Consider the following 144,071-nt stretch of genomic DNA (forward strand, 5'->3'; position numbering starts at 1 on the left):
AGGAAAAAAAATTATGTAATATACATATATATATATATATATAATATATACACATGTCTACTAAAAACTATTTTAGTTGACGTTATTTTATTGAAAATATAAATTATAAATTGAGTTGCCAGATGTTCAGCATCTGTGAACCACCTGTTTGACAGCATAGAGCAGGCGACTGTAGCAATACACCATGATGAGGACGGGGAGCCCAAGGCAGAACACAAACAGACAGATAATGTATGAATGTGAGCGAGGTGACTCCTCAGTCCACGACACCGAGCAGCTCGTCCCCGCCCCCTCCAGGCCATAACTACTCCAGCCCAATAGGGGGGGCACTGTCCATATCACCGAATACAGCCACGACCCCCCCACTGCCAGCAGGGGTTTTCTGTAGTCCGCCGACCGCTTGTTGTACACCATCAGAGTGCTGTAGCGGTCGTAGGACAGGATGGACAAAGAGATCAGGGAGACAATGCCTAAGAACAAAGACAGGAAGTGATCAGATTAACTTAAAAAAAAGGACTCATCTACAGTTTGGAAATAAAGAAAATACATCCGTTAACATGCAGAAAAATTAATGGACTCCAGCTCAAGTTTAATCCAGCAGCCATGAGCAGATTAAAAAACAGAATAACTACAGGGCTACAGTAACCTTAGTAAAAACAAAGAATAAGAATGATAATTCCACAGAGAGCAGCATTTCAAAAACATATACTGCATAAAAACTGTGATCTTCAGCAGTAACCATATTGGTACGTTGCCTTGGAACTGGAAATGACTGACTCTTGTCAGAAATTTAAAGGCAACATAAATAAAGGAATTACCCTGGAAGTCCACTTACCTGCCGCTCAGTCTAGAGGGGCAGGTAAGTGCAAATCATGATAGTGTGGAGGGGTCACCACTACTTCAGCTTTCACATCTTCAGTACTGACTCCATTTGAGCTCTGTGCAGTAACTAAATCATGTTTAGCATCAAAAATTGTAATTTGAATAGATTTGCCTTAATTCTGCTGAGACTATTTACAGTGGTCAATGTAAAAAAAAAACAGTCATAAAATTTGATATTTATTTTTCTTTCTTTCTTTGTAGTAAAAATCTGTAATGTGAGACATAATATTTGGCATCTTCCTGTTTGGTGCCTGTTCCTACCCCAGGTCAGCCTGTTATTTTTTACCTTCTTTACCTGAGCTGGTAAAATTAGTTGTCTCAGTGAAAGTAGGCTCCTGCTCTCTTAACATTATACCAGCATACTTGTTCAAAAAATGTCTTTCAGCCTAACAGCTACTGTGGTCACTAAAATCAACACGTCACTGGTCTTTGGTTAAGTTTCTGTTTATTTTAAGAATGTTCTTATCCACCCACTTACAAAATAAGCTGACCCTTCTTTTCTTAGCAGCTACATACTCTTCTCTAAATTACTGTTTACTGCTAAGATTTTGGACAGCTGTTCTGGACAAATACAGCATTCTGGATAGTTTTCAATCCAGCTGTTGAAGAGCTCATTCCACTGCAACATGTTTTCGTAGAGTGTGCTGCGATGCATGAGAATGTTCTGGTCTGTTGATTTTGGACGTGACCTCTGCCTGTTATACTGTTGACATCACATTATGCACGATAGCCTAAGAAGCTGGGTGGGTGGATCAGGATCTGTTTTGAAATGGTTTTCTTCATATCTGTCTGAATGAAGCTTTTCTGTGGCTGCTTGTAGGTTAGGGTCCTCTTCCACTTCTCATTGTGCCAAAAGGTTCTGTTTGGGGGCTTTTACTTTTTCTGTTATATCTGCTCCCATCTCAGCACATGTTGGGCACTTTTAAGAGCATTACTGATCAATGATATGTCGATGACATTGAGTTTTATATCTCTCTTAAGGCCCAAATGTTTCTAAGCTACAGAGTTTGCAGAGGTGCTCGGCTTTACCAAAGGTTGGATACTGACATACTGACAATTTTCTCCATCTAAATGAAGAGAAAACAGAAGTTCATGTAGCAGATTTGTCTCTGCATGAGCAAGCACCAGCGTATATGGGTGAACTTTTATATCCATACATCTCCCATAGGGCCCTGAGGTCATGTGATCTGAGCCTACTGTCTGTGCACCATACAAGGCTAAGAACTTAAGAGCTTTTTCCAACAATGGCCCCAGACTGCAGCACTCTTCCTCCTGAGCTTTTTAAAAAAGCAGCTGAAAGCTTATCTTTTTAAATATGCTTCTGGATAACTGTTTGTCTTTATATTTTCAGCTCTTTTGCTGTGGAGCACTTGAAAGGAAAATCACATTACCACAATAATAACGTTTTATGTCCTTACTTGACTTGATGCACCTGATCTGCTGTTTGGTAGACAACCTGTCACTTTTTTTTTTACTGTAACCCTCAGCATCATTTGAAACTATATTGATCTACTGGAAGTATAAATTGAGCCTCCAGCTGCTATATTGTCCAGGCTCTTTAGAGGGGATGTCACCATGGCGACCGGTAAATTGGAGCTTTATCAAAAGAAAAGTTGGAAATAGAAAAAAAACAATCTTTTTCTCACTATACCCAAGAAGTCTTTAATACCTCAACAGTTTATCAGTAATTAATAATTTATTTAAACGAAAAAGTGGCTGCTGTTGTGATTTGGTGCCATAACTGACCCCCCGCATTGCACTGATAACAACTTTCAGGACTGTCATTGCACTCTGCACAATCATTCCCTCAGGTGTGTATTTATTATTGTTGTTATTGTCTGTTTACTGTTTTTAACTATTTCTTTTTTTCTGATGGGCGTGGTTTAGATGCCAATCTAAATTTGTTGGACTTGTTAACAACAACCAAGGTTACTAACCAGCCAGACTGGACTTAATCCATGTCTGTGAAACTGAGCCTATACAAGTCTTGAAGCTGCAGCTCCATGTAGCTCAAACTGAACCCAGGTGAGAACAGAGCAGGTAACAGTCCACTTCCTGTGGTCTGATTATTTTCTGTTGTGTGCTACATTTAATAAAACCACCCAGAGCTGATTCTGATCACATTACCAGAGCTCATGTGTGGGTCCCCTGAGGTCCCGTGTTCGGGCAGAGGTTTGTTATCTGCAGCAGGCAGCTGCACTTTATCTGCATCTCCACCCACTTCACGAAACATGGCCCACGTGACCCCTGAGAACTCAACAGGTGGGAGAAGAAAACACCAGGATCAAACCTGTGCACTGCTCAAATGTAAAGCGAATAAAGTGCAGCTGGATCCACAGAAAATATGAAATAAATACAGCTGTAAAGTAAGTAAACACTGAATAAAATCAGCATCATGAAAAACTAGAGGACCGCTTCTTAAACCTCTGAAAGCTGCATGGAGTCTGGATGGAGACTTTTCAAAATAAAGCGCAGAAACATTGACATAATCTTTTCACTTTTGCTGTTTATAAATAAAGTTTAAAATTAAGTTCAACTGTTTGTTTCAACAGAAAAACTTTTTTTTAAGTTGCTCTTAAATGAAGCCAGTGATTGGTCAGCTAAGACCGGTAACCTGACAGAGCCTCTCGGGCTCTGAGGCTCCAGGTGTACAGACACTTACCGAAGCACGAGTTGACGAAGCCGTACCACATGCAGCCGCGGCGGCCGTACAGCCAGCGGCGCTGCAGGCTGGAGGCGAAGCTGAGGGTGGTGCCGCACGCGCACACCAGCATGTCGCTGACGCTGATGTTGAGCAGCATCATGTTGACGGGCGTCCGCAGGCTCTTGAAGCGGCAGAACAGCACCAGCACCAGCAGGTTGTTGAGGAAGCCGAACACCATGATGGAGCCGAGGCACACCGACACCACCACGTGACCTCCGCGCGACAGCCGCTCCAGCGGCGCGTCTCTCCACTCCTCGTCACCTTCCTGACCCGGAGCGGAGGAAGGCTCGCTGAGGTTAGAGGTCAGGTTGAAGCCGCTCAGCTCCGAGAACATGTCCTTGTGCTCCTCCTGCTCTCCTCCGAGTGGATCCAAGTCAGCTCAGCTTCTCATGGCGCCTCCGCGCTGCGCTCTGCGCCATCCTCCTGCTGGAGACCCCCGCTCGGATCAGGCTGTCTGATAATCCCCGGGCAGGGAGGAGTCCGAGGACCCGCTGAGGAAGAGCAGAAATACTCCTCAGCGCTCCGAGCACAGCGAAACACACTTTAAATACAGAGGGGAGAGAGAGGAGTGACGACACAGAGAGGGAGAGTGAGGAAACTGTGTTTAACATGACAGGAGGCAGAACACCTGAGAACAGCTGCCTCAGAGCAGGCGTTGTGCCAAAAATTCATTTTTGCCCTTATTTAAACATTGTAAATGACTCGTTGGTCTGTAATCTATTAAACACATGTCAGACATTTCTCTCATGAGTGATATCAGCTCATTTTGAGAGAGGACATGTCAGGGTAGAAACTGTGATCTGTTTTTGGCAGAGCGACTGTTGAATATCCTTCTTTTATGAAGGATAAAAAGGAAAAAAGCAACAAAAACAAAATTTAACAAAAGTAAAAATGTCTTTATCAAGAGAAAGCTGACCAACAGGAAACACATGTGATATCACAGCTCTAACAGGATCATTTAAGTAACCAAAAAGGACTGGACTGATTATAATGTAGGTACAAAATAGGTCTGAATGACTTTAATTTTTTAGATTCACCGCACAGTTCAACTACTGCAGTAATGAATACCAAATAAAACTTTATGCTCGGTGTATGTGCCGTGTTACAGGGTCTAAAAATATCAACCAGAACACAAAATTGACAAAAGAAAAAAATATTAAAGCACAGAATTAAAAATAGAGTAAAATAAACTATAAAGTGTTTGCAGATATAAAGATGCAGCAGTGTTTTCCTGCAAGTATGGCAGGGCCACAGCTCAGTGAGAGTGTCAGACTGAGTCCCAGTCCCAGTGTCATACATGAAAATAAAAACAATACTTAGTTTTACTGATGAAGATTTTATGGTCCAACTAGTGAAGACAGCAGCATTTCATAATCTGCTGCATGATTTAAGTGACTTTGATGTTTGTAAGTAACCAGTTTGACATTAGTATTCACCCCGATGTTCGGCAGGTTTGGCTTCCCAACTTCTTTCAGCTTAAATTAAAACTTAAGTTTGTTTTTTGGTGTTACGTGTCAGTTTTTATTTAGCTGTAAATCCCTCCTTTTTTGTTCTGAGAAATAAAAGTTAAGACTGTAAACAGATCTCTCCTCTCTCGCTCTGGAGTTCAACAGCATGCTGTCTCTAAAACACTTCTCTTGTAAAATGTGTTAGTTTTCATAGAACAACAGTTAAACTTGCTGTACATTAAACACTTTTTAACTCTCACACTCTGACAGGTGCATCAGCGGAAGTTTGAGGTTCCCTTTGAGATTCTTGTGCTCTTTGACATGCAGACTTGCAGTTAAAAAAAATCATATGAAAACCCTTTTCAATCAACTTCTCTACTGTCAGGTATAAAAGCTGACACTTCAGTCATTTAAAAAGGAATCTTCTGGTTGGCTTTCTTTTCTTCAGAGTAAACAGCTATTTTGAATTTTCAAATGTCTAATGTGGCTTTATAGAAATAAATAAATAATAATACTAAGGGTGTATGTGCTAGTTTTGGTATTGCAATAAACTGGAGAAACATGTGATTGATGACATTCTTCTGCCATCACCCAGGATGAAAAGGAAAGCGTGTCAGGTCCATCAGAACTCACCTGGTCTCTGAAGAAGACAAGCTGATGATGAAGGGGAAATCTCCTTCTTCAGTTTTATCCTAAAATCTTATTTTCCATGTTTTTAAAATGGTTCAGTTCAGATTTCTGAAATCAGAACTCGTCCACTTTGTGTGATGCGTTGGTAGGCGAGCCGATGTTTAACTCACCTGAAAATTGACAGAGGGTCCAGAGGAGTGTACTATGAAGCCAGGTTCATGGATTAGCGAGCCATGTCAGGCTTAAAGTCAAGTTTCTGTGTCACCAAACTGGCTCTCTTTTTACCTGGATAAATCACCATGGTAACCTATGCTGGTCACATAACATGGGCAGGAGCAGACCTGAAGTCAGCGTGTGCCTGACCTCTGTATCCAAAAGCAAAACTGAACTCTTGTTCATTTTTAAAGATTGGCAGACATGAGTCACTATGTAAAAGCTGCTTATTTAGAAATACAACTGACTGTGTAAAAACCATTACATTGGAATCTTTCACAATAAAAGTAAAATAACAACACAAACTGTAAAATTGTGTTAAAAAAATTAAAAAAAAACTGGTTGTCTTTTAATAAGCATTTCAAAAGATATAAACTGAGATAAACTTGTGAAACTTGAGATAAACATGCAGTTGCCCCCCCCCCCCCCCAAAAAAAAAGCTTAAAAGAACCAACTCCAGACTGACTCAGTCTTTAAACACTGTAATGCATTGAACTTGGTTTTTAGTGACTGTCAATCTAATTTTACTCAGATGAGGTGGATCACAAAAGCAGGAAGTCCAAATACCCATCATTTTCTTTAAAAATATAACCAAGGATGTTGGCCTTGGCAGAGGATGTTTGTGTCAGGTCTGAGGAATCCACAACTGCAGAACTGCAGAGAAGTAACTCAAATGCCCAACTGAGCCTCATTTCCCTGAAGTATCCATCCCGTTTCTGAGAATTCAATGAAGGAGAAAACAACATGGCCGACCTCCCCAAGCAGTTCCATCTGGGGAGCACAGCTGTCAGCACCTCCAGCATCCAATCTTCCAACCTGATGAAGGCTGATAGCTGGAAGACATTCGGATTGGAAACGCTGATAGAAAGAGGCGGTCCGCTGAGGAGCTGCAGAGCAAGGCATCAAACTCTCAGCTGAATCACACAGAGAGTGAAAGAGCAGAAATAGATGACGGTCACTGTAGACTCCATTATATTCATCTCTCCTAAATCATGATTCAAACAAGTAGAGAAGGAGAAGGACAAGGCGGGAAGGGGAGAGTCCACAGCTGCCAGCCATCAAACACTGACATTTATTTTCACACCAACTCGACTAATCAGGTTAATTTTATGTTGTGCCTGCAAGTCAGATCAGCTGGAGGGAAAAGGACAGGAACTCTCGTTTGTCTTCATTCTCACCTGAAATCGAGCTGCTGCTTCTTCTGTGTGGCTCCTGATGAAGCTGTCTGATGGCGACATGAGAAAATGCCTGGTGAAGCAACAAGCAGTATCAAACAATATGAAAACACCATCAATAATTAAAAACAAAAGAGCTTTAAAAAAAAAGGGTTAACCTTGCGGGACACCACTTGAACTTTCAAGAATTAATGGTTCTCCTTTAAGTCTTGAACAGTATTTCTTTGCAGTCGGGCTGACTGCATCAAATGTCTTTTTCATGTGTACAAACACAACTCCTGCAACCCCTCATTTACTACTACTGACTTTTTATTTGGTTCTTTTAAAAATTGACCAGAGGCTAAGGAAGAATTAGAGTGCATTTGATTTTTTAACCAGATCCTCCTGCAAACTGACCAGCTGTAAAGAAGCTTGAAGTCTTGTTCCATCTCTAAATGCTGATATTAGCTATGAAGTAGCTGGGTGAAATGTAAGGTTTTCTGATCAGTATGAAGAGAGAAAAAATCGATTCAACCTGCCAATCAACACAGTTTAAACAGTTTCATGTTTCCACTGAGGTGGACTTACCCTGAGAAGACCATTGTTCTGATCCTTTATGAAACACAAAAAGCAGGACACAAGTACTGGTAGCAGGCCAAGTCCACACAGCAAATCTCTGGAGTTAAATATTCTGGAGTTAGGCATAAAAGTGCACAAGAGTTACATTCCGGGAGTTTATTTTTCACCTTATACTACAGTCAGTGTTGGGGAGTACTCTAAAGTGGTGTAATATTTAGGTGTTTATTCACTGGGTGCTAAGGAATCAAATTCAACACATTGCCGGTGTTGTTTGTCTGTTGACCGTTACTGCGCCTATCTGTGTTTCTTTCTTGGACTCCGACATGTAGGAGGTAAAAATATTTTATTTACTTTGGAATTTTCTGTGAGTGTAGTGATGTTATTTATATATATATTCAGTTACATGGATGCACAAGTAAAATATAAAGTTAACTAACTGGCACTACATGTGTTTTCTGTATGTTATGCTGATTTGGAGATAGCAGCTAGGCTAATGCTAGTCAAAAGTTAGCTAACTAACTTATCTTACTGTGTTTTAAGATACACTGTAAAATCTAATTAGTTCCCAGAACTCAAAAAAAAATGAGGAAACTCGTTGCCTCAAAAAAATTGAGTAAAGCTTAGCTAAAAATGACTAAATTAGGACAACTTATTTATTTTGAGTACTCTGTACAAGCTCATTTGTTCCCAGAACTCAAAAAAATTGGATCAAGTTTACGTAAGATGAAGATGAAGAAGTTAGGGCAACTTGCTCATTTTGAGTACACTGTACAACCTTGTTAGTTCCCAGAACTCAAAAAAATTAAGGAAACTCGTTGCCTCAAAAAAACTAAGTAAAGCTTACTTAAGATGACTGTTAGGACAACAGCCATCATTGCAAGTCTGCAGTATTAAGAATAATTTGATATTTCTGACTGTACAATACTAATTGTTTACCTACTGACAAACATTTCAAGTTCAACTAAATGAAAAAACAATTTGTGGTAACCTGAATATGATTAAAAATAATTAACAACACTTTTTGTAATGATGTTAAAATGAGCCCAACTTTTATTTTCAAACACAACAAAGTATAACAGCCAACATACTGGACACTGTTCTGCTGAACAACAAACAATTATATTGCCATCACTGTTATAATCTTACAATGAAACAAAGTCTCAGATGTAATTATTCTGAAAATAAGTTTAGGCCTACCACAAGTTTGTTTTGTACTTACATTACTTATATAATCAAAATAAAATATCTGTTGTTCTGTCACAAATGCAGTCTCTGATTTAAACAACACATTTGTTTTGCATTCCAACACATGAGCTGGAATGTTGTTACTGCCTGAATGACTATCATGGATCAAGGTGATCCAAATGTAGGTGCAAAAGAAAGTCTTTAACTTCCCTTAAGTACAGTGGCAGTGGATGTGGGTTGGAGATGCAATGAGCTTGAACCTGCAGGTGACCATCTTCACTGACCACACCATCTGTGACGGAGGACTCATCTCTCCTGTTGTCCTGCAAGCAAACAATCATATTTTTTGGAACATGAACTTAATTGCTTTTTTAAAACATTTTTTTCTGCATTTGGTATAAAATAGACTCCAATTTGGACAATCTCAGGCTCCCTTCCCACCGGAGAGGTGACATTCAATGTCCCAATTGTCAGTCTGGATAGCCGTGACCACCACCCAACATACAATAATGTCATGAGAGCATCATTTTAAAAAGGGCTATGCAAACATGGCCAATAACCTTCATTCTAATGATGTGCAAAATGATTTGGGCACAAAACAAAAGAAAACTTGCAGACTTCACTATTTACAGTGTAGACCCTCTAAACTAAGTTTGGGGGATGTGATCTTTCAAGAAATGCAGACCAAACTGTTGTTGTTTGTTTACTTACACAGCATGTCTTGTAGAATTAACTGGAGTCACCAGCAACAGCATAGTGCAGTCATATCTCAAGTCTAATAACAGAAGACAGGAAAAGATGAGTAAAGAACTTCCCCAAACCAAAGCACAAAAACAATAAGTAAAACAGGCTGATCTAAAGTATGATTAAAGTCCAGCCTGATTAATATAAATGTCACTGACAGTTGCTAATATATTGGAAAACCAAAATACTTACCACTGAGTTGATGTCTTTCTGTCCAACAACAGGAGTGCTGGTCCGGGGCCTCAAAGACAGTAAGAAGCAAGCAGAGGGAGAAAAAGCAGAACATTTTTCAGAAACTGATTTGATCCTTAATGGCTGTGCAATCATTGTAACATAGAGTTTGCTTATGTTGTTAAATAAAGGCTAGATTTGACACGTCTCTGAAAACTTCGGTGCATTTTTGCAAATATGTGATGTCTTAATAAATTGAGCAGATACTTGAACTTTACACAGCTACATTCTCGCCTGAAAATATCTTAAAAGTTTATTTTGTGACCCAGAAAAAGTAATAAGTTTTTAAGCCGCGCTCCTCCACCATTGCCACGCATACAAGTACGCACAGGCTCCGACAACCGTGGCCGACAAATGCGATCCTCCTTTTCCCCAGACCCTTTCTGGGTCACAAAATAACCTTTTAAGATACTTTCAGCCAAGAATGTAGCCGTGTAATGCTCAAATATCTACTTAATTTATCAAAATATCACATATTTGCAAAAGTGCTTCCATGTTTTCAGAGAGCTCCGTTATCCACCAGCACAATAGCTGACCGGGAGGTCAAGGCTTGATAGAGTCCGCAAGCACAGCTAACTCCTGGCTTATTGTTTTCAACCCCTGCGGTCTTTTGCTACTCAGGTTAAACATGATATATATATATATATATATATATATATATATATATATATAAAATTAGTTAGTTAGTTAGTTAGTTATGGCTATGTTAGTTAGTTATACCCCACCCCTAACAGCTGCACCTCCCAAAGAATTTTGTCTGGGCTCTTATCTCACTTTTTTATTTCAAACAATCAACAGTCAACAATTTCACAGACATATTTTTATCTAAGGTTTTTAAGGCTGTGGTGTTAATTTTTAAGTAACATGAGCCCAGCGGCAGCAGCAACGCTAGGCTAACACTAACTAGCTAGCAAGATTATAAACCTGGTGCTAAACTAAGAGAAGCCACAAAATCAGTTTGAATAAGAGTAAACATTTACTCACCAAGTCAGTGTATCAGATAAAGATTCACAGCAATGAAAACAATAATCTGGCACCACGAGCATGCGGACTGATCCGAGAGGGAGGAGGACGGTACACAGCAAATCCAGCATGTCCAAATTAACACTGTCAGATTTGATTTCAACACTATTGAAGTGTCTATATGGGTCCACACCAGAGAGTGTTAATTTAACTCTTTTTGGAGAGTTGGTACGTTAACTCTGATTTAGTGTTAAACACCAAATCTGTCTGGAGTTGATAATTTAACACTTACTAATGCTAACTAGGTGTTAAGAGTTTATATATTAACTCTCAAAGAGTATTTTAGTTTAACTACGTAAGAGTTATCTTCTAATTAATTCTAAAAAGCGGGAATTTTCCTGTTCTGAACTTCTAGAAATTTCTCTTGGAAATAAACATTTACTAAAAAGACGCAATGGTTTTTGAAAAACATTTATTCTGAACTGTGCACCACAATTTCAAAACATTTTCTGAAAGATGTAACAGTGTACATGTTCTCACTTTCATTAGAATTTTGTTTATCAAAAGGTCTGACATAGGTGAGCTGGTAAATACAAATAACAGCATTCTCATCACTTATTTCAATAAATACAAAATACAATATACATGTCCTTCATTCGTCACTTTATGGAACTGCAACGCACTTCTGCTCTCCCCCATATTCCATCTTCACAAGCATATCCTATGTGGAGATTGAATAAAAATTAGTTGACACTAATTAATGGCATAAACAATTGCAGCACAGTAAAAAAAAAAAAAAAGGAATCCTTTTTGAGCCATTACTTGTGTAAAGTATTTTCCCAAAAGACAAGGACACAGGCAACAGGTAATACTGAACTAAATGTAAAACCTCAACCTTTTTTATTTTTACCTAAACCGTGTGCACAAAACTCTGGAGGGATCTAAATGCTAATGTAGAACCCAGTCAGGACATCTGCTACTGCTGTTTGCTTGTTTTTTTTGTTTTGGTTTTTTTTTTATGGGAGATCGTTTCAGGCTTCAAGTAGCACCATTATACCAACATTTCACATTCTAGGCATTGTTTTAGGTGTATTTGACTGAAAATTCACATGCAAGCTTTTTTTCAAGGCTGTGGTATTTGCCCGCAAACAATACCTTTTAGTTAGCTAAAACAGAATATTATGCTATCACCGAGCAACTTGATCACACAGCTTTATCTCAACTCCAAAGAGCCACAGAAGTAAAAGCTAATAATAATAATTGAAACAATCTTTGAAAAAATGACTTACCAAGCATGGCAAACAATTCAAATATGTAGAGCAAAATGTTCTGAAACGGCTTCACTTCAGCTTCAATGGGAACCTATGGTGCTGGGGGCGGAGTCTGTGAATTTACTCTATTGGTGTCATAGCCCCTGTAGGAGTTCAGAGTTAAGAGGTCAAGAGGTTAATGTTTCCATTGTAACACCTCCAGAATTTGACATAGAAACACAAATTTTTAACACTCGATTTTAACTACTATCATTTTACACCTCAGAGTTACATTAAAAGAATGTGACTCTACTTAGAGTAAAATTAACTCTTACTTTTGCAAGAAGACTACTAACACCAAAACATTTAAACACTTTTGATTTGCTGTGTAGTGATGGGGCATTTTCAAAACACATCTTTCATCCTTCCACACCGAGAAGCAAAACTTCCATCTTACTTAGTTTTTCTAAGTTAAAGACAACTCAAATAAATTGAGTTTATCAGCGTTTTGCATAAAATGTACTGGTAACTTATTGAAATTGAGTTCTAATAACAAAGTGATAAAAACTCAGTTCAGCCTATTTAATATTTTTAATTAAACACAATATTACATTTTACAGTGTACACATTTCACGTTGTCAATGAAAACGTTTATTTCTATTTCTTAATTTTAACACTAACGTTTAATTTAACATTAGCTAACTACAGTAATATTCTGTTTAGACTCATGGTAATGGCCGTATTTAACCAAAGAGAGGTGCAGCCTGCACTGGTGAGATGTTGAGGTACCATTAACATCAGTTAGTTAGTCCTGCTGTACACTGAGATATGCACACAACCCTGTCTCCAGAACTGTAAAGACAAGGACACAGCAAACATGCGGTCACATTGTCTGCTAAACCTAGCCTAGCTAAATAGATTTTAAGCAATATTTAGTGTGGACAGGCTAACTCAATGTAAGAAAGTGTTTATTGATTAAGTTATACACAGTTTACATAAAGTTACCATAAACAACCTCTTCTTCTTGTGTTGTGTTTCATAGTAGTAAAGGTATTTTTTTCCATAGGTGGCCAAGATGTTGATGAAAGTAAAACACAGAGAGACAAAGAAATATGCAAAATTGGAAGAAGTCAGCTTCACAGATTTTGTGAGAGCAGGTAAGTTATGGTTTGTACTAAGTCATTAAAGAGGAAATGATAATGTTAGTAACTGAGTGATGATTTTACTTCAGTGCAGCAGAAGTTTCTCATACCAGAAAATGCAGCACTGAAAGTCACGGATGAGCAGGGTATAGAGGTGGATGAGGATGTCTTTTTAATGGCTCAACAGTAAGTTGGATTTATCACATGCATTTCAGACATCCAGGAAACACAATCATCCAAGAAGTTGCGTGACTGCTCAGACCTAACACACTATGTGATATGTAAATTGTGGTATGTAAATTGTATATTACCATAATAAAATTACAAAAATAAACCATCTGTTCTCCTGGGAGAAAGTATAATTTAATCAAAGTGTGCAACTTACTGGCCCTGTGTGCATAAATGGTATCTTTGTTGTGTTGTGTTTTTGATTGTATATACCTTATATTCTAATATTTTTATTTGTCGCCCTCAGATTTGACTGTCCTGAAGCAACATGTGAAAGAACCCTCCTCTCCAAGTCAGATTGTCTGTCTCAACCACCAGCAGTGACACAAGTGATGCCGGATTTCAAATGGTTCTGTCAGGCTCAGAAGAGACTCGGAGGCAGACCGTCACTTAAGTTCACAATTTATTACACACAGACACCAGGTGCGGATATATACAGGTGAGGGGGCACAGGAAGAGGGTCTCCGGGAAACACAGGCATGGGAAGGGGACGGGCTATGTACGCAATCCTTCACTGAAGCTCAGGTAGCTCGGACTCCGGCTTTTAGCTCACCAAACGGTGGTCCTCAGGCTGGCGAGAATCTGGCACAGGGAGGAAGAACAGGTAAGCAGCGGCACGAAAGAAACTCGGGAAAAAGCTCAGACTAGAAATGACACTGACGAGTGTTACACAATAATCCAGCGAGGAAGCACTCTCAGCAGCCGCCTTAAGAAGTGAATGAGATGAGATGATTGTTTGCAGGTGTCCGAGCCAGGGGCTGGAGCCGTCATGACTCCGCCCCGGTAGAGCGCAGTGCGCGGGAGGGGAGAGAGAGATGCAGCACAACAAAAACACTTGTAGCCATACAGAGTCAGCCGAGAAGGCACAGGGTCATGACAGGTTCAGCCTCTATTGGACAGCATACATGAAAGAAATGTAGATACAGTACTTAATTGACTTATACTTGACTCTTTAGTTGCCATTACTTGAAAAAGCTTAAACACGAAGATAAAACAGATTAGAGAAAAATAATTTAATATAGTATTTCATGTAGTTTGCTCTGCAACTGTAGTGTGTAATAAGACTTGCTCTCTCTCTCTCTCTACAAATATATAGCTGTTTTTGTTATGTATGTTAACCATGAAACGTGTTTCCATGATCAGTGTCCTGCTTTTCAGGTAAATGAAACCATTTCTAAGAAGATACTGGTCCTAGAAAGGGAGAAAGTAAGACATTTCAAATGTTTTGATGCCCAAATGTCATATGGGTGTGATTCACAATTTTATGTTCTATGAGAGAGTTGCATTACTTAATTTGTTGGCTTGATGGAGACTTTACAGAGTCTTCCTCACGTTAACACTGCATTACAAGAAGTGCTTATTCTGTAGTCATTTTTTTCCCTTTAATTCTGTTTTTTTTCTTTTCGCCCAATGTTTGGCCTATCTGACCTCAACTGTTTAGCTGCCAATAATGGTGGATGTTATGCTATTACAGTACTGTTACACAGAATGTATGTTAATCCATGCAGCATTCATATTTGAATATGTTATTTTTGATAAATAAAATTCATACATTCATAATAATCAGTATTGTTTTTGTAGTACTTTGCACCTAAAACCTAAAACTTTTTAAAACCTAAAACACTATAAAAGAGTTAATATCAAACTTAACTCTAGTTATGAGTTAAATTTTACTCTATATGGTAGTAGAAATTTTACTCCATGAGAGTTTAGTTTTAACTCCTATAAAGAGTTGAAAAATTAACTCCCGGAAAAGAGTTACTCTAACTCTGCACTAGAGTTCATTCGATGGTCACGCATGTACACTCAAATGTAGTTAATCTGAACTCCCAGAGAGTTTATTCCAAAGACCAGAATTTGCAGAAGCAGAACCAAACCAGTGGGCACATATTGAACCCATTTTCATGTTTGCAGGGAACATTAAAATCCTGAAGTCAAGTTGAGGAATGTTAGACTCAGTCTGTGGTGGTGCACAGAGATGTATAGGCTAAGTAATCTAAATATCCGAGATGGTGATGAAGGAGGTGGGTAGAGATTCGGTGATGAACGAGTAGAAGTGTAGAAGTGCAGCATCATTGACTTCAGCGGATGAAATTTCTTCAGCTGCTGCAGAAAGTACATGCTCTGCAGATGCTTCTTCATGAAGGAGCTTGTGTTTAGTTGCTGCTTTAGGTCTCTGGAGATGATGATTACCAGGAATTGGAAAGACTTTACAGAGTCCACTAGGCAAGGCTGCAAAAAGACTGGATCTGGTGGGGCTGGTTTCACCCTGAACTCTACAATTGTTAACACTGTTTTAACAGTCAAAACCACTCTAAAGGTCTGATATGGAGCTGTGGATCCAACGTGTCCACCTGCTTGTTTTAAAGAGATGCTCTATAGTTTTAGTGCTAAGGGTTATGGAGAATTGTCCTTCCAACACAAATGTCCTTCTTGAGTGGGAGTATTCTTCTTCCTGCATAATAATAGCAGAGTGTTGGGTTTCAGGAGGCTACTGAATCTCTCTGTGATATCACAATGACAGAAAAACATCCTGAAGATCAGCTTCCCTCTGATATCGTCTCCTGAAGGTCAAACCACAGGGTCATGTGACCCACAGCGGCATTTCCTTCGGGAAGCTGTCAGCTGAATTCTTAATTTTTCATCTTTTTTCCCTGAAGACAAACTGAGAACATAACGTTTGCAGCTGTGATTTGATCCAGATGTTGGAGAGGACACAAATGTTTGTGCCTTGGGAGATTCAGACATCCGGAGCCATGAGAGTGCTGCAGGGCTACTGTTAATGACATTTAAGAAGCAAAGAGTCACAGAGAGCAGCCATGCAGAAGTTTCTAATCCTGACCTCGTAAAATGTTTGGATAATAAAGTAGGTTTCTAAAGTTGCAGGATTATTTTCCAGGCTCAAGGCTGTTTTCTTAAAATCTTCCTAGGATTCAGTCAATAACCGATCCACAACTGTGAGGCTTAAATAAACACTTGGGAGTGTTGCGCTGTACAGTCCTGCAAATCAGAGGGTGTAAAAGATTCTCAGCTGCATGATTCTGAGAAATTAAGAACAATACAGCATCTATTTTAACCTTGTTATCCACAAAAAAGTTTCTAAAATTATCAGGATGATACTGAGACCTGTAGAACAGAAAACAAAAGGATCTCAAATTTATGTCCTGCCTCCTCACTGCTGACTGACTTTGTTTTAGTCATGAAATAATGACACCAACATTACAAAGTGAATTATTGTTATTACTTCGGTGTTAGTGTGCATTTTAATGCTTGTGAAGTTTACCGTACTGCTTGATGTGTTTGAAGCCCCTAACCAGTCCCAGAAGATGGCCACCCCTCCCTGAGCCTGGTTCTGCTGGAGGTTTCTTCCTGTTAAAAAGGGAGTTTTTCCTTCCCAATGTCGCCAAAGTGCTTGCGCATAAAGGGTCATATGATGGGGTTTTCTGGCAACTGTTGTTTTGATTTAGCACTATATACATAAAATGGAATTGAAATCAAAGACATGTCCTGATTGTAAAATAGCCCGCAACTTTTCTGATTGGTCTGTTCAGCACCACTGTTTCCTCCTGTGCATTTCAGGCTACTTTTTGCTGAAGTTTTTTTTAAGTTGTCAGTGAGAGAATAACATTCATCGTCTCAATATAAGAAATAATAATCACAGCAATATCAGGACTCCCAAATGGCGGACACCTCATCGCCGTATAAGCTGATTGGTTCTTCAGCCTGATGTGCTAGAACCTCACTCCCCTTCTGTTGTTAGGATGAGGGGAAACTAGTGGTTTTAACATGTGAGACTATGGGGACTGACTCACTTTGGGAGTCTCAAGTGGACATTAGAGGAAGTGCACGGTTTTGGAGTTTTAGTGAAGACTGGTGGTAGTTCTTTTTCTTAGCATGTGAAATGTGCTTATTTACTGTTTTCTCAAACACAAATTGATCATTTACTTAATAGTATTGTTCTAAAGAGCTGGGTTGGTAGGACTAGTGATAAATTCACAGATGTGTATTCTGCCATCTCCTTTCGATGCTACTCAGGTCAAGGAAAACAAGTTCTCATCAGAGTTATTAGGTTTTTCCATCAGGTTCAGATGAACCATCTGTTAGTGAACATAACATGCCCTAATAAAATAGCTTATTTCAGCAGTAATGCTTGTAACTGATGAATAATATTGGTGGCTGATGTTGGCATGTTCTCAGAAGAATACCTGTGATACCGATTTTTTTTGGTGACCCATTTAAAATTAAAGATGTAAATAATAAATCTAACTCTTCATTAAAACTCAGTGTCTCAGAGGAGGATGACGTTCAGCCATGAAAACACTCTGATCTAATTAAAAAGGGACAAAAAAGGCACAAATGAATAAATGAATAAGTCTGAATTATAAACAGATAAATTATTTTTGTCTGCTTTACACAATAAGAGTCGCAGTAAGAGTTGGTGTGAAGGTCAGGAGGACAGCAGCTTCCGCAAGGGCTTCATCATCATCATCATCAGCAGCAGCAGCAGCAGCAGCAGCAGCTGTGGATCTAAATACAGATGTTTTGTTTGTCCGGCAGCTGAGGCACTGCTCGTCACCGTCACTCCCAAACAGGAAGTGTGAAAACGTCCACAGCGGCATGATGTTCCTGCGGGCTGCAGACGTGTCGACTTTCACTCGACTTTGTTTCTTCAGTTTGAAAAAATAAGAAAATCCTGCTGCAGAAGAAACATGACCAAATATTTAAACAACACAGAGAGCTTCTTATTTTTTACATTACGTTTGTATGGAGTTGTATTTCACATATTCTCTGACAGTTATTTCATATTTTAGATGTTAGTGATACCCATAGAATACATTTTATTATTTAGAACTTTGACTTAAATCAACATTTGATTAACAGATTCTTTTAAATATATTTTATTAAGAATTTTTTAACAATTGTCAAGAATTTTTTTTTTTTTAATTCTAAAATATTTTGGATGACTTACCAATATTTTCACAACTTTTTTAAAATATTTTTTTTTACATCAGTTTCATAGCACTTCAAAAAAATTAAAAGAATATTATATATTTAATATTAATATTCAAATATTTACTGAGCATTAAAAAACATTATTGTGTTGTTTCTAAAGTACATTTAGCAAAATCCTTTAACCAATTTGAATATTATTAGTTTCTTTTTTTAATATGTTTTATTTGTATTCTATAAATAAACATTTCAGGTATATTGTATTAATAGTTTTCTAATTTATTGTATTAAAATAAATTGGTCAGGATTTTTTCATTTTATTTTATGTTTTTCTCAAAACTAAAGGCATTTCTCTTGTTTGATATTTAAGTTCTGCTGCTTATACATTATTTCCATTCGTGTTTTTATTTGGTGTCATTTATTGACTTTATTTTTTTAATGGATGCTGTTTTTTAACTGCTTTTACAAATGTAATATTTTTCCTCAGATCTTCAGTACGGACAACTAAAAACAGACTGAGTTTGTAAAACCACTGCATGTCCTGAAAAAGGGGTCGTGTATGGAGGTCAGCTGCTGTTTTATTAATAATCAGCTGGACATCAGCTGTTTGTCAGCAGGACATTTTTATTCCTCTCTGGTGTGAAAAGTTTCCCTGCAGACAATCAAGTCTCCTTCACCCTCTACCTCTGTTGCTCTTCCTCCAGATTACATACATATTTCTTACATACAGAACTGTTGTTGAAGGAAAGCTCATTTCCACCCTTAAAATTTATAATAAGAATTTTAAAAAAATTGTCAAGGAAAACCAAGTTGGAATTTCAAGCTATATCATTATTTTAACTTACAAACTATTTAGATATTTCCATTTTTTCTCAGTCCAAATTTTGAGATACCCAAAACTGACTTACGGACAATAAAAGAAAAAAAAAGTCTTCAGTTCCAGAAACAAGCTTCCATAACTTCTAACGTCCAACTTTTTTTGGGGGGGTTTGTTTTGTTTTGTTTTTTTAGGCTAAAACAACTTTTTTTAAAATCTATGAATAGATTGAAAATATTCTAAAATTTCAATGTCTAACAGTCAAAGTCTAACATCTGTTTCTGTTGAAGACATGTTGTGCCAGAAAAAAAACCCAAAAACCCCCCAAAACAAATGCATAATTACCTAAAATCTGTTTAGCATCAACACACTTAGAAGAAGAATTTCAAGGTCAAGGGCAGCATTCTGAGTGCAAAAGTGAGAGACACAACACAGCTCTACATCCAGGATCTCCACCGTGGATATTAGTGAAGGACCCTGGACCCTGAAACATATTGCCCCCATCGCGTCGAGAATTGACCTGCAGGGTCCTCTCATTGAATACTATAGAGCTCCCTAAACGTTGCTTATTGACGACAAGAGATTGCCGCGGAAGAGCCTGTTGTCCGTATATTTATATATTTCCAAAATCACATTGTAGTGACGTATACAGAACACAATAAATTATATAATGTAAACAACTACCTAAGAAACAGCAGATACAGCAGATAAATTAATTATAGGCTATTACTTTTGTATCGTTTATTGCATTTATGGAGGGAGTGGTGTATGCTGGGTAATGGCACAGCTAGCGACTGGGTGACTTTATTCACCCGCTTCGGCTGTTATCAGTCCATACAATGGGCGTTATTAGCACAAATCAGTCCCATAGATATGGGCCATCTCCTGCTAGATTGTTCAGAAGGTTGTTATCATCCATCCAGATGGAGGATCACTAACAGGAGCGTGGGAAGACTCCAGAATCCACTCTGGCTGGAATCCGGTGGATACAGCAGTGATTACAGGTAAGACCATTTAAACGGACAGCATTTATAGAATGACTATTAAAAGTCAGCGAGTGTCAATAATGTTAATGTGGTTATGTTAGTAATACACCGAGTATAAAATAAAATCCTAGCTGCGTGAACAAAGCCTGGCTCCTTTAATCCTGCATGACAAACCTCAGGATGCAGGTTATTATTACTCTTTCCTGCTGGCACACCTGTCACACCTGAGAGTCAGCTAGAAACTTACAGTGACGTAGACATCATGCAAAGACTGCCAGACTCTGTAATACTGCAAATGATCAGTGACTCAGGTTAACACTAAACTTTAAATGGTAACTCTGTGTGTCTGTGTGTGCTGAACATTTAGGATTGAGTCAGGCTGCATCAGCTGAAGCTGTTATTTGTATATATCAGTATTTTTTAATTCAGGTGTGGGGAAAATACGTAAGACTGCAGTGAAGCGATGTACCAGATTAATCCCTGGCCAAAGGTATCGTACTTAAATCAGACTACTCATCCAGCCACATCAGCCTTTTGTGAGGTCTGTTTAAAGTAGACTTAAAATGAACTGCAGGTTCCTGAGAGGTGGACTGTGAGCACAGAAACACATGTTCATACATACAGCTGCAGCAAACTTACATTAATTTTAAATAGATTTGTTACTCTGATGTCTGTCTCTGTGTTAGTCCTCTGACAGACTGGTGACCTGTCCAGGTGTGCTCTACCTATGACTACTGGGACAGGCTCTAGCTCCTGTAATAGAAATGTTCTGTTATTCTCATTTAAAGTATTTAAGTGCTTATGCATATGCTTAGTTGTGACACTGTTATAGACTGATCAGTGAAAGTTTCTAAAACTAGATGAACTTACTTCAGCAGTTTGAGAAAACAAATCCCTTTACAGGTGCTGATAAGACCAAGGGCACAAAACAGCATAACCATTGATCCGTTAGGTTTCATAGCAAGACACGTGAAGTGTGGTAGGATCAGTTTGTAACTTCCTCCCTCTTCCTTGGAATGCATAAAGGAGTAGGAGCACGACTTCTGTGGCAGAGCTGAAATGACTGAACTGTGATGTTTGATGTGTGTTGGCTCTCCTGTGCGCAGTAATAAATAGCTTGATCAAAACTCTTTCTGTGTTGCAGAGTTTATTAAAAAAATTCCACAACACCCCCCACCCTCCCACTGTGAACATGAATTGAATATTCAGAAGACATTTGTTTAAATAGTTCTAGAAATCTGAGATGTTGGTGTGTCCTTGGATTGTGTGGTAATAATATTAGAGCTAGCAATCTTTCTTACTGAATCTCTACTATGAGTCATGTTACCTGAGATTAATTCTATGTTTACCTGTCAGCCTGGACAAATGTGCTGTGTGAAGGAAATTAAATTAAATCAGATCTGAACTGCGTACATTTAAGGAACCTGTTCATATTTAATTGAAATATGAACCAGTGATTTTCTGATTGCTGATTCCAAGATAGTCTTTGTGGAAATCCTGTTTGGCTTTAATTTATTTTAATTCTCTTTTCTGTTTTCCAGAACAGTTCTCCACAGTCACTGTCCACATTGGTCAGGGGGACCAAGAAGCACTCTGCTAATGTGGGACTCTGACCAGCAACATCCAGCAAGACCCAGACAGCGTTTTCTATCTCCCAGCTGGAGTTTTTTGTTTGTCTGTGACTGGAGAGTCAGATTTTTGTTGAGCTTCACACTTGCAGAGGTAGGTCAGTTTGCAGAGATCCCTCCCACCCTGTCTTTTATGTCCTAGATTTCTTATCTGAAACAGTAATATTTCAGTGACTGCTGCTTAGACCACAGGTTAATACACTCTACTGATCCCTGATAGGAGAATCATCACCTCTGCCAACAAAGAAGCCTGGTGGATGTTTGTTTACAGTCTGATGTTGGGACATCATGCTCTGCATCTTCAAAGTTTACCTCCTCATTATTATTCATACCCAGTAATGTGAAGTATGCTTATATCTACTATAACTGAACCAACCTGGTGCTCTTCATTTATGGAAGCTGTTGAGTCTGAATGTTGGATGTTGTGTATCTCGTGTTCTCTGGGCTTTGTTGTCCTCAGTCTTTTTGCAGGATCAGAAAACAAAACCAGGAGGTGCGTAAATGTTTCTTCTCCATGATGTTTCTTCAAATGTTTCTTCTGGATGATGATAAGACCGTGACACGGGATGCCACCTTTGGTCTTGTGATGAAGCAAAGCTCAGGAAGAAGTGTGATTAAATGATACCCACATGTGTGCTGCTGAGAAGGATGTACAGGGACACCTGCAGCCAAATCCAAGCCTCAGGTTAGTTGTAGTTGCAGAACGCTATAGGACTGAGACAGCTGAGGCATCAAATGTTTGATTAAATGGATGAAAAAAGAGAAGTTTCTTCCCTATAATTATCACTTCTTAAAATCTGTAGCAACTTCAAATCTGTCAGCATGCTGAACATGCTCAGAATGTGACAATATATTTTTGTTCAATATTTAATTTTTTTCAGTTGCAATTGTTAAATGAAAAAAAAAAAAAATTCTTATAATTTAGCAAACTAATTTATCAAAAAAAAATATATACGTATATCTGTATTAGTTTTAATAAATTAATTTGACACCTGTATTGAAAATACCATACTGTATTCATACAGAATCAGTATGGTATCATCATTTGTCTGTTCACTGATTGCTGAAACCAAGAGCTACTTTGATCTGTTTAGATCTAAAGTATCCAAAGTTGAGCTCTAATGTTTCTTCACCCCTGTGTGTGTGATATGTGATTTCCTACATGCTGGCAGAACAGCAGTTTGTGCTCTCAGATGGTGACGGTGTGGAGAGACGGTGGTGTTTCCTCAGAAGAACCAGCAGAGTCACAAAGGACACCAGTCCATCTCACCACCTTGACTTGCTGACTGATGTTCGTCTGCACTGCACAGAGGAAATCAACTGACCGAGGTTTGTCCAGTGACGTGTTATGAAATGTATATTTGTTTTATGCTTACAGATATGTTTTTCTTGACAGAGGCTCTGCAGAGGTTAGACAAAGCAGAGAAAATATGTGCTTTACATTTTACTGTGATTTACTGGGATATTTGTTTCCTGATGTTCAGCAGGAATGGAGAAATGGAATCAAAGGGAGATGTTTTTGCTGTTTTTGTAATGATGTAAGTAAATCTTCAATATTATTTATTTGCTTGGTTATATTAGGAGTGTTTCTGAGTGAGGGGGAGAGGAGTCATCATCCAGGTAAAGTGACGTGGATCAGTGGATACACTTGTCTCCCCTTTAAAGGAGACGATCCAAGTCATCCTTAAATGTCAGTGCTTTCAAATACACAAACATTTTTAAAGGACAAAAATGAACATCCAACTTTGACTGTAATACAAAATAAATCTTTGCATGTGTGTTTTCAAACTCTCAGATGGGCAGGATATCAGTATTGGACTGTCTAACCTGCCGGAGCAGCACTAAATGACCACCACACATGAGCATGTTCCTGCAGCATTCAGCATCTGATCCTTCATCTGTGTGCTTCTGCTTTTGGTAAGTAGAGTTACCCAACTACAGTAACTCTAAACACATGCCATCCATTTCTAACGGCCTGGTTACTTCCTGTCAGTTATTTTAGAAACCATGTGGTCACCTGACCTAACACTGTTTCTTCTTCTTCCCCTTAATGTTGAAGTGTCAAATGTCAAACAGCTGGAGAGGAAACTACACCAGTGTACTGGGATGTTTCAGCAACATGTGCCAGACGCTGTTCCTTCATGGTGACATCACCAGAGACAGCCCCACCCACCTCGGGACCCATTGATCATGATGATTATAATGATGACAGCGAGCGGAACTAAGACTGTAAAACTCCATGACCAGAATGTTTAGATGCTTTCTAATTATTAATGAATACTGAGTTTTTGTCTCTTATTTTTTTACCTCATTTGTTTCTAACAAAGTTCACCAAACTCACACAGTTTACATTCTGTATGTTTCCATCAAGGTTTATTTTCTTAGAAATCATTGTTTTTCTCCTTTTCTCTTTTTCTCTTTTGTAATTGATGCTTCCTTTTATTGCGTCACACATTGCTTTAAGTTTTTCAGTGTCCAGTTATTTTTTTACTGCTGTTTGAATTCTCTGTATGTTTGACCCTGTAGACTGTTTGATGGACTGCTTGTCTTCCTGTTTGTAACTACCGCCTGTTTTTGACTAAAGATTTGGATTCCTGACTTTAACACAGCCTCTGCGTGTCCTCCCTTTGTGTCCTCTTCCTCTGTGAATGTGCTGCATGTGACACAGATTCATTTTATTAACACCTTTCCCACAGTGAGTTGTATCAGCATTCACTCACAGCACATTTCAGAAGGATTCAGATTAATACAGTGATCTTATAGTCAGAATTATCCTGACAGACTGCCACTTTCATCAGGTAAATTTTAAAGTTCAGTATTTCAAAGCAGGCATTATGAAGAATCATGCTGGCATTAGGACTGTAACAATATGCACTTACAAAGTCAAAGTTTTTTAATTATGCTAGAATATTGGAAGACAATCAACTTTTAGTTTTTTCCGCATATTAATTATTCTGAAATAGAGACAGTGACCCTAACTGTACAGAAACATACTAAACAGCTGACAATCTAACAGACATCATTGGCCTGAGCCGTCATGAACAGTGAGTCTGATCCTTTGCTGTGAGAGTATGACAAGCATGTTTCCGGTCAGTTTGGAAGAAATAATATCACAATGTTGATTTTCTTTTCAATATTCCTTCTCTTTTACAACATAAACTGTGATCAAAGCTACTTATGTTCACAGCATGTAATAATACTGACAGTCCAGGGCATTGTGGTCTGTTGAGCTAGGGTTAGGGTTAGCAATTCAGACATATGTAATCAATATTAAACATCTCTGATGTGGGCCACTGTCCGCAGTGTTGGGAAATCCATACCAGGCTGGAACGAGTCAAGGTAGGTGAGCATCCACGAGAAGACACAGCAGATGCATCCTACTAATACTGACAGGACCAGGAGAGTCCAGAAACCGAGCATCTTCTCTTCAGTGCCATCCTCTCCTGTCACCCTCTCTGCCCGCAGCTCTTTGAGTATGGGGTAGATAAGGGCACAGAGAAACCCTTATTACTAATTTGTATTATAATTCAATTTTCATGAAATATTCATATTCAGTATCGGTCCTTTTATATTATAAACACGTATCCACCCAGGCTCATGGTGGGGCAGGGCTCTGTCCTGGGATGCTTGAGTGAAAGGTAATGTACACCCTGACCAGGTATCCAATCTGTCAGAATTGTTTTCAATATTTGGTTCAAAAATATGAGTGAAAACAAAAATCCAACTAGGATTCTTGCATATGATGAATGAAGTCTGTCTTTGACTGTATTGTCCAGCTGATCCATCAAACCCCCAGCAGGTGAACCTTATTCATGACATAACACGGCAACAATGTAAAAAATTAAACAGCAACAGTCTAAATGTAAAGTGCATTCTAAACTCCTCTTCAATAAATTATATGCAAAGAGTCATTCAGGACTGTAAAATGTGAACTACAGAACCCAGAGTCTTCATCATTAAATCTCTGGTTGCTTCATTTTTCTATCCTATATCAGATACTTTAAAGGTTAGGTAAAGTTGCACTGTCATTGTGAGGTAAAGTGTTTTATGTGTGTGTATGTGTGCGTGTCATGAACGGCTATAAAAGGCCTATAATTAAAGAACAAAGCGGGGTTTGAGTTTGAGTTGCGACAGACTGTCACTACTTGTAAATGGAACGCAGCCTTCCTACGGCGGACAGCTAATAACAGGAATCGGACACGGTCCACCCAAGTCCACAGCAACCACCATAGCAGCCGCCTAGCATGACCTTAAAAACATATTCTGTCTTCATAACTATCAAAAACGTGAAATGATTTGCAAAGCGTTAAAGTGTTACAGCTGCAGAGAACTATGGCGGTATCTTTGGAAGCTGTTTACATAGCTAATAATTAGGGGTGCAACGATACACAAAATTCATGGTTCGGTTCAGTTCGATACTTTGGTGTCACGGTTCGATATTTTTTCGATACAAAAAAAAAAAGTTCATGCCTTTTTAATTTGTCATTTATTAAATTTTCACGGCACATTCTGCACCATATCTCTGTGCGTTCATCATTTGTTTGAAGCCAGCTCACCTCCTGCAACCACTTTTCCGAGAATACGCGCTTCTTTTGTGGTTCGGACTCCTTCTGACATTTCTTTGGAGGCGGAGGTACATCACAGTAATTGCTTAAAGGAGCTTCTTCGACATCTTTAAGAGTTCTAAACAAATGTCTGTCCTCCTCCAGAAAATCTTATGTACGCAAACACGAGTTGCAACTTCTTATCTTGTGCACGTTTTTTATTTTGACAGCGAATGCGCACCTGCGGACCACTTATGTGCAGCCCTGGTTATTTAGCTCGTCATATTGCAGCCACAGAAATTCTTTTGTCCATGAAACCATAAAGCTGCACTTTCTTTTTGCCTTATAGTCTGATTTGTCATAACTTTTCCGTTTTGTGGTAAGCTTTTCTTTGGCTGTCACTTCTTCACCCTGACCTGTCTTATTTGGCTCAGCAGAACTAAAATATATATCCTGCTGCTTTGACACACGCACTCACTTAATGCTCAGCGATTCTCTGCGCGATCAACCTCTCACATGTTTAAGCTTGCTGCGGGAGATTTCACTTGTCATGTTTGCATAGTAAGCTAATGATTGATAAGACGATGTCAGAGGAATTGGTGCGCAAATTATCATCACTCACCAATCAGTACTGTCGCTCTCTATACACAGTTTTGCCGCGTATTGCAAAGTGAAAGCAAAAAACAAGCGCAAATTCAAACGCGATTTCAATATGTCACATATTGACAGTGGCTCACCGATGCCAATGACATAATTACCCAGCTACATTTCTGAAAGAATGCAAAAGCATTGACATAGATTTTTCCTTCCTACGATAGGCCGACGGGCAGGGCAGAGATAGATTTTGGTAGCCCGACTGGAAAATCGCTAGCGATTTTGCGAGCCCTGTATCTGATTGAGGAATCACTCATCTTTGGAAAAGAGAGTTTATTACAGAGAAATGGCTCTTTCCAAATAAAAGCCTATACTATACGCTTCTTCTGGGCTATATTCTCAGCAGCATATCTAAACATATCAGGTCCCCCATAAGAGAATCCATGTGCTAACGGCTGTCTAAATGACTCGGTAAAGTTTGCAGCATGCCTGCTTGTTGTTTTTCTCTGCTTCCACTTGTCTTTGCACTAGGATGATGTCAGCATAAATATGCAGTCATATTCGTTGTGTTCCCACTAGTGCTGTCAGCGTAAATCTCATTGAAATGACGTTAACGCCACAACACGGCAAATCTCCGTTAACGAGCTACCACGGATCGCCCCATGCGTGGGGCTGGACGGCCAACACGTTAACGAGCTAACTGCGCTAACACACTAGTTCCCACCCATGTAATTGAGCATTGCGTGGCACATCCAACATACTGTTTTACTTTAGTCCATGACACGCTTACCTTCAGGGTCATACTTTACATGAAAACCAAAAGAGTTCCAAACGCCAGATCTGAATGAGGGTGGGGGAGGTTCAATTCGCCATGTTGCAAGGAGAGCTTAATTTCTGTCTGCTAGCTTGCGCTGTGCTCAGTGAATCTGCGTTCGACTACTCCGCCTAGGCTGCACTGTCGAGCGCAGATCCACTGAGCGCTCAACACAGACAGCACCGTCAGAAGGAAAGTTGATAAAATAAATTAAAAATTTTGTAATGTTCGATACATATGCATACCGAACCGAAAGCACTGTATCGAACGGTTCAATATCGATACGAGTATCGTTGCACCCCTACTAATAATATACGATGTAACCATGGAGACAATCACGTTCTAGCGGTGCACGTTTACTACAGTGAATAAGGTGATTGTGTACACAGCGTCCACACACGCTGCAGAGGGTAAAGACATTACTTCAATATTGTTTTATATTTATGTATATTTGCCTTCTGTTGACCATCACCTCAGGTTCACCATTACAGTTTCAGCATACAGATGCACACTGTCTAAATATGAACACATTCAAAAACTCATGTTTTAGAAATAAGCACAGCTGTTTCATGGTTTGTCATATAGTTTTATTTGTAAGAAAATTATGAACTTCATATTGTGTATCAAATAAAAGAACATTTCACAACTCTGAGTCAACAGAAACAGAAATGTCTCTAATGTAGACGTGTACAGTGTAGTGTAAGCATTAAAAGATCATAAAGGAAAAACTACCATTTATGTAAAACTAATTGTAATAAAAATGAACAGGTGCTTTATAGATTTAAAAGAAAGAATCTGAAAACAACACTTTTTTGGTCTAAGTGGTCAAAGTAGAAAACAGAACTGATGTTCAAGAACAAACTGTAGCTGCACTAATATTACACATCTCGATTGTTGTGGTGAACAGACATGTTGCTTTTAAAACCACATGCAGTGTGTGACCATGACTGTTCACTGAGACCATGAACGCCACTTCGCTGAAGCATTCTTCTTCTTCTTGCCATTAAAATGGAATCAGAAGGAGCACGAGCTGCTTTGATCTACTGAAAGGAAAAAGCAGAACATCTGAGCTGAAACCAGTCAGCTGAAACCATTAAGACTGGAACAATCATTCAATGCAGTGTCTCGGGTAGCTTAGCCTGTTACAACTGTTGACACAAGCTAAATATGGTTAACACACAGTGTCAGGGAGCTCCAGTGTGGTAACTAGTGGCTTTACGTTTGTAGTCATTTAACTTTCATCCATTCATTCATTTAATTCAGGAGGAAGAAATGTCAGGTTAGTGCAGGCTGGTTACATGCATTTGGTCCCATGCTGTCTTTAACTAAATGACTTGGTTCATTTTATGGCTGGGCTGTATGTTGGGTTATATCATGTTATTTGGGCAGGAGTGCCTGTCTCCTGTTAGACTTAGAAAGTTTCTCCATAAGTAGAGTTTCTAACTCTTATAGCACATCTGTGGCTGATAGCTTTTTGGTGGCTCTTTTTACCCCACACTGGTTGTGAGTGTGTAAATAGCCCCACTAGTTCTTTTGGGTTGCAGTTAACTTGGGAGGAAGGGGTGGGTCTGCCAGGACTAGATGAATAACAATTATCTGGGATACATAAATTTCATAATGCATGCATATATCTCTATAAACCTGGCCTGAGGGCTGCCATTTTTTACATTCAGTTATTTCTCTGTTGGACCTAAATAATGAATGTGTTACAGTTAAAGTGAAACACTGGTCAGTGTAAATGGCTCATAGGGACATAGAAACCGTTAAATTAAACCCTATCACCTGATATTGAGTGTCAAACAATATCAAAGCTGTTTACAGTCAGAATTTATAAAAAACTATGATTGTAAATAAATTCAAACTAGTGAGCTTTTCTCTTTGTGCTGAATATCAACACTGTGGCTTCTTAGACTGTAAGCTTTACATCAGCACAACCAGTTGTAGAAGACGTCACTCCAAATGTCTTTTGATAACAAGAAAAAAATACCTTTTCAGTACACGGCCTGAGGTTCTTCTCCAAACATCTTCTGCCATCGGCTTTGTCTGCTGGTTTGAAGACAATAAACCACAAAAAAGATGATTTAGTCACTTTGTCTGCATCATGCAGCTCGAATGTGTCGTGTAACAATGTTGGAATAAGCCGTCGTTATCCCTTCTGCTGTGTCAGTAGGATTGTACTGTGCAGCATCTCATTGATATGTGAGGAATGCTAATGTAACACGATAACAGACGTCTGGTCTTACATCATTAAAATATAAAGGGCAGGAGATATTTAGATATTTTTATATTTATATTACATTTTATATCTGACAGATATTACTAAATAGATAGAATTTACTAAATGGTTGATGTACATGAAAAATATGTCCATAATCACAAATGACCATGAGAGCCAGTAGAATTAATTCAACTGGACAATCAAAAGACGTCCTTAAATGTCCTTTAAGTGGCAGAACAAATGAACAAACAGTTAATCGCTTACTTGAGATGAAATCTGCTCAGCTACTTTGAAAACAGCTTCTAACTGGTTCCTCCTTTAACTGCTCAGGGGTAAGGCCATCATGCAGTCCAGCAACCTTTAAGCTTCTATATGGTTCTGCGTTGATTCACCAGGAACTATTAGGGAAACCTTCCAGCGCCTCCTGTGAAAGACACAGGGATAAACACAAACATTTATTAACATGTTCCACAGTCTTCCAGTTTGATTTTCTCATGCTGTGGACAACAACGTACAGGGATGCAGGTTTATTGTTAACTTTTGTAAGGTTTCTTTACTGAACATATCCAGCTGCAGCTCCACTGTGATCCTGAACTGGATAAGCACTTAAGAAAATGTGTCAATAAATGCCCATACATCAGCTTATTATATTTATCCAAACAGACTGGACCAATAATGCTTCACTGAGTTAGAGACTTCAACAGTCTCTTCTATATAAGAATGTCTCGTGCTGATATACCTGCAAACTTGACAACAAAGGTTTTTCAGACTGCATGTAGCTGTCCTCTATGTCAGCTAACACATTTACATTTATGTCATACTTATTTCTGCTTTCCCATTTTATAATTATTACTTACCTTTTGATTAGATACCTTGAGTTTGTAAATGATCAGATTACATAATTGGAATACAATGTAACCAATTCAGGGTTGCGGGAGGATGAAGCCTATCCCAGCTGAGACAGGACAAAGAAAGGCTGCCAGTTTATCGCAGGGCTAACACAATATGTGTAACAGAAAATCCACTTAAATGTTTGATATTTCTTATAATAATCATAATTATGACTATTATTTAAAGGTTTCTTTATAAATACATTTTGATTTTTTATAACCCCTAAAATATAAACCTGGGCTGTTTCAGATTCTGACCTCTGACCTCAGTGACCAGGCTGTGTCCTCACTGCAGCTCCCTCTTGGAAGTACGTCTGCTTCTTGTCTTCCCCCAGTGATGGCCGCCTACCCTTAATATCATGCACTGTACCTGAGGAACAAAAAAGGACAAACACTTGCCTTCATTTAAGAAATACATTCATACAGAGATAATCTATGGAAACACACTAGTTCACCCTTTGGGAGGAATCAGTTCCTGTGAAACATTTCTGTAAATGAACATCATGTGGAGAATGAATGAGTTCTTCAGGTGACTCAGCAGACCCACACTGACAAATGAAACTTCTGTGGAAGAAGAATCTGGATTTTTTTGATTTCCAATCTAGTTAAACTATTAATCATCTTTGCTCTTCTGAAATCTGTGTTAGACAACAACAAACATAAATTAGTAACAAAAATACCGCTGAGTAGAGGCTTTACAAACCACCAGCAGCCATAATGCTAAATTTTAATCTTCAAATGTTTCTGAGCCGTCTTCAACCTGCTTTTAAATGTTCAGCACACACAGAGACACATAGAGGTACCGTTTAAAGTTAGTGTTAACCTGAGTCACTGATCATTTGCAGTATTACAGAGTCTGGCAGTCTTTGCATGATGTCCACGTCACTGTAAGTTTCTAGCTGACTCTCAGGTGTGACAGGTGTGCCAGCAAGAAAGAGTAATAATAACCTGCATCCTGAGGTTTGTCATGCAGGATTAAAGGAGCCAGGCTTTGTTCACCCAGCTAGGATTGTATTTTACACTGACCCTGGGTCAGTATAAGTATCATACAGTTTAAACGAAGAACTGAAACTTGCACATATTTATTACAGATGCACTGAGCTAATCGAGATATTTGCTGTCAATCTGTGGCTGCGATTAAACACTTTACTGGAAACTTTATTAACTAGTAACTTCATCAGCAGTGTTGGTCAAGTTACTTGAAAAAAGTAATCAGTAACTAATTACTGATTACTTCCCAAAAAAGTAATCCGTTACTTTACTGATTACTTATTTTCAAAAGTAATAATTACTTAGTTACTTAGTTACTTTTTTAACAACACGATTTACAACCTGAATAGGTGATAAAGCGATAGATCTTCAGCCCAATTCTACTTTTCTACATAATCCATCATTCAAATGGAACAAGTCTCTTTTTTAAAACTTGTTTATTAGTTTTGATCTTTTAACTTTATGCATCAACCCAAAAATTTAATTATATGCAACATTCTCTGACTGGAAGAAATTTTGTTCAATATTTAAACCTATTTTCTGCACATTCCAGCACATAAAATAAAATATGTTTTGTGTTTACACTCACTCTTTCAAATAGATGCAAGTAAAACACAGCAGAAAATAAATAACATCAAAGACTAGCGGTCCTTTTGCTCTATTTTCACCTGTAAAGCAGGAGTGGGTGGGCGGAGGTTTACCCTGGTGCAGGTCTGTGCGCAGCGGTCAGTGGAAGAATCCGCGGAGTTTCTCTGTGAGTTTCCCATTACCGTCGTTTGCGCACTCGGTGCTTGCTTGGAAGTTTAGGGGGGTTTTTCTTCGCTGCTAAAAAGAAGTTTTCTTCCCACGCACACACGAACACTAATGTTTTTGTCACTTTTTATGGAATCAAACTTAAAGTAAGGTCAGTACTTCCACACTTTAAACGCTGCTCGCTCATGCTCTCTCCGCACTCGATATATTATCCATTGTTGATCTGCACACAGCTGTTGCGACGTCACTGTCATGAGACATTCTCGCAAAAAATCACGTTTTTAGTAATGCAGCGTTCCTACGGAAAAGTAACGGTAATCTAATTACCGTTTTTGCAATAGTAATCCCTTACTTTACTCGTTACTTGAAAAAAGTAATCGGATTACAGTAACGCGTTACAAGTAACATGTTACTGCCATCTCTGTTCATCAGTCATGACAGAAGCTAATATTTCTGTGCTAACATCGTTTTAAACAGTAACAGCTTTACTACAATATAAGCTAACGTTTACACCGTAACTTTAAGCTAGCACCATAAAGACGGTAAAACACGTAATAATATCTACAAATGCATCTTAAAGCTGTTATATTAGCACTCGGTGTATTACTAACATAACCACATTAACATTACACGTGCTGACTTTTAATAGTCATTCTATAAATGCTGTCCGTTTAAACGGTCTTACCTGTAATCACTGCTGTATCCACCAGATTCCAGCCAGAGTGGATTCTGGAGTCTTCCCACGCTCCTGTTAGTGATCCTCCATCTGGATGGATGATAACAACCTTCTGAACAATCTAGCAGGAGATGGCCCATATCTACGGGACTGATTTGTGCTAATAACGCCCATTGTATGGGACTTGATAACAGCCGAAGCGGGTGAATAAAGTCACCCAGTCGCTAGCTGTGCCATTACCCAGCATACACCACTCCCTCCATAAATGCAATAAACAATACAAAAGTAATAGCCTATAATTAATTTATCTGCTGTTTCTCAGGTAGTTGTTTACATTATATAATTTACTGTGTTCTGTATACGTCACTACAATGTGATTATATAATATATAAATATACGGACAACAGGCTCTTCCGTGGCAATCTCTTGTCGTCAATAAGCAACGTTTAGGGAGCTCTATAGTATTCAATGAGAGGACCCTGCACGTCAATTCTCGACGTGAGGGGGGTACCCTGCAGAGGGAGCAGAGGGAGCCTGACCATGCATCATACATTTGACGAGTTGGGAGTGAGAACGTGTTGTCCAAGGTCAGGGGCCATAACAACCTTTTGAACAAGTATGAAAATATTACAATCGTTTGTCCAATGCCAATTTCATGAACTTTAACTTTTAACATGCTGAGATGTAGCTCTTCAGTGTTTTGCAGTTTCTTAGGTTTGCACAGTCTGACCTTTTTCTAGTGAATTTTCAGGGATTCTTTTAACTAGAATGCTCCATACCTGCTTTTATAGAGGAAGTCACCATTACTGATGATCATTGAATCAGGTGCATATGATTTACATTCTTAGGTGTGCTTAGTTTTTTTATTTTTTATTAATTTATTTATTACACAATGCTTTGGCTTATTTTTTGTTGAATAATAATGACAGATGTAAAATGTAAATGTTCAGTTTTTCATGTTGGATTTACTAATTTGAAGAACTACTAAGGGCCAGAATATTTATTTTCAAGTCCTGATAGGTAAAATTGTAGAACTGAAAGAGGGTCTACTTTAGTTTAAAAATATATATATATATATATATATATATATAACAGTTTGACTGGGTGTATCCCACAATACATTACATTTTTTGTCCTTACTAGCCAGCAGTGTACAGCAGAGCACCTTTTCATGAATGAAATATAAGAACCTCAGTCAAGATTTTGTTTTCCTGAAGGTTTTTATTCATCTTCTGGCATGGAAAAAACAATGCAACTGCAATATTGTATATGAACTTATTTTTCATGGAATTGCAAACATGTCCAAAAGAAAATAACAGAAAGTTATATATTGCGTGGAAATTGCAAAATAAAAATAAAAAAAAAGTTTTGATGCTGTAAATCTGATGTTTTCTCACATTTTAACTTATTCTAATACTCTTCAGAGAAATGAACCAGCTCCTGACCTGTGACATGTTGACTTTCTAGGATGAAGACCTGCCTGTGATGACCAGCACATTCTTGATCATGGATGTCTGACATGTGACTTGACCATATCCCAGGAAAATTTTAAGTTCTTCTGTTTTCTGGTTTAGTTTTTCTTCTCCATTTTGGAATGTATACAGGTTTCTGGCAGTCCTTCATCAGCACTGACTCACTTGACTCAGATTGTAAATGCTCCACTATCCTGAAGGTCATCACAATCTAAAGCAGAGTTGCTGTTCTCTGTAGGAACCCCTAATCATGACAGGGTTAAATAAAACAAAATCAACAGCATTTAAGTATCTGATTGCGTTTCATGATGTCCAGTAATCTGGGCTTTGTTGTTGCCACAAGTTTTTATGCTCTTCATCCAACCTCCTCCCCGCAGGGCTCTTCCACACTTGTTCCCAGTCCTTCTTGGTCTAAACACAGACAAAAAATAAATAAATACAAAAACCAAAGACAAGAAAGTTTAAAGAGTAATGCGGATAATCAACCATAAAAGCTTGTTTATTGCCAGCAAAGAAATGTAATTTCTCACCATATTTTTAAAAGCCTCCCTCTTGTAGTAGGTTTTGGATGCTGGATACTCCATTCCCTCATCGAATAGCTGTTTGAAGCTTGAAGCCACCAGATGAAGCTCCTCTTCATCACAGGCGTACACCTGTTGGTCCTCAAAGGTCATCAGAATGAGCTGGTCACATGGACATGAGATGCCCTACACCACGGCAACAACTTGCATGTTTACAGTCTTTGGAAGGTAGAAGTTATCCCAGCCATTCACATCAGCAGTGTAATCTTTGTAAACCGTGTCCTCAAGCACTGCTTTCCTCAAAATTGCACCAGCTAGCTTCTTTAAGGGGAAATGCTTGGCTTTATTTGCAGATTCAAAATGTGAAACATCTCCCAGGGAGTCCTCATCTGCAAAACAAGGCAAACATTTGAAAGGTGTTTGAAAGACGAAAAATGCATTATGACTTGTGTAACGCAAAGTTATTTAAGGGCTAGTTTTATTGCAATGGGCAAGTTTACTGACTGACACGCAGAAGAAATAGTTCTTTATAGAGCCTAGATGGTGTGAATGATGAGACCAAAGACTGCAAAATCTTGTACCAAAAATATATTGAATAAATGGGGGAAAGGGGAAATGGGACAAAATAATTAATACAACACACAACATAAATAAATGCCCACAATTAATTAAAAAAAATTAATTACTGTGATTTTCTGTGCAAGAGTCCTCATAATGTCCTCCCGATTTCCATACACCTGTGGTGTTCAGGGGTCAAAAATGTCCTATTTTCATTTGAGTCTTTTTTAAAGTATAAAGTATAAATTGTCAATCAATTCAGTGTTACATCTTAGTTTAACTTAAGACCAACACATTATGACAGAATTTGCCTTTCATTTTGCAATTTAAGGCACCAGACCTTGTTTACATAAAGTATGCTCTGTATTTTTGAGCGAAAATAATACGAGACAATAAAATATTTAAATGTTTGGATTATTTTGACTATCTGACTAACTACAGAGTGCTGTATGTTGAACTTTAGTGTGAATTGTTTTTTTGAATCATTTGAATTTTTTAAATGGCAGCACATAATCACACCTGTGGTCCTCAGGGGTCAAAAATGTCCTATTTTCATTTGAGTGTTTTTTAAAGTATAAAGTGTCAATCAATTCAGTGTTACATCTTAGTTTAACTTAAGACCAACACATTATGACAGAATTTGCCTTTCATTTTGCAATTTAAGGCCACCAGACCTTGTTTACATAAAGTATGCTCTGTTTTTGAGCGAAAATAATACGAGACAATAAAATAGTTAAATGTTTGGATTATTTTGACTATCTGACTAACTACAGAGTGCTGTATGTTGAACTTTAGTGTGAATTGTTTTTTTTTAATCATTTGAATTTTTTTTTAACTGGCAGCACATAATCACACCTGTGGTCCTCAGGGGTCAAAAATGTCCCCATCTGGTTCAACTTTGTATAAGGCATAAAGTATCACCCACCTCTCTGTTGCAATTTATATATTCAACTTTATTTGAACTCATTACCTGACATATAAAACATCCCCAACATCATTTACAAAACATTTAAACTTTTCAAAAGTAACTTTTCATAATACAGTAGTCTGAATGTGCCCTCAGTTGCATGCAAGGCACACAGTTATGGTGTGAGTTTTACAGATGTACGCATTGCATTTTTGGCAGATTTTTGATGCTTTGCGACTAGTCTTGCCGGGGCAGAACTTGCACCTTTTTCTTTTGGGTGATGGGCCAGTAGGGGCAGCTGGGTGAGGAAGTTCTGCTGCAGAGGTAGAGCTGGAGCAGAACTGCTGGTTCTCCCTAACGAATCTAGCAGCTGCTGGTGTGCGGGGAATAACCTGTCAAGTCAAGTCAAACTTTATTATAACAAATCATAGTACAATTACAAATAGTTCAAATTCTGAGATCACTGTAGAATAAAGAGTAGCAGAAATGCAGCTTAGTGCTAACCTTCCGTCGCTGGATGTAAGGTATCACCAGTTGCTGCCCAAGCTCCTCCAGAAAGAGTCTCCTCTTGTTGTACTTCCCCTGATTCCAGGCTGGATTGATCTCTGACCACAAGACAAACGAGTTGTATACAGACACGTCGAGAATGTTGTAGAAAACAACGAGGGGCCAACGGGCTGTCTTTCTTTTGCATGTGTACACACTCGTAGCCTGAAAAAAAAAAAAAGAAACAAACCAAAAACTATTCAGATATGTAAGTTTATTTTCCTACACCCAAATTCAGTGCATTATCCTTTCCATCTATGATATGACAAATGTTATAAATAGTAAATGTGCAATACCTTGTCAAGGTTATCGACACCCCCCTTGTTGCGATTGTAATCTTCGATGATTTTTGGCCTTTTGTCATCCCTGGTGCTCAAAACAGCATCCCGATGCAGAGTGCTCATCAGAAGAACATTTTTCTGTTTTCTGGGGTGGTAGGACACCAAAGCATGGGTCTCGGTGAAGGCAAACTTTGATGAGAACCGAGCCCTGTTCCTTTTTGACACCAGTGCAGGGGGGAGTTCGGGCTTATTCCTCCGTACTGTTCCCACCATGTACAGCTTTCTTCTCAGTAGTTGCAGGCCAAGGTCATATGACGTGAAGAAGTTGTCACAGGTTATTGTTTTCCCCTGGAGACCTTCTATCATGTCAAGAACAACTCGCATGCCCTGATGTTTTTCTGACTGTGCACCAGCAGGTTTGCCAGTGTATACTTGCATGTTCCATGCATAGCTAGACCTGGCATCACATGCTGCCCATATTTTTATGCCATACTTTCCTGGTTTGCATGGAATGTACTGTTTAAATGGACAGCGACCTCTGAAGGGCACTAGGTGCTCATCCACAGTGACATCAGTGCCTGGATTATACATCATTGGCAGAAGAGACACCCACTTGTTCCATACATCTCGAATCGGAGCAAGTTTGTCTCGTGCACGCCGATCTTCTCTTGTGTCTTTATCATCAAAACGAATAACTCTTGAGATTTTATGAAACACCTTCAGTGTCATGGTAGCACGAAAAATTGTCCTACCAGACTCAGCATGCCATAAACTAGCTGTAGCTTCCTTATTGGAGCGGTACACACCAGCGAGAATCAACATACCTACATATGCCTGCAGGTCGATTGGATCCATCTTCCTCCACTTGTTGCCATACACACGACGCCCCTCCTTGTTTGTCATGTTCAGTATCACCTCTTCAATAGACTTGGGCAGAAACAGGGCAAAAGTAGATTTGATGTCATCAATACGAGAAATTGCATATGTGGTTGGACCACAGTGGCTTTTGTCTCTCTCTACTTTCATCATGCGTCGTTTGTCACTGGGAGGAACCGAACACCAGATCAGTTTTTCGTCCTTTGACTGGAAATATTCCTCTGTCTCAGCTGGGTCCTCTTCCACAGATTCTTCCTCATCGGTTGATTCTTTCTCTTCATCAGAAGTGTAGTCTTCCACAGCTGATACTTCTTCCATTTCAGGTTCAGATTCTTCCTCATCATATTCATCGTTTTCCATTACTTCATACTCTTCTTCAGTTTCCGCAGCGGGTGATGTGGGGAATTCTTCAGAGAAAGAACTAGCATGTGGTCCATATGCTTGATCTTCATCATTATTTTCCTCCTCGTCTGAAGATGAATCATCCTCATCCTGGTCGTTCTTTTCAACAGCTTGGTTAAAAATTAGCTCACAAGCCTCTTGTGCAGTAAAGAGCTTCTGCCTCTTCATTTTGCTGCTTCTCTCTCCCAGAGTAAAACAAGAAATGCCCAAAACCTGTGGCAAAAGAGCTTTTTCCCGCCTTTTTTTTGTTTTATTTTATTGTGTCTGTGTCTTGGTGTGTGTGTGTGTGTGTGTCCCCATACATCAAAGATCAAAGATGTTTTGGAAAGGAGTATGGTGTTTACCCTAATGCACCACTTTGTACTGAGGGGTCATTTTTGTCCACGAGGACAGCAGGTGTTATAAAATCCAATAAAAACAAGATAAATCAAATTACTTAAAACTTATTACAATCATGCATAGCATAATACTGAATGACTTCTGTTATTTTCAGCCCATTTGATGAATAAAAAACACATTTTTGATAGCAAAAGATTTCTTTAGAGGACAAAAATGACCCATGGACAACACAAGGGTTCCTTTTGTTAAGAGTCCTTTTGTTAAGAGTCCTTTTGTTAAGAGTCCTTTTCTTTTTAAAGTTCACTTTTAAGGCATTCCTCCTTAAAGTCCAGCTCCATACGATGGGGAAATATGTCCATAATCCAAAGAGGGCAAAGTGGGGGAAAACAAAGAATGGTCCTACCGGCTTGCCACTTCAATATGAAGACGATCAATTCAAGGGGGGGGGGGACCTGACCTGTAGGCCAGAAAAATGTCCATTAGCACATCAAGTTCAATTCATTTTACCAGTAATCAAATACATTTTTCTGCAGTTCTATGCAACAATGCAAATCATGAATTATCATCATCAGTCACAAATGTTCAACAGTTAAATTATTAATCATCTGGGCTACGTAGCTTAATCCACACATTCCAGTAGCGTTCACTACAAACAAATACGAAAACAACAATAAAGAAAAACAATTGTCTAACAGACAGCATAGCCGAATTTAAGGTAACACATAACAATAATCATTCAATTGCACTTTGTTTCAAAGTAAGCCCATTTAAGTGCTTAAGTAAATAAAAGTGTTCAAAAACAGCTGTTTTTGAACCGGAGTTCTGCTCGCGGTGGGAACGCCGCCGAACAAAATCATTTTTTAATCGCGGAAACGATCGACTCATTACTGAGAACTAAAAGGTTGTTATTGGCAGATATTAAGGACACTTACCGCTGAGGTGATACGATTTTATAGATGAATTGAGGGGAGAAAACGCTTTGTTTTCCAACGCCGTTCTTAACGCCATAAGCTTACAGCCACAGCAGGAGTCGAACCCGCAAGTATCCCTCCACAGCCGGTTTTCATACTTGCCGCGAAGTGGAAGGAGCAAATCAGGAGAAGGGGATCAAATCAGCTGACATGGGTCTTGTGACAGTGCGTAGTTGATATGGGTTACACTTGTTTTTAATGAAACTAAGATGATTGTAGCATACCTTTCCTTCTTTTGGGTGGAGGGAAATGAGACGCATTAGACTGTCCCAAACTAAGACAGAAAAGATAATGATTTTAACAGAGTTTATGACAACAGCTTTCCCTTTACCACAGTCCTCAGTAAGTCTGTGAGCCTCACTATACAGAGCCTAATGCCAAAGTAATGACATTTCATGCACTGAAAAAAAATTGGAGTGACATTTACTTAAAAAAAGCTAGGTAACTTTTTCCACACAGAAAGTGCTTGTAATCTTTACTCGGGCTATTTCTAAGTAATATTTACTTACTAGAACCATCTATTTTTTATGTGAAATACACAAGTAAATTGCACTGGCAATACTCATCTATAGATTGTAACTTTTACTCAGAATACCATTGCATCCAATTATAAAACCCAAGTGAACATTGCTGATATTTCTTTGGGTTTCTTACTCATCTTTTCTTTGTTATATTCTATGTAATTATTAAGTAATATTTATTATGAATGTACTAGTTAATATTAATCGAACAGAATAAATATTCTTATTATTCTATTAAATAATAAATCAATATTTTCCAAAACAAATATTTGCAGCTTAAGGGACACTTTTATTTCACAGTTGAAATGCCATAGATATATTTAAAATATCTACATAACATTATAACCACAAAAAACATGGCCATAGAACTTCTTGCTCACAAATTTCAAACAGAGCATATACACATATACAAAAAATAACATGCTATTCAAAACTCAGTGTGCACTGTCCCCTTTCTTCTAATCAACTTTCAGAACACATACATCAACTCTGTCCATTAACAGTTGCAATCACTACCTTTGCAGACATTCTCAGAACGTTCAGGACAGAAAGAACTTGTATAAAACTGAGCAACACTTGAAATTACTTTCAGAAAACAGACAAAATGCAAACAAATTAATTGTGCTGGACAAAAGCACAAATAACACTGGAACCCTCACGCTAAAAGTTTCTTGTGGAGAGACTGGACCTTTGGTGACATTTTAAGGATGTCAAGCTCAAGAAACAGCTTCTGAAATACCTCAAACGTATATTTCAGTTTCAGTGGGTAACTTAAGTTGACAGCATAGATGACACCCATGAGCAGGAGGCAAGCGTTTGTCACACTTCCGCAGTCCTCCAGAATTTCTGTCCCCTCAATGATGACCGACACGTTCACAGGATCTTGGTTTTCCTGTGCCACATTGGGATGGATTACGATGTTCTTCATCATGTGATTACTGCAGTCCTCTTTCAATGCTTCTTGGCTGACATCCTGTGAAAACAAACAAACCACAATTAGCAATAACTAGAATAGATTCCAAGTAAAAGAAAAGGTTAAGAGAAAAAAATGTAAAAATAAAAAAGAGGTATACTCAATTTAGTATACTCAAATCAAACAATATTCATATGGCACTTTTCATACGTAAAGTTACAGAACGTGCTTCACAGAGGCTGACCCTGAGACAAAGAAAATCACTTTTGCGGGCCATCCAGCCTGGAGCTGTCCATGGGACGGCACGCGTGTTGGTAGACCAGAACCATTAAATCATTAAAATAGGTTATAAAGGTATAATCAAATTAAATACTCTTTTGCTCATAAAATAAAGTTAATAAGTGATCGTTAAATAGTCAGAAAAAAAATCAGACAAAAGGCAAGTTAAAGTTTAAGGCAGATAAGATGAAGATTAAATATGATTTAAAAAATAAAGGGTAAGAGCATAAAGATTTAAGAAATTAGTTAAAAGCCTGATTAAAAATATTAATCTTGAGTCTTTTTTAAAAAACATCACGAGTGTAGAGAATCTTTGACCTTCAATATATCATCACAAGTGAAGACCAGATTATAAGGTTAGACAATGATTTTAATACAGTCATTATGATCATCAGATACCTGATGGTCTTTGATCAGCTCCTCTCCACTCTCTCCAAGATACTCAACTAAGCAACAAATGATAATGTCCCTTCTGCCATCGACATGATGCTATTAAACCTAAAAAGAAAATTTATTGCAGAAAATACACAACATAACATATGTAACATACATACATAACAGCACATACAGATGTAAACAGAAAGTTACCCATGGAGAATGTAAGCCTGCAGCTACATTCTAACGTTGTGAAGTGTGCAACTTAACATGAATTTCTCAACGATGTGTGTTAAGACAAGAGTCCAGTGCATGTCATAATCTGTGGGTCCAGAAACTGTCTCTGCCCAGTGAGGAAAGTTTTCTGCCTCATCACTGGACATGCAAATGAATTTTTCGCAACATATCAGTACCTCCTATCACAATATTAACCAGTCAAAAACAGGAATTCCCACACACAAGAGTAATATTTTGGGAAATAATTGTATTGGAGTCTATGGGCAGCAGGAAGGGATCTCGCTGCACTCAGAGGGTCACTTTGAAAATTCTGTAAATTTCTCTGCTTTTGAGCGCATATTAAGGGAGAGATGACAGGTTTGTATACACTTGTAGAGACAATCATGTGCATAAATTGTTAATTGTGGCCACAGTGTCAGGATCAGGAGAACATTTTCAGTTTATGATGAAATCGAACGATTTTGATTGAAATTTGGACACATGCTGCTGGCCCGAGCTTTTTTGGTTTCTGTGGTAGCACACCCCCACCTCCACAATGGCTTCATAGGTGCACTGGAACAATCCTTCCTAAAACGCATAAAACTGTCGTTTACAAAGACGTGAAACTCACCGAGTGGTCAGGAGTGTTCACTGATATGTTCACACAAAAATCGCTGCAAAAGATACTTTCCAACTGGTTTTTATTGTAGTTTTTGTCCAACTCCATTGACTTGTATTAGATGTGCTGTGATGTACGGTATTAGTCTGCCGCTATTCTATTCTATTATTCAAGCTCTCGGCGGAAGAATGTACAGGTGTGCGTTTGAAAAAAATAGGTCCACAGTTTTACAACAAATGGTAAAACACCTGTTGGAAAGCATTTTTTGCAGCGATTTGTGTGTGAACATATCAGTGAACACCCCTGACCACTCGGCGAGTTTCACGTCTTTGTGTGAAGCCATTGTGGAGGTGGGGGTGTGCTACCACAGAAACCAAAAAAGCTTGGGCCAGCAGCATGTGTCCAAATTTCAATCAAAATCGTTCGATTTCATCATAAACAATCTGAAAACAAAGCTTTAAGTGTAAAATAACAAACTTGTCCTTTAAATAAGAGTGATACATTCTCAGTGTGTATGACCTCATCTTTTCCATTAGATTATGTAATTAAAATAATTTAAAATTTTACCTTATTCAGTGAGTCCAACATTGGTTTTATTTTGGTCCCTGCAGTCCCGCCCTTCCTTCGAAATATCTCCAGGAGTTTGGTGGTGTACCTGTCCAATCTGGACAAAAACGTTCGCTCCAGATGAATTGTGGTTATTCGCTTAAACTCCTCTTTGATCTGAAATGAGAGAATTCAAAATTAAACCAAACTGCCACACAAAGAAATTATGTGACAAGTTAAACCTAATCGTTACTAATTTGATCTTACCTTGTGGAGTTCAAATTAGCAGTCAGAAGGTCCTATGTTCTGGCTCTGGTGGAAAAAAGGTTATCTATATGCTTTTCAACTAATTTCTACTAACTCAAGGATGCACACTGATATAATTTATTATTTTTTTTTTTACATATGTCAGCTCGGTGTCAAATTTAAAACAGGTCAATATAAAGACTTGAGTGAAATAGAGTGCGTACATATTTTTTTATTTTTTTTTTCTCAAAATACACCTCATGGCAGCGGTGCAGCAATTATTTTAAACTGGACCGTGGTCGTTTTATTCACAAAGACGTTAGTTAAGGCAGCAGGCGTGTGTTCTTTAGGTGGCCATCTAAGCTGTAAAGTGCTGTGGGAAATTCTGGACATACCTCCTGCCAGGAAAGTTAGTCAGCAAATCTAGCAGTAAAAATACACTATTTGCTAGCGCAGCTGCTTTCAGTGCGGAGAAACTGACTTAAGTAGGTGAGCCAACAGGAACGTACAAAGTTTGTTCCGCTTAAAACTTACATTCATGGTTCCACTTCTTCCCGTTTCCGTCAAGTCTGCCAACCGTCGAAATGTGGACCATGGTATGTCTGAAGAAAGACCGCTCAAATGTGGGGAGGGGCTTTGACGTCATGCTCCGAATGCAGAGAAGGTGGCCATATTCACTGATGTCACTCCATTACATTTTACTTGGAAATATCAACCAATTAAGCCAATGAATTGGTTTAGTGAATATTACTTGGCTCGAATGATTCAATTTACATACAAAACTGAGGACACATAATTACAAACAATCCTCAAGTAATGCACTACAAGAAAAACTGCTATTTTAAAGTAATAGCACTGAATTTGTATTTTTTTGTAAAATTTATATAGCTAATTGAAATAATAATTACAGGGCCAAAAAAACATTTTTTTCAGTGTGTCTGTCCTCCTGAAGTCATGGCACAACAGTAATTTGGTATGTGTTCAACAGCTTTGAGCTTGGGTGTAGAAGCTGCTGCCTCTGCACTGAAACATCATCCTGTGTGGCAGTTTGGTTTAAGGCTTCAGTCTGCAGTCATTCACACATCTGAGTCGGTTGCTTATCCTCGGCCACACCATGTTTGTTACTGTGTGTAAATATTATTGCGTTATACAGATGTGATGTTGAGAATTACTCATTTCATTCTACCTCTTTAGCCCACTTCATCTCTGCTTGCTCCTTTGGATTTTCTTCCTGTGGACACGTGGGCTGTCTTCAACTCCTTCCAGCTCTTCGTGGTATACAAGAGGTTTTATTGTCCAAATCCAACAAGTCCCTGGCAGCTCCTGAAAACTGCTCAGCTTCTTCTTTGATTTATGTCCTTCAAATCCAAAACCTTGACCTCTGTCTAAAACTTTCTTATCATCTTTTCTTTATTTAACCAGTTAGTGCCAAATCTTCTTTTAACAAGTGTTTAAGAAGAGTTTTTCATAACTCTGATCTCTCATGTTACTCAGATTTTAAACCCCAACATTTCTAATCTGTAATTTATCAAAATAAAAGCCTAAAAAATGTTTACACTTCCAGCAGCAGAGACAAATAAAAAACTGTGCTGGGCGGTGCCGAACTGAGGTGTAAAACTATTTACACGACTCACTAGAACAAAACTTAGTAAGAATAAAGAGTGGGAAAACTGGTTATTACGTGCTGTCAAGCAATTTGTTTGTTGCCATTCTAATTCTCCCTCACCTACAAAATGAAATTTGAATCATTAGAATGAACTTTCGATTAATATTTCAAACTAGGGATGCACCGATACCGATACTGGTATCGGGTATCGGGGCTGATACTGTAAAATGTGTGCGTACTCATACTCGTAAAAGTTAACCGATACCATGAACATGAAATAATACTAACTTATTTCATTAATCAGAGGGTGGCATGTCATTTCTGTTGTAGTTTTTTAGATTGGCCACTAGGGGGACATCCCGCGCTAAACAGGCACAGGGTTAGGCAAGTGAGACTGGCGGCTCCAGATAAAAAAGAGAAACTGGAGGCTGCTGAAGCTAGGCTAAGCAAAATGTCAGCAGTGTGGACCGGAACAGCCAACTTTAACTCAGGTTTTGGAAAAGCGATGAAAAATGTCAAGAGAAAATCCACGGGCAGTTTAAATAACAGAGGCTCTGACTCATTTTATCGCTCTGGATGACAAGCCAATGCCGGTCGTGGAAAACATAGGATTGCACCGTCTTCTCAGCATACTCGAGCTGCGATATGAAATTCCCAACCGCCCATACATCAGGGAGATAATGGTGCCAAAACTTTCTGAAGAGGTAAAGACAAGCAGTGTGTGCGCGATGTCAGTCCTTGGTTTAACGGCACAGTGGACTGATAATCCACGGGCAGATGAGGAGTTCATCAATGCCAAATACTTTCGTTATTTTGTTTGTTTGTTTGTTTACAATATGGACACTCTGCAATAATTTAAAAGTTTATTTTATTCTCAAACCTAATTTGTATTTATTTTATTCCAAACAGAAGTGTTTATTTATTATTCTGCTAGCTCGAGACAGTGCCAATAGTTCAGTGATATTTTGTTAAATTACAATGTGGAGACTCTGCAATAATTTAACAGAAGTGCTTATTTTTCACTTGAAATTTTTTTGTGGTCATTTTTATTAAGATTTATTTTTTATCGGCAGAGAATAAAATAAAACCTGTCTTCCAATTCATTGCATTTGTGTGTGTGTGTGGTAGAAGTATCGGTTTTTGTACTCTGTATCGGCAAGTACTCAGATCCAAGTATCGGTATCATATCGGTTTGTAAAAATTGGTATCGTTGCATCCCTATTTCAAACCTTTATTTATTCACTGACACATGAATAAAATACAATAGGATAAAATAATTTTTCACATTTTTCTCACAGCAATGAAAATAGCAGCCAGTAAACTGGAGCTCGTTACTTTTTTTGTGAGTGTGACTGCACCGCACTGGCACAAAGCCTTCAGATTAAAAAAAAAACTCAAACAAACAGTAAACTGAGTTTAATAGTGGAAACAGCAAAAATCCTACATTAATAATAATCAAGTCATGTTTTCTGAGAACATTAGCGAAGCATAGACACCCTTTTTTGTTATTGTTACTTTTAATAATAAAACTTTGATAAAGCTGGATAATTTGTTCCATTTTTTTTGTCTGTCCTTTGTTCACATCACTCACATCAAGCATGCTGTGCAACAATGAGAAACGAGGCATGCGTCAAACAAAGGGGGTGTGTCCAAATGAAGCCCGCGTCGTTCTTCAGAGCACCAAACAAGCTGTTGAACGGGCCTTCGTGTGATCTGCGTTTAATAAAGTAACTGGCCGGAAATATTCAACACATTCACGCAGCTTCATCACGCCATCATCACTAAATACGAAGTGATGACGGCGTGGCATGGGTAAGCTGGGAGTTTTAATCATCTCTCTGGTTTTTTAGAACTGTTACTTAATATTTTTGACACAAACGGCCACCATCAACGTGAAATAAATATGTAACCACATAAAACCCCTGTTCACCAGTGTTTAACAAAACAAAGGCAAATACTTACCACAGCCAAACAACTGCACTCTGTGCCATCTCCACGGAAAATAACACTTCCGTCTATCGTCTGTGAAGGTTCCCAGTCATCCAGGTCATCGTAGTCAAAGGAGCTTGCAAAGAAAAGCGTCTGGACTTCTTTAAGTTACTTGAAGACGTTTCACCTCTCATCCGAGACTCTCCACCATTTGACCTTAGAACTGAAGAAGCTTCTCGGATGAGAGGTGAAACGTCTTCAAGTAACTTAAAGAAGTCCAGACGCTTTTCTTTGCAAGCTCCTTTGACTTCCGTCTATCATAAAAATATGTTTGCCTAAGAAAACTAAATAGTGCCTGATAACTTTTACTCCTTAAATTAAGTGAATCACTTTATTCTATTTAATATATTTATTCATTTATTTCATTTATTTATAAAGCATATTTAATAACAAGAGTTGAGCAAAGTGCTTTACAACATAATAAATAAACAATAAAATTAACATCAATAAGAAAACAAGAAAAATCGAGAAAAAAAAAAAGGTAGCTCTCATGCAGTATAGAAAGCCAAAGAGAAAAATATGTTTTAAGATGGGATTTAAAAAGAGTGACAGTTGGGGGCTTTCTAATATGAGAGGTAAATCGTTCCACATTTTCAGTGCCACAACCGCAAATGCCCGATCCCCATCTATGAACCATTCTAGACTTGTGTAAGGTAAGGCGCAAATGATCACTTGATCGAAGGGCTCTAGAGGGCATATAAAGCTGCAAAAGGTCAAACAAATAGTCTGGTGCTGGCCATTTAGCACTTTGTAAGTCAAAAGTAAGATTTTAAATTTAATTCTAAAACACACTGGAAGCCAATGAAGAGAGGCAAGCACCGGGGTAAGATGTCGGTGTCTCTTCACACGGGTCAAAAGGTGGGCAGCAGTGTTTTGTACAAGTTGGAGCCGTGCCAGACTGGACTGACTGACACCAACATATAGCCAATTACAGTAGTCCAGTTGCGAAAGGATGAACACATAGATTGCTCGTTCCAAGTTTTTAAGGGATAAAAACAATCTCACCTTAGATAGGAGCCTTATTTTAAAAACAGACCGCTGAACAATTAAATTAACTTGTTTCTTAAATGTGAGTTTGTTATTCAAGAAAACCCCCAGGTTTTTTACATGTGTTTTAACAACAGATGCTAAGTTATATAAATCTAAATCTGGGGCATTAGAGTTATAGCTTGGTCCAGAAATAATTATTTTAGTGTTGTTCTCATTAAAGGTAAGAAAATTTGAGACCATCCAGGTTTTAACTTCATCAAGGCATTTGAATAATGATTCCATGGGAGTGGAGGTGTTTCTATTAAGCCAAAGATAGATCTGGGTGTCGTCAGCATAAGAGTGAAAACAGATGTTATGTTTCTTAAAAATTAGGCCTAAGGGTAGCAAATAGATTGAAAAGAGAATTGGGCCTAATACAGAACCCTACGGGACACCACAAGTAAATGGAGCTGTGGATGAAGTAAAATCATCAAGGCTCACAGAAAAAGTCCTCTCGGAGAGGTAGGACCTAAGCCATTCCAAAAGGGATACCTTTGATACCACATTGCTCCAATCGCGAGATCATAATGCTGTGGTCGACGGTATCAAAGGCTGCAGTTAAGTCTAAAAGCAGGAGCACAGCTGAGTCACCTGAATCGGTGATTAATAAAATATCAGTAAGAATTTTTAGCAGTTTCTGTACTGTGGTAGGATTCGAAGCCCCACTGGAATTTCTCTAGAATATTATGACTATTTAGAAAGGATTGTAACTGCTCAAATACAATTCTTTCCAAAACCTTTGACAGAAACAGAAGCTTGGAAATAGGTCTGAAATTAGCAAGAACAGAGGAGTCAAGGTTAGGTTTTTAAAGTTTACTGGCTGTGCTACGGCATGTTTGAAACCAGTTGGTACCACTCCAGAGCTAAGACTACTATTAAAAATAGTTACCATTTCGGAGTCGACCACCTTAATAATCTTTTTTAGAAAATGTGTTGGGACTCCATCTGTGGGGCAGGATGATATCTTTATACTATTACAAAGATCTTCCACTTGGTTAAAACATACAGGCTCAAACTGGTCAAAAGCAGTAGCGCAGGTATATGTTGTTAAGACATCGTACAGGGACAGAATAGGCACGGGTCGGAGTATTTCTATCCTATTAATAAAAAACTGCAAGAATCTCTTGCAGGTTTCAGCAGAGCTATACATATGAGAGGCGGGAGAGGTTTTCAGGGCCAAATCAATAATTGAAAAGAGAGTTCGGGGATTATTAGAGTTGTTCTCAATAGTGTTTGCGAGTTAGATTTTTCAGCTTTCACAATGTCCTTATATCTATATAGACTCTCTCTCAGCAGCAGAAAATAAACATAACCTTAAACGTAACCTGTCTTTTTTTCCATTTTCGTTCAGCCTTCCTGCACTGTCATCTAGCTGATCGGGTCGTCTCGTTTATCTGCGGGTCAGATTTAGTTGTTGGTCGCGCTAGTTTAAACGGGGCAATCTCATCAAGAATAGCCTTGCATTTACTAATAAAGTTAGATTCGATCTGCTCGGTGCCGTCACCAAGGGAAGAACCCGACCATTTTTGAAAGGCAATGGAGAACTGTTCTATAGCCGATGGTTTAAAAACGCGATAACGGCGTGTTTGGGATTGATTTAAAATGGCAGTGAGATAAAAGTATGTTAAACACAATGGTCAGAGAAAATCACATCACATATTTCCAAATTAGAAATTGGTAATCCAGAAGACAAGGTCCAACGTATGGCCCTGTACATGTGGTGGATCCAATACATGCTGGGTGAGACTGAAAGAGTCTATCATATTTAAAAGTCTTTAGCCCCTACGATTCAGATTTGATCATAACTTAGGATGAGGTTTAGGTTTTGAATTAGTTGTCTTCTTTCTTTCTAATACTGACAGTGGAATATAACATGCTCTACTGTCTCATCATCCCCACAGTGCTCACATTTCCCATTACAGTATTTCCCTTAAAAGGTAAATACGGGAATTCTCGCATGTTATCGCGATAACAGCGTATGTCCCCCCCCTCGGCCAACGCGGATGCAGCCTGTGACACGCTCCACTCAGTGGTCAGCAGACTGCAAACACAATCTCCGAGAGCCCTTCTCATAATATCAGGGGACTTCAATCATGCCTCATTGGACTCCACACTGCCCACCTTCACCCAGTATGTGACATGCACAACCAGAGACAATAAAACACTGGACTTACTGTATGCCAATGCAGAAGAGGCATACAGTTCATCACTGTTGAGAATAGATTCCTTAATGTACATCAACGTTAAAGAGAATATAGTTGTGATTGCTTGCAACATTATAATATTGTGGTAATGGGTGTAAGGATACAAAATAGAAAATAGGCCTGGGATGGGAACAAAGAACTGAGGTGTAGGGCAGAAGGACAATCAACCCCCACCCCCAGGACAGTAGCAAGAGTTACTGAGGGTGAGAAGCAGACAAAGGGCAAACGGGCACTACCATAAAAGGAGATGGGGGTCAGGGTGTCAGCACCCTTGGCCACTGTACTAGTGTATTTCCATTGTGGGGGTGTTTACTGTAGGGGGGAGGAGACCAGAGAATATAACTGTAACTGTTGTGTGGAGTTCTTTAGATCAGCCTTTAGCATAGGACTGCATAGGAATGCAGTGTGCTGATCTCCAGATGCATCTGTAAGAATAATGGGTAATAAAAGGATTGTGTAAAACATGGAAACATCTCAGCGTGATCTCTACCAGGACCAAAAGAATCGCAGAGACCGGCGTTGTCTCAACATCACCTCTCCCTCCCCTGGGCAGATTTGACCACAACCTGGTGCACCTTGTCCCTGTGTATGAGCCCTTAGTGCGCAGGGAGCCACCAGCCACCCGCACAGTACAGAGATGGTCGGAGGAGAGCGAGGAGGCTCTTAAGGATTGTTTTGAGTCGACTGTGTGGGAGGTGATCTGTGACAACCACGAAGAGGACATCGACAGCCTTACTACATGCATTACTGACTATATTAATTTCTGTGTGGATAACACCGTACCTTCCAGGACTGTACGGTGTTTCTCCAACAACAAACCATGGATTACCCCAGAAATTAAAGCTGTCCTCAAGCAGAAGAGGAGGGCCTTCAAATCCAAAGACAAAGAGGAGTTGAAAAGGGTGCAGAGAGAGTTGAGGGGACTGATAAGGAATGGGAAGGACAGCTACAGGCAAAAGATGGAGAACCAGCTTCAGCAAAACAACGTTGGTGAAGTCTGGAGAGGCCTCAGAACCATCTCAGGCCACAAACATCAGAACTCTCTGCCTGGGGGGGATGTGAGGTGGGCAAATGAACTGAATCATTTCAGATTTGATTCAGCCATGAGGCAGTCTCCAACATCAGCTGCAGACTCACCCACCCCCACTGCTGCTGTTCCACCTCTGACACCTCAGACACTTCACACCTCCTCTACTCACCCTGCTCACTCCTCCCCACCCCCAACAACAGCATCCAATACACAATCAACACAAGGCTCCAGCCTGTCTCTCTCAACCACCCAGGTTAGGAGGGAGCTGAGGAGGATTAATGGCAAGAAGGCAGCGGGCCCAAATGGCATGAGCTCGAGGGTCGTCAGGTCCTGCACGGACCAACTGTGTGGGGTGATGGAGCACCTCTTCAACCTGAGCCTGAGGCTGGGTAGAGTCCCACAGCTCTGGAAAACCTCCTGTGTTGTACCAGTGCCAAAGACTTCACGCCCCAAGGACCTCAACAGCTACAGGCCGGTGGCTCTGACATCCCACCTGATGAAAACCCTGGAGCGTTTGGTCCTGGCACAGCTTCGGCGCCTGGTAAGCTCATCACTGGACCCACTTCAGTTTGCCTACCAGCCTGGCATTGGAGCGGATGATGCTGTCATTCACCTCCTACATCGTTCCCTCGCTCACCTGGAGACCGCTGGGAGCACTTTGAGAATCATGTTCTTTGATTTCTCCAGTGCCTTCAACACTATTCTTCCCTCGGTTCTGAAGGACAAGCTGGAGAACTCAGGAGTGGACCATCACCTCACTACCTGGATTTTGGACTACCTCACCGACCAACCACAGTATGTGAGGACTCAGGGCTGTGTGTCGGACAGGGTCGTCTGCAGTACGGGGGCCCCACAGGGAACGGTTCTGGCTCCGTTCCTCTTCACCATCTACACTGCAGACTTCTCCCACAACTCCATCCAGTGCTTCCTGCAGAAGTTCTCTGATGACTCTGCAATAGTCGGCCTCATCACTGATGGGGACGACAAGGAGTACAGAGGACTGACTCAAGACTTTGTGGACTGGTGCCAGCTGAACTACCTCCAGATCAACGCCAGTAAAACCAAGGAGCTGGTGGTAGACTTCTGCAGGCACAAGCATTCTCCACTGCAACCACTGAACATCCAAGGTATGGACATTGAGGCTGTGGACAGCTACAGGTACCTTGGTGTTCATCTGAACAACAGACTGGACTGGACTCATAACTCAGACGCCCTCTACAGGAAAGGGCAGAGCAGGCTGTACCTGCTGCGGAGACTCAGGTCGTTTGGAGTGGAGGGCCCACTCCTGAAGACCTTCTATGACTCTGTGGTGGCCTCTGCTATCTTTTATGGTGTGGTCTGCTGGGGTGGCAGCATCTCTGCTGGGGACAGGAAGAGACTGAACAGGCTGATCCGCAGGGCCAGCTCTGTTCTAGGATGCCCTCTGGACCCAGTGGAGGTGGTGAGACAGGAGAATGTCAGGAGAATGGCGGCTAAGCTGTCATCCCTGTTGGACAACATCTCCCACCCCATGCAGGAGACTCTGACAGCACTGAGCAGCTCCTTCAGTGGGAACTGCGGCACCCACGGTGTGGGACGGAGAGATTTCGCAGGTCTTTCCTCCCCACTGCTGTCAGACTCCACAATAAAGACTTTAACTGATCAAACACACACATCCACAAATGTGCAATAACACTAATGTGCAATAATCTCTTCTGGCATCGTTGTATTTTTACTCAGTTGTATAAAGCATTTGTATTCTATTTTTTTCTTATTGTATATTTTATTCTATTTTATTCTACTGTATATAGTATTTTATTTTATTCTATTCTGTACAGTCGTGTACTGTATTTATTCTTATTGTATTCTAATTTTTGCTTCATAACTTTTGCACTGTCCACTTCCTGCTGTGACAAAACAAATTTCCCACGTGTGGGACTAATAAAGGTTATCTTATCTTATCTTATCTTAAAATGAACTGTGTGCTGTTTAGACCAGTGTGCCCAAATCTGAGCCATAAAATGATTGTTTCTTCTCTTTTCTTCCTCTTGTCTCCTTCTCATTTCTCCAGTTTTCCTTTGGATTTTATAAAACCATCGCCTTTTTCTTTCTTTCTCCCATTGATTTTGCCATCTTTCCTTCATTTTCTGTTTTAATATTTTATTTCTGTTTTACTAAAGCTGATCCTTGGTTCCACTAATATTTTTCCAGTGGCCCCCTTTGCAGACTTATCTGCCATTTCATTTCTCTTAACACCGTAATATGCTGGTACCCATAAAAAGTTAACCATTAGTCCTAACCCTAACCTTAACTTCCATCATGTTTAGTCTGTATAGTGTTTGTTGAATTTCTATTAAGATGTCTGGTCTACTTTCTGAATGCTTACATTGTAAACTTACTAATGATGAACAGGAATCTGAACAAATGACTGATCTTAATGGTCTTGTGTCTTTAACTTTCTGGACGGCTGATAATACCACAAGCACTTCTCCTGTGTATCCATCATTTATCTTTTTCCCTACTTTGATATTAACATCTAATATGATCAAAGCTACTCCAACTGTAATAGATATACTCTTAGATGCATCTGTATATGTTTTTAAATAATTGTAAAATTAACTAATATACTTCTATACTGTATGCACATTTAAAATAAATTCATCCTTTATCCATCTGTACAGTCGCCCTGTGATGCCCATCTTCTTCACTTTAATAAATAACCCTCCCTCCACATCATATCATATTCCTTTTTAATATCAACAAACACTGCTACAATACTTTCTTTATTTACTCAGGCTTTCCTAATTTCAAATTCCAAACTTGAAACACTCTGGATGCAGTTTTTACCTTACCTAAAATCACTTTGATATTGTAATATCTACACCTTTTTTCTATATAGTACACCAGTCTTTCATTAATTATTTTCTCCATTATTTTGCATACATTAGAAGTTAGACCAATTGGTCTGTAATGTTCTGGTTTTGTATCATCTTTGCCTGGCTTGCATATCAGTAGTATTATTGCTTCTTTCCAGCTTTGTGGTAATTTCCTATCTTCCCAAACTTTATTGTAAAGCTCCAATAATATGACTTTAGATGACTCACTAAGATGACTCATTATATAACCGATGTCGTCTTTCCCTGGTGTTGATTTCTGAAGTCTCGATTTAACTCTGATTTTGAAAAAGGTGCATTTAGTAAATCATTTACATCCTCTTCATGTTCTAATAACTCTCTATTCTCTGACACTATCCTTTCTTTTTCATTCTACAGAAATATTATCTGAACTATGTCTTTTAACAAATGTTTTAGCCATCACATCTGCTTTTTCTCATCTTTTACTGCTGTAACTTCACCATCACCTAAGACTGGATACCCATATTCTGTTTTAATCCCACCCATTCTTCTTATCATTGTCCATACTTGTCCTGTAAAATATCAGAATATATAGAGAAATTTAAATGATCAACTTCCGTATTCCAATTAATTTCATCCAATTCCTGGTTTGTAAGAAGCCTAAATGCTTCCCAATCTTCACTACCGAAACACCATTTCTGAAAACCACCTGCGTCAGACTTTTCAACACCCACATTTTTTCAGTTATTATATGATAGTGGTCAATTTTATCTTTAACTACCTGCCATATTGTGTGATCAGTTACTGATTTCATACCTGTTCACATGTTAACTCTTGTACCCCTTCCAACATTTAAACAAATAAAATTTCCATTGTCCATTAATTTTTGAATTACTGTTTCATTGTGGTCATTATTAGTACCCCATAATGAACTGTGTGCATTAAAATCGCCACACCAACATACTTTTCTATTTAAATGGATATCAAGGTTCTCCATTCATTCAGGTGAAAGCCTTTTGCATGGGTTTTAAAAATGTACAATTTTGATGCTGTTCTTATTCCAAACTTCAACAACTATATATTCTGTGTTCCTTTTGCTATAAAAAAGTTTCACAACCTCCTCCATGAACCTCACTTCTGCCTCTGTGTACACCACTATATCCTCTGATTACAAAATCTAAAGTCGGTTTCCTGAATACAGATTATGTCTTCTTATTTACAGTCTTAAAAGTCATTTCAGCCTCATCTTCACTCAATTATTTACATAATCTCCAAGATCCAACTGTGACACATTATCATTTTAAAGATATTAATAAAAGTTTCTAGAGGTCATCCACCGTCAACCAGCCCCTTTCTTTACTGTGAAAAGGTACATAAACCAGTACTGGAAATTTTTTAGGATGATCACACTCTCAAAAGTAAAAAAAGTAGGTTGACTTATAATAGTTAAAATAAACTATGCATTCTGTCAGAGAAAAAACTTTATTTGCAAAATAAAAAACTATCAGAACAGCGCATGTTTCCTGTTAGAAAAAGTAAATACATCAAACTGTCTGAGCCTCTCGCGTTTAATACAGTAACTCCAAAAATAATTGCTAGCGTTTGACATCCCATACTCCTCAGCAGGTATGGCGTCAGGATTCCCATGCCGGACAGACCACAGTAATTCTGTGGTCTGTCCGGCATGGGACAGACCACAGAAATTAAATTACTGATTTCATTTTTTAATACTATCGCTTCTATTTCTTAGAAGCAAGGACAGAACATGTATAAAAGAAAATACCCAGTGTCTCGCTGTTATTGTTGCTGTGGATTGTGAAGGCCAGTATAGGCTATCCATTTAAACATGGAGATTCAAAGTGCACTTAAACAAATGTTGGCCTACTCTTTCATGATTTTAGACAAGAGAGAAACAGGCTGCTGGGTGAGCTACGCTGACTCATATTAGCAGACAGAGTACAGCCTTGTGCTCTAAAAACACCTCAATAAAAAATAAAATGGGCAGAAAAGATCAGCTCTAAATCCTGTCCCTTCTTTCTTTTTGCTACTTTCAACAGAAAATATTATTTGCTGTATTAAATGGCTTCATGCTCACTCTAACCTGTGTGAGCTGGTATTGGCATTTCATGAAGCCAGAAACTTCCAAGAAAACTTTGGAGACAGGAATAAAAATGTGAAATAACCTGCATCCATTTTTACAGGTGACCTATTGTTAACAACTCTCACTACAGATTAGAGTGCTGATGGAGATGGCTGTCAGATTATCTCAGAAACCTCGATGCAATTCCAACACAAACGTTTCAAATGTTTCAGTGTCTCACACAGTCTCCTTTTGAGCATCACAACCTTCAGAGAACTTCACTGAATGCTGGGTTATGTAAACAAAACAGAGCACTTAGATGTATTAGGAGCAGCTGATTGTTAGGGATCCTCTGCTCACGTTAGGGAGAGAGAGCGCTGAAGTGTTGCTGCCCTCTGCTGGACTGTGTATTGTATTCAACTATCTAAAAGCATTTTGATTGTAAAGGGTGTGAAGAGTAAAAACGGTGTCTACTGATGCTGAAACAGCTTCCTGCTATGAAACGAATAACTCAGTCTCCGGACGAGAAGATGTTTCGCTCTCTGATCATGCAGTCACACTTTCCACCAGGATCTTTACTAACCAGTCACCTCAATCATTAACCGACAATCACCAAGCTTACTGAAATCAAATTAAATTGATGAAATCAATAACTGAAATATCAATATAATTAATATTAATTTACTTTTATATTGTCTTTAAAAAAAAGTCAGACCATCCTATCACAGATGTAATAAGAAAAGACTCAAGAATAATTTTCATGACCATTAAAAAATCTGGAGTATGAAAATTTGAATGTTGCTTTGAATCAAACTCTCACCTAACGGTGGGGGACGGGGCTTTATGGAAGACACACACATGCTTTTTCTCTGAAAGTTTTCAGAGATGTCGACTGCAGAGTGAAACTTTTATTGTGCTAACAGAGACTTTTAATTCTGTGTTCAAAGGTCATATTATCGACAAACAAACAAAAAGTTTAAGTAAAAACTTTATTGATCACACGGAGACGCCATGGAGCCAATCAGCACATGTCAGCTGATCGATTGAAACATTACTGATTCAGTAATTGTGTCATCACACAGTTTGTCCTATAGAGGGTGTCTGGGCTCTCTGTATGTGGAGGTTTTATATAAATATATATTAAAATATCTCAAAACTACAAAATAAAAGCTCTAAAGAAACCTGCCAGTCCTAAAATGAAGCTTCCTTCATCCTCCTGAGCTTTAAAGTGAAAGACTGAATGTTCATTAAGAGTGGCGAGGTTGAGGCAGGAAATATAGCTTTGTTTTTTTTAAAGCGCAACCTTCATCTGTTCACAGCAAATGGCTCGGCTCCACGCTCATCCTCCCACATAATCCGCAGGAAGTCCATCAAACACATGAACGCCGCAACCTCGCGTCTTCTGAAAGAGTTCATCTGGATCAAGTGTGATTTCATTCAAGATAAATCTAGAGGAAATACAGGAGCCAGTGAAAGTCTGGCTTTACCAGCACCACCTGAACACAGCGTCGAGATGGGAAATGGGAAATGGTTAAACCGGGGTCTCTGTGAGGTCAAAGGTGAGAGGGTTCAGGATTGAACGACCTCCAGTTTGGCGTGTGACGGCGCTTCGATGATTTCTCCAACCTGGAAAAGATCCTGAAACACACACACACAAAAAAGCCTGTCATTCATTGACAGGTAGCGACGCCCCGTACTATCCATCTGTCTTAAATTTAAAGTTGTACTTTTTAAAAAAAAAAATAATAATAATTTAAATGAACAATTAACCAATGATTTGCAGAATAAAAGCATGATGGTTTAATGTCCCCAACACAAAAAGGAGGTTTTTGTGATGCTGCGTTGCATCTTTTCTCTTCTATCATCTTTTTTTTATTTGAAAGTTTTAACTGATCAATATAAAACTGTCCTGATCAAATAATGAGAAATTCTGGTGTTATCACAGGAAACCTTTTAGATCAAATAAACACTGAAGGTACTTTAAATAAAACAAATTGATTTCCAGCTTCTCTAAAGTGAGAATTTGCTGCTTTTCGTCACTTTACAAGAAACTTTTTAAATAACTGATCGTTGAGCCCTTTATGGATGAACTCATAAGAGGAAGTCACAGATACCTTATCGTAGATGACTTTAACGATGAGCGAGCAGCTCGGACATGTCGCCACCTCCTCCCCGTTCTCCAGGTCCTCCTTCAAAATAAAAACAAATAAAATCTTCAGGTTTCTGTCGAGGTTTGAATGTTTTTTGTGGTTTATTCCCCTCTCTTCCCCAATCAGTCCACGAGTGACATGTTTAGCCGCATGTTCTCCTTAAATTGCTATCGGAGTGGTGTCCAAAAAACAATGTGGGCTTCATAGATAACTGGGAAACTTTCTGAAGGAAACCTGGTCTTGTTAGGAGAGATGACATCCATCCCACTTTGGATGGAGAAGCTCTCATTTTGAGAATTCTGGCCAAATATATTAATCCCCCCAAAATATGACTATCCAGAGTTGGGACCAGGAAGCAGAGTGGCAGTCTTACATGCCTCTCTGCAGCTTCTCTCCTCCTGTTACCTCCAAAAGAACCTATCTCCATTGAGACTGTGTCAGCTTCCAAACAAATGGAAAAACAAACAAGAAACCAGCAACAAACACCTTAAACATAAAAAAAAAAAAAAAAATCACAAAGAAGGAACAATACAGTATCCACATCTGAACCAAAGAGTAAAACAGTGAAATGTGGATTATTAAATATTAGGTCTCTCTCCTCCAAGTCTCTGTTAGTACATGACTTAATAATTGATCAACAAATCGATTTACTCTGCCTTACAGAAACCTGGTTGCAGCAGGATGATTATGTTAGTTTAAATTAATCAACACCCCCGAGTCATTCTAACTACCAGAAATCTCGAAGCACAGGTCGAGGGGGCGGTGTGGCAGCAATTTTTCACACCAGCCTATTAATTAATAAAAGACCAAGACAGACTTTTAATGCATTTGAAAGCCTGATGCTTAACCTTATCCACCCCAGCTGTAAAACTGAAAAACCAGTCTTACTTGTTATCATCTATCGTCCACCTGGGCCTTACAGAGTTTGTCTGATTTCTAAGACTTTTTATCTGATTTAGTTCTCAGCTCAGATAAAATAATTATTGTGGGTGATTTTAACATCCATGTAGATGCTAAAAATGACAGCCTCAACACAGCATTTAATCTGTTATTAGATTCAATTGGCTTCTCTCAAAATGTAAAAGAACCCACCCACCACTTTAATCACACTCTAGATCTTGTTTTAACATATGGCATAGAAACTGAACATTTAACAGTGTTTCCTGAAAACCCTCTCCTGTCTGATCACTTCCTGATTACATTTACAATAATTGATTACACAGCAGTGGAGAGTAGAGTTTATCACAGTAGATGTCTTTCTGAAAGTGCTGTAACTAAGTTTAAGAATATAATCCACCCACTATTATCATCTTCAATGCCCTGTACCAACACAGAGCAGAGCAGCTATCTGAACGCTACTCCAACAGAGCTCGATTGTCTTGTTAATAATTTTACCTCCTCACTATGTACGACTCTGGATACTGTAGCTACTGTGAAACATAAGGCCTCAAACCCGAAGTACTTGACTCTGTGGTATAATTCTCAAACATGTAGCCTAAAGCAGATAACTCATAGGCTGGAGAGGAAATGGCGTGTCACAATTTTAAAAGATCATCATTTAGCCTGGAGAAATAGTTTGTTGCTTTATAAGAAAGCCCTCCGCAAAGCCAGAACATCTTACTATTCATCAGTGATTGAAGAAAATAAGAACAACCCTAGGTTCCTCTTCAGCACTGTAGCCAGGCTGATCTGAAATCTGTGCACCTGTCACATAAAAGAAATCATCAAGATTGTACGGTCACTCTTCTCCATCTAAGACATGTTGCCATTCGTTTTCTGTCGCTTATCTGGGGCTGAGTCATGGGGACAACAGCCCTCTCTCAGCTATCTCCAGTAGTTCTGGGTTCTCCCAGTAGGTCGTGATCTTAACACCTAAGCTGCCTCCTTTTAATGTGCAGGAGTAACATCTTTACCTGATACCCTCAAACTGACTGGCCTTCTCACCCAATCTCTGAGGGAAAGGCCAGCCACCCTTTGGAGAAAACGCATTACCTGATCAAACAATTGCAGGATTAAAAGTACCACAGGCCACCCAACACAAATGCTGCCTGTAAGAATAAACTCTCCCCTGAGAGCACCGCAGCAAAGCCGCCAGGTCTGAGGAACAGGGTTCAGACAGAAGTGTAGGGACAGTGTAAAAACTGCAAGACACTGACTACAAGTTTGGGATGCTTCGCGAATTACGAATAAAGAACTCGTCATGAAGTCGGACTTTCCTGGATGAATCTTTGGATGGTGCTGAGCAGGCAAACACTATTAAAACTGATAAAATCTGAGTTTCTTCTTGCTTATTCTGAGTATCTGTTTCAGTTTTAGAGTGTTCAGGTATGCCAGATGCATCCATGCGTGCATTTCTTCCAAACTATGTTTCTTTGTTTTAATGTTTCAAAAAGAAAAGAAAAAGAAGATCATCTCCATCAGTATATGAAATATCACTAAAAACACCCAAACTCCATTAGAAAAAGTCTAAATTTCCCTCCTGTACACCCGTGTATTCTACCTGCAAAGAAATTAGATATCCTTCAAGTGTCAGATCTCAGCACAGAAGAGCCAACTCTTAGTCACTGAAGGCAGAGACCCACAAATAAGCTGCAACTCACTGCAGTTTTAGGATTTCTTCAGCCTGCTAACATGAAGGAAGTCTTGATATGGTGAACTGTCATCTTGTTCTGGAATTTAAGAGAGCTAAAGTTCACTTCAGCTACAAGTTTCTACTATTTCAGAAAAAAAAAACCCTACTCTCTTAAATTTGCAGACTTTTAAATGGAGTTTGGTTCCGTTCACTGACGTAATTTCACTGCTGAGAATAAAGTATGGTGCTGGTTTATTATTTTCTATTCTTGTGTTTTTCTTAATTTTTGCTGCTCTTAATTTTTTAATTTGTACGGTCCACTTTTTGTCGTGACCAAACAAATTTCTCACGTGTGGGACTAATAAAAGTTTATCTTATCTTAACACCAAACCAAACTTCAGTCAAATAATGAGAGATTTTACGTCCCACCTCTGCGGCAACTCAGAAAGGAAGGTTGAAATACTTTTTTTTTTTTTTTTTTTTTAAACGGACATATATCAACGTGCCATCAATAAATCCCTGCCGAATCCAGAAGAAGACTGTATCGATGAAGGGAGTGGGAAACTCTGTTATGTCCTCCGTGTAAATCACCCACTATATGAAGATGTAAAAACAGGAGATTTCAAACTGAAGTTTGGTTTGTAGCTGTTAGCCGTGAGCTGAACTTACTTTGGTGATGGCGAAGCGGTCTCCGCAGGGACACGGGAAGTAATACGTCTCCGTATCCTCGTCGTATTCAAAGTCCTCGATCTCCACTTCGTCGTGAAACACCGACATTTTCCCCTAAACACACGCAAAGTCCACACAGAACAGCGCCAGATCCGCACCGGCAAAGCGTGCCTGCAGCGCGGTGTGATGACGTACACAACCTCTGACGCAACGCTGACGCAACTATCAAAACAATAACACAAACGTGGTCAATGTAAAATAAGGAAAAGTGAAAAATAAGAACAGTAAAAGAACAATAGAATAAGTTATAGTGACAATATTGAGTTTTAAAGAGCTAGAAATTTTTTTATTGTGTTTTTGCCATTTTTAACTACGACTGTAGCTTGTAGTTCCCACTCATGTCCACTATAAGGAGCCAATTGATCAGAAAACCCAGCTCATATAATTTCAACCGTTGTACCTTTATATTCATAATAAATACTAAATAAATACATATGTAAAGGAATAATAGATACAACAAGTCAATCAGACATTTAATAATAATAATAATAATAATAACAATGACAACAACAACAACAATAATAATAATAATAATAATAATAATAATAACAAGAAGAAGAAGAAGAAAAAGAAGAAAACGAAGACATTTAGATGATGTTGAGGATCAGTTTTAAAGGGCAAACTCTGGAAGCCTTTAGACTGTTTTTCAGTGGCGTTTGTTGTTTTATGTGCTGGTGAGGCTCACCATTCAAAAATGTTTAAATTTGAGCCCAACAGAAACTCTGCTGACATGATTTCAGTGTGATTTAAGACCAAGGCTGAGATTGTCGAGGCTAGGCTGTGTTGCGGGTCAAAACTCAGTTTTCATTGATGGTAATTTGCAACAAACAAAGAAAAACGTACACAGAGCAGAGCAGGAGGAAAACAAACACACAACCTGAAAATCAACAGAACACTGAGCAGCGTGACAGTGATGATGGATTGAAATGACCTGAAGATGATTTCATGAAAATGTTTTCATACTTTCTGGTGACACGGCTTGAGGTAGCAACACTGTCGACAAAAATAATTTTAATAAAGATTTCTTTATTTAAAAAATGAAAATAAAAGCCAACAAATACAAATGAAACCTCTCATATCATCACTGAAATCTTCTAACTGTTGCAAAATTAAATACAAAGGAACATATTTTATATGTTTGGATCAGTGAAAAGTTATTAAAATAACATTTTCCCCCAAAGGCCTCAGAATCACCTCTGATTACAACGAAGGCCCAGCCCACAGCCTGTTGGTCTACAGGAAGCTCCCACTTCCTCCAATCACAAACAAGCTGAGTCCTGAAACTTTCTCTGCACAAGCTCAGTAGAGGTGTGGCAGCAGAAGTTTGAACATAGAGCTTATATTACAGGTATGAAAGTTGAAGATATTCAGTATTTTTTTTCTTCACCTGTTTGTAAAGTTTAAAAGACTGAAGCTTCAGACTGACATCAATTTAATCTTCAAGGTTTGGTTGAAATGATTTTTCTGTGATTTCTTGTTTTTATTTTTGTAATCTTCTGATTTCTGTGTTTGTTAAATTGTTGGATTCTTGTTTTGATTTGTTTTGTTTAACTGTTGTGATGATGACTCTGTGACTGCTGTTCTTTGTTCTTGTAGTGATGACTTTCAGTTTTTTCATCCTGTGTTTCTGGTTTCATGGTCTTGGTCTTCATGGTATTTTTATTATCTGTGGTGGTTTTAGTTTCCTCTGTCTCAGTCTTCATGTGACAGGATGTGTTGTTTTGCTACAACATGGTGGTAAAAGCTACCCTGAAGGCCTGTGATGGGAGTTTTATGATCCTTTATTTGAGATGGCTTTTAATCTCAGCGAATTGTTATGTTTGGAGCAGACGTTAATATCAGATTGAAACTTGCTAAATTGACACTTACATAAAGGAAAGTTGTATTTTTGCTTTTTTCAGAAGCTTTCTTAGATTATATTAAATTATATATTATATATATGATTATTTTCACTGGATTGTCTGCAGTCTGTAAGTTACTGCTTTTTCCACCTGGGTCACTGTAGTTTGTTACAAGGCCAGTGTAGACACTTTTGCCAACATGAATCGCTTCAGATCGGTAGAACGAGCAGCTTGCAGAGTAACACTAATGCTTAAAATGACAATAATATATATTATGGGGCGACCGTGGCTCAGGGTGGTGGGAAGCATATCTGTAACCGGAAGGTCACCGGTTCGATCCCCGGGCTCTCTGTCCTGATCGTTGTGTCCTTGGGCAAGACACTTTACCCTACCGCCTACTGGTGTTGGCCAGAGGGGCCGATGGCGCGATATGGCAGCCTCGCCTCTGTCAGTCTGCCCCAGGGCAGCTGTGGCTACAACTGTAGCTTGCCTCCATCAGTGTGTGAATGTGAGAGTGAATGAATAGTGGTATTGTAAAGCGCTTTGGGTGCCTTGAAAAGCACTACATAAATCCAATCCATTGTTATTAATAAAATCTTCAATCTTCATACCTGCAGTCTGTTCCTGAACACGTGACTGTCCTGGAGGTTTATTGTTGATGTGATCATGACTGTGATTTTCAATTGACTCTGATGCAGTTATTTTGTTTATGTCCACATTAAAAATAATTTAATGCAGACCCTCTTAAAATCATCCCCAGGTCATGGGTTAGCTGCTCGTCATGACCTCATCCTTGTGTTTCTACGAATTGGCCTGGCTGAAGAAAGGTACTGAACTGATCGGGACATGGCGGCTCTGAAGGTCGGTGTTGTGGCTGTGATGATAAAAATATGAAAACCCTAAAAACACAGAGCAGGAAAATAAAAGTTATTCTTTTCAGTCTTTTCAGTCACCTTAATGTTAGGAGCTTATTTTATTTTATATGTAGTCATATATATAAGCTCCTTACCATGCATGGAGGGTTTCACCCCAAGTCCAGCACCCTGAGGCTGTACGCTAAGCGGAAGGAAGGGGGCCGGGGACTGGTGAGTGTCAGCACCACAGTCCAGGGTGAGACAACGAACATCCACGAATACATCACAAAGATGGCCCCAACTGACCAAGTGCTCAGTGAATACCTCAGGCAGCAGAAACCCAAGAAAGAGGAGGGAGACGAGGAACCATCATGGAAGGACAGGCCCCTGCACGGTATGTACCACCAGCAGATAGAGGAGGTGGCTGATATCCAGAAATCCTACCAGTGGCTGGACAAAGCTGGACTGAAAGACAGCACAGAGGCACTAATCATGGCAGCACAAGAACAAGCTCTGAGTACAAGATCCATAGAGGCTGGGGTCTATCACACCAGGCAAGACCCCAGGTGCAGGCTGTGTAAAGATGCCCCTGAGACATCTGTGCCGAATATGGCCTGGAAGTTCCGAGGTCAAAATGGGAGACGCCACCCAAGGGTGGTGGAGAATGACCGAGCTAAGATCCTGTGGGACTTCCAGATACAGACGGACAAAATGGTGGTGGCTAACCAAGCGGACATAGTCGTGGTAGACAAACAGAAGAAGACGGCCGTAGCGATCGATGTAGCGGTTCCGAATGACAGCAACATCAGAAAGAAGGAACACGAGAAGCTGGAGAAATACCAAGGGCTCAGAGAAGAACTCGAGAAGATGTGGAGGGTGAAGGTGACGGTGGTCCCAGTGGTAATCGGAGCACTAGGTGCAGTGACTCCCAAGCTAGGCGAGTGGCTCCAGCATATCCCAACAGCGGAGATCTCTGTCCAGAAGAGCGCAGTCCTAGGAATGGCTAAGATACTGCGCAGGACCCTCAAGCTCCCAGGCCTCTGGTAGAGGACCCGAGCTTGAAGGATTGACTGCCCACAAGGGCGAGTGGGGAATTTATATATATACATGTATTGTGTGAGAGAGAGAGAGAGATCATTTTTGGAATTCAGGTCTTACTTTCTTTTATTTTTTTCCCCTTACGATTTGCTGAATGTTTCTACCTCTGTGGCGTTTGCAGACAGCAGCAGTGTGTTGACTATCTCAGCCGCTGCTGTAACATTTTCAGCCGTCAGCTCTTCTGCTTTGGATGTCAGAATCTGAGTGCTGGTTGCTAGTGTCTCTAAGTTAGCTGGACTTGTGAGCTGAGGTAAGAAAGACATGATTTTACTCATCTGGTTCTTTACTGAATCTGGAATCCTCTACATGTTACCTCAGAGCTGCATTTCTACAGGATCACCTCAAAGAGAAATACTCAAACTTTTTAAAAGTTAATTTAAAAAAAATCACAAAAGTAAAAAAGACTTTTAAACAGTCTTTTAAACTGTCTGTGTACACCAAAATACATGAAATACACAACTGGCTGTTACCTGACACTTTTATTTCAACAACAGCAAAAAGCATTAGACAGTGCAAACCTCTACCAAGGAAGCTGTGCAGCATTTACATTGACGTGAATAGCATTGTATTATGTATATATGAATTTAGTTTTCTTTGTTATTTTAATTGGATAATCCAAATTGTCACTAGGTGTGAATGTGCGAGTGAATGGTTGTCTGTCTCTGTGTGTTGGCCCTGCGACAGACTGGCGACCTGTCCAGGGTGTACCCCGCCTCTCGCCCTATGACAGCTGGGATAGGCTCCAGCGCCCCCCGCGACCCTGAAAAGGATAAGCGGAAGCGAATGGATGGATGGATGGATTTTTAAGTCTAAAAAAGAACTGTAAAGAACCATTTATAAAAAATATTGGAAGTGGCAAAATGTAATTGTCTGTATTTGTTTTCTTTTACCTTCTGAGCATGTCTCTCCAGTCCATTCATCAGGACAGATGCAGACACCGTTCTCTGATTTTCCCCCATTATCACATATTAGGAAAGTGGTGGTAGGAGGGGTAACCGTAGTTGGAGATTTAGTAGTGGTAGTAATAGTAGTGGTAATAAGCACAATAGATGAGGTATAGTCAGTAGTGGTAGCAGAACAAATTGCTAGAGGAGTACAAGGTAAAGTATTGTTATTGTGTGGGCTCGTAGCATTAATACCAATTGTAGTAGGAGTACTGTAAGTAGCGATATTTGCACCACTATTTGGGTAGAAAGTAGCAGTAGTGTTTGTGTAAGGCGTAGTTCTATTAGTGTCACTTAGTCATAGGAGAATAGTGAGTAGTACTAATTTGATCAGTCATGGGGTTGGAGGTAGTATCAGTTATCTGACTAACAGTCCTATCAGGCCTGGTAAAATCTGTGGTTGTAAGAACAGGACTGGCACTAGCAGGAGGACTTTCTAGATAATCTGGTGTTTCCGAGTCAGTGGTTGGAACTGTATCTTGTGTTGTGGTACTGAAATTAGAAGTATTAGATGAAGTGGTATTGTTAGGAACTGTTGTTATAGTAGTGATATCCCTTGGAGTTACAGTAGTAATGCTTTGTTCAGTAGTTATAGTTTATGCAGTAGTATAATTATCAAGTACAGCAGTAGGAAGTAGTGCAGTAGTTACAGTATCAGGGATGTCTGTTGTTGTAGGAGGCTAAAGGAACAGCTGTGGGAAACACATCAGCATTGCAATGATCATTTAGTTCATTAACAATGCTAATATTTAGCACGTATAAAAGTTACTATGCTCACCCTGATCTGTTATTAGCATGATTAAACACAAAGCCCAGCTGAGGCTGATCCAGATACTTTTGGAGGTACTGTTGATCTACACTGGCTACAATTTGTGAAATCACCATGAACATCTGAACCGTGATACCACAATCCATCTTCCCAGTCATTTAAATTTTCCAGAAAACTATAAACAAGATGATTGATATTGATGCTATTCTGGCTAAGAAATGTACACAGCCCCTGAAACATCTGGATAATATTTGCTTTCTATAACTCATGGAGAAAATTATCAGTGACCCTCAGCTGTGTCTTTAGTTGAAGTGTTTATTTTCAATACTAAAAAAACAGGAGTAGGAGTAGGACAAGATGGGTGCCAAAAAAGCAAAACACACACACACACACACACACACACACAAAAAAACAATGTAAGTAACCATCTATAATTGAATGTATGTCATGTGTAGTATGTGACAAGAGGTGCTGCATGTGTGCATACATTCTCACTTATTCCCATTTCGCATGAGAGAGAGAGAGAGAGAGAGAGAGAGAGAGAGAGAGAGAGAGAGAGGAGGAAGAAAGTAAAATACATTAAAAGATGAAAATATATATAATCAAAATACTGGCAGCCACCAGATCCACCTATTGTATCAATTTGAAAGTCCTAGGTGACATATTTCTCAAGTTGTAATATCATCAACCCAGTGGGATGATGACATTACCCCATCAGCCATAACAACTATTACGAAATATTGATAGTTATAATAAATGTCAGAAACCGAGAAGCTCAGTTTTTCTTACCCAGAGTGAAAACGCACCAAATCCAGCTGTCCATGATGATGAGCAGCTGCAGATCAGGTTTCCTGAGTCGTCACAGTCCAGTTTTTAAAAGTTTTAAAGATCCTGTTGCTGTGGGAGTCTGTGTGAAAACACCCAGTTCCAGTACTTCAACAGGAGCCACCGATAAAATAATAATGAACATCAAAGCCGTTCAAAGGTTCATTTTAACTGCTGCAGGCATCTTTCCAATGCCAAAGTTTATGGTTTCTTTTTTCATTTGATATTTATTTTATTTTATATTTCCTGTTGGTTGCATTATCTATTTATTAATGATTCACTTCAGTAGAAGAATGCAGAGTTTTAACTGAGTGCTGCAACCACTGATGTGGTCTTATCAGCAGGACAAAAGGATTTTTCTTTTAGTGCCTGGTGGAGCCCACAGTTGTCAGGTCTGATACAGACCAGTTGTAAAGTGCATTCAAACAGGTTTCATGACCAACCTTAACTTTCATTCTTTGGATGCATGTGGCAACTCCACTAAATTGTGGTAGTTCACTGAAGGGCCTTGATCTCAGCTATCTGAATCAAAATGATGCACATGTTTAGCTACGAGCTCAAGCATTTAAGAGTGTGGACACTATAACTCCTTTCTGGAACAGGCAAGAATAAGCTGGTACTACTGGTATGTGAATCATGTGGCACTGTTCTCTGTGCTGAGAGCTTTCATACATAGATAAAGTAGACAGAGAGTCAGAATCTGAGAGTCTGTGATTGACAAGGCAGTGGCAGCCTAAGTAACATTTAGGTTTTCCACAGGAAGGGCTTCTTCCAGAAACTAGGATCAGCAAGCTGTAGTAATGGATGAATGTAAGCAGATCGAAAAACAAACAAAAAATACAAAGCAGGTATGAAATTATTTCACAAAGAGTAAACAACTGAACTAGACTTGTTACCACAGTATCAGTTGTAACAGTTTGGCAACAGGTGAGTGGAGAACTGGCTCTTGTGCTTCAGGAGGTCATGAGTGGATGTGAAACAGATGTGTCCACCTGCCACTTGGCACACGCGAGGAAGACATACCTCCAGGCTAACCCACTAGGAAGTTTGACTGCCATTTAAACTCACATGTACACAAAGAAAGGGAAAGAGGAGGCTATAACTATCACATTCATAGTGGTGTAGAGAGGAGGCTGAACAGTTCTGGAATATTTTAAGTCCCCCTTTAGCGTCTGGCTAGCAGGTGTAAATAGACCGCGGAGTGCTGGCCTGATGAGTTAACTCTTCTGTGTTGTGCTAACTCATCAGGCCAGGACTCCACAATCTATTTACACCTACAGGCCAGTGGACACTGTTTCAATGATGAGGATGTACACATCCTGGACAGGGAGGAACCCTCTTTTGAGTGTGGAGTCAAGGAGGCCATTCACGTGAAAAGGGAAAAACCATCTCTGAATCAAGGAGGGGGCCTAACGTTACATCTTTCACCATCTTACAATGATGTGATTGCAGCCATTCCCCAACTCTCTGTGAATGGTACTCATAGCCACTGATGATGATCAATGGTCATGACAGTTTGCATATTAATAATTAAGCAACTGACCTCATAGCCCATTTTTTGTCAGCTGTGCTAGTTTCAGTCATTGTGCAAATGTACTGTTTATAAGATTATGGAAACCTGCAGTCAGTTGAGACTGAAGAAGTCACTTGGATGAGTGACAAAACGTTTCTTGCACTGAAAACACCACGTCCAGATGAGCAGAATCAACCTTTTGGAATTTCCTTACCTGGATTATTGAGCATACTCGATATTACCGAGTTATAACATTATAGAGTAATGATATACCAATACGAAAATTATCCAATAATATTTAATCCATCCATTTTCTTCCACTTATCCGGGGCGGGGTCGCGGGGGCAGCAGCCCAAGCAGAGAAGCCCAGACCTCCCTCTCCCCAGCCACCTCCTCCAGCTTGTCCAGTGGAACACCAAGGCAATCCCAGGCTTGCCGAGAGTGTCCTGGGTCTGCCCTGGGGCCTCCTCCCGGTGGGACATGCCCGGAAAACCTCATCCACCACCATCCTTGTCAGATGCCCGAACCACCTCAACTGGCTCCTTTCGATATGGAGGAGCAGCGGCTCTACTCTGAGCCCCTCTCGAATGGCCGAACTTCTCACCCTATCTCTAAGCGAGATGCCAGCCACCCTTCGGAGGAAGCTCATTTTCCGCTGCTTGCATGCGCAATCTTGTTCTTTCGGTCACTACTCACAGCTTGTGACCATAGGTGAGGTTAGGGACGTCTAGCGTCGCTAGAGTGTAGAGAGCTGAGTGTAAAAAAAAAAGAAAGAAAATTTAATCTCAGACCAAAAAAGTTTTACTCTGCTGTTCTGCTTTTTCATTGGTGTTAATTTTGGTCTGCTGTATTGTACAACATGATCCAACACATACCGTGGATGCTCTTTATGTTCCTCCAAACTTTGCCAGAACTGCTTTTAGCTCTACTGCACTGCAATCAGGGGCGATTCTAGGTTTAGAGCTTTGGGGGTGCTTAGCACCCAGAGAGCTGCCCAGCCAGGCAAGATAAACTTTACTCATCACGACGAGACTTCTTCCCTGTCTCTGTGAGTCCCTGCATCCTTAACCCTTTAAGACCTACCATAGAACCAAGTCCGCCAGAGCTTATATTATATGTTTACATGCTGTAGTGCCATTTTTGGGAGCATTTCAAGTTGCTATACATCAATACAACCATTATAGCCTAAATTTTAATAATATGTCTGCATTAAGTGCATAGTAATTACATAAATTGCAAAAAAGTGCAATAAACTACAAAAAAATTGAAAATCGTTTTTGTTTTTTAACATATATTTCTAGTTAGAGAAATTTAAGAGGCTTATCCCTCAAAACTGTAAATACAAAAAAGTTGCACAAAATAGTTTCCCACCACAGGAAATTTATTTTGAGTGTCTTCATAGTTTTATTTTTGAAATACACCAATTTTTATATACTGCAGGAAAAATGAAAATAAATATTATAGTGCAAATTTGCAAAAAAAGCAGCATATGCATCAAAATAAACTATTTCCAGCAGTGCAATATGAGTCCTAAGCATCCCAGAAACGACACAGAAAGTCATAAAGTCAAACATAACTTTTAAAAACACCAGTATAGGCTCATGAGACCCTGATGGTAAAAAAACTACATTTCCGCGAAAAAGACGTCACTTCCGGTTTTGGGCAGGTCATGGCGGACATGCGATAGTTCACGCTGACGTCCAACGTAGGAAGTGTTATGAACAGCTGATCGGATCGGCAAAGCCTGTTTCTGGAATATTATGTTTGTGTTGCTGCAAGTGCTTTTTATGCAGTTTTTGCAAAGCTATATGTGGAAGGAAACTGTGACCGAGGACAAGCTGATGGCATAAGATGTAAGTACAACTCCTCCGGTTTCCATCCATCCATCCATCTTCATCCGCTTTATCCAGGGCCAGGTCGCGGGGGCAGCAGCCTAAGCAAAGAGGCCCAGACCTCCCTCTCCCCAGCCACCTCCTCCAGCTCATCCGGGGGAACACCAAGGCGTTCCCAGGCCAGCCGAGAGATATAATCTCTCCAGCGTGTCCTGGGTCTGCCCCGGGGCCTCCTCCCGGTGGGACATGCCTGGAACACCTCACCCAGGAGGCGCCCAGGGGGCATCCTTGTCAGATGCCCAAACCACCTCAGCTGGCTCCTTTCGACGTGGAGCAGCAGCGGCTCTACTCTGAGCCCCTCCCGGATGGCCGAACTTCTCACCCTATCTCTAAGGGAGATGCCAGCCACCCTTCGGAGGAAGCTCATTTCCGCCGCTTGTATCCGCGATCTCGTCCTTTCGGTCACTACCCACAGCTTGTGGCCATAGGTGAGGGTAGGGACGTAGATCGACCGGTAAATTGAGAGCTTCGCTTTTACACTCAGCTCCCTCTTCACCACGACGGACCGGTGCAGCGTCTGCATTACTGCAGCCGCAGCCCCAATCCGTCTGTCGATCTCCGGCTCCCTTCTCCCATCACTCGCGAACAAGACCCCGAGATACTTGAACTCCTCCACTTGGGGCAGGACCTCATCCCCGACCCGGAGTGGGCACTCCACCCTTTTCCGGCTGAGAACCATGGCCTCAGATTTGGAGGTGCTGATCCTCATTCCCGCTGCTTCACACTCGGCTGCGAACCGCTCCAGTGCGAGCTGGAGGCCCTCACCCGATGAAGCCAACAGAACCACATCATCCGCAAAAATCAGAGATGAGATCCTGAGGCCACCAAAGCGAAAGACCTCCGCCACTTGGCTGCGCCTAGAAATCCTGTCCATAAAAATTATGAACAGAACCGGTGACAAAGGGCAGCCCTGGCGGAGCCCATCACCCACCGGGAACGAGTCCGACTTATTGCCGGCAATAAATATGAAAATCCTCCGGTTTCATATGCAAAAAAAATTATTGCGCTAGCTTACCGGGATTTAAAAATAGTTACGCAAAACAGAGCGTGCTGCTCTGACCGGCTTTAAAGGGTTAAATGTCTCCAGTTGTCCCGAGTTCCCTTTGACTGTCTCCTTGGTGCATTTAAACCCCTGTTCCTCCCTGTCCTCATCGTCTGTTGTCTTCATCTCCGTTATCACTCATCATAATCTTACCATCTCTGTGCAAGTCTGCAAATTTCTTTATTAAATCATAAGATTCTTAAATTCATCAAGTCTCTCTGTGCCTGGGTCCTCGTCACAAAACATGGCATCACTGTTTTGTACATTTTAACACAATTGAATCCCCATATTTGTGAAAGAAAAGCAAAACACCTTTTTTAAAGTCTGTAACAAAACCATCAAATCTGATAAAGGTTATTTAAATGCTGCAAAAGAAGAATGGACTGGAATAAAAAATAATACATACTGTAACATTAATTACTGGGGGAAATGATGAATGATGATCATAGTGAGTAAAAAGTAAACTGAGTGCATTTTTTGGACAGAGATTCAGTTTTAATATGTATGTATAATATAATACAGATACATAAAAATACACTCCAAAAATAGAGTCCTTGAAATGTACAAAATATTGATAAAAATAATTATAAAAATGGAGGCAACTTTGCCTATGGTACAATGTATACAATGTATGAAAAGATCTTTACTGCAGATACTACTATAGCTCTGCAGATGTTTTTCTTTTATTTTAATGTCGCCTCACCTTGAGATTGGCAAATCACTTTTGGTGGTCAACTCTCTCAAGCAGTTTAACAGTTTCTGTTTTGCCTGTCACTATTCCCTCTCTGTTTAAGTTTAAGTTTTAAGTTTTAGATTTTAGATTTTAAATAGGCTATATAAATTTCAATAGGAGCAACAGGATCGTCAAATGTCGCTGATTTTACTACACGAGGATGGATTGTAGGGTAGCAAACATCATTGGAAAACACGTTTTCAACACTGTAGGTTACCTGGTGTAATGTTTTTCAGCTAAAAAGAAACATGGTCTGACTCCTACCTAACTATATAAAGAGTAACTGAAGGTTAAATGCAGCTAATATGTCCTGTTTTAAGCCAGGCACTTCCACCTCCACAATTTTTGTGGGGTGCTGAAGCACCCCACAAAAATCCGCTAAAATCACCCCTGACTGCAATTACAAGCTTTTCTCAAATTGGAAGCCATCAGTAACCAAAGTGTGAATGTTGGCACCCTCTGCTGTTCAGAGCACCCCGCTAAAATCACCCCTGACTGCAATTACAAGCTTTTCTCAAATTGGAAGCCATCAGTAACCAAAGTGTGAATGTTGGCACCCTCTGCTGTTCAGAGCAGATACTATAACACCATCTTTCTCCATGTGATGAAGACAAAACATGATTTTCAGACCTCTTCTTCACTAAGAGTTTTGTACCAAGCTGCTCACTCTTTAACAAAGTTGTTGCAGTTTTTGATCTTCAAACAGACCTTCTGTTGAGTTTTTTTTTTTTATCTTAAACTTTTATTTACATTTAACCTTTTCTTTTTCTATATTGTCTGTTTTGGTACCTAGCATTAGTTTATTTTAGCCTTTTTGGGTATAGCACTTTGTGACTGCCTGTCTATGAAAAGCACTAAAATAAACGTTACTTACATCATGGAGAGTTAAAGATCAACTTCAGATTACGATGTTAGAACTCTCATTGCAAAACATAATCCAGTAATATGTTTTTGTTAGGGCTAACTACATAACTCCAATGAAAATGTTAGGGGCTGTTAGACAAGCTCTTCAAAAATGCAGAAGACCTGGTTTCGGAAGTGGACCCTTGAGTGAAAAACGACAGAAAAAAGAGCGTTTCTCTAAGGGGAGAACAGTCTTTAGACTTGGGACGCAAACACTAAAGAACTGGACCCTAAAAAAACAGGGATAAAGAGGTTCAGTGAATGTTGTGTGGAGGTGGATCAGAGTGTCAGAGGAGACTATGTAGAAGGACAGAGTGCCAGCAGGTCAGTCCACCTACACTGCTACTCTGTTAGAGACAGAGAAGGAGGAGTAGGAGTATTCTTCAAATATTGTGCCAGACAGAACGAAGGCCATGATCAGAGTAGCTCAGATGCTATGAATGTTCATTAAAACCAGGGGGGTCAGACCAGCACAGTCTTTTTCAGCATGCACACATGGACATTACATCACTCTCATACACATACTGTTAGACACTGATAAAGGAACAGTCCAACATTTGAACGGATTCAAACTGTGATCTCATCTTAATATTTTCATTTTTCTCACATTTATGTTCTTTGTATCAACCCCTGGTAACACAAAGAAATAAAAACAGTAAGAAACTAACTTCAGTAGCATCTGACACACACCCCTTCTGTTAATCACTGTTGAAGAGGTGCCTGTTGTACATGATAATGTGTGTAATTTTGCATGGCAGGTTAAAGACTTGTGGTTATTTGCCTTTAACCTGCAGTATGATCTCAGCTGGACTTACTAAATAACTTATTCTGCATGCTTGCGATCTATATATCCACAGTCAGAAACAGCCAGGCATGCTGACAGACTGATAGAAAAATAGTTAAAAAAGGGTTAAAGTTTTTTAACTATTAAAGTTAAAGTTTCTGCTGGCTCCATGTTGTGTGGTCGATGTGTTTCCCTAAAATGTGAAAATCCCAGTTTTGAGACCACGAGGAAAAATAGATCCCTGTGAGAGTTGTGCCAGAAAGGGCATCTAGTGCCTATATTTGCCATATCAAATATGAATATCAGTCTGCGGTGGTGAGTCAAATGTCTCTGAAGTGGGTTTGGTCCTACTTTTAGTCATTGAAGGCAGAGACCCACAAACAATCTGCAACTCACTGCAGTTTTAGGATTTCTTCAGCCCGCTAACACAAAGCAAGCCTTGATATGTTACCGCAGCAAAGTGAGCTGTCATTTGTGAGCCACGATGAAGCAAGCCGCCTTATTTCCGCCACATAAATTTTCCACACATTTCTGCACTAAGCTTTACGGTAGCACTTCTTTGTTGTTGATCACAAAAAAAAAATGCACGAGCACACCCATGCATGCACGGACATCTCACACTCACGCAAGCATGTATGCACGCACGCATGCACGCATGCACGCATGCGCACACACAAACAATTTGGAGGTTTTTTCTGCAGGAAAAATGAAGATGAAGCTCAAGGACAACTGTTTTTCCTAGTGTTAATTTATTATTTTTTCAGTTTGGTTAGCAATCTTCATTCATCTCAATCCTCAGCAAAATTCCCAACAAGTTTAAGGTCAGTTATGCTCAAATTCAATACAGTCAATGCAATATAATCACATTATATTAAAAAAATCATTAAAAAACATCCTGATAGTTGATCTGAAACTTTCAACACATTCTTCCTCTCTTCCACCTACTTTATGTTCTGTAATATTCCTCAGAAATTATAGGATAGTTATACCCAAATTCAATACAGTTACTCAGTATGGCATCATATTAAAAAAAAACAAAAAACATCAAGCATCGTGAATAAAATCATAATTTTCCAGTCAATGGACAAAGGGCAATAAAATGGATCAGTTTAATCTTCAGGTTTTGGTTGAAATGATTTTTCTTTGATTTCTTGTTTTTATTTTTGTAATCTTCTGATTTCTGTTTTGTTGAATTTTTGGATTCTTGTTTTGATTTGTTTTCTTTAGCTTTTGCGATTGCTGTTGATGGTTCTTCTAATGATGGCTTTCAGGTTTTCCATCCTGTGTTTCTGGTTTCATGGTCTTGGATATTTGTATTATTGGTGAGAGTTTCTGTCTTCATGTGACAGTATGTGTTGATAAAAGCTACCCTGAAGGCCTGTGATGGGAGTTTTGTGATCCTTTGTTTGAGATGGTTTTTAATCTAAGCAAATCATTATGTTTGGAGCAGACGACCTACAAGTATGCAGCCAGAGTCAATACAATAAAAATGATTATAACATAAAAGGTAACATTCATGTTTGTTCATATAAATAAAGGCTGTTTTGAGCCAGACATTCTTGCGGCTGTGTCTGAGGAAGGTGCGTAGAGCACAACAAAAGCCTGTTCTAAGAAAAAAAATACAACCTTAAAAATGCATAATGTCCAGTTAAACACATTTTGAATGAAAACCGGTATTGAATTTAATGAATTAATATCACATTGAAACTTGCTCAGTTGACACTCATATAAACAAAAGTTGCATTTTTGCATTAGCTTTCTTAGATTACACAGTGTACGACCTCATTTAATGCACTAAATCCACCATCTGTAAGATGACATCAATCAAAGCAGCCGACAAAGATTAAAACAACAAATTGTCAGATAATTAACAATTATTCCAGACACAGATGATAAAATTTTTTTTTTTGTAAATAATCATCATTTACTAAGAGTGAATTACTCCATTAAGCAATCAAATTCTGTTTTGCTTTTTGTTTTGTTTTGTTTTTTCCTTTTTCTTTACATTATTGATACTTAAGACTATTAAAAACAATTTAGACAACACAGATAAGCATAAAATACCAGTTCACAGTGTTATAAACATTTGATCTAAAGTGACACAGCTGTCATCCTAAACTGACAGCTTTTGCAACCATTATATTGAATCTGTTCGGAGTTCTTATCAGGCTCAGAAAAGCATTATTTTTAATGTTTTTACACATTTATTTACACACACACACAGTGTGTCTGATCTCATTCCAGAATGTTCAGGAAGCAGGAATAGTCACTGCTTTTTTCCACCTGGGTTACTTTAGTTTTTTACAAGGCTAGTGTAGACACTGTTACCAACATGAATCACTTCAGACTGATACAAGATGCTACTTGGAGAGCAATGTTGATGCTTAAAATAACAATAAAAACCAGTCTTCATACCTGCAGTCTGTTCCTGAACACGTGACTGTGCTAGTGTTTGGTTTCTGTCTGGTCAAAGAAAATCTGCCTGCAGCAAAGCAGCCCAAACATCCTGGAGCATCGTCTGTGCATCCTGGGAAATTGAGCTCCTTTAGCAGATCTGCTTTTTGTCCCTACCCAGAAAATTATTAGGGAAAACTTGTTCATGAACAAAACAAACAAAATAGTCTAATTCTGCTTGTTCCACAGATTTGAATGAGTTTGAGGAGATTTCTGGAGGTTTATTGTTGATGTGATCATGACTCTGATTTTTGATTGACTGTGATGCAGTTATTTAGTTTATGTTCACGTTAAAAATAATTGAATACAGATGCTTTTAGAATCACCCCCAAGTCATGGGTCAGCTGCTTGTTATGACCTCATTTTTCCCTGTATTTCTCCGAGTGGTTCTTGTGCCAGTTCTTCCATAGACGGTACTTCACATTGTTAAACGAGATGCTGGCTGAGGAAAGGTACTGCACTGATCGGGACATGGCGGCTCTGAAGGTCGGCGTTGTGGCTGTGATGATAAAAATCTGAAGACCCTGAAAACATAGAGCAGGAAAATAAAAGTTATTCACTTCTTTTTGCTTCCTTTGCTGAATATGTAGCCGCACACACACACACACACACACACACACACACACACACACACACACACACATATATATATATATTAGGGGTGCAACGATACTCGTATTGATATTGAACCGTTCGATACAGTGCTTTCGGTTCGGTACGCATATGTATCGAACAATACAAAATTTTTAATTTATTTTATCAACTTTTCTTCTGACGATGCTGTCTGTGTTGAGAGCTCAGTGGATCTGCGTTCAACTACTCCGCCTAGGCTGCACTGTCGAGCGCAGATCCACTGAGCGCAGCGCAGGCTAGCCAGACAGAAGTTAAGCTCGTTGCAACATGGCAACTGCCTCAACACTAGCCGAAATTGAACCTCCCCCACCCTCATTCAGATCTGGCGTTTGGAACTATTTTGGTTTTCATGTGAAGTATGACCCTGATGGTAAGCGCGTCATGGACAAAAGTAAAACAGTATGTCGGATGTGCCACGCAATGCTCAATTACATTGGTGGGAACTAGTGCGTTAGCGCGGTTAGCTCGTTAACGTGTTGACGCTGTCCAGCCCCACCCACAGGGTGATCCGTGGTAGCTCGTTAATGGAGATTTGCCGCATTATGGCGTTAATGTCATTTTAACAAGATTAATGCTGACAGCACTAGTGGGAACACAACGAATATGACTGCACATTTACGCCAACATCATCCTGGTGCAAAGACAAGTGGAAGCAAACAAAAGCAACAAGCACGCATGCTACAAACTTTACCCGAGTCATTTAGACAGCCGTTAGCACGTGATTCTCCTTATGGGGACCTGATATGTTTAATATGCTGCTGAGAAGATTATTAAAATCAAAAATCAAAAATTTTCCTTGAAGCAAAGCACAAAACACAAACACATTCAGTGGACATAAAAAGTGCACACACCCCTGTATAAATGCTGTGCTTTTGTGTTGTTAAAAATAAATCACTCCAAAACTTTTAATGTGATAAATAACAATAATAAAATAATACGATAAGCTGATTGTATAACCCTTGAAGAACCTTTTGATTTAATCTCTCAGTTGAAGTTATAAAATCAGCCGGTAGAGTCTTACCTGTGTGGTTGTGCAGAGGCAGAACAAAATGCTAAAGACCAGGTTCATTGTTCCTGAAGTGACGAGGACCAGATACCCAAAAACCCAGGACACACCCAGTAACACAGCCAGAGTGAAGCATTCAAGGAAACTCTTCCTGAAGCAGGACTTTCTGGTTGCTTTAAGTGAGACCTAAACCAGCAGGACGATGTTGTAGATCAAGATCAGGCCAACTGGAAGGAGGAAACCCCAAAACAAAGGTTTCTCAAAACTGAAGTGTTTGTTCTTATCCAGCGCTGCCAGCCAGCAACTTTAGTGACATGAAAAAGAATTATACAAATAATATGAATAAATAACTTTGTCTAAACTTTGATCAAAACGAAGAGGAATTATAATAAAGTTTGTAAAGATAAAAAAAAATAAATTACAAAAGCTGTATAGGCGCATCGAAAAGAATGGTTGTATCAAACTGAACATCTTTTAGTAGCATCATACAACAACAACAACAACACTGTAATATTGGTAAAAATGTAACTTTTGTTCATTTTGAAGTACAGGTCTGTCTAAAGTAGATAAATGTGGTTTATGTGATTACCCACAATTCCTCCTGTCTGTATCCCAGAGGATTGTCCACTCTGTAGGTCACCCCCAGTGTGATGCCCATGAACAAGGCTGGCACTCCTAACACAATAATTCATTAATTGGGACAGAGTGAAGGGTTTTCCAGAATAAACAGCTTGTCAGATTTAAGTCCCGACTTTATAAATGTTTTACCCCATCCCAGAGCCATGCCCAGCAGAGTCCAGTGAGGTGGTAGACTGCGGCGTATTTTCTGAATCAGGATCTGAGTACCATTCACGCTGTTCCACAGGTGGCCATCAGGTGGCCATCAGGAGGAAGTGCAGCAGAGCCTCTACAGCCATACACGAACCGCGGTCTGGTTCTATGCGTTCATCTGAGTCAAGGAGGTCGTTGGTCCGATCGTCAGTCTGCACCTCAATGTCAATTTGTCTGCTGGAGTTTTTGGACGCCAGAGACAAAGGTGATGATGAAGGCCAGCAGGCTGAAGTAGATGCACAGCCGAGATATCAGGGTTTTCTTCTGTTCATTCTGAAAACTACAGATGAAAATCAAAAAGTGACACATGATAATATGAAGTCTTACAGGAAAACTGTAAAAGAATAGAAATACTCGGGAATGTAATTTTAAATATGACATAAAAAAATGTATCAATTAATAAAAGGCTGAAAACAAGATTGTGATGTTGCAAAAATTAATTGCTATTTTTGTCATACAAAGTAAAAATCTCTTTAAAATGTTTGACTTTTCTCAAAACAATAAATTGCATTCATGTTATTTCTTTAAATGTTATTATTATTATTATTATTATTATTATTATTATTATTATTATTATTATTATTTATTATTATTATTATTACCACCTTTTTTCTCTGTTTTCTTTCATTCTAAAATATTAATAAATATCTTTTTTTTGTTTGATTTTATTTTATATATAATTCAGACCTCCTTCGTTTTGTTTGTTCACACTTTTGGCAGCAGTTACAGTCTTGAGTTTGTTTGTGTAATTATGATTCCACAAGCTTTGCTCACCCGATTGAGAGATTTTCTGAAATTCTTCTTTGCAAATACTCTCAAACTCACTCTGTTTTTTTTCCTCCTTAGATTTAAGTTAAAGGGGAGATATAATCTAAGGACATTTGGTCAGACCTTGGGTATCCTCTGGAACCTAGTGGTGATTGAATGATGGTGTTATTTTCCAATTATTTTTCACAGGGCAACAAACTGTTGGTTTCACATCAAGGAGAACCCAGGAGCAATTTGTCCTTCTGTTTAACTTCAGCATCCAGACCAGAAATCTAATTTATCTACTTTGAGAAGGTAAGATTGGACCACGCACGACCATTAGGGTAGTAGTAGAAGGATCTTAAAACTATTAAAATATTACATTGTAAAAATGTGGAGAAAAGTTCTAGAAATAATTTAAAAATATTAAGAGCTAAAGGATTCATTTTCTGCATAAAAGCAAGAGGGTAATTACAATTTTCTCAATTACAATAAAATTAAATAAAGTAAACAAAGCACTGAGAGAAGAGTAGGGAAGTCATTGAAATATCTAGATTTATGGGTCAGTTTTTGTCATACCAATTTTTTTTTGACCAATTTTGACTCTGTAGCTAACACTTCTTTTTCTAACATGTTTGCTGCATGTTAGTTGCAGTCAAATACATTTTAACCTGTTAGATAACTACACCTTTTTGTCAAATGACACATAAAAACACAGGTGGGGTGGTCTAGTCTTACATTTCTTTAACGTTATAAATGATTGTCACAATCAAACCCAGAAAAGAAAGAGAGAGTCCCATGATGGAGATGGCACCCAGAGCTTCTGCATACTCGTAGTTCTCTCTGAATGACTGAAACACAGACATGATCAAAAGTCTCACTAAATATCTGTAATTTGCAATTGTTGATGAAGAATCAACAAACTGTGGCTTCATCTTTCAGTCTGCCGAGTTGTGATACTCACCCAGAGAGCAGCAAAGTTGGTGGTGTGGTTACAGAAACATTTCATTAGTCCATCTGAAGTGTTTCCTTTAGAGCAGCCGCTGGTGCTCCAGTCCTTCTGACTGTAGTTCCAGAAAACGCAGGAGAAGTTGTACAGAGACGTCCCACTGATGTTCTGAAATAGGAGCGCACAGACAGCCCTTTAATTTGGATCATTTAGACTTAACACATATTTTTAGTGCAGTTTGTTTGCTTTTCTTTTGTTTTGTTAACACTATTGATATTTTTCTTACAGTATTTGTGTTTGCTTTGAATCAATTCTGATATTGTATATTTGATATCAACATGACATCATTGTATTTTAACATACAGATTGTTAAAGGTAACACATCTACAACATATTTTTTATTATAATATCCTTGCAAAAATTCTTCCACTCCATACAGAACTAACATGCATAACATGCAAACTTTTTCTGCAGTACCTACAACTTAAAGCATTTAAATCCATTCCTCACACGAAAACAAGAAAACAAAACCCATTCTCAACAATATACAGAACAACATATACAGACTGGACAAGTTAGCTTTTGTGACCAATTTTACCCCATTAGCAGCAGGAGGAACTGCAGCTGTGCTAAAGACATTAAATTATAACCAGCAGACATCAGTCATTTGATTTATATATGAATGAAGATACTGGATTTCTTACTCTTGATCTGAACAACATCTCCACATGTTGTGGCACCATGTTGGGTTCCTGCCCTCTGATGCTGGTTGACAGGACCCTTATGGTGGCCCGTCGCCTCATGTAGAATTTTGAACGAAATAAACGATCGTTCTGATAGAGAACAAAACCCAGAGAGACATTCAAGTCTGTCTGACGACTTCTGACATCTTCGCCTAACATGAGAGAAAAGAATCCACTGCTATTAGCAAGAACTTTTTAAAATTAGAGCATTTTTCAGCTTTAAAAAGACAGACTCACCTGGCGGGAATCGTATGTAAATGAGGGCATCAGCTATGAAACAGTTTTCCATCACGACCTGTGTTGCATTTGTGTTCAGATAAATTCTGTTGGGCAAAAAATTCCCAGAAATCCCTGTAGTGACAAGATGACTGCATGTCAGTGAACACATCAAAAATGTACAAATTTACTGTCGGTTCTTCAATTTTAAAGTTAAAGTCCAGATTAAAATTAAAGTTAAGAACAAATTTAAGATAATTTCTTCACAACACCATTTTTTGAAAACAAGGTCATTTCATTTTATTTTATCTGATTGGAGAAAGTAACTTGCTTCTAGTATCTCTTTGTAACTTTGAAATAGTCTCGAAGAATTGAACTCTAATCCTGACATTTGAAATGTTGAGCACTACTTTTTAAATCTTGATGAATTTGACAATTTTATTGCTTTTTTTTAGCAGAGCAATAAAGAACCACCAGCCAAGGACTTCAGCCATAAAAATATTCTTGGGAGCTGTCCCACAGAAGAGTTCAGATCATATTTATTCAATGGCAAATTAACTGGATCAAAGTGATACTAGTTGACAAAAGCAGACAGAATCTCGGGTAGATTCTTAACTTCATCTTTAGTTTCTGAGGACTTTATCAATTTTTTTTTTATTGTTGTTTTTTGTGTTTTGAGTCTGAAAAAATACATTATTACATGCAAATTTAGAGAGTGAGGCCAAGTTATTAACATCATTAAGTTGAGTTCAGGTTTATAATCCTCCCACAAGTTTGGAAGTCTCAAAACTATTTTGTGTTTTCAGTCACGGTAAACATGAGTCCATCACACGTGTTGAAAATACAGCAGTAAAAAGACTAAATAGTGAACAGGACACAGAGCACAACAACAATGGTAAAACCATCAAAGGACACAAACAAACTTGCTTTATACAGAAGATAAGAAATCACCACAGCTGGACATTAGAGCCGTCAACTGGGCAAACATGTCAACCTTGAGAGTTCACTCAAGAGTTCAACTGCTGAAAGTGAAGTAGAAATCATAACCTGGTTAATAAACTACAAAGTAGAAGCCAACCTGTTCTCTCCTGTGTTCAAATCTTTGCTTTTAGATCTGTCAGTTACATTATTTGATTAAACCTGCAGGTATTTGCTTTAGAATGCTTTATAATTTAATAAAAACCAGTCCATGGGATGATCACTGCTGTTCGACACAGTTTCTTACTGACCTCTGAGAGAGGTGAACTGGACTCCGTGAGTGTCTGTAGCAGGGATCTGTGCCGACTGGACCACCAGTTTTGGCTGAACCACTTGAGATTGAGATGTATTTTGACTGAGGCTGAGGTTCACTGAGAGCTGGTCCAGAGTCACCGTAAGCCTGGACATTAAAAAAAAAGACCCCCCCCCCCAAAAAAAAACAAAAAAACAAAAAAAACCAACAAATAATAATAAAATAAACAAACACAGAAACACAAAACATTGTTTGTCTTAATCAGATTTGTAGTTTCTAATATTATAATGGATTGCATTTATATAGTGCTTTTCGGGGCCCTCAAAGCGCTGTACAATTCCACTATTCATTCACTCACTGGTGGAGGTAAGCTACAGTTGCCCTGGGGCAGACTGACAGAAGCGAGGCTGCCATATTGCGCCATCGGCCCCTCTGGCCATCACCAGTAGGTGGTAGGTGAAGTGTCTTGCCCAAGGACACAACGACCGAGACCGTCAAGCCAGGGCTTGAACCGGCAACCTTCCAATTACAAGACGAACTGCCAACTCTTTGAGCCACGATCGCCCCAGTATATAATATTGAGTTGTACCAGTCCATTTTTGGCTTACCGCTCCCCCTGAACTATAAGTGTCAGTTTAGAGCTTCAACTTTACCTTTATTACTTTCATCTCAAAAGGAAACTCACCTGAATACTACAGATATTTAAGGTCTAATGAGAATATTTACAATTGGATGTCTGTACAGTTTGAATTGGAACAGGAAAGACTAAGACTGCTGACACTCTTAAAACTGCTCCTGAATCAATTATTATTCATTTGTGAGTTGGATATTTTGTCTCTAAAACAGAACAACTTTGACAACTGCCAGTTCCTGTTTATATGCTAAAATGCATCACACTTCAGAGGAATTACAAAATATCCAATCAAACTAGGATGGTGAACATGGCAAACATTGCTTAAAATCAGCTTTTTGCCAGTGTCACAGTGAAATATTTCTTTATACTGTAGCTGCTTAGACTGGTTGTTCGTCTAATATAGAAAAAAGTGAATTATCACTGAATATAAGATAAGATAAGATAAGATAACTCTTTATTGTCATTGCACAGTCATACATAGTACAGTAGTACAATGAAATTGGAAAACTGTCCTACGTCGGCACTACATATAACACAACACGACACGATATGACACATCACAACGCAACACAAACAACACAACACAGTATAATAACTTAGTAATAAAAAAGAAGAAGAAGAAGTGAAGAATAAGTGTATATGAGTTAAATCTGGTTCACAGAACTTTAGGGAAATAGATACAGCTGATGTTAGCACTTTGGTCAAAGCTCCTTTGTATTTCAGTTTAACCTCAGCACTGCTAGCATGACTGTAGTTTCATGATGAATATTTTAATGATCTTTCCCATAGTGCCATCTTTACAGCAATTTTTAACAGTCTTAGCTTCACTGCTGATGAGATTATTTATTTGTTTATTTACATATTTAGTTTACCCCAGAGTTGCGTTGTTTTCCTTGGTATCATCTGCTACAGTGCCGTTCAGCAGCTGACTGACTGTTGCTACTGCTGACACTCTGACACTCTGCACAGACACAAATATGAACTGAGATTAACATCTTACTTTCTTTTTTCCCCCTTACGATTTGCTGAATGTTTGTACCTCTGTGGCGTTTGCAGACAGCAGCAGTGTGTTGACAATCTCAGCCGCTGCTGTAACATTTTCAGCCTTCAGCTCTTCTGCTTTTGATGTCAGAATCTGAGTGCTGGTCGCCAGTGTCTCTAAATCAGCTGGACTTGTAAGTTGAGGTAAGAAAGACATGATTTTACTCATCTGGTTCTTTACTGAATCTGGAATCATCTGCATGTTACCTCAGAGCTGCATTTCTACAGGATTACCTCACTCAAACTTCAGCCATATGACACTTTCAATCTTTCTTCAGAAGAAAAAAAAACTGCTGTTCTTACATTTTTTTGTATGTCGCTGAGCGTCAGGTCACACTGGAAGATCTGTGGAGGGCTGAAACCTGGTGATCCATTCATGGACAAACATCTGGCTGAAGATTTAGATTTACCAGCTGAATGGAAATGGTGATAGAAAGATAAACATCAATACACTAGAGTCTACGTGATGGAGTGATGTTGGACTGAAGGGAAGATGTGGATGACTTACTACCACTCGTCCCTACTTCACATTTTTCCTCAGAATACGCAAACCAGCCGATATGTGTACGAGGGAACATGAAGCCTCCTAACTGCTGCTCTTTTCAGAAGTTTTCTACGAAAAGTTTGTCAAAAATAAATATTTTTTCTGTTTGTTTTTTAAAATACTAGGAATTTTATTTGTTTTTAATCACAAAAGAAAAAAAGACTTTTAAATAATACATGCTGAACTTGATTTCAGGTTGTAGAAATCCTTACAGCTGGTACATTAGACATTTTGAGCAAATTATAGTTTTTGGTCTCTGGCATTCTCTCTTTCGTTCTCATCTGAATGTTTTTGACCCATCAGACTCTAGTCGGTAAAACTTCTTACCTTCTGAGCATGTTATTCCAGTCCATTCATCAGGACAGATGCAGACACCGTTCTCTGGTTTCCCTCCATTATCACATTTCAGGACAGTGGTGGTAGGAGGGGTAACCGTAGTTGGGGATATAGTGGTCGTAGTAGTATTAGCAGTAGTAATAGGTATAGTAGTTGAATTATAATGAGTGTGTTTGCTGAAGGAATTGTTGTAGGATTAGGAGGTAAAGCACTGTTAGTGTATGGGCTCGTAGTACCAATTGTAGTAGGAGTACTGTAAGTAGCAATATTTGCATCAGTAGTTGGGTAGAAAGTAGCAGTAGTGTTTGTGTAAGGAGTAGTTGTATTAGTATCACTTGTAATAGTAGTCATAGAAGAATAGTGAGGAGTACTCATTTGATCAGTCATGGGGTTGGAGGTAATATCAGTTATCTGACTAACAGTCGTATCAGGCCTGGTAAAATCTGTAGTTGTAAGAACAGGACTGGCACTAGCAGGAGGAGTTTCTGGATAATCTGGTGTTTCCAGGTCAGTGGTTGGAACTGTATCTTGTGTTGTGGTACTGAAATTAGAAGTATTAGATGAAGTGGTATTGTTAGGAACTGTTGTTATAGTAGTGATATCCCCTGGAGTTACAGTTGCAATGCTTTGTTCAGTAGTTATATTTTGTGCAGTAGTAGAATCATCAGGAACATCAGTAGGAAGTAGTGCAGTAGTAGCAGTATCAGGGATGTCTGTTGTTGTAGTTAACCCTGCTCCAGCTGTGAAGGAGGCTAAAGGAACAGCTGTGGAAAACACACAAGAAGGGCAATGATCAGTTAGTTCATTAAAAGCGCTATGAATGCTGATACTTAGCACGTATGGTTTTCATTATACCTGATCTTAGTATGTCATCATTAGTGTTGGGAAGGTTACTTTTAAAATGTATTCCACTACAGATTACAGAATACATGCCCCAAAATATATTTTGTAACATATTCTGTTACGTTACTCAATGAGAGTAATGTATTCTGAATACTTTGGAATACTTAATATATTATCATGCTTTTTACAACTACATGAATGTACTATTGTTGTGTGATTTATTACTAATATTGAAGGTTACTCGCCATACCAATACCAACTACATTTTTAAATCTTAACCTCCTAGGACCTGGCGTCCACATATGTGGACATCACATTTTCAGTTGTCTAGATCAAAGTACAAAATTTTGCTCTACAAGGCCTGATATCCACTTACAAGGATATTATACTGCCACTGTTCTATCGGAATTTAAAACAAATGTCCTCATATGTGGATCTCATTTTTCTCAGAAACAAAAATCATGTAAAAAAAAAAAAAAAAAAAAAAAAAATATATATATATATATATATATATGTGGAAATTCTTTGTTTTTACATTCATCAGGTCCCAATCAGCCCAAATAGCAAAGAGAAATTAAAAATGCATGCCATGAAAGAGTTCGGGTCTTAGGAAATTAATATAAGGTGGACATTAGGTGAGACTGCACTTTTTGCAGCGATCTTGTATAGAAAACTATTCCGCACGGATATAACACAGGTCCGTGGCTCCGAACCGCAGTAAAGGGACTTCTGGCTAATACGTCGGGTTCCGTGTTGGGCTTGTAGCTGAAAACTACCTTTACTTTGTTGTCTGGATCAACTTTTCTTTTCCAACAGTGTCTTATATTATTTTGAACATAGCAGTGTACATATCTATGAAACGTAACAAAACAAGAAGCTAAACTTACAGAAACTACAAGCTACATATACTGCCTTTATACACATAACACCATATAGGAGAGGATGAGAAAAAAACCCCAGTAACGACAAAACTACAAAAACAACACACAAAAGCAAAACAAACAAACAAGGGAAAGAAAAAAAAAGAAAAGGGGGGAATAACTGTGTGCATCTCCCATAAATTATGCACCCTCACAGGTATATGTTAAATGTAAATTAGAAAGTAGTTGTTCAATGTCAAGCAATAAACATATTCCCAAATGGCCAGCAGAGGGCCACCTATGAATCCTTCCCAAATATTTCCACCAAGTGGGGCAAGTCTTTACTAGCAAGGAAGTTTTTGAAGGGGCCCCAGATGCTATCAAAGTATCGCCGCTTACCCCTGATTGTGTAGGTGATCTTTTCTAAGGGCAGGGTAGATGTTAACTCTGAAATCCATTTACTTCTTCTCGGTCTATCTAGCTCTTTCCGAGTAATGGCAATCACTCTCTTAGCCATCAGCAGCCCTATGTCTAAAAATAAGCTATGTTTCCTTGTTATATTACAGTTAGCTGGATAGATGCCCAGCAAAAAAAGTTTTGGTTCTAAATGCAGTTTTATTTCTAATATTTCTTCAGTACATTGTTTCACTTCTTCCCAGAATTTCCTAATTTCAGGACACTGCCACAAACAATGGAGAAGTGTGCCCTTTTCCTCGTCACATTTTATACAAACATCTGGGATGGTACTGTAGAAAGCATTAAGTTTGACTGGAGTCATATACAGTACGTACGCATTAACCAACTGTACTGCAAGAGATTTAAACGAGTGTTCACTGTTTGTGATTGTGCCCTGGCGCAAGCCCTCTCCCACTCTTCAAGGGAGATATTCTCCTGTAAGTCTTCTCTCCAGGATTCAAGCTGTCTGGGTCAACTTTGCTAGCGAGAGACAGAGAGAGGTGTTGAAATACTGCTCCAACAAACTTATTGTTTTGGAGGAAAACACGAACACAGTGTACAGTTGAGTCTTAACAGCTTACTTACAACTGGGCTCGTCAGGCACTCTTTTTGGCTGCAGTGGTTATTATTATGTTCACATGCTTCATACATGCCATGCCTGTAACACTCTGCCTATTGCCTTCATATTAAACAATGCAGCTGTGACTGACTTTACAGTTACGTCTGTGACATTAACAGTGACTGTGACACACTGAATACACACAGTATAAGCTGAAGTCCATACACTGACCAGAGCTTCAAGAACAGCAGCTGTCGGAGGTCAATATATGTATAACAAAACAATAGCAACACTTTAAAACGTCTCCAGATCAGAAGACAGTATCAGCAATGTATCCTGACTTTATGTGTGGACAGATTTTACTGTTCACGTGGATCAGAAGAAATGTAAAATTAAAAAAACAAAAAAATGAACTAGTTTATAATACTCATTAATTTTGTATTCATTAATAATGAACTTAGACATAACACATTATCAGTATTATTCTCTTATTCATGCTTATATGAAATCGATGCTTGTATTATGTTTGAGAAGAGCAACAAAAAACAATCAATTTTATCCTAAGCTGTCTGTGTAACTTAATAGATCATACATATAAACTTTATTTGAAAACTCAAAATGAGAGTTATTGTGCAATTATGACCTCCTGACTCAACACACTAATGGCTCTGGTAATGTCAGAAACCGAGAAGCTCAGTTTTTCTTACCCAGAGTGAAAACAAGCCAAATCCAGCTGTCCATGATGATGAGCAGCTGCAGATCAGGTTTCCTGAGTCGTCACAGTCCAGTTTGTTAAAAGTTTTAAAGATCCTGTTGCTGTGGGAGTCTGTGTGAAAACACCCAGTTCCAGTGCTTCAAAAGGAGCCACTGATAAAATAATAATGAACGTCAAAGCAGCTCAAAGGTTCATTTTAACTGCTGCAGGCATCTTTCCAATGCCAAAGTTTATGGCTTCTTTGTTTTATCTGACGTTTATTTCAGTTTATATTACTTGTTGGTTGCATTGTCTGTTTATTAATGACTCACTTGTAAACGTTGGACTTTGAACTGCACTCAGCAGAAGAGAGCAGAGTTTTAACTGGAATGCTGAAACCACTGATGTGGTCTTATCAGCACGACAATGGGATTCTTCTCTTAGTGCCCGGTTCAGCCCACAGTAGTCATGTCTGATTCTTGAAGGCTGTGACTCAAGTTGTGAAACAACTTTAGCTTTCATTCTTTGGATGGATGTGGCAACTCCACTAGAGTGTGGTCTAGTTCACTGAAGTAATCTTCAGGGCCTTGATCTCAGTTATCTGGATCAAAATGTTTAGCTAAAAGTTCAAGCACTTAATCCTCTAGGCTCTATGGTGGCCATTTGTGGCCACTTCACTTTTTGTTTTTCAACCATTTTTGCTGTGTTAATGCAAATGGAATTAAACTTCCAAAGGGTCTAGATTTTTTCTGATTTTTTTATTTATTTTTAACTTCAGCTGCTTAAATATATCAATAATATACACTATACATCAAATTGTTACTCTTGGCTCTATTGTGGCTATTTTTGGCCAGTTGAAACCCAATATAACCACTTTTTTTGATTCCTTGTTATTGACAGTACTAAATCATGCAATTTAGGTAAAATTGCTTTCATTCTAAACTCGACACATGAAAATTGTAGTTTTTAATGTTTTTTACCAAATAACATAATTTACCATTTTTGGCCAAACAAGCAATTTCATGTAATATTCTTAGTTTCCAATAAGGAAACTGATGGCTTAACACACTTGAATGGACCAATAGAATGACACAATTTTGACATAGGTTTGATCTTAAGGATCTAATAGTTTGTGTTTGTGCATGACATTGTAGCACAAACATGTATTTGCAAGATAGACTGGAATAAATTATGATGCATCAAACATTACACAGGCTGCAGTGAATTTCTGTTGATGCAGGCTATTGAGCTTTGAGGTTCCCAGTCAAACGTAGCTTTGAAGCACATGCTAAAAGCACTTTTACTGATGTATTTTTCATAAAAAGAGACCATACCCAAAATATTAACACTCAAACGACCAAGAAAAACCAAAACTCAATCACAAGACATTTTGCAGAGTTCAAACCTGCACCTGCAGCGTAGCCTGGAGTTTATGCAGGTGCAGACAGTGCTTTGTATGATCTGGTCAGAGAGCAAGGACAGCAAGCAGTTCTCTGCCCTTGAAGAAAAGACATCTGCCCAAGATGAAGAAAACGTCCTCTCCAGAAGATGAGGGGACAATCTCCAAAGAGGCTGACTGCATCACCGCTGATGATGAGTACTAGCCAATGCCTGAATCCTCTTCTTTGAGGGAGAATTGGGGTTGGGGGGCATGGAGGTGGAGGCCGAGCAGCTGATGGAAAAGAACATAGAAGCATTTTCTGAGAACGAGGAGCTGGTGTCTGAGTGGATCCCTCATGAAAGGAAAACCATGTGGGTCCCACTACTGAAGAGAGACTGCTCTACAATCCAGTAACCACTGGTATCAAACCAGGGCTCATCCTTTATGCAGTTCCCTTCATTAGCAGCCTGAGATCTATTTTTGACTTTTTAATGACAAAGGAGATCTTTTAGCTGCTGTGCACCCTTACAAACCTGCACGGGAGGCGAAGGTGTGAGGATTAGAGGATTATAGATGAAGTGGAAATGTGAGCCTACATCAGAATAAAGCAATAGATAACATATGGGATGACAACACTGGAAGCTCTCTGGAAGTAAAAAAGGGAAAGGGGTTCAGACTCAAACTGACAGAGGAGCTCCAAGGACAACGTCTTTACTTCAGTAACCTTGGCAGAGGAACTCCTCAGATGAAAGCTCCTTCAGTTGCAACAGAGGAATATTTTGTTGCCTGTCTTTGGCTTCACCAAAACTACCACGGCGATATCCCAAATGCCAAAGCAATGGAGGAATGTGCTTCTTTTGACCACAACACACAGGGAACCAGCAGATCCCTGTGTGTGATGGGGAATAGAGGAAGCCTGGAAGCAAGAAGCAATCCTGGACTACAGTAGGCACAAATACAGCTTGAATAACTTAGAGAGGATGTTGGCAACTCGAGTTGTTGAAGGAAAACTAACTGATGGCTGCTGGCTCTTTTCTCCAATCTCCTGGATGTCTTGGGATACGATGCCTTTGTCCCATCAGAAACAATTTTACAGAAGTGGGGGAGTCCTCTACAACCTACAAATAAAGAGTGATCCCGGAAGAGCTGGGGCACATGCTGGTGACCTCAACAATTGCAAGACGGCCTTGTCCCTGATTCTCAGCCACTTCTGCCATTGATCTCAAGATACAGTAGTCTGAACCAGAGTGTGACCCACACCCCACCAACAAAATGAGAAAAAGGTGCAAAAGGCGCACCTCCAAGATTGGAACAGCAGCCCCTTGCACCAGGTGTAGAAAGTGTGCCTACAAAAACCACTCTACTGTGGTTAGAACATCTTGCTGCTTGAGGATGCACACAGAAGCACACACACTGAAATATAAATTTTGATCATTTTTGTGGTCATATCAGTGGTTATTTGGTCATTAAATTGCCTTTCTGGCCACTAACACACCATGACTGATTTTCATTTTGGCCATTCATCCAAAAATAAATAAAATAATAAAATAAAGTAAAAATAAATCATTGTTACAAGTTACTGGTACTGACCTGCAATGGTGATTAAAAAAGATATTAGGTTTCATAATTCATATGCTGAAAAAATCAAACTTTATTGCTATTTTCTGTAGTAATACGCAGTAAAACGTAATAATAAAACGTATGTGACTGGTATTCAAAGGGTATAATTTCTGAATTTAAGTTATATTTTGGTTTTCATGGCTAGGACCGGTGCTAATTTAAAAAATCAAGTCAATGAAAGTAGAAAAATGTTTTAATATATATTAATTTTATAGCATTTTGTGAACGTAAACAGGAGTTTCTATGTTTTTCTGTCACTCAAAAAAAAAACCCAATGATGCCCAAAAATCATTGATACTGTTAATTATTGCTATTCATCTAACCGCCATCATGGTTAGATCATAAATCAGTTTGCATGTATTATTTGAAAAAAAATTGGGACTTTATTTTTTCCATTTATGAGTTCTTAGGATTATGTGATCTAACTGGTATTTAAAGGGTTAAATTCTGAATTTGAATGAAATTTTGATTTTCATGACCAGCACTGATGCAAATATATATATATATATATATATATATATATATATATATATATATATATATATATATATATATATATATACTAACTATATAAACTGATGTTTTATATATATATATAAATAAACACCCAGCACGCCCTTGCGGGCGGTTTATCCTTCAAGCTCGGGTCCTCTACCAGAGGCCTGGGAGCTTGAGGGTCCTGCGCAGTATCTTAGCTGTTCCTAGGACTGCGCTCTTCTGGACAGAGATCTCGGATGTTGTTCCCGGGATCTGCTGGAGCCACTCACCTAGCTTGGGAGTCACCGCACCTAGTGCTCCAATTACCATGGGGACCACCGTCACCTTCACCCTCCACATCCTCTCAAGCTCTTCTCTGAGCCCTTGGTATTTCTCCAGCTTCTCATGTTCCTTCTTTCTGATATTGCTGTCATTCGGAACCGCTACATCGATCACTATGGCCGTCTTCTCATGTTTGTCTACCACCACTATGTCCGGTTGGTTAGCCACCACCATTTTGTCCGTCTGTATCTGGAAGTCCCACAGGATCTTAGCTCGGTCATTCTCCACCACCCTTGGGTGGCGTCTCCCATTTTGACCTCGGAACTTCCAGGCCATATTCGGCACAGATGTCTCAGGGGCATCTTTACACAGCCTGCACCTGGGGTCTTGCCTGGTGTGATAGACCCCAGCCTCTATGGATCTTGTACTCAGAGCTTGTTCTTGTGCTGCCATGATTAGTGCCTCTGTGCTGTCTTTCAGTCCAGCTTTGTCCAGCCACTGGTAGTATTTCTGGATATCAGCCACCTCCTCTATCTGCTGGTGGTACATACCGTGCAGGGGCCTGTCCTTCCATGATGGTTCCTCGTCTCCCTCCTCTTTCTTGGGTTTCGGCTGCCTGAGGTATTCACTGAGCACTTGGTCAGTTGGGGCCATCTTTGTGATGTATTCGCAGATGTTCGTTGTCTCACCCTGGACTGTGGTGCTGACACTCACCAGTCCCCGGCCCCCTTCCTTCCGCTTAGCGTACAGCCTCAGGGTGCTGGACTTGGGGTGAAACCCTCCATGCATGGTAAGGAGCTTTCTTGTCTTTATGTCAGTGGCTTCTATCTCCTCCTTTGTCCAACTTATTATACCAGCTGGGTACCTGATCACGGGCAAGGCGTAGGTGTTGATAGCCCGGATCTTGTTCTTACCATTCAGCTGACTCCTCAGGACTTGCCTGACCCTCTGCAGGTACTTGGTGGTTGCAGCTTTCCTAGCTGCCTCTTCATGGTTCCCATTCGCCTGCGGGATCCCCAGGTACTTGTAACTTGGAGTTGGCCTCTAGTGTTGTACACCACATCCCCATTGAATTCCTGATGACGGCTCTTAGGGTCCTGTTGATATTGTACAATTCTAGGCATTCCAATATCCAGCTGTGAGGCATTGAGTCATAGGCCTTCTTGCAATCAATCCAGGCAGTGCACAGGTTGGTCAGCCTGGTCTTGCAGTCTCGGCTGACTGTTCTGTGTACCAGTAGCTGGTATTCTTGCCAATCCCTTTCTTTGCCCCGCGCATGTATTGACCCATGTGCCTGTTCATCTTAGCCGATATGATGCCTGACAGGAGCTTCCATGTAGTACTGAGGCAGGTTATTGGTCAGTAGTTGGATGGGACCGGTCTTCTTGGGGTCATAGCCATTCCGGGTGTCTCTCGTCAACTAGCAGCTGGTTCATTTGTGCTGCCAGATGCTCGTGGAGTCAATGCAGTCAGCTTCTTCAGCCAGTAGGTGTGAACAATGTCGGGAACTGGTGCTGTCCAACTCTTCATACTAGAGACCCTTGCTTGGATGTCTGCCACCGTGATGTTACTGGACCCTGTTGAGGGAGGTTGCTATGGTCTGCCCTCAGATCCACTAGCCACTGAGCATTGCCGTTATCGGTTGCGTCCTTCTCCCAATATATATATATATTAGGGGTGCAACGATACTCGTATCGATATTGAACCGTTCGATACAGTGCTTTCGGTTCAGTACGCATATGTATCGAACAATACAAAATTTTTAATTTATTAGATCAACTTTCCTTCTGACGATGCTGTCTGTGTTGAGCGCTCAGTGGATCTGCGCTCGACAATGCAGCCTAGGCGGAGTAGTCGAACGCATATTCACTGAGCGCAGGGCAAGCTAGCAAGACAGAAGTTAAGCTCTCCTTGCAACATGGCAAATCGAACCTCCCCCACCCTCATTCAGATCTGGCGTTTGGAACTATTTTGGTTTTCATGTGATGTATGACCCTGAAGGTAAGCGCGTCATGGACAAAAGTAAAACAGTATGTCGGATGTGCCACGCAATGCTCAATTACATTGGTGGGAACTAGTGCGTTAGCACAGTTAGCTCGTTAAAGTGTTGGCCGTCCAGCCCCACGCACGGGGTGATCTGCGGTAGCTCGTTAACGGAGATTTGCCGTGTTGTGGCGTTAACGTCATTTCAGATTAACGCTGACAGCACTAGTGGGAACACAACGAATATGACTGCACATTTACGCCAAAACCATCCTAGTGCAAACACAAGTGGAAGCAGACAAAAACAACAAGCACGCATGTTACAAACTTTACCCGAGTCATTTAGACAGCCGTTAGCACGTGATTCTCCTTATGGGGACCTGATATGTTTAATATGCTGCTGAGAATATACCCCAGAAGAAGCGTATAGTATAGCTTTTATAGCATTTTTTTTGTATCGAAAAGATATCGAACCGTGACACCAAAGTATCGAACCGATCCGTGAATTTTGTGTATCGTTGCACCCCTAATATATATGTGTGTATGTATATAGCCCCCCCCCATGAGAGGGGCCAACATGTGAGATTATTATATTATCTTATGCCATGTTATGCCCCTAATTAAAGATTGTGAAATCATTATGTAGTTTTAGTTTGCATTATTCTCCTGACTTTGAAGAAGGTGATAACTATTACATTTATTAAACTGATTTGTATTACATTAGACTGCTGATTTATTGTGAATGAATGATATTATTTTATGAGGCATGATACTGCTGCATTATAAGAAATACTTTTTTAAGAGAATCATGGCCTTATTTGTCTGATTAGAAAAGAACAGAACATACTGCACAGGAAGCCAAGATCATAACTTAGGCTCACTGAGAGAGAGAGAAAGAATGTGGATGCTTAGGTATTATGACTTTGGAGGGGGGCTGAAGCTATAAGAATGTGAGAAATGCTCAGACACTTCGGAGAGTCATGTAAATGCATGTCATTTGTAAAATGATTAGAAATGTGACACCAACGACCACCTCAACTTAAAAAAAGACACTGAACTTCTTCATACAAAACTGCTTGGCTGTTTAACTATCATTACAACAACAATAGTAGGTACAGATGACACTTCCATCACTCTCCAGTTCTCCCACAGCTTTATTTTACATTGCAGTGTCCCACCCCCATTTTGGTGCCACCTTATACCTTTCAAATGTACTCAGACTAGAACCTCTGTCTAAGGAGCTTTTAACCTTTATTTTATTGCTGCAGCTACCAGTGTCTTCCAGTCGGGTGATTCTCTGCTCTTCTTTCTTCGATCTCAGGGGTTAGACCACCCTTCAGTTGTTGCACAGATTAGGAGATTATTCTGCCCCGATTTTCAAACAAAGATCTGTGTATTCTGGGGTCACCGCTGTGTCCCCCTTTTTACCAAGATCCTCTCGAACCTCGTTGGTCTGGTGTTTCTGGATTTTCACCAATCCCTTCATGGTTATTGCTGTGTTAATGGGATCCATCCTCTCGAGGTGACAAGTCGGAGCCCAAACACCATGACACTTCACCCCAGTTGCTGTCTTGGCAGTCTCTGTGTCTGTCTCTGCTGCGAAGGATCCTCGTCTCTGTGTGACCTCGTCTGGTGTCTGTTCCTTTCTCTGTAAGAGACAGAAAACCAAAACACCTCTCTTCCTAGCCTTAATAATCTAATGTTGTTATCCATTGTTCCTCTAGTGATTCAAAATCGGTTTAGCACATCATGTTCAGGACTTCCTGACCCAGGGACTTATTCTAATCATAATCTATGTATGTGTAAGCGTGTTTGCATTTAGCCCTCTGCACTCAAAGTCATTTCCTACAATTTATCAGTCTGGACATCACGCCGAATGAAGCTTACGACCTTCAGAAGACTGAGTGTCAACTCGAGCACATTTGCAATGTGTGTATGAAAATTATTATAACCGCTTAGCTTAGTAAAAGAAATAAAAAACAAATTAACCATTTTTAATTCTAACACATTATAAGCTTAAGTTTTACCATACCTAAATTATTAAACACACAAATAAAGTCATAAAAATATTCATAAAACCATTGTTTGATGATAAAACTCAACTTCCCCCTTTTTGACACACTCCCATGTGTCAATTCATTGGAGCTAGAAATTAAAAGAAAAGGTTACTGACATCATATCTCCGAAAGTATCAGAAATTCTCCTTTCCAGTATCGTTGCTCCAGCCTTGTCATCCTGTGCTAGGGAATGAAATCAATTTAATTATCATGTTAGATCTGTTCAACTCCTGGCTCCGAGCCCGTGTCCGCAGAATTGCCTAGAAACAAAACCTGTATTAATATGTACTTCACATATAAAAACGCCTTTTTTGTCTGTCATCCCTCCATGCCCTGGTAACTGGGCCATCCAGAGCTGTATCATTTTGAAATATACATACAACAAACCAAACCACACCTTGGTCACACCAACCCTTTCTCCACCCTGAGGATGTCCAACACCATCCCAGTCTGGACTGTAAAAGGTGACTTTAACGCCGACTGTTCCGACAATCCTTTTTATACCATTTCCTGGTCAGATTAGCCAATCTCTGCACACTGGAATAAACATAATCAACATGGTCAGCATTTTACTGAGTGTTGTTTTACCATCTTATCGATTCCAACGCTCCATCCTTATGTGGTTTGCTACATTATGTTTATCTAGAACTCCACTCTGTCTCTAAATGTTTGAAGAATTTTTATGTCTGGTGTCCAATTTCAATAATTTGACCATAAGTAAAATTCATGAGGTTATCACTCCCATTGGGGCTTACCTTTCCCACTTTTGGTGATATTCCTCCCTCGAATATTCGCAATTACCCCTTTGGTGGCGAAAAACTGTTGGTGTGGTCAAGCGGGTGCTATAGGAAACAAAAGCTCAGGACAGAACAGTTATCAGTCATGTGCTTCATACAGAATTTGCATATATCATGATTCCATATTGATCCTCTGAGTGTAATGGTACATAATAGGTTTTCCTTCTTTACTTTGCTCTTGTTCTTTTGCAGTACCAAATCCTATCACATGCCCCTGTCGGTTATATTCTACTTTTTAAATGATTGACTATTTCAAGGGAGAACCTAAATCACGTGGACCAGTGTTTGTTATTACATATCTCTATTGTGAATGTGACAAATCTACCATTTCCCTATTATTCATAGATATTGTTAAAGTTTTGGCTATTTTCCTCTATAAAATTTAATTGACTTTTTACAGTGGCCTGCTATGGTTAGTAATAACATATTCCAGTCATAAGTGAAATCAAACGTTTTCTCCACTGTGGCATTTGACATTCCCAACAATATAATGTGATACATTAATTGAAACACAGCTAATAAAACACAATTTTCTTAATGCAAACATCAGTAACTCAAAATTAGCAACCAAAGGGTTAAGTCTGCAGCTCTACAGTCTCATGTGAAGCTACATTCTCCCCCTCCGGTCTCTGTTATCTTCCTGCAAAAACAAAGCAAGACAAAACATCCACCCTTCTCTTACAGGCTTGGTGCAGTGCAGTTTTTGTCTCAGTATCCAGTCAGTTAAAACTTTTAGTCGTCAGTCCATCACAGTCCAGTTACATACATCCACACACATTCATACCAGATATTGCTGATAATGGAGTCTCACGCGCAACCTCTTCGAGCATCCATCACCAGCAAGATGACGTTATCATTTTAAAGGAAAACAATTCCTTGTTGTTTTTTTTTCATATGGATTGACTCGCTGCATTCCTTTTAGACTCAGGACTATCTCATGTGATCAATGTCCCATATAAGTGAATTTCTCCAGAGCCCATTATAACCATGGAGAAGCACACTTTGCAACTGTTTTCAGTAAAAATATTTCATAGCACTTTAAATTTCAATCTTCCAGGCCTGGTTTAAAGAGCTGATTGTTAAATCATAAACTCACCCCTCTCAGATTTTCTTATCTCCGTGCACTGTAACAAAAGCAAAAACAAACGTAACCAATCAAACACTATTAAAATAACTCTTACTAGGGCCCGTTGCAGACATGTTCAAGCATAAAATCATCTCTCTCTTTCTTAGAGAAAGAAAACAACCCAAACCTCACTGATAAAATCAACCTAATGCTAAGCAAAACCCAAAAATCAACCAGAAATTCACAGGAAAGTTTCGTCCTGGGACAATATTGTGTGGGAATGAGAACCTCAGGTACCGTAGCACCTTTTGTTCCTCCTTGAATTAAATCTCAATCACAGAAACTGCGGCACTCTGAAATAAAACTCACACCATTAATTCATCATTTTCACTCTGTACCACTGCTCCTTATCAGGCTGTGTGAAGCACAGTAAACAATTCAGTCGAGGCCTTGAGCAGCCATAAACAGACATCACGCAGACATTGTTTTTATAACCAAACTGTTTTAGACCTTGTCCCTTAAATCTACATCAATGCCCTCTGGGTGACATAAAACACATTTTAAGTAATTAATGGCTTCTTATAAAAATTATGTATTTGGATGTTTGTGTGCAGCATTTTGCGTATCAGCATAAGCATTTGTTAGCAAAGCATTCCTCATTGCATCAGCATGTGTGTGTATCACTCTGTGTGTGTGTGTGGATCACTTCTCAGTGAATTTGGATTTTGATTTAGGTGTGTGTGCCATTTCTCACTCAATCAACGAGTGCACATCTGTTCAGGTGTGTTTCTCTTCATTCTGAGTCAGTGTATGTAGATGTGTGTTTGTGTGTTCGTGTGTTCATCACTTTCCTGTACTGGTGCTTTGGGTAAACCACGGCCTGAAGCGTGCCCTGGGGTCCTGCCCTCCTCCTTTTCAGTCTGTTTGCAACCATTTCTGCTGCTGTTCAAAGTTCAGTCCATCCTGGTTCTGGCCCCCATTGGGGCAGTTCTTTTCCTTTTCTCCTTTTCTCACTGCAGGTGAAACCTGCATCTTCTTCTGTGTTTTTGTCCGTTCTGAGGTGCCTTTTGACCTCAGTTACTCCTCCTGTCTCTGGCACGCCCTTTTTTCAATCATCCGTGTTGGTCCATCACTGTCCTACACAGTGTTAATGCAGAGTTATCAAGGTCAGCATTCTATTGCTCGGCCTCACTTTTCATTCGGGCTTAATGGGCGTCCCGTCACAGCTCTGTCAGCTGAAGCTGTCTGGAAATCTCCTCCGTGTAGTGAAACGGGCCTTGGGTTTAACACTCTCCGCCCTGCTGCATGAGATCGCTTTCCTGCAGCACTGTTGAAATTTTCAGGTTGTTGTGGTGGGTCCAGCTGCTGCAGCATTTGGTCAGGGTCACGTCGAAGATGGTAGAGGGGAGAGCAGGAGTCCAGGTCAGCCTCGGCTTCCAGGGCCGGCAAAGCAGCCTGTTATCAAGCATAAAGAGAAAAAACAAAACAAAAACAGACAAACAGGAAAATGATGTTGTATTGGCTGTGTTATTCAGAGAGGGGAGAAACACCAGGCCAGGCCCTGTGTCAGCCTTCTCTCCCCCTTTTTTTGTTTTTTCTCACGATATAATCAACTCATAGGCCACCAAGTTGACAGGACAACACTGGTACATATTTAAATTCTTAAGATCATGTTTAAACTCAAAATGGGAATTTTCCTTCCTTCAGTAATCACTTGTATTGATCAATCAGCAGAAAACATCTCACAATTTGACTCTTAACCACTAAATTTGTTGTTTCATCGCTGGTTGGTCATACCAGTCTCTTTCTTTTTCTTTTTTTTTTTAAGTTGTTGTCCTGCAACCCAGAGAGTTTATTTGTTAGTAGTGGATAAACTTTATCATTTAACAACAGGTGTATGTTAAGTTTTGCTGCTTTAACCTTGCTGAAAAATCTTCACATGTTTATAAGTATAAGTTGCTTTTTCATTGCGCGTAGGCGGGTTAATTTTATGTGTATTCAGTGAAGTTGCAGGTCAGGCAAAGCTTTTCTCTGCCTTATCTTTTTTTTTTTTTTTTTTAAAAATGCGTTTCCTTAAAAGGTGCTTTTCTCTCACATTTCTCTGGTTGTGTGTGTGTTTTTGTATATGTTTCTTTGCAGTGTTTCAGACTCCTTCACAATTTTCCCACTTAAGCAGTCAGTTTTCTTTCCCAAGGTTGCTAATCCAAATTTTGATTTCCCACCTTAAATAACAGCATTCCTTGTCTTCAGCCAGGAGTAGAGCTTGCTTGTGAGATTCAGGGACACATGGTGCCATCACCAATTCAGCCAGAAACTTGCCTGAACATTTCCAGTGATGTTAACCTATAACTTTCTTCCGACCACTGCATGTGGAAAATTGGTCCAGGTCTGCTTGCACCTACAGATACCAAAACTGAGACATTGTCATTATTATCATCAGTGCTTAACCGACCCGTTTCTCTCTCTCTCCGGTCAGAAATACCAATTTATGTCATATATATAAGTGTAAGCTGCTTCTTCATTGCATATGTATTTTTATAATCAGGTTTAATTCATGCATCTTTGCACTGAGCTGTTGATTCAAACTGTCTCACTTCTGATTCTTTCCAAAAAAAATAAAAATAAAACACACCAGCATTTAGTGCTGAAGAGAGGTTACTATTGAAAGTAATATATTGGTCTTAGGTATGTACAGTGCACTCAGTGTATCTCAAACTCAGTCAATTACTATACATCCACTGCAACAACTCAAAATTTTATTTGTAATATTGTAATCAGCAAAACCAGCGTCTTAATTACAAGCATGTGACAATATTTGCAACAGTGTTTATGAAGCCAATAATACTCTAAGCCCTTCGCTGCCTCCCCATATGCATTTTCACACACACACACACACACACACACACACACACACACACACACACACACACACACAGTCTAAAATTAGCATCAACCCTTCAGCTCACTACTGACTTACAGACTTCCTCCACATAAAATGTCTTACATTATATTACAATGACGTCTTGTATTTACAACCATTATGTGATTACACAACTGATTGTGTAATAAAAGTATGAACATGTATTTATAAGTTACACTTGTGTTTGAATCCTGCAGCTTATCACACATTTGATTTCCATGTGTGACAACTGCAAGTGTCTAGAGTGAGGACAGACTGAGGCTACGTCCACACTAATACGTTTTCGTTTTAAAACACATTGTTTTCTCTCCGTTTTGACCTCCCGCCCACACTGAGATGGTGCTTTCCTCAAGGAAAAATGCAGCGTTTTGAAAACGCTCTCGAAAACGCATACATTTCAAAACGCAGCTGTCCAGTCGCAGTGTGGACACTCGGAAAATGCATACATTCAGTAGCGGTTTTTGATACGGGCGACACGGGCGGTTGCCCGGGGCGGCATCACGGGTATTGGCAAAAAAAAAAAAAAAAATTGCTCGTACTCATGCTGCCCGACATCAGCCAGCGCATATCGGAAATGGCATAGGCACCGATCGGTTTTCTATCGCCCATTTGCTGGCAGTAAAGGCGCCCTCCGTTTGCGAGCTACGCCTGCTGCTTGCGGCACAGGAAGGAGAGGGCGGGGGATTCTCTGGCTGGCTGGAGCAGCATCTAATAACCAACTTGCAAAATAAAACAAAATAAAATCAAACCAACAAACACGAAAACACCAGACATATATAGTATAGTCCAGTATATACAGAGACAAGACGACGAGGCTCCAGTTACAGCAGTGCAAGTAAACAAACAATATATATACGAAGAGTAAGAAAATAAATATACACTTAAGACTAGGGGTAAAGGGATCAATAACAATTTAAATTATTATTATTTTACAGTTTGATGATTTAAAGTCTCACACACAACCCATCGAAAGGGGAGGTGGGGGCGGCTGCTTCCAAATAGAGCAGATTTCTTTCATAATGTTGTAAATCCAAGTCCATTATGTATTCATGATCTGAATCCTGGGTTGTGTGAAATCCCAGAAATACACCTTAGACAAAGTGAATCTGTGAACTAAGGTGTAGGTCTATTAGGTTATGTTGTGGTGATCCTCGAGTTGGTGGATTTGTGTTCATACTGGAGGGTAAAATTAAAACCAATGGAAGATGGACAAGAAAAGTTCAAAGCCATCAGGTGCTCAGTTTAGAAAAAAGAGAAAAGAAGAGGAGGAGAAACGAGCAAAAGATACAGGTAAGCAGATGTGTCATTGGATAATGGCAGGTCATCCTGAAACAATCAGAATACTTTATTAATCCCTAAGGAAGTTATGTGGGTTACAGTTGCGCCAAAGGGAGTGTTCGCCTGGGGCGCCAAACAGGCTAGGACCGCCACTGAATACATTTCAAAGCGCAGCTGTCCAGTCGCAGTGTGGACACTCGGAAAACGCATACATTTCAAAACGCAGGTGTCCCGTCGCAGTGTGGACACACGAAAATGCAGACTTTCTAAAACGATGACGCATGTTGGTCATATGATGCAGTTATGTGACCACTTTAACCAAGATGGCGGACGGCATCAGGCAGCAGTTGTTTTGTTTGCTCACAATTTTGGTAGCCCTTTTGAAGATTAATATTAGTTTGCACATGCTCCAAATAGCTTTTCTACGAAGAAGGCGGAGTGTTTACTCCGAGATGTTGTTCAGCGGCAGATCTCGACGAGAATTGCGTTTCAGACCATACATCGATTGGCGATTTTGGGTGAGACCTGGACGCTGCCGTGCCTGGTGGGATAACTTTGTGTGTGGAACTGTTGTACCCGAGGAGTGACGTGAGAACTTTAGAATGTCGAGAGACTCTCTGTACCATCTGGGTGAACAGCTACAACCTTACATTCAAGGCCAGACAACACGGTTAATAATAATAATAATAATAATGGATTGCATTTATACAGCGCTTTTCAAGGCACCCAAAGCGCTTTACAATTCCACTATTCATTCACTCTCACATTCATACACTGGTGGAGGCAAGCTACAGTCGTAGCCACAGCTGCCCTGGGGCAGACTGACAGAAGCGAGGCTGCCATATCGCGCCATCGGCCCCTCTGGCCAACACCAGTAGGTGGTAGGGTGTTGCCCAGGGACACAACGACCAGGACAGAGAGCCCAGGGATCAAACTAGCGACCTTCCGGTTACAGATGCGCTTCCCAACCCCGCTGTACTATCTGAGTGATGAAGGCAGACTGCAGAAAACGGCAAACGCGTTTGGATTAGCCCGACAAACCGTGTCTAAAATAATCAGAGAAGTGTGCAGGACTATCACGTTTCACCTGGGACCAAAGTATGTTTCTCTGCCATTCACCGAATGTGAGGTACAGACACTTGTGACAAACGTCTATGCAACACATGGCATGCCGCAGTGTCTAGGAGCTACTGACTGTAAGCATATCGAGATAAAACAGCCTTCAGCAAACTCCACAGACTACATTAACAGGAAAGGCAAATACTCACATTACAAATACACATTCATGGATGTAGTTATTAAGTGGCCAGGTAGCATTCATGATGCCCGCATATTTGCTAATTCTAACATTAGAGCCTACTTAAGAGACAGCAAGATTCCTTGTTGTCCAAAAGTAATCGTGGAGGTGGAAGATCCTGTTCCTGTTTTTCTCCTCGGTGACCCAGCATACCCCCGATGCCCTTTGTGATGAAAGAGTTTGCTAATGGAGGTACTACTCCTCAGGAACAGTATTTTGGGTTGTCATTGTGTAAATGCAGAATGGTGATCAAGTGTGCCTTTGGACGTTTAAAAGGCCCATTTGGAGCACTACGGAGGGCGATGGACACCAATCTGGATGACCTTCCTTTTGTCATCAATGCCTGTTTTGTTTTGCATAACTTTTGTGAAGCTAACAGGGACCTCATTCCTGACCAAACTGTTGCCGCAGCTGTCCAGTATGACAGAGGCTTCCAGCCACCAACACAGCACCACAATATACGAACAGAATGCACTGAAACTGAGGGAAGACGAGTGAGAAATGTGCTTACCAAGTTACTGGACCCCTGAATGCTCCTGTATTGTTGTTGGGTTTTTTTTGTTTGTTTTTTTCAGAAGATAATGTCACCAAATGTTGTTTGTCATTCACAATGTCATTTTTTTTGGACTTGGTATGGAAAGTCTCAGCATAGTAAAGACTTGTAACTGTGATAATACAATACACACATTATATACTCAAGTCAAAAATTAGTGTGCAAAAGAAGAGGGGGCAGGGAATACAACTGGAGCATAGAAATAACCAGGTTGTGCCCTGTGATGTGATAGTGGTGGCGCAGCTGCAGCAAATGGAGTCTGGGCCATTGTTTGTCTCATTAGAAGAAATACCTCCGTAACATAGCATACATTTTCACTGCTATGCAGATGACACCCAGCTCTATCTGTCCATGAAGCCAGATAACACACACCAATTAGTTAAACTGCAGGAATGTCTTAAAGACATAAAGACTTGGATGGCCACTAACTTTCTGCTTCTTAACTCAGATAAAACTGAGGTCATTGTACTCGGCGCTGAAAAGCTTAGAAATATGGTATCTAACCAGATTCTTACTCTGGATGGCATTACCTTGGCCTCCAGTAACACTGTGAGGAACCTTGGAGTCATTTTTGACCAGGATATGTCCTTCAACGCACATATTAAACAAATATGTAAGACTGCGTTCTTCCATTTGCGCAACATCGCTAAAATTAGAAATATCCTGTCTCAGAGTGACGCTGAAAAACTAGTTCATGCATTTATTACTTCCAGGCTGGACTACTGCAATTCATTATTATCAGGATGTCCAAAAAACTCACTGAAAAGCCTTCAGTTAATCCAAAATGCTGCAGCAAGAGTACTGACAGGGACTAGAAAGAGAGAGCATATTTCTCCTGTTTTGGCTTCCCTTCATTGGCTTCCTGTTAAATCCAGAATTGAATTCAAAATCCTGCTCCTCACATACAAGGTCTTAAATAATCAGGCCCCATCTTATCTTAATGACCTTGTAGTACCATATTACCCTATTAGAGCACTTCGCTCTCGCTCTGCAGGCCTACTTGTTGTTCCTAGAGTATTTAAAAGTAGAATGGGAGGGAGAGCCTTCAGTTTTCAGGCCCCTCTTCTGTGGAACCAGCTTCCAGTTTGGATTCGGGAGACAGACACTATCTCTACTTTTAAGATTAGGCTTAAAACTTTCCTTTTTGCTAAAGCATATAGTTAGGGCTGGACCAGGTGACCCTGAATCCTCCCTTAGTTATGCTGCAATAGATGTAGGCTGCCGGGGGATTCCCATGATGCATTGAGTTTTTCCTTTCCAGTCACCTTTCTCACTCACTATGTGTTAATAGACCTCTCTGTATTGAATCATATCTGTTATTAATCTCTGTCTCTCTTCCACAGCATGTCCTGTCTTCCTTCTCTCACCCCAACCGGTCGCAGCAGATGGCCGCCCCTCCCTGAGCCTGGTTCTGCCGGAGGTTTCTTCCTGTTAAAAGGGAGTTTTTCCTTCCCACTGTCGCCAAAGTGCTTGCTCATAGGGGGTCATATGATTGTTGGGCTTTTCTCTGTATCTATGAAGCGCCTTGAGGCGACATTTGTTGTGATTTGGCGCTATATAAATAAAATTGAATTGAATTGAATTGAATTGAACTGAATTTGTGAGTTTTTCAATGTTTGAGGTCAATGTTCTCTGAAAACTCTTTGTTTGCAGCTTCCATTATCTCGAATGTCTGTCTCCTCAGCTTTAGATCCTCCTGTGCAAGCGTTAGTAGCTGTCCCTTGTTGGACAGCTTTCTTTTGAGCCTCTCGTGCCTGTAGGATGAAAGCATCGTATTCAGGCGGTTTTGTCTTTGTTGAGTCTGTCCATCTGTGTCGGAGTCCCGACTGCTTGTAGCTGGAGACGGAGCTGAAGTACTGGGCGAAGGAGTAGTCCTTTTGTGTGAGCCTGACCGCGGGCAACTGCTATTGGTGGTCCTGCTGTGGTCGAGTATGTCGCTTGTTTCGATGCCACAGTTTATGGCAGTGACGGCTGGAGAACCACCCCAGATCTGCTTACATAGTTCAAAATACATCAGCACAACTCTTCCATGCCCGCTTCTTTTTACGGTGTCTACTGCGTGTCTGTACTTGAGTCGAATAGCCTTCAATTTTGTCGTTATTACTAGTTTGGTTAGGTCGTCCTTACTGTGGGGGTAGGCTGTCTCTCAGGATACTGCTCTTTGAGGCGTTCCAGTATTTCGGCGTATTTGTTCTGCACCGTCTCCCAGTCGATGTTCTTGCTTGCTTTGGAAACCTTGTACTCGTTGGTGACTCGGAGCAACAACTCCACCTCATTATCAGTCCACTTGAAAAGTTCGGTGCTTTGTCTTGCCATTTTGCCGCCACGTTTCAAAGAGCTGGAATGTAAATAAAAGGAAAAGGGAAATGACGCAGGTCGAGTCGTCTTGTGTTTCACACATGCGTGGAACTGCAATGTCATCTTTTTTAGCCGTTTCAGTGTGGACGCGCAACTTTTTGAAAATGACTAAAAACGCTAGTGTGGACGTGGAGCGTTTTCAGTCGTCAGTTTTATATGCTTTATATATTCTGAGGTAAGTTGATCTATAGTGTTACATCATATTCTATAAGGATGTTATGTCTTTGTATACTTTCTGCCCAGTTTGACCCATTTAGCAGAAGTCAGCCTGTTTAAGGCTCTGATATCTATTCTGTATGACATAAGGAGTTATGACATGGTATGATTTTCTCACCCAATATGTAAGCATTGAGCCAAATTTAGTAATGCCAACATATTGAGTGAACAATATTTGTCTCTTTATATATAATTAGGGATGGGTACCGGTATCCAGTGCAATTATGGCACCGGTTCTGACATAAACGGTAGTAACCAGACCGAAAAGCAGCGCACATTTCGGTGCTTTATTTCGGTCCAAAGTGTATGATATCCCCTGAGATATCATACACTTTGGATTCTAGCCAATCATTTTATCTTTGCAAGCGTAGTAGGCGGGCACAGGTATGTACGTTCTTTTAGAGCAGAGCTACAGATTAAAAATGCCCAAAGCGAAGCGGTCAAAATTCTTGCTGTACTTCACAGCAAAATATGCAAACTCAGCAGCCTGCAACAAGTGCTTTAAGCTGATACTGTGATACTGTCAAAGGAGGTAACTCCTCGAATTTGATGAATCACCTAGCAATGTATAGCATTTTGTTAAAAGCCGAGAAATGCACCGTATTTGATAGCTTGCTGCGAGACCTCACACCGTGCACATCTACTGCGGGTGTGGTGCCTGTTATCAGACCCGGAGTTAGCAACGTCCCCCAAGAACCCGAAGAGGAGAGTCCTGGCCCCTCCCATATGGAAAAGAAATAGTAAAAACGATTTACTGATGAAAGTGGCCACTTTTTCATTACTTTCATATATTGTTTTAGTAAGTATCCAAAACATACAAGTTTCATTATATAATTTTTCAAGGGATCTTATATGTGTTTTCTTGTATGCTTTTCATACAAGTTTCACACAAGACAGATACAAACTTTATAAGATTTATATATATCTTTTCCATGTGGGCTAACCCTGCCAGTGTAGCAGAAATGATGACGGATGATGATGATGGCAGCAGCAGCCGTTCTTCTCTGCGTGAGTAGCTTAATGTTGTTCGTGTGTAATTTACGTTGAGTAGGCTAACCACATTATTACATTAATGCACGTAAGGTGAACTAGCAAACAGCGTCGTAGTTACATGCGGCTGTCTTCTTGTTTGGTGGCAGATACTCCCTTCATCCTGGCCAAAAAGGCTAAAATGACCAAAGAAAAAGAGGGAAACAGCTAAACATGAGAGGTTTTTGGACAAAGTTTGTGTTTTTTTCCATTGATTAAGCACTGCTTCCAGCCAAGAGTGATACCATATATGCCCTATAGCTGCAGAAAAGGCTAATATTGTTATCTTTCTACAAAAAACCCCCCCAGCTAAACGTGAGAGGTTTTTGGACAAAGTTTGTGGTCTCCATTCTTTAAGCACCGGTTTGAGCACTGTTTAAGCACCGGCACCGTTTCAAAAGTACCGGTTTGGTACTGGTATCGGATAAAACCTAAACAATACCCATCCCTATATATCATACATCTATATATACACTGTCAAAGATACTTGTCTTTGAGTGAAGATTTAAGATGAAAGTAAATTTGAATAAATGCAACTTGAATCTTTACTGAAGCTGACAGCTCACTGCTGTAATATATCATAATAATATGACAATAACTATAATATTGGCCATATTACAGTGGGATGCAAAAGTTTGGGCAACCTTGTTAATAGTCATTATTTTTATTGCAATAAAAAATGTCAGTTAAATTTATCATATAGGAGACACACAGAGCGATATTTGTTTATTGGATTTACAGAAAGTGTGCAATAATTGTTTAAACAAAATCAGCCAGGTGCATATATTTGGGCACTGTTGTCATTTTATTGATTCCAAAACCTTTAGAAGTAATTATTGGAACTCAAATTGGCTTTGTAAGCTCAGTGACCCCTGCCCTACATACACAGGTGAATCCAATAATGAGAAAGAGTATTTAAGGGGGTCATATGTAAGTTTACCTCCTCTTTTAATTTTCTCTGAAGAGTAGCAACATTGGGGTCTAAAAACAATACTCAAATGACCTGAAGACAAAGATTGTTCACCATCATGGTTTAGGGGAAGGATACAGAAAGCTGTCTCAGAGATTTAAGCTGTCTGTTTCCACAGTTAGGAACATATTGAGAAAATGGAAGACCACAGACTCAGTTCAAGTTAAAGCTCCAAGTGGCAGACCAAGAAAAATCTCGGATAGACAGAAGCGACGAATAGTGAGAAGAGTCAACCCACAGACCAGCACCAGAGACCTAAAACACCATCTTGCAGCAGATGGAGTCACTGTGCATCGTTCAACCATTCGGTGCACTTTACACAAGGAGATGCTGTATGTGAGAGTGATGCAGAGGAAACCTTTTCTCAACCCACAGCACAAACAGAGCCGCTTGAGGTATGCTAAAGCACATTTGGACAAGCCAGCTTCATTCTGGAATAAGGTGCTGTGGACTGATGAAACTAAAATTGAGTTATTTGGGCATAACAAGGGGCGTTATGCATGGAGGAAAAAGAACACAGCTACCCCGGTAGGTACCTTATTACACTAATGACTAATTTTCATATTCTGATGTCTCCATTTGAACCCTTTTAAGCCTGGCAGAGCTGATTTTTACATTTTTGTGGAGCATTTCAAATTGCTATGCATCAATACAACCAACAGAATAGAATAGAATAGAATAGCCAGTTCTAGACAGGCATATATGAGGGGGCAGACAGTAATGTAAAGGGAGCACATAGTGGCAATGGAGGCGAAAAAGGTGTGGGGAATGGGTGGGGTGCTCTGGATCAGGGCTGCCACAAATTATTATTTTGATAGTCGACTAGTCACCAATTATTTTTGCGATTAGTCAACTAATCAGATCATGCATCCACTGGACATAAAACGTGCAGCTTATTGCACCAGCATGCATCTGCTCTTATATAACTATCATTAGCTTACAGCTTGAAGTGTTTAACACAAATGATAAATGGCCTGTATTTGTATAGCGCTTTTCTAGTCCCTAAGGACCCCAAAGCGCTTTACATCCACCCATTCACACACACATTCACACACTGGTGATGGCAAGCTACATTGTAGCCACAGCCACCCTGGGGCGCACTGACAGAGGTGAGGCTGCCGGACACTGGCGCCACCGGACCCTCTGACCACCATCAGTAGGCAATGGGTGAAGTGTCTTGCCCAAGGACACAACGACTGTCCAAGCCACAAAGGATACTCCCGACCCATGCTTCAAATCTGGAGAAATGAAGGACGCATTTGTCGGCCGCATTTGTAGGAGTCTACGAATTTTGACAGCCTCTGTTGCGTCGCTGTAACGTAGTTGGCTTAAAAATGCAGACTCTATAGGATGTGGCCCATAAATTTGGACACAGCTATGATACCAGAGACTGCTTCTTCTTCTTCTTTGGCATTTAACGGCAACTGGCATCCTTGTAGATGCATTGCTGCCATCTTCTGTTTCAGTCCATTATTGCACTCTTAAATCCTACTACTTATTCCTGCATCTTTCAGGATCTTACAAAGCTTCAAACGATGCACCGACTATGAAGTTAGTCGTTGATGATTTTGATAGTCGACTAATCGTGGCAGCCCTACTCTGGATAACTGTTTTTGTCATGTAATTGATTGCAGTTTGTCAGGCCTCTACCCAAAGAACTGACCAACTTGGGTGTCCCACCTAAAGGCTGTGCTTCTGCTGGTCAAGCTTTTATGATCACTAGGGCACACAAACCCCCTGACCACGTTAAGGTGGCAATCCCTCAGGGGGAAAACAGAAAAGCAAAAAACAAAAAAAAAACAAAAACAAATATTCCTCATCAGATTCTAACAACTCAAAACATGACATTTAACTTAATTGGATAGCCTATATCAAATATATTAGAAACCAACAATAACACATCTCACTATTGCCAATATTAACAAAACTAAAAAGGGTAGGCCCGGTTACAAAAAAGAGAATTCACAAAGTCTTGAAAAATAAAACTTAAAAATAGAAATAAAGAATACAATAAAATATCCATCCAGATCTTTACAATCAACAACATAAAATCTATCTTAATTGGAGGGCCTTATTCAAATAAATTTGCAAAATTAAGTGAGAATAAAATAAGAGCTCTCAATATAGCCAATACTTACAAAACTAAAAAGGGTTAGCATAGTAATAAAAAAGACAACAACTTAAATACCTGTTTATCGCGGTTTCATAGAAACTCAAAAACAGAGAGACATTAAACGCACCTCATTGCCTGCTGTTCCAAACAGGAAAAAGTACGTTCTTTGCAGCTGCACTTCGTCTCAGAGGTAGGTTAAAGAGCCACCGGCGGGAAATAATCGCAGGAATAGTTTGTGGTATCCTTGGTTGATCTGGTCAGTAAAAAGATAAGGAAAGGAAAAGAGAAAAAGGAAAAATGGATCGGGTGGTTGTCGCAGTTGCTACCGGCATTCTGTACCTTCAGGCTGAAGCTGGAGCAGCGCAACTGAGAAGACGGATCCGGGAGAGAGGAGCCAGGATAAAGATGAGGGAGAGGAGATGTGTATATTTTGTAAATATAATTAATAGCCTGGTGTTTCTATGCATGTACTCCCAAATCTAGAGAAAAGGTCGCATTTGCTGTGTATAATATGATACGGTGGTAGATCAATACTATATAAAGCCTATAGAGTTGAACAAAAATATCACTGTGGAGTACTGAAACAAGCTTTACTCTCCAAAGACACAAACAGGACATTTGTATGTCATGCAAATGGTCAGAAATACACACTTAAGAAAGCCATCGAAGTTTATATTGTGTTTTAATCACAAATTTAAGTAAAGATGACATAACGTATATTAAAAATAACAACAAATATTTCAGTAACTGTTCAATAAATACATGAAAAACCTGATTCATATCTGTTTAAATACTGTCTTTTTTTCTTTTTTAAAACAGGGGAAAAGCCCAGCAAAAATATAAACACAAATTAATTACAGTATCCCCATCCTTTTAATCTTCTTTACTGGAACTGACCTAAAACCAGCCTTCAGACTGTCAAGAGCAAGCATTAACATCTACATCTGCCACATCTGCATTCGTCCACCTGGGGAAACACATAAAAGGTTATACATCAATAGGAAACTGTTCCCCTCTATCGTGATGCAGGGCATCTATGACTCCAGAGGTGCGTTCCTAGATGTGTAAATTAGTAATTGCGGATCTGTGCATGATGCACTTGTATTGCAAAGATCCCCAATGTACAAACAGGCCCTGTATCCATCAGCAGGCTACTTCCTCTTGGGAGATGGAGGATACCCTTGCTTTAAGCACACAGAGGCAATAATGACCCCATATCGCCAGCCTGTGTCAAGTAAGAAAATAATTCCCCTTTTCTTTACACCTACAAACACATGTAGTGCTACATCTGTTACTGTGAAGCATGCTTTAACAAAACAAATACAATATTATAATTCTACGTATTACACTAATTGAAAGTTTACTAAGCACTGAATAAAAGTGTGTACTGTCTTTCTTTTAAAGCTCAAGTTGAAGAAAGGTTCAATCGACACCACGCCAAGGCCAGAAACATCATAGAGCGTACCTTTGGTATCCTCAAAACACGCTGGTGCTCCATTTTCTTGCGAGCCCTTGCGATCCGACCTATGTTTGCTCCCAAAGTTGTGGAAACCTGCTGAATCCTCCACAACATCTGTGTGGCAACAGATGACGTCTGCCAAGAAGAAGGAGACGAGGAGGAGGCAGCACAAGAAGGACCAGAAGCCAAAACAGAAGGCACAGGCGTGTACAGGGAGCTTTCAGGAGCTTGTATCCGAGCCAGGCTTGCTGCACGACTTTCTGCTCCTGAACAGCTGCCTGGATGTTTGTTTGAACGTGACTACATCTAGGTAAAGGTTTCATTTATAAGATGTAGTCATGCTCAAACAGATATGTAGGCAGCTAAGGCCAAAAGAAAAAGCCTCCTGTTGGTTTAAAAAAAAAAGTAAATTCAAATATTTTTTTTTCCGAATTAGTGTTAGTTATTAGTTAAGTTAATTAGTTAAAATACATCTTTATTTGTTCAGCTTGTAAATAGTGTACATTAGTGTTCTTTTTTTGTATATTTGCTTGTGTGCTCACGGTTGTATAAGTTGAATCCAATGTTAAATGTTATTGTAAGTGTTACACTTGTTTACTTATGTTTTACTTTGACTAAAGATATTCCCTGTTACACATGCAGCAAAAACCTCACTTCATTATTGAGATTTAAATTGCTTTATTTAAAAATTTTCAACAAGTTTTTCAAACAGTGATAGATATCGGTCTGTCCTTTCAGTAGCTGCCCTCTCCCTTTCTTCCTCCCTAGCCAGCGCCTGTCTCCCTCTCTCTTCCTCTCTTTCTGCCAGGTCTTTTAGAAACTGAAGTACAGACTGGCGGTCCCTGGGCCTCTTCCTCTGGCTCTTCCTCAACACTTCGGTAGAAGGGGACGAGGCCGGAGTGCTGACTGCACCACCTGCAGTGGATGCGAGGTTTGCTGCAACTACCAGGGGTGGACTTATTGAGTGCTGCCCCTGGAGCACAGCATCCATCATTTTGTACCACTGCCAGGTGGCAGCATTCGGGCTACCTTCCTCTACCCCCTTGCTCCTGAAAATATGTATTAATTGCTATATTATAACAGATACAATTACTCTATTATTAAATGACAAAGTACATTTAATTACCAAAAAACAAACAAAGAAACAAAAAAACAAAACAGCCTTACATTTCATGAATGGTAAACAGGTTTTTTTTTTAAACCAATCTAAGAAATCAGATAGGAACAGGTACATTACCTTGTATTTGGCCTTCAGATTGTTCCATTTCTTTTGTGCTTGCTTGGCTGTTATGGCCAGGCCTGAAGAGCTAACAAAGTCCCTGGAGGAAAAGAATGTTGCACTGTCACTTCGATAGCTAGTTATCATAAGATGTGCTCCTCTAATCCTTCCCTAGAAAACATGGAGCAGCAAAAGCAGTCAGTATTTACTCCCATCCAGTCTTGCAGGAATTTCTCTTTCCTGTAAAAAGGCTCTCATTTTCTGCCCGCCTCTCAATGAGACCCCGTGTTTCCTCACTTGACCCTTGATTAAAATATAAAACATTAAATATTGCATTAATATTGTGGCGAACTCAGACAAGGAGGAGACTAGGGATGGGTATCGTTTAGGTTTTATCTGATACCGGTGCCAAAGCGGTACTTTTGAAACGGTGCCGGTGCTTAAACGGTGCTCAAACCGGTGCTTAAAGAATGGAGAACACAAAATTGGTCCACAAACCTCTCGTGTTCAGATGTTTTTTTTGTAAAAAGATAACAATGTTAGCCTTTTCTGCAGCTATGGGGCATATATGGTATCACTCTTGGCTGGAAGCAGTGCTTAATCAATGGAAAAAAACACAAACTTTGTCCAAAAACCTCTCACGTTTAACTGTTTTCCACTTTTTATTTGGTCATTTTAGCCTTTTTGGCTAGGGTGAAGGGAGTATCTGCCATTTAACAAGAAGACAGCCGCATGTAACTACGGCAGTGTTTGCTAGTTCACCTTACATGCATTAATGTAATAACGTGGTTAGCCTACTCAACATAAATTACACACAAACAACATTAAGCTATTCACGCAGAGAAGTACGGCTGCTGCTGCCATCATCATCCGTCATCATTTCTGCTACACTGGCAGGGCTAGGGGCCAGGACTCTCCTCTTCGGGTTTTTGGGGGATGTTGCTAACTCCGGGTCCGATAACAGGCAACCCACCCGCAGTAAATGTGCACGGTGTGAGGTGTCGCAGCAAGCTATCAAATACGGCGCATTTCTCGGCTTTTAAAAAAAAACGCTATGCGTCGCCAGGTGTTTCATCGGATTTGAGGTGTTACCTCCTTTGACAGTATCACAGTATCAGCTTAAAGCACTTGTTGCAGGCTGCTGAGTGTGCATATTTTGCTGTGAAGTACAGCCAGACTTTTGATCGCTTCGCCTCGGGCATTTTTAATCTGTAGCTCTGCTCTAAAAGAACGTACGTACTTGTGCCCGCCTACTATCCTCGGAAACGTAAAATGATTGGCTAGAATCTAAAGTGTATCACAGCTCAGCAAAAAAAAGCACCAAAATAAAGCACCGAAATGTGCGCTGCTTTTTGGTCTGGTTACTACCGTTTATGTCAGAACCGGTGCCATCATGGCACCGGATACCGGTACCCATCCCTAGAGGAGACCGAGGTATCGTTTGGTCTTGCTTCCCGCAGAGTTAGCCAGGGAACACAGACGTTTATTTGCATTCAACAGGAAAACACAGCCGCTAGCCCAAATGCTCGGCGCAGCACTAGCATCACAACAACAAAAAAAGGCGCTCTCTCACCCAGAAGCACACAGTCGCAGAGAGAGAGCGTCACCTGTAACCATGGCAACATAACGCTGCCACCTGGAACAACAGAACACAGCTGTCAAACAAAACCCAAACAGGCCTGACCCGCTACAATATATTAACAATCCAAGCAAATAAAAGTAGGGAAAAATGACAGCAAAACAGTCAGATGCTTTATTAAAACTTAATGTTGATACAAACGTAAAAATAACTTTTATATAGAATAGTACAAGATTTGTGTAAACGACTGGCTATTAAAATTGCCAAAGCGATTTAAATCAGAGCCTTTAGACAGCAGAAATTTCCAAATGAAATGCCGAGATTAGGCAGTTTTCTTCGGGCACACTGAGCCTCTTGTGCTCGCTATTTGGTGGGCAAGGCCCCTCCGAAAACAGCATAGAAAATTTTTAATTAGGGTCTGTATTGTAAAATTGACTAAACATCCAAATTTTAAATTACTATATTCTCACATAAAAATGCATTGAAAATGCACTGCATATTACAACAATAGTAGTATTTAACTTACAATTATGCGTCTTCTCCTCTGCCATTTTCACAGAGGTCTTGCGAAATGTATTCTGGGATACCAAGTCCACACAAGTCACCACCGATGCATGCTCGATAAAACAGGCGGATCGAGAACACATTCTGGAATTTTTCGCGTTCTCGGCTTGATGCATACTTTGAAATGGAACAGTTCTTGGTCTCCGACTGATGACGTGTCACAAATACACGAGAACGCACAAGTACGCATATTGAGACAGGCCCTTAATTTGTGCCCTTTCTAGTGGATTTTTATGGTGCCCTGAATGGACTGCAACTTCAGAAGACACCAGCAATAAGAAAAACGCTGCAAAAGCACACAAAAGACAACGGAAATAGGAAAAAACACAACGGATATAGAAAAAACGAAAACACAAATAAGAAAAAATACAACGGAAGTGTTTCTGGGGAGACAATAACCCGACGAACCAGTTGCAGGAAGCAAAATAAGCTCCGGACCCCACGTGACTACCAGTTGTCAAGTGACCATTTTGGCAGCAACATGAACAGCGCCACTGTAAGCGGCACTGCAGAACCTTTTTATTCATCCCACTTTAATTTGCATGAAATCGAGCTGTATATCAAAAAAATAAATAGGTTAAATATTACCTACCTGTATAATGCTCCCGGCTTGCTTTTCAAAAGCATTTCAGCGGAAGAAGACGTCCCAGATCTATGCTATCCGGACATACATAACTACCTTATAAACTTCTCATGGTACTACTCGGGGGACTCGGGTTACAAATGGACTCAATCTGGCTTTGTAACAAACATTCAGCTGTGGAATCTTCAAGCAAAAAAAATTCTGCATCATCACTGGAAAGGTAAGTGTCATATTATTCCAGGTGGTGTAATGTTAGCATTGTTAGCATTAGCGTTTGTTTTCATTAGCTTCACTAAAACGTGTCTGGTTGTCAGTAGCTATTTTGTGTTTTTGGTGTACTTAACCAAGATTGTTAACATTTGTAATTGTATTTATAGGTTCAACATTCCCAAAGGCTTAATGAACCGCAGTTAAAGCCATGGGTAGTAGTGAGAAAAGACGGGGTTGTCTTGGGAGCACACTGTAACTGCACAGCTGGCCTTGGTGAGAGCTGCTCACATGTGTTGTTCAGCACATGGCAGCATACCATTGGAAAAACCAGAAGAGATAGCTGTTACATCTAAGAAGTACAAGTGGGTCATCCCAAGTCAGGAGTCTTTAAAGAAAGTGGAGTATCAGCAATGCAAGGACCTCATTTTTAACAACTCTAAACAAAATTTTTAAAAAAGAGAAATCTGCAAAAGATCATCCCGGCCTCAACTTTCCCACCTCTGACTGCTGCTGAGCAAGACCAACTGTATCACAACCTCTCCCAATGCCGCACACAAGAGGGGAAGATCATCAAACCTGAATTAAAATTAAAAATTAATGCAATTTTTGTTATTTATATAATTCAGTGTTTTATATTGCACCAAGGCAATAAAACATTTTTTCTGATTTTGATTCTGACATGTCAATCAGGAATATGAAATGTGGTTAGTGGAAATCATTTAAGATGGATGTGAAGTTTAAAAAAAATAGTGAGCCCAGGTGATGTCTGCCATTCTCTTATTCTGATATTTGTAGGACAAAAAAGAAAGCGTTCCCTTCAAAAGTCAAGTTACAATAAGGAAACAAAAATTATATATATAGTTATAATGTGTATATGTTGGTTGAGCACATCAGTCACATCATTTTCATTTACATCACCGGAAGGGTACCACAGATTTAGATACATTGGTAAGCTCACAACATACACCCACAATCTTGTCAAGATAGGTCACATCATTTCTCTGTCTATGTAAGTTATGGGGTCAGTGCTTTGCAAGATTGTGTACTCCTATTACTCTTTTATATGTATTCTGAGAGAAGCAAGACATCTGGTGTTCTCCAAATCAATAGGATCCAACTGTTTCTTTCCACGAGTAAATGCTGGAATCTTTAATTCTGCTTGGCATCTCTGAATGGTCTCTTTAACCAGGAAACCCCTATCTGCTAAAACTACATCACGTGGGAGCAAATGAGATAAAAAATTACTTTGTTCTGTAATAAACTTATCAGTTGTGCGACCTCCCCATCCAGAGGAGATGAAACAAATAGAACCTTGAGGTCAAATTGCAATTAAATATTTTACTGTGCGATGTGACATGTACAAATAGTAACACTGAGCACTGGCTAGCAATTACTCGGTTTCTCTAGAAATATTTCTAAACAATCTATGATGCAAACAGTCTTCTCAAAGCTGGTGTTCTGAAATGCATATAGAAAAGATTGTCTTAGGGACTCTCTGTCAGGCCACAACACTAGACTTGGCACCAGTCTACAATGCATCACACTGATACAGTGTTTGAAAAGCTTTGAACCAGTGGTTGAGTCAATTTTGAAATAAAAAGTCAAAGGACAAGTTCATTCTTAGCTCCATGATTGTTAACATGTACTGCTGAAAACATGTTAAACAAGACACGTTTGAGAAAAGCAGCCACAAGATGAAAAACTGTCATGAGAATTGTATATGTTGGTAAACCAGTAAGAATATCAACCCTTTTATCATCATTATGGAAGCTCATTTCATTCAGTGTAGTGTTATTTGTTTTTTTCTTTCAGCAACATATTTTAAGTCTTCAGAGCTTGGCATTCTTGCTCAAGAGATTGGAAGCTTTTACCACATGTTTCAGTGCTACATAATAGAGCATTCTCATGGAGAACAGGCTGGACATCATTTCCAGGTTCTTTATTGGTGGAGCCCTTCAAATGCTGTGAGACAGGAGTTTGGTCTGCAGTAGGATTCTTGCTGTTATCTTGGGGATTATCGGTTGGTTGACTGGTGAAAACACAAAAAATATATATTAAGAGGTGTTAAGATGTAAACCGCACTTTTGTCAATCATTCTATTCCTACAATATACTACTACAGTACATGATACCGCTTCTAGCTTGTACTAAACTTAGAACCAATTGTGCAGAAACGTTTTGGTTTATAATTTTACCAAGTAGGATAAAGTGGGGTTGAACAGATTAAGAAGATCTTTTACATACATTAATTTAAGTATGATAGTCAGAGTAAGAGACCAAATCAACATGCAACAGAAAAACAAGTAGATCCAACATATATTACAACAGTTTGCTAGAGAAAGACTTTGATATACTCACCCTGGAGGGATGCCTTTTGCAGATAGCTTTATTTGCTCTATCCGTTGTAGCTTTCCTTTCTGTTTTCTGTTGAACACATCCAGCCTCATTTTTCTTCTCCTCTTCTCTGGAGATAGAATGTAGTTGAAAATAGATGGATGTCAATGGAAAATTGTATTTAGTAGTCAGTATAATCTTTTAATGATATAAGTTTGCATATGATAGAATACTGCATGTAATCATTTGTGTTTAGAAGTATATAGTTGGTGGCATATTGAAAGAATGTCTCATCCTAGGAGGTCTGTAACAACGTTGGTACATTCCAAAGTGTTCTGGCATCCACCCCCACATCCTAGGAGCATGGGAAAGGTTGTACCTTGTCTTATTGTTTTTAGTAGGATTAACGTAGCTATGTCAGTTTTAGTCTAAGTGCCTTTTTTTACATATAGATGAACTGTTGGATTTTCCAGAACAGCAGGTTAAGGGAAGTCATTTATGGGCTCACACACACACACACACACACACACACACACACACACACACACACACACTTCCACATTCCAATGTATGGAACAAACGCTCACTGAAGTATATAAATAAAGACCAGGGCAGTCCTCAGTGCGAATCTTGGAGCCTCACTCTTGGTGTGTGAGCTCTGGAGGCTGCCCTTGCTAGCAAGAAAATCTGTGTGTTTCTCCTCTCTGATTCTCTGCTGAAGAAGTGTTTTAGAATATATCTCTTAACAATGGAATAAAGTCCAGACTCAATGGATTATCGCTCTTTCTGCCTACAAAATAAACAAACATTTCAGTATTTCTACTTTAGAGCTTGCTAACTTAGAAAGCATGACAGAAAGGCCACAATGCATGCAACTATGTGATTTGGGACACTCATCACAAACCACAATGATAGTCTAGTAAATAATGAAAATACTTATGGTAGAAAGCTTGTATTTGGTAACTTACCCGATATGAAATGATGCACAAGCGGAATCCGACGGCTGGAGGGTCCCATCTTTCAGTCTTGTTTTGCTTACTCCTGGCTCTTTTATTAGCGCTAATCAATTAAGCTCGCTTTTCCGCATCTTTGGGAATGCGGTAAAAAAGTGTGTTAGCCTAACTATTAGCCTAAAATCCATCATCAGTATTATATGAATCATGATAAAACACACCTACCATGTTTTGTTTCTATAATTTCCTTCGGGATTAATAAAGTATTCTGATTCTGGGTTCCTGCAACTGGTCTGTCGGGTTATTGTCTCCCCAGAAACACTTCCGTTGTGGTTTTTCCTATTTTGTGTTTTTGTTTTTTCCCATTTGTTCTTCTTTTTTCCTATTTCCGTTGTCATTTTTCTTATTTCCGTTGTGTTTTGTGTGCTTTTGCAGTGTTTTTCTTATTGCTGGTGTTTTCTGAAGTTGCAGTCCGTTTGGCCTCTCAGGGCCACCGTACATTTTTCAGCTACTGTAGTAAATCTTGTCCATAATTATTTTGTGGTTAATTTATTATTTTCTTTCTAAACTTCTAAAAGTTTGACTTAAGGGGGCAGGACGTTTGTTTAAGGGGGCATATGACTATCCAGAGTTGGGACCAGGAAGCAGAGTTGCAGTCTTACTCTCTCTGCAGCTTCTCTCCTCCTGCTACTCTCTCTGCAGCTTCTCTCCTCCTGCTACCCCCCCAAAAAACCCATCTCCATAGAGACTGTGTCAGCTTCCAAAAAGACAAAAAACAAACTAAAAACCAGCAACAAACAACTTAAACATAAACAATTACAAAGAAAGAACAATACAGTATCCACATCTGAACCAAAGAGTAAAACAGTGAAATGTGGATTATTAAATATTAGGTCTCTCTCCTCCAAGTCTCTGTTAGTACATGACTTAATAATTGATCAACAAATTGATTTACTCTGCCTTACAGAAACCTGGTTGCAGCAGGATGATTATGTTAGTTTAAATGAATCAACACCCCCGAGTCATTCTAACTACCAGAAATCTCGAAGCACAGGTCGAGGGGGCGGTGTGGCAGCAATTTTTCACACCAGTCTATTAATTAATGAAAGACCAAGACAGACTTTTAATTCATTTGAAAGCCTGATGCTTAACATTGTCCACACCAGCTGTGAAACTCAGAAACCAGTATTGCTTGTTATCATCTATCGTCCACCTGGGCCTTACACAGAGTTTCTGTCTGATTTCTCAGACTTTATATCTAATTTAGTTCTGAGCTCAGATAAAATAATTATTGTGGGTGATTTTAACATCCATGTTGATGCTAAAAATGACAGCCTCAACATGGCATTTAATCTGTTGTTAGACTCAATTGGTTTCTCTCAAAATGTAAAAGAACCCACCCACCACTTTAATCACACTCTAGATCTTGTTTTAACATATGGCATAGAAACTGAACATTTAACAGTGTTTCCTGAAAACCCTCTCCTGTCTGATCATTTCCTGATAACATTTACATTTACAATAATTGATTGCACAGCAGTGGAGAGTAGACTTTATCAAAGTAGATGTCTTTCTGAAAGCGCTGTAACTAAGTTTAAGAATATAATCCACCCACTGTTATCATCGTCAATGCCCTGTACCAACACAGAGCAGAGCAGCTATCTGAACGTTACTCCAACAGAGGTCGATTATCTTGTTAATAATTTCACCTCCTCACTACGTACGACTCTGGATACTGTAGCTCCAGTGAAAACTAAGGTCTCTAATCAGAAGTACCTGACTCTGTGGTATAATTCTCAAACACGTACCCTAAAGCAGATGACTCGTAATCTGGAGAGCAAATGGCGTGTCACAAATTTAGAGGATCATCATTTAGCCTGGAGAAATAGTTTGTTTCTTTATAAGAAAGCCCTCCGCAAAGCCAGAACATCTTACTATTCGTCACTGATTGAAGAAAATAAGAACAACCCCAGGTTTCTCTTCAGCACTGTAGCCAGGCTGACAAAAAGTCAGAGCTCTTTTGAGCCAACCATCCCTTTAACGTTAACTAGTAATGACTTCATGAACTTCTTCACAAATAAAATTTTTATCATTAGAGAAAAAATTACCAATAATCATCCCACAGATGTAATATTATCTACAGCTACTCTTAGTACCATTGATGTTAAGTTAGACTCTTTTTCTCCAATTGATCTTTCTGAGTTAACTTCAATAATTACTTCCTCCAAACCATCAACATGTCTTTTAGACCCCATTCCTACAAAACTGCTCAAAGAAGTCCTGCCATTAATTAATTCTTCGATCTCAAAAAGCCATCTCTAGACCCAGCAGCCTTAGCTAATTATAGGCCAATCTCCAACCTTCCTTTCATATCAAAAATCCTTGAAAGAGTAGTTGTCAAACAGCTAACAGATCATCTGCAGAGGAATGGTTTATTTGAAGAGTTTCAGTCAGGTTTCAGAGTTCATCACAGCACAGAAACAGCTTTAGTGAAGGTTACAAATGATCTTCTTATGGCCTCTGACAGTGGACTCATCTCTGTGCTTGTCCTGCTAGACCTTAGTGCAGCGTTCGATACTGTCGACCATAATATCCTATTAGAGCGATTAGAACATGCTGTAGGTATTACAGGTACTGCACTGCAGTGGTTTGTATCATATCTATCTAATAGACTCCAATTTGTGCATTTAAATGGAGAGTCCTCTTCACACACTGAGGTTAATTATGGAGTTCCACAGGGTTCAGTGCTAGGACCAATTCTGTTTACATTACACATGCTTCCCTTAGGCAGCATCATTAGAAGACATAGCATACATTTTCACTGCTATGCAGATGACACCCAGCTCTATCTGTCCATGAAGCCAGATAACACACCAATTAGTTAAACTGCAGGAATGTCTTAAAGACATAAAGACTTGGATGGCCGCTAACTTTCTGCTTCTTAATTCAGATAAAACTGAGGTTATTGTACTTGGCCCTGAAAAGCTTAGAAATATGGTATCTAACCAGATTCTTACTCTGGATGGCATTACCTTGGCCTCCAGTAACACTGTGAGGAACCTTGGAGTCATTTTTGACCAGGATATGTCCTTCAACGCACATATTAAACAAATATGTAAGACTGCGTTCTTCCATTTGCGCAACATCTCTAAAATTAGAAATATCCTGTCTCAGAGTGACGCTGAAAAACTAGTTCATGCATTTATTACTTCCAGGCTGGACTACTGCAATTCATTATTATCAGGATGTCCAAAAAACTCACTGAAAAGCCTTCAGCTAATCCAAAATGCTGCTGCAAGAGTACTGACAGGGACTAGAAAGAGAGAGCATATTTCTCCTGTTTTGACTTCCCTTCATTGGCTTCCTGTTAAATCCAGAATTGAATTCAAAATCCTGCTCCTCACATACAAGGTCTTAAATAATCAGGCCCCATCTTATCTTAATGACCTTAAGTAGAATGGGAGGGAGAGCCTTCAGTTTTCAGGCCCCTCTTCTGTGGAACCAGCTTCCAGTTTGGATTCGGGAGACAGACACTATCTCTACTTTTAAGATTAGGCTTAAAACTTTCCTTTTTGCTAAAGCATATAGTTAGGGCTGGACCAGGTGACCCTGAATCCTCCCTTAGTTATGCTGCAATAGACGTAGGCTGCCGGGGGATTCCCATGATACATTGAGTTTTTCCTTTCCAGTCACCTTCTCACTCACTATGTATTAATAGACCTCTCTGCATTGAATCGTATCTGTTATTAACCTCTGTCTCTCTTCCACAGCATGTCTTTTATCCTGTCTTCCTTCTCTCACCCCAACCGGTCGCAGCAGATGGCCGCCCCTCCCTGAGCCTGGTTCTGCCGGAGGTTTCTTCCTGTTAAAAGGGAGTTTTTCCTTTCCACTGTCACCAAAGTGCTTGCTCATAGGGGGTCATATGATTGTTGGGTTTTTCTCTGTATCTATGAAGCGCCTTGAGGCGACTTTTGTTGTGATTTGGCGCTATATAAATAAAATTGAATTGAATTGAATTGTCCCCTCTTGACCCAGTGTATAGCCGGCCCAGGTTGTATATCCCCAAGATAACAAATATTTATGCATTGTATGTTACTATGCACATCCACAGCAACTACATGAATTGCTAAAACATGCAATAAATGACAAAGAAATTCATTTTTATTTTTGCTCATTTTTCTAGCTACAGAAATGTCAAGAGGTGTATCACTCAAAACTGTAAATGCAAAACAGTTGCAAAAAATAGTTTCCAACCACAGGAAATTTATTTTGAGTGTCTTCATAGTTTCTTTTTTTTTTTTGAGGTGCACAAATTTTTATAAACTGCAGCAAAAATTGAAAATATATATTATTTATAATTCTTTTTTTTTTACATAGCATCCATGCTATGCCACATTGAGACAGTAATTCATGCAAAAGGGGGCCATCCCAAGTACTGAGTACATATGCATGTTTCTACTTTTCAAAGGTCTGACATTTCTCTATTTAAAATCCTTGTTTTATTGATGTAAACTGCACACTTTAGCTGTAGAGCTGACAACCATTAAAATGAAATCAGATACATAAAAATATGTGAAAAAACAAGAATGTTAAAAAGAATGAATGAAAAAGAGTTTCTTTGCTCTCGTGAAGCAACATTGATGAAGTCATATTTGCATTTTCTTCCACAGAAGTATCCATTTCCTGATTTGTCAGTAGGGGCTCCTGAAAACCGCACCCACACCCGAATGTGGGTGTCTGTGGTAGTTTACCACCAGTGATGATCGGTAACACTCAAACTTCAGTGACCATTGTTCAGTTATTCAGGTTCCTCCCTCCTCTTTGGCTGAAAAGCTGAAATTCTTTAGACTTTATCACATTTACAGGGATGTTCAGGTCAGTTTCTTTCTTCCTGAGCCTGCCTCATTTCTCCCAGGCTTCTTAAAGTGGTTATATAGCGAGTGATCTACAAACTAGAATAATACAGCAGAAGGAATCTAATCTATTGTGTTTTCAGTGGGCATCTTTATGTTGATGAGACAAAGAGCGGCTCCAGGTCTGAGACCCTATGTGGTCCAAAAAGGGAAAGTGGGTGGGAGAGTTGATAAGGACTCAGGATGGGAGAAGAGTTGTGAGCCGAGAATCTGAACAGCCTTACACGTGCAATCCACAAGCGGAAACTAAGATCTATAAATGTGTAAAATGATTTGTGTGTAACTCTACACAAGCCTGTGCTTTAATCCACACATACATAAAAGGCAACTGAAAAACTATTGTACAAATAATTCAATACAAATTTATTTCTGTACAATTTATTTAATTCACCTTCAGGAATGAGAAAAACCTTAAATACAAGTACACAAATCGCCCAATACGCACATATTGTGTTGCATATCTCATTGGAGTTTAATAATCTCAGCCCAATGCTCATTGCTATCTAAAGTATAACAGGACACAAATTCTCGTTCATCTCACATTTCTCTTTATTCAGTTTTCTGTTTGACGTTTATTCAGCTGTAATCTCTGCCAAACCCATTTACTCACAAACAAATAAAACACTGAAAAAAGCCAAACCAAAACAAGTTATCTAAGTGACTTATGTATCATGTTTAACCTGAGTATGTCTGTGAAGGTTGTCAGTCATCCAGGTCATCGTAGTCAAAGGAGCTTGCAAAGAAAAGCGTCTGGACTTCTTTAAGTTACTTGAAGACGTTTCACCTCTCATCCGAGAAGCTTCTTCAGTTCTAAGGTCAAATGGTAGAGAGTCCCAGATATAAACCTAGTGGGAGTATCCCCCCACAGAGGGACAAAAGGACCCCCTGATGATCCTCTAATCGCCTGAGCCAAGGTGTGAAACTGGGTGTGGGTCCCAATCAGCCAGAGTTTCGGGTGAGTTCATTGTGAAACCTGGCCCCACCTTATCATGCGAATTCCTGAGGTCGGATGGCCCAGGATGTGAGTGGGCGTTAAGGCGTCTGGGAAGGGATCTCAAAACTGGATTATAGATGGCAGACAGTTGGTGTCGTAAACCACCGCCTCTGTTCAAAGATGGTCGCTCACAGTGGACATAGATGGCTTCTTTCACTCCTCTTTCAAACCATCTGTCCTCTCTGTCCAAAATGTGAACATTGGCATCCTTGAAAGAGAGTCCTTTATCCTTAAGATGCAGATGGACAGCTGAGTCTTGTACTGTGGAGGTGGCTAATCTGTGTTGTGCCATGCGCTTGTGAAGTGGCTGTTTGGTCTCTCCAATGTAGAGGTCTGGGCATTCCTCGCTGCACTGTACAGCATACACCACATTGTTAAGTCTGTGTTTTGGCGTTTTGTCTTTCGGGTGAACCAGTTTTTGTCTGAGTGTGTTGCTGGGTCTGAAGTACACCGGGATGTCATGCTTGGAGAAAACCCTCCTGAGTTTCTCTGATACACTGGCTACATAGGGGATGACAATGTTGTTGCGTCTGTCCTTCTTATCCTCCCTCGCTGGTGTCTGATCTTCTTTTCTGTGCCTCTTTGATGACTTTAAGAATGCCCATTTAGGATAGCCGCACGTTTTGAGTGCTTCCTTTACATGTGTGTGTTCCTTCTTTTTCCCTTCAGGCTTAGAGGGAACATGTTCTGCCCGGTGGTGTAGGGTCCTAATTACTCCAAGTTTGTGTTCCAGAGGGTGATGGGAGTCAAAGAGGAGGTACTGGTCCGTGTGTGTGGGCTTCCGGTAAACTTCGATGTTGAGGTTGCCATTCTCTTCAATGTGCACAGCGCAGTCCAGGAAAGGCGAACAGTTGTCCTTTGTGTCTTCCCTGGTGAACTTGATGTTTTTATCCACAGCGTTAATGTGCGCAGTGAAGGATTCCACTTCTTGTGTCTTGATTTTGACCCAGGTGTCGTCTACATATCTGTACCAGTGGCTGGGTACTCTCCCTTTAAAAGAGCTAAGAGCCTTCCTTTCCACTTCCTCCATGTAAAGGTTGGCTACAATAGGTGACACGGGGGAGCCCATGGCACAGCCATGTTTTTGTCTGTAAAAGCCTTCGTTGTATTTGAAATATGTAGTGGTGAGGCAGAGGTCTAACAGTGTGCAGATCTGATCGGGTGTGAAGTTGGTCCTGTCCTCCAAGGAGCTGTCTTCTTGTAGTCGTTTTCTGACAGTCTCCACTGCCTCTGTGGTGGGTATGCAAGTGAAGAGAGAGACTACATCAAAGGACACTATTGTTTCATCTGGATCCAGGGTAAGTTTCTGGACCTTGTCAGTGAAGTTGGTGGAGTTCTTGATGTGGTGTGGGGTGTTCCCCACGAGAGGTGCAAGGATGGTAGCAAGGTGTTTTGCAATGTTATAAGTGGCTGAGTTTATGCTACTGACTATGGGTCTGAGTGGGACAGCTTCCTTGTGGATTTTAGGAAGTCCGTAAATGCAGGGTATGGCATCCCCTGGGTAAAGGCGGTGATATGTAAGGCGGTCAATGATTTTGTCCTTTTCAAAGTCTTGAAGGCAAGCTATAACTTTCTTTTTGTAGCTGCTTGTGGGGTCACGCTTTAAGGCTTCGTAGGTATTGTTGTCACTGAGGAGAGTAGTGATCTTTGTATGGTAATCTGTAGTGTTTAGGACCACGGTGCATCTTCCCTTATCAGCTGGTAAAACAGTGATGTTGTGGTCTTTGCTCAGGGAAGCGACGGCCTTCTTTTCCTGTATTGTGAGGTTGGACGGAGGGACTTTGGCACTGGAGAGGGTGGCTGAGACTTTCATCCTGATTTGCTCTGCTTCTGTCTGTGATAATTTATTAATCCGTATGGCAGATTCTGTGGCTGTGATGAGGTCCACTATGGGCAACTGTTGTGGAGAAATGGCAAAATTGAGTCCTTTGGCTAATACTCTCTTTTCAGGTTCAGTGAGATTCCTGTCTGAAAAGTTCTTAACCCATTTCTCCTGACTGTCTTCAGGTGTGTTTTCTTCTCTGGGTTGTGTAGGTTCAGAATGAGGAGTGTGTGTTTTTGAAAGCAAGGTGTGAAATTTCCTGCGTTGTCTTTCTTTTCCTTTAGAGTGTTGGGCCCGCTGAGCCTTGTCCACAAACTTGTAAACCTCTTCTAAGATTGGAGAGGGTAGAAGGGTTTCCAGTTCCTGCAGAGTCTGGCTGATCTTGATCTGGAGGGCATCTATAGTGAAATGGACCTGTCTTATCCTTTCACTTAAAAGGTGATTTTGTGCTCTCTGTAGAATCAAGTCTGCTCTGTATCCCCTGACAGTGGATCCAAGGCGCAGGCTCTTAGGAACAACTCTGCTTTGTCTACATCTTAGGTTGAAACGGAGATGGTTCCTATAATCTGCTAGTTTCCTTGATTCCCTTTCATACTCCCGCACCAGTTGAAGGGTGTTCCTCCCAAAATGTACGGCAATATGTCTGTGAAGGTTGTCAGTCATCCAGGTCATCGTAGTCAAAGGAGCTTGCAAAGAAAAGCGTCTGGACTTCTTTAAGTTACTTGAAGACATTTCACCTCTCATCCGAGAAGCTTCTTCAGTTCTAAGGTCAAATGGTGGAGAGTCCCAGATATAAACCTAGTGGGAGTATCCCCCCACAGAGGGACAAAACCTGAGTAGCGAAAGACCACGTGGGATCTAAAAACAATGTGCCAGGAGTTCGCTGTTCTCACTCCGGCTAGCCATCGAGCTGGTGATGTGATGTCTTGATAAACCGAGCATCTGGGATATGGTGGGCCTAAAGGATACACCAGACCCATCCTATAAATCTGGGGAAAAGGAGGGTAATCAGCCTACAAATGCACGTCAGGAGGATGCAGCCTATGAATTTGGACACCCCCGAAGGTGGGCGCCAAAGCGACGTTATTCCCGCTGTTCAGTCTATGGACAGCCAATCAGTAGAACGCAGTTTGATGATGTCACGTTTTAGTACCTGCTCGTATTGCTTAGAACAACAGTTGAGGAGGTACTAAAGAAGTACATGGTACTATGTACCAGGTACTATGGCCCAATGGAAAACCCTGAAAACCATTGGAAACCCTGCCAAGTCAATCCGAATAGGTACTAATAGAAAAGGGGCTAAAGACGTTTTCTCAGAGAAAGAAGTCAGCAAAATAAAACAGTATGGCTTTTACAAAACAAGCCCACTCCACACCTCTCTCATGCGGCTCTGCTGTAGTTTCCCTTTGAGCTTTCTTCTGTAATTGTCGTCAGCCTAACTGATCTTGCCCTGAACCATTCTCACCTCCTCTAAGTTGCCCACTCTGAAGGCCTTCTTATTGTTGTTAAGGAGTGCTGTGATATGCTTTATCATACACGACTTGGATGACAATGGACAGTATGACAGTATGAGCTGGGGCAACAGTCCAGAAAGAGTGTCTCCTAGTCTGTCACCTCAAAACATCCCTGAAGTTCAGCAAAGGCCTCCTAAGACAGTTGAGTCTGTTCATTTTTTTCAACTTTCAGAGAGTATTCTTTTACACAATCATCTTCATTTTTCCTATTTCCTGATATTAAACCTGTGAGGTTTGTTGTTCCAGTTTAACACTGACCTTTAATTTTGAAAATTTTACTTTCTCCATCTTTGGGTGCTTGATCAATTGTGACTGCATTTGTAACATTAAGCAACTTGTCAAACCAAACTGATTACATGCAATTTTTCTACTTCAGTTAATGCAACTTTTGTTGTTGTTGTTTACTTGTGTAGTGAGTAAAAGCCACCGAGTAACCGTTAAAGGTGCAGAAAAATTATTTACTGCTAATTACCTTGTGACCAGAAAACATGGGAACACACATAAATAAACATCCAGTTCTCACCCATGGAATGGCATGTTGTATTTTAATTCTGTGAGCTGTCAGCAGCATGAGCAATATTAAAATTACCACCCCTTCACAACACTTTTTCAGGTAGCCTGGAATATCCACCAGAGATGGCAGAGAATCTGACTTGTTTCATTTGACTACTCTCATTCATAAAAAAACAAACAAACAAGCAAAAAAAACAGTGACCAAACTGTGGGAATCAAAGTTAAGAAACAAACATTGTAACAGTCTGTGATTGTGAAATATCTGATAATGGATCTGCCTTTGTTTGCCCAGGGAACAGAATTTGTGTGGTAATATGTTTTTTGAATGTTATGTCCTGTAGTCCTAAAATGCTTTGTCTATTTTTGAACGCTGATGTGATTTCCCAAGTCCGCGAACAATAAGTGTTGACAAAGGTCTGTGGTTCAGATAAGAGTGTGTACTCTTTTGCTACACGAGGGCCCCTTCCTAATGTAACACTGGCAGGGTAAATATTATAACAAAAGAGCGTGACACAAGACCCTGTCTTGCTTGTCTTTCCCCCTCATTCAGCCCTGAAGAGAGGCCCACCATAGACTCGCAACACATATCCTGACACCATTTCACTTTCTCTTCACACAGCTGTTAAGCCCTCACCATGAACAAAAACAAGGTTCCTCACAAATAACCCTTTTTTACGCTGGCATTCATGTTTCTATTTGTTTCTGAGATATGAGCCTGCAGACAAAGAAATGTTGACATAAAAGAAGAAAATAAGGCTGTAATTTCCCGTCTCTGTAAACAATAAGGGTGGTCAACGGTATATTGATCAGATAAGAGTGTGTATTTTTGCTACTTGACAGCGACTCCAGATTTTAAGACTGAAAGAGTAAAGATTATAACAAAAGAGCCTGACCCCCTCATCCAGCCCCAAAGAGAGGCCCAACATAAAATCTAAGACTAGCAACATGTATGTATCCAAACTCTCTCAACCCACATGTTTGACAGAAAACTATTAGAGAAAGAAGTTTAAAGTATGGAGAAAAAAACAAACAAAACATGAACAACTAAAACATGCATGCACACAGGTTCTTACACATTTTATATGTACCAGTTTTCTTAAACATCAATGGACTTCAGGAAGACCAGGAAACACTTGACCCCTGTTTTAATCCAGGGGGTCAGTGTTGACATTGTGGATTACTATATATACCTTGGAGTATACATGGACAATAAACTGGACTAGGCTAAAAACACCACAGCACTTTACAGGAAGGGCCAGAGTCGTCTCTATTTTTTGAGGCGACTGAGGTCCTTCGACATCTGCCAGAAAATGCTCAGGATTTTCTACGAGTCTGTTGTGGCCAGTGCAATCCTCTACGCTGTTGCATGCTCGGGGAGCAGGCTGAGGGTCGCAGATGCCAACAGACTCGATAAACTGATCCGTAAGGCCAGTAATGTTGTGGGGATGGAGCTGGACTCCCTCAAGGTGGTGTCGGAGAGGCGGATGTTGTCCAAGATAAAGACAATGTTGGATAACACCTCCCACCCACTCCATGACATGCTGGTCAGTCACAAGAGAAGTTCAGTGAGAGACTAAGATTACCGAAAAGCACCACTGAACGACACAGGAAATCATTCCTGCCTGTGGCCATCTCTCTGTACAACTTATCCACTTAACACACTGTATACTGCAATAGCTACACCCTTTTTGGACATGTTCTTCCCTTTTCAGATATTTATTAATAAGCGACTTTATGTATATATATATGCATGTATATATGGTGCTATTCTTATTTGTGTATTGTCTGTCTTTTTACTGTTTGTTTGTAATGGAGCACTGTAACGAAAAATAATTTCCCCTAGGGATCAATAAAGTATTCTGATTCTGAGTAAGTGCACTACATCTGTAACTTACTCACAGGAGAAAGTTGTGATATTCTTTAAATTTGAACAAAATAAAAACTAAAAGACTTTCAAATTAAAACAAAAATATTTTATTCACAACATAGATAACATGACAAATGTTCAGACTGGAAAACTGTACACGATATGGGCTGCATGTTTTGAAAAGAGCTATGAATGCTGAAAGGTATATAAAGGATTTAGACCAACATATGCTCTGGGTGACGTCTGTTTCAGGGATGGCCTTGTGTATCTCAGCAGTACAATCCAAAACCACATACTGCAGCTATTATGACAGCATGGTTTAACCTGAAAAGAGTCCGAGTGCTGAAATGGCCTGAGTGTCTGACTGAACATTTGGCACCTCATTAAACATAAAATATATCAAAGAAACCAACAACTACTTCAGCAACTGGAAACCTGTCAGACAAGAATGGGATCATTCCTGTCCAGAAACTCATACCCTTGATGCCCAGACTGACTGTTCTCTAAAGAGTAGAAGATGTTACATCATGATACACATGTGCCTGTCTATTTTGAGACCTGTAGCAAACATCAAATTTGAAATGAGCTCAGTTTGTGCTTAAACTTGTAAAATGTTTCAGTTTAAACATTTATGTTATTTATGTTGTATTGTGTTCTATTTGCCTTGTTAGCTTATGTGTATTTAAGCCCTTGGTTGTCCTTAATTCTTTATCACAGACCTTCCCAAAGTGTGGTGCCCGCCCCCTGAGGGGGGGGGGGGGGGCGCAGAGCCATTGCAGGGGGGGCGGTATGAAAAGGGGAAAAAAAAACAACACTTGGACACTGCTAGCACGGGGCGCCTACACAAACGCAAAGCAGGAGAAGCATCGCTGAATATTTTTCTAAACCAACTTCATTCTAAGGCAAAGACTAGAAAATATGGTGAAGCATATCTTCCCTTTTGTTTCACCTGCACAAGTGCCGAGGTAGGTCTTCCCTGCAGATTTGGTCTTTCCTTTGTCGGGAGCAGCGCTGGGCTCACGGACAAACAGTATCCCACATTCTTGATTTTTAGTTCACAAACACTTGTTGTAATGACTAACTACTCCTGACATTTTGGAGATGTTAGCTCTTTATACAGTAAAGTTACAGCGGGATGCAAATAATATCTGGCTGATCCTGCCACGATTTGTTCCCTGGTTCAAATCACGGACAAACAGTATCCTACATCTGTTTATGTTTTTAAATCCATTTTGCACTTTGAGAGACATTTTATTTTAAAAATTTATTGATAGCAATGTTGAATATTATTACACAGGAAAAAAACAAATACATGTAAAATAATTACACCGCGACGCCTCTGCCTTTCTAAATAGAGGGACAGTAACTGCATGTTTATATGTAAGAGTGTAAAACCTGAAGATAGAGACAAAATACTGTGAATCTGACTATCTGCCATTCTGCAATTCATCTCATGTACACTCATAAAAATGAGTCATTGGATGAACTCAATTGGATTGATGGCAGGTTTTCCACGTAATACATATATTTTGGTTCAACCAAATCTACATACATCATGACAATTTAATTAAACTGAGTCAGTCAAACACAATTTTTTAAATAAGTTTAAAAGGAAGAAAATTACATTAATAAGATGTGAAAGGTTTTGGTTGGTTCAACTCAATACAATGTCATTCATTTGAGCTAGATTGTCTTCACATTAAAATGATTTTTTTTAAGGTCAACTAACCATAGAATTATTGAAAAGATAACAAAATGAATTTGTTTTTTCAACTCAATTTTAATCACTTGAATTAACAGCAGAAACAGAATATTTTGTGAATAAACATACATGTGACATGGTCAAATTAACCTTAACAAAATCAAAGTGCTAACAAAAAAGTGCTGTCTTACATTTGAAATGAATATTAAATCTGAATAGGACACACCTTTGTATTACTAGGCAAGACTGAAAACAAATCTGTCCCCTCAGTATAAAAGAAAACGTATGTTCTTGCTTTTTCAAACTGCAATTTGTAAAATCAGATTTCACTTAAGAATCATTGTATACATTTACAGTGACACTTGCAGGTAGCTTTTCAGCAAATCCGCAATGATAACCTACTAAACATTACAATTCACACCATAGCATGCCAGTCACTGAACATTTTAAACAACCCAACAATACTTGAATACAAATATAATGTATATATAAAAGGTTTTCATTAAGAACATTTTTGTGTTACCAAAGCAGATGTATTTTAATTAAAAAAAATCTCAACTTTACTTCTCTAAAACCATTGACATTCAAACTTTTACAAGCTTATAAAAACGGGAACACCAACTTTAAAAACACTGGAGGACACCAAAGTTGTCAACATTAGTTTTGTGTCTTTGAAAATCCCAAAACCAGTTAAAAAGAAAATGCTGGTTACAACCATTAAACTTTTTTTGAGCTAAATTCCCACCCTTCTTTTATCCATCTATATTAGTATAGATTAAAGGTTACATCACTCACAATAGGATGTTCATCTAAGATGTTCAAACAGAATAGCAGACAAAAATTGAAAACTTCCATTTTTGGTTTTTGTTTCAAAAGGTCACAGTCTGAAGAAAAAAAAAAAAAGAGATAAAAAAGCCAAAATCAACTTTTGTGCTGGAGTCTTGTTTGCCTAAGCAAACATCTTCATTTTCATTTGCTGCATCTTTGCACTGAGCCTTTGGCCATCCAGATTCATTCAAATCTTCTGACAAAACTCCAAAGTGTATTTGTGGTCATTTGGATAGCTCAGATCAAGTGCATAAATCAGTCCAAAGAAGACACTACCGAGGTTGTTCATAACTGTAGCACCATCAATGACAACTCCCACATCCTCTGGCTCCTGAATGCCTTCTCTTGTGATGGTGTAAATACCCATGACAGTTACTGCATGGATCTCAACCGTTCATCCTCAGTGGAGGAGGTCTGAAAAACAGAAACAATACCTTGGTTAAGAAATAGAGCTCTGTCACTTGGAGGGGAACATATTATGCAAAACTCACTGCCAAACTTCACTGGTTCTCCAGTGCCCTCCCCTACTAACCCTGCGACTATCATCGGCCTCTCCTTCCAACACTTCCCCCTGACACAGCATTTTCTTATAATCTAGGCGGTAGCGAATAATAAATAAAGAAATCATTTCTAATAATAAATAGGTTTGAACGTCACAGGAGTGCGTGTTGTGCTGACTGCAGTTACTCTTACGTCCACATGGTTCACTTTTGGTAGCACGCTCAGTAAACTATACATTGCTGTTAAAGTAGGTTTGCCAACCGTCCCTTGAAAAATGGAATTCTTCCATATTTAGAAACAAAAGTATTGAGCTGAAAAGGGACGCACTTTGTCAAATGGTTAGAAAAATAATTTCACACACAAAAAAAAGAGCTAAGAAATTCCCCACACTGGGAAGGGTGAAGAGAATCGGGTCGCCCAGCCCTGACCATGAGGCGTCCCTTATTATTTTTCAGGGAGTTGGCAACCCTATGTTAAAGACACCTCAAAACAATCATTTCTACTAGAATATGGCATTATATAGTAATAAACACAGAATGCCACATTTTTAGATTATAAAAAGAAAACAGTAAGAATGAAGTTGGCCTTAGGAGATCATCTTTCATTGAGCACATGGCAGCTGGCTAACTGCTATCAAGCTAGCACAAGCTTCCAGTACTTAAAAGTTGGTGGCTACATAATTTGTCCTCTAAAACAAGGCGCTTTTGAAAAGACCTGTCTATTTGGTAAAAAAAAAAAAATAGTATTCCAGCAGAGAGGAGAATGGTAGCACCACCAAAAGTTCAAAAAACAACTGTTACAAGCTTCTATGATAAATAGCAGTACTCTACATTCAGCTCATAGAGAAATACACAATTGGTTATATGAAAAATTAATATGTTACCTTACCTGAAGGTGTAGTTTTATCCAAAAAGTACAGAGAGGCCAAGAGCAGCTGCATTCATTTAGGTGATCCTGAAAGAGCGCAAAATTTTCGAAGAGGGCGGACCGTTGTGTAACTCAATAACTTTGTGTTCTTGTAACAAAAACCGCTTTGAGAGAAAATAATTTAGGTTCACCACACGAATAATAATTGCAGTAACGCTGGATTGCTACATTTGCGTTGAGTGAGATAAAAAAAAATGTTTCAGCTTAAAGAGAGGCTTGAATTTATTTCTTTGAGTATACAAATGCGCATGTGCAAAAATGTACTCCCCCTACCGCCAGTGCCCCAACAAACTCATTCATTTTGTGTTCAGAATCAGCCTCTGCTGGTTTAGAATAATTTTAAGTTTACACAAAGAAAACCAAATTAATTTGGTATTTTTTAATTACATTTATGAACAACTAACAAAATTTGTATGTGTTCTTTGAAAGAAGGACCTGAATCTGTTTTTTGAGTGTAAACAATAACGTGGCGCACAGCTGACGTGAAAAAAGGCACATACCTTTGATGTTGCAAGAGGAACTCTGTATTCCTCCTCCACACATAAATGCAAAAAATAAGTTTTAAAAAATCTCTGTTTTCGGTGATTCACGCCGTTTACGTGTACGTAGCATAAAAGAGCTAGTAGTTTATTTTATTACTACCTGCAGATTACTTGTATTTTCTTAATTGTTTACTAAATGTTTGAGGTGTGAAATAAACCGCAATGGAGCAAAATATGGGTGTGTGTGGTTGGAGGATGTCTTAGTACATGCGTGTGTGCGCGCGCAGGGGGGGGGGGGGGGGGGGGGGGAGTTTGTACGTGCTTCAGGGTTCGTACGTGTTTTGGAGTTTGTACGTGCTTTGTCTGTAGGGGCCACCGTAAATATACTTTTATTTATTCACTCCACATAAAATGTAATAAATAAATCATATAATACAAAAATGAACTATTCACATTTAAGCTTTTAACTATTGAAATTTTCAGCTTTTTCCTTTTAAACAAATTTAAAGTTAAACAACACAAAACACTGCAAACCACAACACAATTAAATATAAATTATAATATGAAAACAAAAAGAAGATGCACATTCTCTGTCATATGGGCCTGCATGAATGAACTTTCTGAATCCTTTATCATCTGCAACTGAAAATAGTTGTGGATGATTACTATACCTTACTAATGTGATGTTGTTGTCCCTGGCTCTCTTTCTCTCAATTCAATTCAATTCAATTTTATTTATATAGCGCCAAATCACAACAAATGTCGCCTCAAGGCGCTTCATAGATACAGAGAAAAGCCCAACAATCATATGACCCCCTATGAGCAAGCACTTTGGCGACAGTGGGAAGGAAAAACTCCCTTTTAACATGAAGAAACCTCCGGCAGAACCAGGCTCAGGGAGGGGCGGCCATCTGCTGCGACCGGTTGGGGTGAGAGAAGGAAGACAGGATAAAAGACATGCTGTGGAAGAGAGACAGAGGTTAATAACAGATATGATTCAATACAGAGAGGTCTATTAACACATAGTGAGTGAGAAAGGTGACTGGAAAGGAAAAACTCAATGCATCATGGGAATCCCCCGGCAGCCTAGATCTATTGCAGCATAACTAAGGGAGGATTTAGGGTCACCTGGTCCAGCCCTAACTATATGCTTTAGCAAAAAGGAAAGTTTTAAGCCTAATCTTAAAAGTAGAGATAGTGTCTGTCTCCCGAATCCAAACTGGAAGCTGGTTCCACAGAAGAGGGGCCTGAAAACTGAAGGCTCTCCCTCCCATTCTACTTTTAAATACTCTAGGAACAACAAGTAGGCATGCAGAGCGAGAGCAAAGTGCTCTAATAGGGAAATATGGTACTACAAGGTCATTAAGATAAGATGGGGCCTGATTATTTAAGACCTTGTATGTGAGGAGCAGGATTTTGAATTCAATTCTGGATTTAACAGGAAGCCAATGAAGGGAAGCCAAAACAGGAGAAATATGCTCTCTCTTTCTAGTCCCTGTCAGTACTCTTGCTGCAGCATTTTGGATTAACTGAAGGCTTTTCAGTGAGTTTTTTGGACATCCTGATAATAATGAATTGCAGTAGTCCAGCCTGGAAGTAATAAATGCATGAACTAGTTTTTCAGCGTCACTCTGAGACAGGATATTTCTAATTTTAGCGATGTTGCGCAAATGGAAGAACGCAGTCTTACATATTTGTTTAATATGTGCGTTGAAGGACATATCCTGGTCAAAAATGACTCCAAGGTTCCTCACAGTGTTACTGGAGGCCAAGGTAATGCCATCCAGAGTAAGAATCTGGTTAGATACCATATTTCTAAGCTTTTCAGCGCCGAGTACAATGACCTCAGTTTTATCTGAGTTAAGAAGCAGAAAGTTAGTGGCCATCCAAGTCTTTATGTCTTTAAGACATTCCTGCAGTTTAACTAATTGGTGTGTGTTATCTGGCTTCATGGACTTCTCTCTCCCTCCTGCTCTGTTCCCAGTGTTGCCAACTCCTCAGTAAGGAAAATCGCTATTGGCTGTCCTAAAAGTCGCTAGAAGTCGCTAAATGACGTCATCGCCTAATTTGCATAATTGGTCATGCTAATGTAATTGTAATCTATGTTGTTGGAGAGAGAAATAACATCGTGGAAGAGACATAAAGTGAGTAAAAAACGTCCTAAATGCATTTAGAATTTATTTAGAACTAAAAATTAAATTTATTTTAGCAATTATTGTTTTTTTAATGTCACAATTCCAACCCTGCTCCTTTACCCGGGCTTGGACCGGCAAAAGTGACCCGAAATAGGCACTCTGGTGGAGTTACTTTGTGTGTGTGTGTTTATAAGTAGTTTTAAACCTGATCCACAAAACAGCATAAGAGTAAAAGAAGAACTGACTGCGTTACAGCACCCGCTGCTTGTTGAGAGTAAAAGCGATATGCGCTTTCACGTCTTTTTTTTAGCGACTTTTCTTGGAAAAAAAGTCGCTAGGGGGTCTGAAAACTCGCTAAATATAGCGACAAAGTCGCTAAGTTGGCAACACTGTCTGTTCCTGTGCTACTGAGTGTAACTACCGCCCCTCCCCCCTCTGCCCAGCGTAAAGCACAAGGCTCGAGTGCGGAGTGAAGCGAAAAAAAGTGCGAGAGAGAGGGTGAGAGAAAAAATAAATAAATAAACGGCTCGCGATAAGTAGCCGGCTCACGTCGTTCACGTCAAAGAACCGGCTCTAAGAGCCATTTCGTTCGCGACCGACCCATCACTAGCTCCTAGTCTGTCAAGTTCAGCAATAAAGCTGTTTTCACATCAGTTCCTCACCCCTCCCCCCCCCCCCCCATTTTTGCCACACAGAGTATACATGGCACTGATAGTGTTCAAATTTAGAGTTTAAATATTTAACACCCTGTTTCATGCATATAGAGCTTTATAAGGGCTCTAACTCCTGAGCTACAGACACCCCTCTGGCTATAGCTACATATTTTCTAGTAACAGGTTATTTCTTGCTCTGTACGTTGTTTGACCAGATTTAAATCTTACCACTTTATTAATTCCAACATGTTTGACCTAATGAATTGTTGTTGTTTTTTTTTTTTTACAAATATCCAATATTCCCACAATGCCACAGTTGTTTATCTGTCTTTTCTGAAACAATATTGTCAGTGAGCAGTTTTTGTTTCTCAATGAAGTCATCTAATCTGCCTTTAAAGAGTGTTTCCAGTATATTGAGAAACTGAGACTGCACTGAAACAGTCCTTTAACTACTAAAATGATGTCTGCCACCAGTTTGATAAAAAAAACCAAGTTTTGCTATTTTCATGTTTTTTGAAAGGCTTCAAAATATACATTATAGATTAAAAAAAGCTAGAATTCCTGTCCCCAAGTTTCTGCCCAGCCCCTTGTGATTCCAATCTTCTAATCTTAACAAAATATTCAGTGTAAAATATATTTTTACTAATACTGTTCAACACATTCCAAATATTGTTAATGCTGCTTTTATTCTATTATTACTCTATTATTCTGTTGTTGATGACTTGCTGCGTTTAAAAGCAGGGACAGACTCACTTCAGCTGTTACTGTGGTGCCTTGAAGACCTTAAACAGTGGATGTCATTTTTTTTATTATTAAATGAAAACCAAACAAAAGTTGTTATTTTTGGCAGCTCTGTTAGTAAACACACTGACGGTGCTCTGGGCCCCTTATCTTTCTATTGTAAGTCAAATGTAAAAAACCTCAGTGTGTACCTTGATGATTCCTTTAAACTGTTTAGGCAGGTGAGTGCAGTAGTCCAATCTAGCTTTTTCCATATGAGACAGCTAGCCAAGGTTTCAGCTAATGTCTTTAAACGTGTTATTCATCTGTTCAATACTTGTGGACTGGGCTACTGCATTTCTCTGTACTTTTGGTTCGGACCAGGCCTCTATTTATTGTCTCCAGTTGGAGACAAAAATGCAGCTGCTCGTCTGCTAACTGGCAAAAAAACAGAAGAAGCATGTTACCTCAGTGTTGGCCTCTCTATGCTGGCTCCCTGTTCCTTACAGGATCCCATTTAAACTCTTACTTTTTGTTTTTAAATCACTAAACGGCCGAGCCCCTTCTTAACTGTCTGAGCTCCTATTTATTTATGCTCCACAAAGAACCATGAGGTTTAGGTCAAAACTAACCTTCTACAGACTAAACTTAAATATCATGGTGTCAGAGCCTCCTCTGTATCAGGTCCCAGACTCTAGAATAGTCTTCTTCTTAATATTAGATTTGCACAAATGCTCGAACACCCCTAACAAGGGTTAGGGGTGTATCTAACCCTGACCCTTCTGTGCAGTCACTCGGTCTGATGGGCAGTATTCTGCCCATCCCACAGCTGAGGGGTGATGCCACAGCTGCACAAACTCCAAGTCCTGGACTGAGTTTGATCATAGAGTCTGATTTCTTATTCATTCAGGGGTCTTCTGGTGATATTCTGATGGATGTCTGTCTTTGTTTTAAACAATAATCTAATGCCTCCACCAACATGTTACTTAAGCTGAACTTCATTTCTGGCAGGCAGAGCTAGGACCCAAACACGACATAATGAACTAAAAGAGGCAGCTTTATTCAATGTACAAAAAAATAACTCTTGAAAACTAAATACAAGAAAACTAAACCAAAACTATGAACTAGGAGTAACTAGGGAAACAAGGAGCACAGACCCAGGACCATGGCACCATCAGCTCCTCCATTCAGAGTGTGAGGTGAGTGAGCTCCAGACCTGAGCTTACACAGCTCACATTGATCATATTCATCTGGGAGGATATCTACGTAACTGTTTCCTGACTTTAAAAAACAAGATGGGAAATTTGAAATAGTTCTGTCCTAAAAATACTGCAGGTGTCATTTTTTATTGAGTTTGAAAGTTTGAAAACTGACAGTTTACAGGGTGAGTTTGACGTTTGAGTTTACTTTTCATGTCTGGAATTTTTGGTTTTAGTTTCAGTGTTTTGATTATAATATTATGGAAGGTTTTTATCTGGGTCAGAATGTCATAATGAAGATATGTTTTACATTGTTTACCTTTGAGCTCAGTTTTAGTTCACTGTAATAACTCTGCATGACACAAGAGAGGTGATCTGAACTGCCATATAATGCTGTGGCAGGCAGGGTGAGGACCAAATGCAGTATTGGGTACACATGAGGATAAACTCAAAAATCTTAACAAAAGCTTTATTTTGCTGGGAAAAAAAAAGAGCACTACAAAACAGAAACCTACTGGAAAAATTGAAACTATCCAATCCAACTTTATTTATGAAGCACTTTAAAATACTCAGCACAGGACTAAAGTGCTGTACAGTGAATAAGTTTAGAACAATATAATCAAACAGAACAGCAAAAAAACAAACAAACAACAACAACAAAAAAGTGACAAAAGTGTTTTCAGTTTCTGGGAAAGAAACTGAAAACACTAACATGGGACACGAGACTGAACTTGGAAGAGTTGCAAAACATTGGATTTCTACAGAGTAGAAATGTTTCTGAACAGTGAGCGAGGTAACAAAAGTGTATCAGTCAGTTTTATTTGTCATAATTTTATTTTATGTTATTAGTTAGTTAATTTTATATTACTTAGTTATAATACAGCTAGCTCTGTTTTTTGTTTTATTTAACTTTAATAACCTTGGTATAGAACTTTAAGAATTTGATCAGGCCAGCATTTAGATACATTTGGCTTAACTATGATATATAAAGATGATGTTGTGCAATTTATTATGTGATTTACTATTTTTTACAGCAGAACACAGCCTGTAAAATCTAACAAAAATTTGATGTGCAGTTTCTGCTAATGTCCAACTGGAGGCATCATCAGGCCAGCAAACAGCAACACTGAAGCTCAGAAAACATTCTTTCTTTTTCTAATTTAAGTTCTGCACTGAGATGTAACTGTGCTGCAGGTTATCTTCAAATTATGTGATTTTCAAATGGAGTCTGGTATGAAGTCAGGTTACTGATTAAACAGCCTACTGAAAATATGAGCTGACCATTATCCAGTCAAGCTCCATTCAAAAATATAGTCCTGTTACACATTACCAGAAAGGAACACAGCGAGTGATGATTAAAGAGTTTTAGGTATTGATGCTCTCACTTTGAGCACCCTGCTGCTCACCTGATCAACAGACTCTTAAACACTGAAATGTCTCCACAAAGAATCTAAATATGAGACTGAATGATGTGTGATGTGTGTTAAGTCAGAAATTAAAAAAAAATCATTAACCAATCAAACATTAAGCTCTCAAACTGCTGTTGTGAATCTAGGGGAAGTAACCTGCCTAGAAATGTTAAAATTCTCAATGAACTTCTACATTCATGCTGCATTACACACTCACTCACTCAGGTTTCTGTAATGGTGGAGCGGAGTGTGTGCATGTTTCCTTCTGATATATCTCAATCAGCTGAAGGAAGACCAAACAGACGCTGTGTAAAATAGAGAGGAGGAGGGAAGGAGGAAGGCAGCAGGGAGGCAGAACAAGTGACGTCGCTGACTTCAAACGCCTTTCAGTCTGAGATGTGGGCATCGATAACATCCTGTCTACAGGCGTCCTCACAGCGATGCTGTTGTTTCCAGTCAGCCAATCACATTCTGCCTCTGCCTTGAGAGGGGGGTGATAACCCTCCTGACTGGGCCTGACTGCAGTGTCTCTCTCTGGGAACAGTGATGTGCAAGCTGGCCCACCTCCTGACAGCAGCAAGGTAAAGACCAGCACT

General features: G+C 39.6%; 4 protein-coding genes, 5 long non-coding RNA genes and 3 pseudogenes across 14 annotated transcripts in view; 3 read left to right on the forward strand and 9 right to left on the reverse strand.

Moving 5' to 3' along the window:
- The window catches only part of LOC146491320 (pinopsin-like), a 7,120-nt gene extending 2,939 nt beyond the window's left edge, over positions 1 to 4,181 (reverse strand). Inside the window, exons 1-2 of one of the 2 annotated variants that reach the window (XM_085151904.1) lie at positions 3,545 to 4,181; positions 145 to 470 (exon numbers count right to left, since the gene is read on the reverse strand). In XM_085151904.1, the coding sequence (XP_085008030.1) occupies positions 145 to 470; positions 3,545 to 3,920 (702 nt within the window). In that variant the 5' untranslated portion in view covers positions 3,921 to 4,181. The remainder of the gene's footprint in view (positions 1 to 144; positions 471 to 3,544) is intronic. The other variant, XM_085151905.1, reaches the window with a different exon arrangement.
- A 3,974-nt stretch (positions 4,182 to 8,155) lies between these two features.
- On the reverse strand, positions 8,156 to 10,386 carry LOC146491321 (uncharacterized). The gene is made up of 3 exons (XR_014872264.1): positions 9,732 to 10,386; positions 9,507 to 9,570; positions 8,156 to 9,118 (listed from the first exon to the last, which is right to left on the reverse strand). It is a non-coding gene; the product is annotated as an uncharacterized LOC146491321 (long non-coding RNA).
- Positions 10,387 to 22,684: 12,298 nt separating this feature from the next.
- On the forward strand, positions 22,685 to 24,101 carry LOC146491322 (uncharacterized). Its single transcript, XR_014872302.1, has 4 exons — positions 22,685 to 23,063; positions 23,316 to 23,424; positions 23,530 to 23,651; positions 23,794 to 24,101. It is a non-coding gene; the product is annotated as an uncharacterized LOC146491322 (long non-coding RNA).
- Positions 24,102 to 24,856: 755 nt separating this feature from the next.
- Positions 24,857 to 25,333, reverse strand: LOC146491323 (ADP-ribosylation factor-like protein 6-interacting protein 6). Its single transcript, XM_085150314.1, has 2 exons — positions 25,324 to 25,333; positions 24,857 to 25,237 (listed from the first exon to the last, which is right to left on the reverse strand). Exons 1-2 carry the CDS (start codon positions 25,331 to 25,333, stop codon positions 25,005 to 25,007), a joined length of 243 nt encoding a protein of 80 aa, XP_085006440.1. The 3' UTR covers positions 24,857 to 25,004.
- Positions 25,334 to 28,384: 3,051 nt separating this feature from the next.
- Positions 28,385 to 32,027, reverse strand: LOC146491324 (uncharacterized). 2 transcript variants are annotated; one of them, XR_014872286.1, is made up of 4 exons: positions 31,053 to 32,027; positions 30,169 to 30,328; positions 29,674 to 29,732; positions 28,385 to 28,729 (listed from the first exon to the last, which is right to left on the reverse strand). It is a non-coding gene; the product is annotated as an uncharacterized LOC146491324 (long non-coding RNA). The 2 variants fall into 2 exon arrangements; XR_014872285.1 differs by lacking the exon at positions 31,053 to 32,027 and having other exon boundaries at positions 30,169 to 30,803.
- A 2,105-nt stretch (positions 32,028 to 34,132) lies between these two features.
- On the reverse strand, positions 34,133 to 35,671 carry LOC146491325 (uncharacterized; annotated as a pseudogene). The gene is made up of 2 exons (XR_014872233.1): positions 35,216 to 35,671; positions 34,133 to 35,096 (listed from the first exon to the last, which is right to left on the reverse strand). The product of XR_014872233.1 is annotated as an uncharacterized LOC146491325 (transcript).
- A 6,235-nt stretch (positions 35,672 to 41,906) lies between these two features.
- Positions 41,907 to 47,662, reverse strand: LOC146491326 (uncharacterized). Its single transcript, XR_014872436.1, has 4 exons — positions 44,336 to 47,662; positions 43,823 to 43,861; positions 43,577 to 43,732; positions 41,907 to 42,288 (listed from the first exon to the last, which is right to left on the reverse strand). It is a non-coding gene; the product is annotated as an uncharacterized LOC146491326 (long non-coding RNA).
- Positions 47,663 to 57,543: 9,881 nt separating this feature from the next.
- dph3 (diphthamide biosynthesis 3) lies at positions 57,544 to 62,178 on the reverse strand. The gene is made up of 3 exons (XM_085151789.1): positions 61,965 to 62,178; positions 58,688 to 58,762; positions 57,544 to 58,211 (listed from the first exon to the last, which is right to left on the reverse strand). The coding sequence occupies exons 1-3, from the start codon at positions 62,070 to 62,072 to the stop codon at positions 58,143 to 58,145; spliced, it is 252 nt and encodes an 83-aa protein (XP_085007915.1). The 5' UTR covers positions 62,073 to 62,178; the 3' UTR covers positions 57,544 to 58,142.
- Positions 62,179 to 76,322: 14,144 nt separating this feature from the next.
- LOC146491328 (adhesion G-protein coupled receptor G7-like) lies at positions 76,323 to 87,919 on the reverse strand (annotated as a pseudogene). Its single transcript, XR_014872234.1, has 11 exons — positions 86,579 to 87,919; positions 86,216 to 86,320; positions 85,706 to 86,120; positions 85,539 to 85,627; positions 84,031 to 84,179; positions 82,823 to 82,936; positions 82,523 to 82,737; positions 80,084 to 80,509; positions 79,909 to 79,990; positions 79,331 to 79,619; positions 76,323 to 78,200 (listed from the first exon to the last, which is right to left on the reverse strand). The product of XR_014872234.1 is annotated as an adhesion G-protein coupled receptor G7-like (transcript).
- A 27,071-nt stretch (positions 87,920 to 114,990) lies between these two features.
- LOC146491329 (uncharacterized) lies at positions 114,991 to 121,094 on the forward strand. Its single transcript, XR_014872482.1, has 2 exons — positions 114,991 to 118,020; positions 118,178 to 121,094. It is a non-coding gene; the product is annotated as an uncharacterized LOC146491329 (long non-coding RNA).
- On the reverse strand, positions 117,828 to 120,467 carry LOC146491330 (uncharacterized; annotated as a pseudogene). The gene is made up of 2 exons (XR_014872481.1): positions 120,368 to 120,467; positions 117,828 to 120,039 (listed from the first exon to the last, which is right to left on the reverse strand). The product of XR_014872481.1 is annotated as an uncharacterized LOC146491330 (transcript).
- Positions 121,095 to 143,676: 22,582 nt separating the features above from the next.
- LOC146491331 (claudin-24-like) overlaps positions 143,677 to 144,071 on the forward strand; it is a 5,962-nt gene continuing 5,567 nt past the window's right edge. The window contains exon 1 of the mRNA XM_085152203.1: positions 143,677 to 144,071. This exon is cut by the window's right edge and continues 5,567 nt beyond it. The gene's annotated coding sequence lies outside the window, so the exon portion shown is untranslated.

The sequence above is a fragment of the Neolamprologus multifasciatus genome, chromosome 23 (genome assembly GCF_963576455.1).
Source record: "Neolamprologus multifasciatus chromosome 23, fNeoMul1.2, whole genome shotgun sequence".
Classification (NCBI taxonomy): Eukaryota; Metazoa; Chordata; class Actinopteri; order Cichliformes; family Cichlidae; genus Neolamprologus; species Neolamprologus multifasciatus.

Coding starts and splice junctions, on each gene's coding strand:
- dph3 (XM_085151789.1), bottom strand. CDS start 62,072: ATGTCGGTGTTTCACGACGAAGTGGAGATCGAGGACTTTGAATACGAC. Junction 58,763..61,964: donor ACCGCTTCGCCATCACCAAA/GTAAGTTCAGCT, acceptor TTTATTTTGAAG/GAGGACCTGGAGAACGGGGA. Junction 58,212..58,687: donor TTAAAGTCATCTACGATAAG/GTATCTGTGACT, acceptor TGTGTGTTTCAG/GATCTTTTCCAGGTTGGAGA.